The 139,576-nt window shown below is 45.8% G+C and overlaps 11 protein-coding genes, 1 long non-coding RNA gene and 1 other non-coding gene across 24 annotated transcripts; 7 read left to right on the forward strand and 6 right to left on the reverse strand.

Annotated features, from left to right (window-relative positions):
* Positions 1-5,549: 5,549 nt before the first annotated feature.
* Positions 5,550-14,568, reverse strand: LOC130379611 (vascular cell adhesion protein 1-like). Its single transcript, XM_056586554.1, has 6 exons — positions 14,383-14,568; positions 12,570-12,765; positions 12,274-12,346; positions 11,861-11,999; positions 11,430-11,771; positions 5,550-11,292 (listed from the first exon to the last, which is right to left on the reverse strand). The coding sequence occupies exons 1-6, from the start codon at positions 14,435-14,437 to the stop codon at positions 11,195-11,197; spliced, it is 903 nt and encodes a 300-aa protein (XP_056442529.1). The 5' UTR covers positions 14,438-14,568; the 3' UTR covers positions 5,550-11,194.
* On the forward strand, positions 5,566-10,443 carry LOC130379549 (ubinuclein-1-like). Of its 5 annotated transcripts, none has more exons than XM_056586468.1 (12): positions 5,566-5,859; positions 6,001-6,102; positions 6,338-6,436; positions 6,641-6,781; positions 7,027-7,124; positions 7,284-7,821; positions 8,065-8,168; positions 8,447-8,560; positions 8,809-8,952; positions 9,061-9,111; positions 9,191-9,822; positions 9,917-10,443. In XM_056586468.1, exons 1-12 carry the CDS (start codon positions 5,605-5,607, stop codon positions 9,967-9,969), a joined length of 2,331 nt encoding a protein of 776 aa, XP_056442443.1. In that variant the 5' UTR covers positions 5,566-5,604; the 3' UTR covers positions 9,970-10,443. The 5 variants fall into 5 exon arrangements, with proteins under 5 accessions (XP_056442443.1, XP_056442444.1, XP_056442445.1 ...); XM_056586466.1 differs by having other exon boundaries at positions 5,567-5,859; positions 5,998-6,102; XM_056586467.1 differs by having other exon boundaries at positions 5,567-5,859; positions 5,998-6,102; positions 9,194-9,822.
* A 2,160-nt stretch (positions 14,569-16,728) lies between the features above and the next one.
* Positions 16,729-20,588, forward strand: LOC130379634 (uncharacterized). 6 transcript variants are annotated; one of them, XR_008895145.1, is made up of 5 exons: positions 16,729-16,828; positions 17,969-18,087; positions 19,029-19,147; positions 19,438-19,764; positions 19,881-20,588. It is a non-coding gene; the product is annotated as an uncharacterized LOC130379634 (long non-coding RNA). The 6 variants fall into 6 exon arrangements; XR_008895143.1 differs by having other exon boundaries at positions 17,973-18,087; XR_008895146.1 differs by having other exon boundaries at positions 17,973-18,087; positions 19,043-19,147.
* Positions 20,589-22,911: 2,323 nt separating this feature from the next.
* LOC130379570 (protein GPR108) lies at positions 22,912-33,775 on the forward strand. Its single transcript, XM_056586501.1, has 18 exons — positions 22,912-23,670; positions 23,988-24,104; positions 24,221-24,271; positions 24,627-24,718; positions 24,820-24,902; positions 25,051-25,238; positions 25,337-25,393; positions 25,567-25,668; positions 25,923-26,056; positions 28,173-28,248; positions 28,521-28,594; positions 29,052-29,169; positions 29,537-29,667; positions 30,642-30,685; positions 30,958-31,007; positions 31,150-31,233; positions 31,544-31,665; positions 32,004-33,775. Exons 1-18 carry the CDS (start codon positions 23,581-23,583, stop codon positions 32,089-32,091), a joined length of 1,701 nt encoding a protein of 566 aa, XP_056442476.1. The 5' UTR covers positions 22,912-23,580; the 3' UTR covers positions 32,092-33,775.
* Positions 33,776-33,947: 172 nt separating this feature from the next.
* On the forward strand, positions 33,948-39,921 carry soul5l (heme-binding protein soul5, like). The gene is made up of 7 exons (XM_056586504.1): positions 33,948-34,241; positions 35,119-35,178; positions 35,424-35,505; positions 35,608-35,728; positions 35,941-36,080; positions 36,851-37,014; positions 37,633-39,921. Exons 1-7 carry the CDS (start codon positions 34,216-34,218, stop codon positions 38,621-38,623), a joined length of 1,584 nt encoding a protein of 527 aa, XP_056442479.1. The 5' UTR covers positions 33,948-34,215; the 3' UTR covers positions 38,624-39,921.
* Positions 39,922-41,569: 1,648 nt separating this feature from the next.
* LOC130379532 (calmodulin-regulated spectrin-associated protein 3) lies at positions 41,570-58,034 on the reverse strand. The gene is made up of 21 exons (XM_056586435.1): positions 57,902-58,034; positions 54,304-54,581; positions 54,048-54,188; positions 53,216-53,299; positions 52,929-52,964; positions 51,738-51,785; positions 50,696-50,834; positions 49,854-49,993; positions 48,277-48,370; positions 48,130-48,181; positions 47,680-47,741; positions 47,547-47,577; positions 46,479-47,183; positions 45,824-46,403; positions 44,546-45,727; positions 44,181-44,320; positions 43,601-43,893; positions 43,163-43,259; positions 42,748-42,872; positions 42,535-42,653; positions 41,570-41,902 (listed from the first exon to the last, which is right to left on the reverse strand). The coding sequence occupies exons 1-21, from the start codon at positions 58,032-58,034 to the stop codon at positions 41,570-41,572; spliced, it is 4,812 nt and encodes a 1,603-aa protein (XP_056442410.1).
* A 1,955-nt stretch (positions 58,035-59,989) lies between these two features.
* On the reverse strand, positions 59,990-78,095 carry lpar2b (lysophosphatidic acid receptor 2b). 2 transcript variants are annotated; one of them, XM_056586539.1, is made up of 5 exons: positions 77,905-78,095; positions 68,409-68,927; positions 66,656-67,150; positions 64,994-65,247; positions 59,990-62,825 (listed from the first exon to the last, which is right to left on the reverse strand). In XM_056586539.1, exons 2-5 carry the CDS (start codon positions 68,668-68,670, stop codon positions 62,727-62,729), a joined length of 1,110 nt encoding a protein of 369 aa, XP_056442514.1. In that variant the 5' UTR covers positions 68,671-68,927; positions 77,905-78,095; the 3' UTR covers positions 59,990-62,726. The 2 variants fall into 2 exon arrangements, with proteins under 2 accessions (XP_056442514.1, XP_056442515.1); XM_056586540.1 differs by lacking the exon at positions 59,990-62,825 and having other exon boundaries at positions 64,849-65,247.
* A 2,213-nt stretch (positions 78,096-80,308) lies between these two features.
* LOC130379629 (bromodomain-containing protein 4-like) lies at positions 80,309-96,299 on the reverse strand. The gene is made up of 20 exons (XM_056586574.1): positions 96,166-96,299; positions 95,962-96,054; positions 95,426-95,563; positions 94,839-94,974; positions 94,222-94,580; positions 93,720-94,100; positions 93,430-93,558; positions 92,933-93,244; positions 92,233-92,510; positions 91,948-92,048; positions 91,373-91,630; positions 91,169-91,261; positions 90,677-91,078; positions 88,984-89,631; positions 88,719-88,822; positions 88,491-88,623; positions 87,592-87,719; positions 86,458-86,651; positions 85,564-85,825; positions 80,309-84,040 (listed from the first exon to the last, which is right to left on the reverse strand). Exons 1-20 carry the CDS (start codon positions 96,292-96,294, stop codon positions 83,972-83,974), a joined length of 4,347 nt encoding a protein of 1,448 aa, XP_056442549.1. The 5' UTR covers positions 96,295-96,299; the 3' UTR covers positions 80,309-83,971.
* A 2,412-nt stretch (positions 96,300-98,711) lies between these two features.
* Positions 98,712-106,794, reverse strand: akap8l (A kinase (PRKA) anchor protein 8-like). 2 transcript variants are annotated; one of them, XM_056586473.1, is made up of 13 exons: positions 106,688-106,794; positions 105,972-106,010; positions 105,606-105,858; positions 103,406-104,015; positions 102,294-102,423; positions 102,137-102,192; positions 101,910-101,940; positions 101,663-101,777; positions 101,136-101,277; positions 100,947-101,052; positions 100,731-100,861; positions 100,491-100,586; positions 98,712-100,095 (listed from the first exon to the last, which is right to left on the reverse strand). In XM_056586473.1, the coding sequence occupies exons 1-13, from the start codon at positions 106,710-106,712 to the stop codon at positions 99,598-99,600; spliced, it is 2,232 nt and encodes a 743-aa protein (XP_056442448.1). In that variant the 5' UTR covers positions 106,713-106,794; the 3' UTR covers positions 98,712-99,597. The 2 variants fall into 2 exon arrangements, with proteins under 2 accessions (XP_056442448.1, XP_056442447.1); XM_056586472.1 differs by having other exon boundaries at positions 101,636-101,777.
* A 740-nt stretch (positions 106,795-107,534) lies between these two features.
* mvb12a (multivesicular body subunit 12A) lies at positions 107,535-112,443 on the reverse strand. Its single transcript, XM_056586559.1, has 10 exons — positions 112,301-112,443; positions 111,559-111,654; positions 111,344-111,427; positions 111,148-111,247; positions 110,701-110,830; positions 110,311-110,448; positions 109,158-109,237; positions 108,834-108,889; positions 108,674-108,739; positions 107,535-108,564 (listed from the first exon to the last, which is right to left on the reverse strand). The coding sequence occupies exons 2-10, from the start codon at positions 111,652-111,654 to the stop codon at positions 108,487-108,489; spliced, it is 828 nt and encodes a 275-aa protein (XP_056442534.1). The 5' UTR covers positions 112,301-112,443; the 3' UTR covers positions 107,535-108,486.
* trnaa-ugc (transfer RNA alanine (anticodon UGC)) lies at positions 109,993-110,064 on the forward strand. Its single transcript has one exon. It is a non-coding gene; the product is annotated as a tRNA-Ala (tRNA).
* A 3,276-nt stretch (positions 112,444-115,719) lies between the features above and the next one.
* Positions 115,720-130,392, forward strand: LOC130379603 (pre-B-cell leukemia transcription factor 1-like). Its single transcript, XM_056586543.1, has 8 exons — positions 115,720-117,027; positions 118,125-118,198; positions 123,356-123,600; positions 124,041-124,231; positions 124,955-125,090; positions 125,669-125,825; positions 128,064-128,152; positions 128,576-130,392. The coding sequence occupies exons 1-7, from the start codon at positions 116,843-116,845 to the stop codon at positions 128,105-128,107; spliced, it is 1,032 nt and encodes a 343-aa protein (XP_056442518.1). The 5' UTR covers positions 115,720-116,842; the 3' UTR covers positions 128,108-128,152; positions 128,576-130,392.
* A 741-nt stretch (positions 130,393-131,133) lies between these two features.
* LOC130379594 (basement membrane-specific heparan sulfate proteoglycan core protein-like) lies at positions 131,134-138,295 on the forward strand. The gene is made up of 8 exons (XM_056586532.1): positions 131,134-131,309; positions 132,464-132,610; positions 134,076-134,210; positions 134,497-134,669; positions 134,824-135,007; positions 135,140-135,319; positions 137,189-137,455; positions 137,949-138,295. The coding sequence occupies exons 1-8, from the start codon at positions 131,261-131,263 to the stop codon at positions 137,951-137,953; spliced, it is 1,140 nt and encodes a 379-aa protein (XP_056442507.1). The 5' UTR covers positions 131,134-131,260; the 3' UTR covers positions 137,954-138,295.
* The last annotated feature ends 1,281 nt before the right edge of the window (positions 138,296-139,576 follow it).

Consider the following 139,576-nt stretch of genomic DNA (forward strand, 5'->3'; position numbering starts at 1 on the left):
ATCTAAGTGGAGGCCCATGATTATATAGTTGATTTATTTATAATTAAGATCTAGCTCATTTAAATTAATTGTCAAACGGTGATTGTGATCCTGGAAGCGGTTTTGCAGCCCAAACCAACTCAACTCTATACGATTCCAATTAGGGTAAAGAGGATTTTGTATATTGGTATTTTTTTTCCCTAGCACCTAATAAAGGCTTTGATAATTTAGACCATTTTCTTCTGATCCTGTGTGAGTGCTGGGTCCTACTAATCCAATGCAATTAGAACTTTTTCTCCCTCTAATTATCAGCATAATTGAGCCGCCGACAGAATATAATGGGAGAGGCAAATTGTGATTGAATTGAAGTTTCCTCTTTAATTTGCCCCTTTCTTATAGGAAGATGAAATAAAATGTAATTCGAATTATCTCAGTTCACACTGATAACAACCCTCCCTGTAAAACTTTCTCAACGTTTACGTCAAGAGGAGTTTAAAATGGGTCTTGCACTTAATAATACAAACTTCTATTAGAGCAATCATTTCTATTCAATTAAGAGTGACTTATCACCTTTGCTGAAACGTGCTTATTATGCCAAACGCTGGTGCTTGAAGGAGTCCAAAATGTCCTTTTAATTGTTATCAGCCCATCAATCAGTCTGTGCTCTCACTCTTTCATACATCTTTTTCTTTCCTCTCCCCCTTCTCCCTCCTTCTCCCTCCATCTATCCCTCCATCTCTCTCCCTCTATTTCCCTCCCTCCCTCACCCCTCATCTTTGAGAGCTGGTTCCCTGCCTTGGCTTGAGCCACATGGAATAGACCTAATTTACTACAGCCACCCTGGGGAAATTTGCTATGCAGATTAACATTTTCAAAATATAGTAATGACATAATTTGAGAAACGGTGACAGGAATTTGTTCTCTAGTATCTGGTACATTAATCAAATGCATGCGTTTTCTTTTCAACGTGGCATACTTTATTCTCATTCCACGCATAAAAGTATCAGAAATGCGTATGTGTGCGTCTATTTGTGTGTGGTGTGTTTGTGTTACGTTTTTTAGTGTGTGCGTGTGCATTCTATGTGTGTATGCATGTATGTGCCTGTATTTGTGTTTATGTATGTGTGTGTGTGTTTGTTTGTTTGTGTCTGTGTGTGCTTGCGAGTGTGTGTGTGTTTATATATGTGCGTATGTGTTCATGTGTGTGTGTCTGTTTGTGTCTGTGTATACATGTGTTTATGTGTGTGTGTGTGTGCGTGTGTGCGTGTGTGCGTGCGTGCGTGCGTGCGTGCGTGCGTGTGTGTGTGATTTTGTGTGTGTTTGTGTGTGTGAAGCTAATGTTTTGATGTGATGGGCGTACACACTGGATCAAAGTCCACGCAGCCACTGGCTAGCTGCTCGAGCCCGACCGAACCATCTGTAGGAGAGAGAATGGAGAGATGGAGAGATGGAGGGATGGAGGGAAGAAGAAGAAAACAAGCCCCCTTGAGGCTTGCTTAAACCCACTCTGTAAATGAGCAAAGATGTTTTAATTAGGAAGCAAGTTAACGTGCATCTAATTTTAATCACTTTAATAGATATCCCAGCCAGTAGGGTTTGAGGCTGTATAAATTGAAATCACAGGCTTTCCTCACCCTACGAAACAAAGAAACAATCTGAGAGGACCTTAAAGGTTTTCTTCTAAGGTGGCTATTTCTGACATGGCTCTTTACCCTGTAGCTTTCTGTGAAAAGAGAACAGTAGAAAATAATGCTAATAAAGAAAATGAAAACAGTCAGTGCAAAAAACTGGCATAAGAGTAAATAGTTAAGTAGGTCAAAAGGCTATTGATGTTTTTGTTTGTTTGTTAAATACTGAGTGCCCTGATGAACATCTTTTCTCTCTCACTCCTAACACTCGCTTTGCTAACACTCTTAATGTTAGCCAAACTGCTAACACAGAGGGTAAACATTTGTGAACTCATTCATGTCTGAGTTAAATATATGAATGACTTCTTTATGATATTTGTATCATTTCTGATTAAGACAATCAATGTAAAAATATGGTAAAACTAGAACACACAATACTACAATAACACCTACAAAAATCACAAACTACAATACTATTCACTCACATATACTAACTACTCACCACAGAATAGGCAAATACAATGTTAAACTATAATAGTACTCACTAAAAAGGCACAAATTTAGTTCAATACTACTCTCTACAACACTAGGCTGCTTAGTACAATGTTACTCACAAATATAATACTACTTATACAATACTACTCACTGGCTACTTTATTCACTTCAATACTGCTCGCTATAATACTGATGAATACAAACAATATAATCACAAAGAACCATCAGAGCAAGGGATACAGAAGGTAATCAATAAGCATGCAATGCGGGACAAAATAATTACCAAATTGATTAAGCAATAGCTAGGCTATTTTGTCAATACTGTAATGCTTAATAATTAATGACTATAACAACCACTGAATTGAAAGTATAAATTGTGTTAATGGTTAGTGTAAATATGGTATTGAACAGTGGTAGTTCATTATACTGTAGTTCATCATGAATCAGTTAATATAATTTTTCATTTAGCTTAAAATCAATATAACACAGATTTTTTTTTATTAATCCTGGCCTTTTAATCCTTTTATTTAATGCGCCAAGAAAACTACCAAAAATTAGTCAATAATTGCATTTGAATAAGTCCACATAGTTTGACACCCTCTTTCCTATTCTATCTAACATGCGCCTAATTGTTTACCGTCGCTTGTTTACATAAATACAAAATGCAGTGGGAGGGGAGAATAAAAGGAGGGTTAACACTCGGTACGCTAAGAATGTGCTTGAGAATTAATAACATTTTGTGGCAGATAATTACTTATCAATTAAAGCTGTTATCCTGTCTAATTAGGCACCGTTCATTAAATTCAGCCAATTTAAACCTTAATCAAAGTTAGCGGAGCCTGACACCATGGGTAAGTGGGACAGCGCCCCCCAGTGGACGACTGATGATCTGCGGGCTCCGCGGAGGACTATTAAAGTTCTATACGCCGGTTGATGAAGGCGCAGGAAACAAAGAAATAGACGGGCAGGTGAACAGAGCAAATAGATAGAACCGTATTTTTTGGGACGGCTTATTAAAAATAACGTTTAAAAGAGAACGCTGCCACTGAAAGGCCTATCCTACTTGACCTGGATATATAAGGGAATACAATCCTAGACATATTGAAGGCAATTTGAAAGCAAAACGATGTCTTTCAACGACGCACGTCGCCTACTTGGAATGTTAATTAATATTGGCTGTTGTTTGGTCTAGTTAATAAATGGGTGAATTATACACCTCGGGGGCACCGCCTTCCCAATCGGTTTAAATTATTCCTCCCGACATTGTCCTCCAATTTCCCCGCTCTGATCCTCCACTGATGGGGTCCCTGTCATGATCCAGTCTGGCCTGCACGCACGCACGCGCACACAAGGCGTGTACCCTGCCGTCTCCATCTGTCCGTCTTTGTTCTGCATGGGTGTATTTTAGCTCATTGCTTTCTGCATTTATTGATTCTTTTTTTTTTTTCATTTGGTGCCTGCTCTGTTGGACCTCGCGCCGTCAGCGGAGGGTGGCAATATCTTCCATCCCATTAACTCGTTTGAGAGGCGAGGCTGGTTAAACAAAGGCGCCCGCAATCTGATCCCCCTTTCCCCTACTACCACTACCACGCCACACACAGCCACAGCCACAGCCACAGCCACAGACACACACACACACACACACACACACACACACACACACACACACACACACACACACACACACACACACACACACACACGCAGACGCAGAAACACACGCAGACGCAGACACACACAGGCAAGCAAACACACACGCACACATACACGTGACGCACGCACGCACAAACCCATCACTCGCAGTCGCGCACTCAGTCTCCGTATCTCCCTTCTGTCCTGTTAGACAAAAAGGATCCATTCATTTGCACCAAGAGTCCACACCGTGAAATACCGTTCTAATTGCAAAGTGGGGGTCTCGTGTAGGTCGGTGTGGACTACACAGCAGGAATCATGTGGGAACAGAAAGCGTCACCATCTTCGGGTGATTTGTGAGCACTCGATGTATGGTGACGGGTTGCAATTATCCTGTTATTGTAGTTGTCAGAGACCATGCAATGAAAGGAATACAACGTTAGCCCCGAATTCAGAGGTGTCACAACACAAACAATTGATTGTGACACTTTCCATATGTTTGATCATATGATGCTATTTGAACCCTAACCTGAATTACTGTGTATTGGACCATTTACAATTATTACACAAATATTATTTTATTGTGTTATACAAATAGGGATTTAGTCTATATGATGCTATATGATATATGGTTTTTATATATATATATATATATATATATATATATATATATATATATATATATATATATATAAATGTGTGAGTGTGTGTGTGTGTGTGTGTGTGTGTGTGTGCGTGTGTGTATCCATAGGCCCTAAAACAAACTCCTCATTAACTGATTTGTTGTTAGGCCTACCTTGTTATGATCTCCTGCTATGCACTTGACTAATAAAATAGATAAATGTTTTAAATGATAAAATGTGTTAGTGTACTAAAGTTGTTCTTTACAAACTTAGTCCTGCAGCACTTTACATTGTTAACCCCAACTGTCTTAATAGTTTAAGATACAAAATGTATTATGTTGCCTCAAAAACTTTCACTAAATGGCTTAATGTATAGTTAAGTGTCATGAATACCCTATTAGAGCTCATATGCTATTGATTCTGGCAGTAAATCGTAACGGTAACCTAAACCATTTATTAAATTAAATATGGCCTGGGTATCTTTTTTGTGCACTGTTGTGCAAAAAATATCCGTTGTATATTTTTATTTTTTCGGAAAAGATACGCTGCACATTTTTCATTACAACAATTAAACATTAATGGCTCAGTTTATTGAACATCAGGCAGGGAAACAGCCAGACATTTACCAGTCATTGTCAAATAAATCTCGAGCGCCTTCATGTGGTCATTTGAATACAATGCAGTTCAACTCACAAATAACAGCCCGAGAGAGAGAGAGAGAGAGAGAGAGAGAGAGAGAGAGAGAGAGAGAGAGAGAGAGAGAGAGAGAGAGAGAGAGAGAGAGAGAGAGAGAGAGAGAGAGAGAGAGAGAGAGAGAGAGAGAGAGAGAGAGAGAGAGAGAGATCTGCTTCACAGAGCGCACCTGCACGAGTGTTTTAATCAACGTGTTGGTCTATGTAGTCACGCGGGGTCCTCCCCACACTTACTTTGACGATGGCCGAAGTCAGAGAGAGAGAGAGAGAGAGAGAGGAGAGAGAGAGAGAGAGAGAGAGAGAGAGAGAGAGAGAGAGAGAGAGAGAGAGAGAGAGAGAGAGAGAGAGAGAGAGAGAGAGAGAGAGAGAGAGAGAGAGAGAGAGAGAGAGAGAGAGAGAGAGAGAGAGAGAGAGAGAGAGAGAGAGAGAGAGAGAGAGAGAGAGAGAGAGAGAGAGAGAGAGAGATCTGCTTCACAGAGCGCACCTGCACGAGTGTTTTAATCAACGTGTTGGTCTATGTAGTCACGCGGGGTCCTCCCCACACTTACTTTGACGATGGCCGAAGTCAGAAGAGTGCAGTTGACCACGTTTCCTTGCGATTTCTCTAGTTCCCCAACTGATGATAAGTCAACGTTGCACAGTAATGCAGCACCAAGTGCGCCTGCATCGGTAGCTCCCTCGGAGACTGAGGGAAAGGGTTCAGAAGTTACTCAGCCTCATTCGACCGTAAGATGCATGCTCAAATTATTCGAATCCAACGAACGCGCCTTTCCCGAGTTCAGCTATACGGAACTGGTGGAGAAACACAAGGTGGGCTTCCGGTTGGCCTGTTAAACACAGCAACACTAGTAGGCAATACCATTGCTGTGAAAGTGCCACTGAGGCAGAGCTGGCTCGGCTAAAGTTTGAAGATGTCAATCATACTGCTGCTTTGTATATTTTTTTCAGCAGAGTGGCTCCATTAAAGATGGAGCTCAGAACAATTCAGATGAGCGAGAAACTCCATACCATGAGGAACTGGCTGCCATTGCCCAACAATTTGAGAATAAATATGCAAGTGGCTCTCTGTATAGCATATCTCACTAAGAGATCCTTAAACCCACCTTTTTAATCAAAAACATTCACACACACACACAAGATATGTCAGGTAGACGGCTTGCTTGTCTCGCATGAATTTCAATTGTTTTTATTAGTTCAATCTGTTATTAGTTTATTCTTTAGAGACCATTTCTGTCCTCACTGGTTCCTGGTACCCCACTGTTAATGAGGCCTCTTTCTTTACCTACAGGGTGAGGTGAAGAAGAGGAAGAAGGACCGCATCCAAGACCTGGTTGATATTGGATATGGCTATGATGATGAAGACTCTTTCATTGACAACTCTGAGCCGGTGAGGAAGATGAGTTTATTGTGGACAATTTGTTTTATTTTAAATCTTGTTTAATCAATCCCAATTTGACTAGTGTTGATATCCTTACTGCTGGAAACTGGTCAATTGTGAGAAATGTCTTTCTGTTTGACATGATGTGTATTTTCGTGCTGGACTTGGAAATTGTAGTGTATTCCATGCGACCCTTGTGTTTTTTTCCTTCAGTATGATGAACTTGTACCAGCCTCCCTCACAACAAAATATGGAGGATTCTACGTCAACTGTGGCGTACTTCAATTTCGCCACGTTTCCGACCCTGAGGTGGAAGATTTCACACAGAGAAGCATCCAACTGAAGCCTCCAAAGGTAGGCTATATGCTGCATTATGGTAGCCTGCAGGTATTTTATAATATTTAAAAGATTATAAATACACGACTTGGCTCTAAATACCATATATTCTGGGTTCAACATCAATGTCTGCGGTTAACCAGAGTACATTTAGTGTCTCTTTAATGACTTTCATTTAAATTAAGTGACACACTTGGTGGTAAGATGGATAAAACCGCTAAATGACCAATAATCAAATGTTAATGAAGTAATTGCATTTTCAGAAGCGTAAATCAATTGAAGGATCGGATAAACCCAAAAAGAGGCGCAGAAAAGAAGGGGAAAAACTGAAAAGAAAGGGGATTAACGTTTCCGTGGAAGGGTGAGAGGTTTACGCAAGGCATGCCATTTCTTGGGATGTAAGGTCGTATTGACATTGTCTTGGTGGGAGAAGACGGACCTAGCAAAGTCAATTCATGAAGTGAAGGTTGATAACTCACTGACACTCACAAAATGGCTCCTTTTTTGTTGTTCCTGGCAGTACTTTAACAGAAAAAGTGGTTGATGAACCCAAAAAAACGAAAAAGACCGCTGCCGGCCCTTTGAGTGTCACCAACATGTTAAAGAAGTTCAGAAGACAGAAGGAGAGGGAAATGCAGATGAGGGGGGATAAAGGGGGGCAGTCTTTTGGATCACCAAGGTTTCCGATGTGTCCCGCGGACGCGGGAGGAGTTGGAGGTGCTGGAGGTGCTGGATTGGCTGATCCCCTGCTCAGTCTGATCGGCTCCACCAATGACCATGCACTTATCCAAGCTGCGGTTACGGTGGACTTCGACATTGACTTGGACTCTTTGTTAGACGCCACTGAAGATGTGTCCCATCTCAAAGCGGCTGAACACGCTACAGAGATGCATCCCGTCATGGCTTCTCCAGCCAGGGCAGATGTCCAGAACCTGTCCACAGTTCTGTTTCCGGACCAGCCTCAGACGGAGCTCAAAGGCGGCTTGGTTTCTCAGCCTGGAACCCTACCTGAAGGCCTTTCACCAAAGGTAGAAGGGAGGATTGGAGAGCTGAAGTTGGTAAGCTTATGTTGGGGTTATGCCGTTTGGCGATTCCAAGCTAAAGGTTCATGTTGGGGATTGTAGTTTCAGAATTTGGACCTTGTAATCATTTGTCGGTTGGTGTAGAAATTAAGTGGCAGTTACACTTAACTGCCATGTAGGGAAAATGGAGAGACGCTCCCACGTTTTTAAGTTAACACTTTTGTTAAGGCGTATTTTTTTTTTTTACCACTCATGATGTGTTCATTCCAAATATTGCAGGATCCTCTAGAGCAGTTAAGGGATGCAATTGACAAAGTGATGCCAGAGCAGTTGGCCCGTTTCCATGACAACCGGCAGGCACACGCACAGGTCAAGTCCACAAAGTACGCTCACTCACGGCGAATTGGAATGGTTGATAGCTGAGGTTATGCCTCAGTAATTTAAATTTCGTTTTCAAGGGTTTCCTCACTCGGCAAGGAATTGGTACTCCAGTAACTTCCCTGGATTCCCTGATAAATTCCTCCCATCACTTTGTAAATGATGGCCAAGTAATGTGAAGACATTTTTATTGTCTCCTAATCGGATATCGAAGGAATTCTTAATGTTGAATGTATTTAGTAATCCCTAGTGCTTCACTCATCTACCTTTTTTTGTTTGTTAGGGGGTCAGAAGAGAAGAAGCCCAGAGACCAGAGGGTGAACTCTGAGGATGAGGGGGAGGAGAAGTTCGGGAAGAGAGGTCCCCAGAAGAAGTTCAAATGGAACGAAGAGATCAGGTCTGACCAAGGAAAGACACGGCTATCACAGCTGCCTGTCATTTGTTTCATTTTATTCACTGAATGGCTTTGTCTCAAGAGGTGGATCCTTTTGGATACATAAGGCCAAAGGGGGAACTTTGTCTCTCAGAAACACTTTTACCATTCCAGTCATCTTGTAGTGAATCTTGTGAAGTTTGTTCTTCTTCTAACCGGTTTGTTGTTGTAATATTTTTCTTTTTCTGTACTTAACATGCATGTACAAGCAGAGAGTTTCTGTGCCTTGTGGTGAAAGCAAAGATGGATAGATATGAAAATGAAAAGATTGAGGAGCAAGAAATGGAAGAGTACCTGAAATGCTTCCTTGACAACGAGATAAAAACTCTATGGCCCAAAGGATGGATGCAGCCAAGGTTAATTAACCTGTTTGTTCATCCTCACTAACGAAAAATTCACCAAAAATCCTCTGTTTTTTTTTCCCCCTTGATTAATTATATACGTACTAACTATTTGCTTCTTAGGCTACTGCTAAGAGAGAGCAAGAAATTTCTAGGTCAATCATCTTCCTCAGTGTAAGTACACCACATTTTTATTCCACAAAATCTTGCCCTTTTAATCGTCTTACATTACTGTTCACCTCTTCTTGTAAAGCAGAAGTCTGAAAAAAGAGAAGGCTGAGAAGAAAATGGCCTCCATCAACAGCGGCTCTAACTACCCGCATGGGTCCGCTGAATTACCTGATGGCCATTTCCACAGTGCTAGCTCCCCCGAAGAGCCTACCCTCTCCCTGTACGCCGAAAAAAAGCCTCTGAATCAAGTCCTTACCACAAATGCTAACCTCAATGTCGCTGTGTCAATGGGGGATGCCGGGGTCAAAGGGCTTGGCGTAGAACCTCCCACACTGACCGAAACTGCAGAAAAACCACAGCGTGGCGCCGACTCTGCGACCGCAGCTTCCATCCATTCACCACTGGACCTGCTGGCGGAACAAGCGCTGGCCCGAGGACTACTCTTTAATGCCACAATTTGCCAGAAGCTTAAGGCTGTGGCCGCTTCCTCTGCCAAGGGCAAGTACTTGGACCTCAACAGTCCACCCTTCCCTCCCGCCGCGCCACAGTCCAGCCCTGTAAGTTTCCCAGCAGTCGGTAAGGGCCACCTCTTTGAAGTCACTGCACCACCGCCTGCTCAGTTCCCAGGACTAGGGGAGGCTACAACAATGCAGGCTTTGGCAGATGACTGCACCACCATCCATTCACCAGGAGAACGCAACCATGTTGCACGCAGTGAGTTTGTGAGCTTGTGCTCATGATGCAGTGCAATGAAGTGGAATGGGCAGTATAATAATTGCTATACTAATTTGTCTAATTTTTTTTCTAGACCGGACCAAGATTCTTGAGGAACAAGACATTGGAACCCGTGGGCAAATGTAAGCCCGAAATGTTGTCCACATATAGAGCTCACATAGCCTGGCCACAATAACGATCATAACGGTCTGAGCGAGTAATTAATAACTGGATCAAAGTTGTACTTTGATCCAGTTGTGTTGTATTGAATGTAATGAATTGCTGACTAATTACAAATACGTTGACTTGAAATGCAATGTTATTTTGTTTCCTTTTCTTTGATTCTAGATGAATATTAATAAACATTATACAAACATTTATTATATTTTTCACTGTTTAAATAGCTAATTTGTAGGTTTCTTTAATTTGCTCAAATGTGCTGTGCGTCCCAATGACCAAGACTTTTCTTCACTTTAAAGTCATAACAAATGGTGCACAACCATGAATTGTTTCTTTTTAAAATGTTTTCATTGTTTGTCCGTATGGCAACTGTAATTACTGAATCAACCCAGAGCACTAATAAAATGAATTCATGGCATGATACCTGTCGTATTTTTCATGGTTAATGCTTCTTGGTTCACTACAAGTTTTTTTTCTTAATTCCAAAAGCTAATTTTATCAGTGGCCATGGCATGTGTTTTGATCGATATGATAAATGGTTAATCAATTCTTGACTTCCTTACTTTTAATTGATAAATAAATTACAATTATATTGGTCTGTTAAGCTATGGTTATTACCTGTTCATTTGAAAGGGGGAAAATAGATATAGACGGAGGAAAGAAAATCTAATATACAAAGTCCATGTCTCTAGGCAAAATTGGAATCAAGGTAGACAACTGGTGACATCAAAAGCAGACAACAACCAGAGCATAATTTACATTACATTTCCATGGTTTTATGCACTTTTGTCAAATATTCTATTAACGGTTTACAATTTACAGAAATATTCTACATGAAATAAGCACTTATGTGTGAGCAATTTGCACACTGTGTACCTGAATGAGATCTTTATGGTAGGGGGTATTTATAAGTAGCAATGGTCTAGTCCGTGCACCTCACCAATTGAGGAGGGTAACAGAAAAATACATACTGTCCATTTAAGAGGGTCCTTTTGGCAGGGAAATGTTCTAGACATTATGGAGTCTGATGGTTGAGCTAATCATATATGCTCCTCTGTTCACAAAAGGCTACCTAACGCTTCTGGGCTCCGCTCACTCCTCGGCATATATAATCAGTCCTACTTCAACGTCTTTTCATGTTTTAGTTTTCTAGTAGGCGGGACTTAGCTAATCCAAAACAGCATTGTGTTACTTACATAGAACATACATGGTTTGATACCCAATAAATGAACTGGATGGACAGGAGTAAAATGCTCTGTATAAAGTGTCCAGAGTTAGCGTTGGAGGTTCCTATAAAGGAGGGATAAGACGGCATTAGTTATCAAATCAACACCAGAATCACATGTATCTAATAGTTATCAGATATAGGTTTAGATACCCTAACCCTTTCATTCAAAATAATAACTCCCATACAAACACACACATACCTTTGGCCCTGAGGCTGATAGCTTTGAGTGTCTGTGACTGCATCACAAGCGGTAACGCTGGTCCGTGTGGTCCCAGATTCAGTTTGGCTTCACACCAGTACTGGACCCCATCATCCTCTCTGCTGAAGTTGAAGCTGAAGGTGAACGTCTCTGTCACCGGTGCCTCCACAGAGTTCCTGCTGGACTGTACCGGGCCCAGCATGGTGTCTCCTTTGTAGAAGGTCACGGTGAGCTTCTGAACAGGAGCAACTTCCTGGACACGGCACTGGAGGGTGTACGGATGTCCTTCAAGCAGTGGGCCAGTGTGGTTTACAAAGCTGATGGACACCTCGTCCGGAGGTTCTGCAAACACAAACACACACAGGAATGATAAAGTCACAAAGACATACATTTCAAATTAAATCAGAGACAAGATCAAATGTGGTACTGACTGTAGACGGTTAGATGAAGCACACTGGAGCAATCCCCACTCTGTTCAGACATCACAAAGCACTTTGGTTTAAGACCCCACTCTGTGAGGCTGGTGAAGTTCAAGACCAGGAACCGATCCAGTGTTAACTCTTGTTTGTCCTAAAGTGAGGGTTTAAAATAAGCATATTAGGAGTCTGTCTTGTACAACTATTTAGTATCTTCTAAAAAGCCATTTCTTGGTATAACTGGAAGAAATACACCCAGAAAATTACTTTATGCGATTTAGAATGGCTGTGTTTTATACTGTTCATACGACAAACAACACAGCCTTCTTCGATTTTTTTTATCCTTATTTTCTTTAGTGTCTGTTACGTCATTCCAAGATGTTTTCGTTGAAGTAGGTAAAAAAGAAAATGGGAATGTACTTCCGTACCGGTTCAACAAGCCAGCCTAGAGGACCCTCCATCATTTCTATGGAGCAGTTAGCAAACAGTGGATCCCCAAACCTAAAGCATTGAGAATAATTGAATTGACACACAGATTAGTTGACTTCACAAGTGTACCATGTGCCCTATATATGAATTCAAATGCTAAAGTGAACATATCATTGTAACATTTTTCTTTGATTGAATCATTATTCCAACCAACCCTATTCTTTCAATGTGACCCTCCTTGATATATATCAATACAAATAAAAATATCAATGGGTCATAATTGTGTTCTCTTTACCTGACCACCAGTTCAGACGGCGAGATCATCAGGGTGCATTGCTGTTTGCTGTTGATGTCTTGGTCCTGCAACAAACTGCTGTGGGAAGGGGGAAGTAGAGAGGATGGAAGAGCAGGAGAGACGCTAGGTCGAAGGGATGCAGGCTTGGGGGGTTGAAAATGGAGCTGTGATAGGGTGGAAGCAGGGTGAGAGGTAGCTAGGGTCCCGTGGTGTGGTTCAGTGGGGTGTGGAAGGAAAGAAAGACACAATACGTTCTTACTCAGAGGACATGTTACCATTGTGTGCGTTTTTAAGATATCCATTCAAGCATAAAGACGATGACCTTTGGCACTAACTTTGACCGGTGTTAAGATACTTCAATTGTTTCCTCATTTTCTAAAAGGTGCTTGCACACTGTCCTGACAAACGCCGACACCCAACTATAGAATTCTGGCCGAGGCTGGCCAACACCAACAATCAACTTAATCCGACAATAGTCTCTAACCCCCAATGGGTATGCCGCACTGTTTCAATGTTGGAGTTTGTTAGCGTTTGCTGTGGTAGTTTGCAAGAACCTTTAAATTATGAATACTATATGGAGTCAGTCTTGAATCAAAGATCACTCCAATATTTATAACTCCAGTCTCTGTTCGTGTTGTCATTTTTTTAACTATATAGTCAGGTTGTCAGTCCGTCTATTTCCTTTGCCTTTTTTAGCTGTATAGGTCAAGGTGCAGTATGGATTTACTGGCATTTAGCTTTGGGGTTTCAGATTGCAACCAGCTGAATACACTCTCTCCATGACCTTCCCTTTCCAACGAGATAGGATCAGTTATAGTGGCCTGCAAGGTAAGGTGCCAGTGGATTCTTCCAAAATTATGTCATTGTCAATGACAGCATCGAGTAGCCAAGTGTCATTTCATTTAATTTGATCGCAGTGATTTCCTTTACTACCGTTTCGCCTATTTTCTTAATCATTTCCTTTGTGTAGAGTGGCAAAAGTTGAATTGACATCACCAGATAGTGGAAGGAACAATATTATATTTTTCTGAACTACTGTGAACCCCTGTGTGCTAGCACATGGAATACACCCACTTTGTTCCTCTTAGGAAGGAAGGACACCCTGCCCAAGTCAACGAGCTCGCCTTTCTTTTCTATGACTATTGTTTCAGGGAATCCTGGCCGTATTATTATCCTGCTATCAGCTAATCTCCTTTATGGTGGTGCCACTGGCGTGTGCAGGCTGTGTGTGTGAGTGTGTGTGTGTGTGTGTGTGTGCGTGTGTGTGTGTGTGTGTGTGTGTGTGTGTGTGTGTGTGTGTGTGTGTGTGTGTGTGTGTGTGTGTGTGTGTGTGTGTGTGTGTGTGTGTGTGTGTGAGAGAGTGTGAGTGTGAGTGTGAGTGTGTGTGTGTGTGTGTGTGTGTGTGTGTGTGTGTGTGTGTGTGTGAGAGAGTGTGAGTGTGAGTGTGTGTGTGTGTGTGTGTGTGTGCGTGTGCGTGTGTGTGTGTGTTTCTCTATTCCCCATCAAAGGAGATGTTGTAAACAATCAAACTATTCACTTAATACCTCACATAGATAACACACATCTGCATACCTTATCTGAACATTATACCAATAGTCAGAAACGATATTTTCATGTTATTCAGTACTCGGCAAACAATTAAGAATATATCAAACGATTTCCTAATTACTTAACCAAAGATTTGTCTTATAATTGTAAAAATTGATGTCCATTGCATTAATGACACCATCTAAACAGTTAACATGTTACTTGGTTTGGCTGATAATGTGCTGTTACCCGCCCGGCCGGTAGACCACATAGCTCACTCACTCACCTGCGTCTAGGACCGAGGGAAGGAGGAGCATTGCAAGCCATCTACAGACACACATCCTTTAAGCTTCTGTCTCCAAGCAAATGGAGTCCACGTATGATGTCTTTATCCTTAAGCAGGGACTGGTCGTCTGAGAGGCTATCCGTGAGTTGCCGCTTTTTTCTAAGTATTACACCACTGCTCTGGCCTCTTTAACCCACAGTGGGCGTTTTCTATCGGTAGGCTGCACCAAGAAAAGGAAGGAAGGGAGGGTCAAGAATAACGTGGGCTAGCATTGTAAGAAATGTGTGTGTGAACACAAGCCATTCTGGAACCTTTAACATAAATAATGGCTTGTAAAAAACAGGCAATAGTCAGGGGTCTCCTTATTCGATTTACTGCCTACATTTAACCAAATGTTTTGCTGATGTTTTGGAGGCATGTTGTAGTCATAAAATAAAACAAACTAAATACACTGTTCAAAAAGAGTCCAAGATCCAAAAGAGTAAGATCTTTTTGATCTTACTCTGTAAGATCAAAAAGAATTTTGATCTTACAGAGTCATGACGGAGGGACTTGGTGTCTTTATTGATGCTTGAAAGATGAACCTATATTATTTTTTTTTGAAAGGGAATAAGCTGATGAAGCTGACAATTGACCAATGTTTACTGTTTAAACATATTTTAAATTAAATGCAAACCTCAGTGAATCATTTGCTCTTGTTTCTCTGTTTTGAGATTCACACAGAATTAGCAGTCTTGTTTAAATGTAACAAATTGTGTTAATAATCTGAAGTTGGAAATAGTTTTAAGTTGTTGCAGATGTTATCTCCGCTCATTTTATTAATCTAAATAAATAAATATTAGCAGGTTCTCAATAGTAGGCTATTTCAATTCAGGGAGGGCGCCTAGGGGGGGAATGACAGAAAATTATTGAGAATCACTGTTCTAGAAAATGTTGTAGGCCTATTTGTTGATTAGCTCACGTTGTTATGGCAATGAAAACGCCCTCAGCTGATAAAATAATGCCAGCTTTTTGTTTTTTACTGAAAATTAGCACCCTTTTTTTTTGCATCAGAACAACAAGATTCTTTTGCATCAGAAGATTTATAAAAATGTATTGGTCCCTGAAGGTGAGACCACATAGTTTAGTGCTCCCGAATTAGTGGTCTGTTAATCATAGTATTAGGCTAGTGCATGTTGTAATTGTTGATTTTTTTGCATAAACATACATTAATAAAAATGTATGTTGATTCAATTTATAAAATTGTATTGGTCCATGAAACTGAGGTGACATAATTTAGTGCTCCCGAAAAAGTGGTATGTTTCTCATATTATTGATCTAGTACATGTTGTGTTTCAGTAACTGTGTAAATAAAAAAAGGGGGAAATATGGTCATTTTAGAGTGAAACTTTAAATTTAATATACCTCAAATTTGTTCACATCCATGGATTATTCCTTCATCCAAACAGTCTTTTTTCCTTTCATCACTTTAGTGGTTCAGAACTGCATTTTTTAGCTGACACTGCCAGCTATTGGCTTAGACATACAACAGCATAGTAATTAAGATAGATATAAAGGTTGTGGAATAAAAAAAATTTGGACAGGACTTTATTTACTTCATATACCCCTGTGGCTTCCTGGGTTCAGCCCCCCCAAAAGTCAGAACCTAGAATCGCCCCTTTGGACAGATATGGTTTTCCTTTTTTCTGTTTTTTCATAACAATGGTGAGAAAACAGTAAAACAATGTGTAACATCACACATAACAAGTAGAAACCAATTTTAACACAATATTACATCCTTAGTCTGTATTACATATGTATTACCAGGAAAAAACAGGCCAGGTGAAGAAAATAGCATTTTTCAAATGATACTGGTTGAACATGCAGTCAGGTGCAATCTAAAAAAATAACCTTTCAAAGGACAACCACAAATGAAGAAAGTAGTCAACTTACGTACAACGTGTGTTTCTGAATCCCAGGGCCAGAGGGCCCTCTTGTGTCAAATGGCGTGATGTGGCCCATTGAGTAAGTAGGGCAACATTAGGAGCCTATTATTTACATCTGTTCTGATTGTGATTTTTACAGATCTGCATTTTGATAGGGCGCATCATCTGCTTTTCAAGATAATAAAAACAGGCCTTCATAATCATAATACATATGACCAAATTAACAATGCTATGCAATGAACAACAATTGAACAGGAGATTGCCATATAATAAATAGGCTACAGCTCTAAAAAATAGAATGGATAGGTAACGTGATCATTCTTTAAAAAGTAGGCTATTGACTATTCAGCCCTTCAGTGAAATGTAGGCCGAAACTCTCATTTCAAATGTTGTAGAAAGGCATCAACAGGAAATACGACCGAACGCTTGCTCAGCATGCTCCGCCGATTGAAAGCGAAAGTAGTTATATCCAAAAGCACCCGCTCTACCCAAAGAATATCATTCAACTGACTGGAGACAAGGTACGATGTTAAAGCGTCATACAAACTTTTGCTATGGAAAAAATAATAACTACATCGGCTTTTGGTCCAGGCCTATAGACTGAGCTCTCTCAGTTTTATAAAGTCATGTAGTTGTCTCCGTTTTAACACGGTGCTGAACAAGTCGATGATGGGGTGGAGAAACCATCATCATGAGAGGAACTAAAGAAGTGCTGCCCGAACAGGTTTCTAATGCAACTATTTGATCGTGCAGTCTCTGTGCTATAAGCTATACAGTGTTGATTTTTATTGATATTGTTTCAGAATTAGTCCCGTGTGAATATGAGTAATCGCCTAATAGGCCTATACGTAGCTACGAAATTCCCACCAATATGACATAGACCACATAAAAAAAAAGTGAACAGCCAAAACAAAAGAAGATATGAGCAATACATCGAAATATAACACTAAAGGCTTACAGTGTGAACGAAGCCTTTCAATAGACAGATAATTCGGGATATTGGTCATCTGTTGGACTTGGTCTCACCCCATTAGAAAATCACAAGATGTAGCCATAGCAAATAAGCTGACACTGCAGTCTGCTAATTTTAGATGGACCAGTCTGGTGTGCTATGTTGAAAGGTCTGAAACAAAAAACAAACCAAATATTTCTGAGACGATTTGGAAATCACTATGGCCATAGAAAATGACCAGACATTGCCATATACTCATTTCCAAGCAGGTCTGACATCCTTTTCCAAAGTTTTATAATACAACAATTGTAGCCTGACATTGTCAAACCAATATTGCAAATGAAAATCAGTCTGCAAAACTCAGATTTCCAAGGGCCGTTATCAACAGCCGCTAATTAAGAAGACCACAACCAATCAGAGAAACTAATGGCGGGCATTTCACCAGCAGCCATCTTGGTTGTTTATGAGAATGCGGTGCTCCCATAGGGCCCTTCTCGGAATCATCATATTAAGCCCATATGCGATAAACAGTGATCGGCCCTACCCTGGCCAGGTCAGCTGGAAATTGGTCTAAACTCGAGGGCAGCATTGTTAACGTAGATGAAGTATTGTTAAAAAGCTAAAGTATTGTAGAGGAAAAAAAAGCAAAACTTTTGGTTTTCAAAATTTTGTTATTTAGTTAATATTTATTCCCTTTTTTCACTTTGAGGCAGGTTTCTTATGTTGGGGGGGGGGGCTAAGCGAGAGCAGACAGAAGGAGGCGGGCTTTGGGATGTCAGCCGCCATTAATCAAAACAGAAGATTGACCACACCGCTGAATGTAACTTGGTGAGTGTATCGTATGTATGGATGGTAGGCCTGGACTCAAATATACGCTCATGTTCACGTTCATGTTCACGTTCATGTTAACCACCTACTTGCACTATCTCAAACATGAATATGAGATAAGACTATATTATAACGATAAAATTCCACTAGACGTATAGGCCTATGTGTAGAGTTTAAAAAGAGAACAATATTTGAATGTGGTGAATCGGTCTGATGAACGATACGATAGGCTACTACTTTATTTGTCAGTAGGGCACTGAAATTCATTTTGCGTCTCTGAGAAGACCTCTCAAAACATTTAGGACAGACAGGTAAACAAGGACAAATGACACTTGACATTACGGCACAGAGATACACAAGCAGCACAGATGACAGATTATGCAAGCACACGTGTTAACCGGAAAGACACAAGTACAGACACATGACATGGCACAATCGATGGACTCTGAAACGCCTATTTGAAGGCAGGAGCTGATATTCATTTTTCAAGACATGTGTGCAGTCAGAGGAAATATTTGCGGCAAGCCTCAACGTGCTGTTTTAAGCATATTATACAATTTACTTTTATTTTTCACTGTGAGGTTGCTCAACCAGGCGTGCTACAGTAGAGCATAATGCTCTGAATTACAGAGGTAAAAAATAGAAAAATAATTTGGCTACTGGCCTCAAATGATTTTAGCCTACGGAGAAAATAAATGCGCTGCTGTATCCTTTTACCAAGAAAATCTATGTGAGGGGTCCAAGAGAGGTTCGCATCTACCATGACACCTAAGTATTTATATGCAGAAACTTGATTAATTTCATCATTGTGGATTTTCACTTTGAGGAATTGGCAGGTTGGGGGCTTACCGAAAAACTATTTCCTCTGTCTTCACTGAATTAATAATAAGGGTGTTCTTGTCACACCATTCCACAAACCAATCAACATTTCTCTGATACAGCGTGGGATCATCAGTCTTTTTCAGCATAGTCAACAGGGTGGAGTCATCAGAGTATTTGAACAGAGACTGGTTGGGTACCGAGGAGGCGCAGTCTGACGTGTGGAGTGTGAACAATACAGGTGAGCCAATGCACCCCTTGAGGCACCCCTACTTTTGTTATCCCGGGAGATGACAGTGTATCGTTTACCTTGACCAGCTGGATCCTATATGTAAGAAAGGAGAAGTACCAGAGTATAAGATGGGGGTTGATCTGTAGCTGAATCATTTTATTCCAGCAATATGTCTGGCTGAATCGTATTGAACGCCGCTGAAAAATCAAGAAAAAGAACGATCGATGTGAAGATAATTCACCAATCCTTTGCATCCTAGATTGATTTGATTTCAACGATGCTTCCTCCAACGCACACAGGGTCACACTCACAGCCTTTGTGGTGAAGCTCAGAGAAAATGAACATTCGAGAAATCCTCCTAAACTCTCTGGAGGAACTGGGATCCAATGACTTCAAAAAGTTCCAGTCGTATCTCTCGGACTCGGGCCAAATAGACTTTAAACCTATTCCCAAGAGCTTCCTTGAGGACCCACTGGAGCACGTGACCGTGGACCACATGGTGGAGCGCTACGGCCATGGCCGAGCCGTCACCGTCACACTGGGGATCCTGAGGAAGATGAACCTCAACGAAAACGCAAGGAAGTTGGAGGAAAAAACCCGGTGTGGTTCAGCAAAGGAAGTTAAAGGTATGGAAAAGCATTGATGATGAAAACCTTTTTTTTTTTTGGACGCGGATTGTTTTGATATTTCTGTAGTTTGGTCAACATTAATATATTAGATTCAACATGTCATTGTTTTCCAGACCAACTCAAACCCACTGAACAAGTGGAGTGTACTGCTGCCCCACCATCAACTCCCAGGGGCAGCGTTTCTGTGTCTGCTAATCACAGTGTGGTCTTGCTGCCTACACTTAACCACAACCACTGTTCTACTGGCTCAATCAATTTCAACATCAACATCCAAAAATAAAAACATGCCATTTGGTTTTGTAATGTAAATTAATAAACTTTTATACCTTTTAAAGAATTGTTGTGTTTATGACAGGGCTGCAATTTGATGGGACGCATCATCTTTTTTTCAAGATAGTCTACTTTGAATAGCACAGGGTAATCCCTCTTCTAACACACTTTGACAAATTGCAGGGAAATGGGTCTCGAATAGTTGAAGTGTAAGTAAACATTACAAGCACTGATTGTAGCGACCAAAATGGTTTAACGTCTCATAAAATCGATAGGCAACACATAATCATTGCTCACAAAGTGTTGATTCTTCTCGCCATCCGTATGGGGTCCGAACAGTCTCATTAATAATGAATGCACGGAGAAGGATTCACAAATGTATTTTGTGATTTGTGTTTAAATTACTCTCTTCTCACATATACAATTCAATGCCCACACAAATGGATATCGGTATGTATAAATGTAAAATAAATCCATAAACAAAAATAAGTTTCACAAACACATTTCTGATCCACACACAAATGTGCCTTGTTTTAAATAAATGTAATATAAATCCATAAATATATTAATTTAAAATTATTTGCAATTTTCATGAAAAATGTATTTGGATGTTGTTACATTTATATACAAACTGTTAAACTTGAATTAACTAGACGCTTTTCATTTGTGAACTTGTTTGCATTTGTGTGTGAACTGGAATGTTATTGATACGTGGATTTTTGAGACACCTCAACACATAAGCAACACATCAAAAACATCACAAACACATGTGGGAGGGGGGGAAGGAGTTGGGGAGGGGAGGTGTCACAGCTCAGACACCCGGAGGCGGACGCGGCCAACGGGCGCATCACATCACTCACGGCATACTGTACTGCAACGAGGGACGGGGAGGGGGAGGGAGTCCAGTAGGCGGTGAGTCCAGGGGGTGTGTGTGTTATCTGTCTTGTGTGTGTGTGTGTGTGTGTGTGTGTGTGTGTGTGTGTGTGTGTGTGTGTGTGTGTGTGTGTGTGTGTGTGTGTGTGTGTGTGTGTGTGTGTGTGTGTGTGTGTGAGCCCAAGGACTCCATCTCCACCCATACTCAACAGTGTCTCTCCCGTCTGATGCTGGTGACGAGGACACGGCCGTCGCCGTGGAGACGACCACGAAGAGTTCCGAACCAGCCGCTTTTCCACTGCATGGTACCAGCTCGACACGCCTTTTTTGCGTTTCCACCGCGAAAACATGGTATCTGGTACCCAGTGGTGTAGTCTATTTTATTGTAGTGGGTATACTGTGATGTTTCCCTCCCAGCCTCCTACAAACCCGTCCCACCGGTACGTGTACGTGTGTGGCGCTTATGGGGTGTCGCACCACACTCACCAACGCAGGGGTCTACAACCCGCTGATTTAAGAGTATAACGATTATCAACAATCATGGAAAGCTGAGTAGGTTTATCAGTTTTAATAACAGTATGAACAAATAGAAGACAAAAATGAAAAGTTGTCCTTTGTATGTCTATAGTAGCAATAGCACATGCTAAACAAGGACAAAATCTACTCAAAATAATTTAATGAACTGTTTACAACCATGGCTAACCAGTGCATGAGAAGGAGATGACAGGAGACTAATGTTTCACTCTTTCAATTGCTCTAATTTGAGCTCTTACTGTTGTTATCTAACATACCATACAGTAATTGAATTGTGTAAAAGTGTGAAATTACTGCACCTTAAAAATGACCATGAATTAGCTATACTCTCATTTGCATAGTGATTAACATTATGAATTTCAATTGTGTATACCAACTGTATGTTGGCTGACATTTACCTAACTTGTTTTCCCTCCACTCTAACCAAGGATGCCTGTTTTTAAATTCCCTAGCCTGACAACCAGTCTGAAAGGCTGGCCAGGGGTTCTCATCTAAAAGTAACAAGGAGATATAAAGTGGGATTAAAACATTGTCTTCTGTTGAGTACTTGTTATGTGGTTTACACATTAATATGGGAGGACTGGACACACACACGCACACACACGCGAGAAGGAGGGCCTCGGCCCGCCAACTAACGTGCAGAGATGCAGGGGCAGCTTCGCGCTTCATAACAGAGACAGGGCAGAGCGCGAGCGCGCAGGGGGAATTTTATGAATGGTGAATGTAGGAGATAACTTCACCTGCTTAGAGTATTTTATTGCAGTTATACCCAACCGGTATTTGCGAAAAATAAACACAGAAGTGAAAGATCTGTCACAAGACGATTGATACGTATCCGTGCACATTTTTAAGTGGGTATACGCAAATCCTGGTGCGTTCCTAGTGGGTATACGGCGTATACCTGCGTATCACGAGACTTCACCACTGCTGGTACCTGAAGTGGCTGCTTTTTCTAGTACCGCCTCGCTCTAGGTTCCAAGCGGCTGAGCCGATACTAAAAGGTGACGTCGGCAGACGGCCGGCCACTGATTGGCCAGTGAGTGTGACGAAGTCACGAGAGAGACATGGCAACCATGCTGGTAACAGCCATAGCAGCGCCGCAGCCAACATATTCCACTTCTTCAACATGCCAGCTAATAATACGAACACGAATACCATCGCATCGATGTTCTCCATTGTTGTTATGTGGGTTCTGTCCATGTGTGGGTTACGTCATCTGGGTTACGTAGGTGTTGTTTGCGTCGCGTACAAAAATACGTCACGGCCCTTTCGCGCAGCCGACCCCGCCCACGTCCCGGAGGTACTATTTGCGGTGGAAAAGGACCCGCGCTGCTACCGTGTCGGGTCGTGTCGAGTCGAGCTACATGTGCGGTGGAAAAGCGGCATTAAGTTCACGGGAGGTGGTGGATGGGGGGAGGGTGGCAGGGCATCTGTCTGCATAACAACCAGGGGAGTGGAGAGATATCAGCCTTCCAAGGCCGAAGTGGGGGAGCCGAATAAAGATAACGATTGCTTTAGGTCAGGCCGACTCTGCAATTTTTCTCCGTGCATTCATTATTGTTCTGACCCCATACTTCCAGTTCCGCGTCATCATCAACGTGGACGTCCGACTGAAAGCAGGAAGTACCACCTGTACCACGTGACCTAGGAGGACTAGCATATGATTAAATCCGATTCTACAGAGAAGTCAATAGCATGGTCACAGCGGAATGAAAACACCAAATTACTTATACATAGGGTAACATTTTTGGACATATTTCCTGCGCCACAGGGCATTAAAGAATGCATACTTTCGACGGTACTGAGATGAGGGACTCTTAGTCGCTGTTGTTGTGACCCTCCATGTAGGAACGGGGTAGCGGAGACCAGGAAGCGAGATCTTGACACTTTCTAAGAAGCACTCCCGTCGGTGTTGTGAAAGATAAAACCCAACAAGGAAGTTAGAATATTGGTAAATGTCATTGAATTGGCCTCTTTGAGGAGAAGACCTGCCAATCCCTCTTGTAAAGAGGATAATACCAAAGCTGACTGGATATCCAGGGATATAATCGGCAAGTGCTAGCTTGCTTGCTAACAAGCAAGATTGGTGTGGGTAACTAGCTAGCGTTTGAATAACAATATACCCTGCAAATAACGATGGCGAACAGGGGGTTGTTTTTTGGTGCGGTTCTGTTGCTACACGTCCTGTGTGGATGCGACGCCAGGATACACACACTGGAACTGAAGGTAAGTGTACAGATGTGGATCCACTGTGGTTAGCCTGGGCGCTTACCTTTAGCTAGCTACTACCAGCAGAACAGGGTGCTGCTTGTGTCCTGTGTCCATCTGGAAGTAAAGTACAATTGGCTATAGTCTTGATATGCCTTCTGTTTTATGTGTGTAGTACAGTATGGTGTTTTTTGTTAATGTACGGTTATACTCGTACTAATGGCTTGCGGATAAACTTGTATGTAACGTTAGTTAACCATACGGCAGAGCGCGTTATAAACGTAGCTTTATTCTTAATCTTTAACCCAATCGCATCTTTTCTCTTCTTTCCCCAGAATGATACCCGGTCGATCGTCCATCTTAATACGTTTGGGTTTAACGCCAACGGATCTCTAGATGTGAAGCTACTTTCTCTGTCCATCCCAGATAATGTTGATGACCAAAAGTACCCAGTGAGTAAAAAACAAAAACATTGTTTCTTTTGAAAAAGTCATTCACAATTTAATAGAATTGGTGAGTGTTTGCCTTGATTCAGGATGTTTTCCATACATGTCTGCTCTCCCTCTAGGTTGGTTTCAGTATCAGCAAGTCTCGTGTGAATGGAGTACTCTCTTACACTGTAAGTACACCAATGCAAATCTCACCTCACAATCTATGCCGCAGTTCATAGAGGCCTGAATTCAAGGTTATTGTAGTGACTAAATATGAAGTCAACGCCCATTTTAAATCACTATATATGGGGGGAATTTATAAGGTATTATAGAGCCCTTCATATTGAAGGCATTCTAAATGAACTACATATGACGTAGTATAACATTTTAATAAATTAAATACTTAAGCCTTGTGTCAATGTGGAGGTTACGGCAGCACACATGATACTAACCAGCACGTTGTTGAACCTAAACTCCCCTTGTCTAAGAGGACTAGGAATAATGCATATATTAAAGGCATGTCGGTTTCATCATGTTCTTCAGGCCGAGGAACCCAAGACATGCCCTCTCACCCTCAAAGAGTCGCCCAACGACCAGCCCGTGATCCTATTCATTATTGATATGAAGATGTCCAGGTGGGACGAATTCATGAATAATTGCACATGAACCCATGTGTCATCCGCTCCACCCTGGGCCTTAACTTTTGGTTTGTCTGTGTGTTGGCGTGCATGCGTAGGGTCATTGTGCGGCCTTTAGGTCTCCTGGACTACTGGCTTAGAGCAACCATGAAATCCGAGGACGGCTCTGTCAAAGACGAAAGTAAGTGCTTCTTATAACTGAGTGAGACACAACACGGAAATAATTCAATGCTAACTTTGTCTATAAATAGTCTGTGTCCTTGTAGAGACCAATATTTCGTCAAAGGAATGGCAAATTATGCGTTTTCTTTTTTTGTTGCCACCCTTAGGTGTGAGGAAGACCAGGGAAACTCCTGAAGCTGGAGCTGTAGTTCCCAACCCACTTAACCCAACGCTCAAAGATGGTGTTCAGAAAGAAACCAAGATTGTTCCAACGGGGCAGCAGACTGTGGCAACCGCAATACAAATCAAGGCTGTCACACCAAAACCTGCAGTAGATGAGGACGATGGCATCCAGGTGTGTGTGTGTTTGTGTGTCTGTCTTTGTCCAAAGCCGAGGAGTGCAAGTAGCTAGTAATATATGTAGTATATTATATGTTCTTTGCATCCCTATAGCTGGAGAAGGGCAAAGAGCAAATTATCGCTCTGGATAAAGTTAACGGCAACTTCCATGTGAGTACACAAATTCAAATAATATGACCAACCCCAATGTGTATATATATAAGTAAATTTTAACATTTTCTATATTATAAAAATTATGAAAAGACAGTGTGGTTTTTTCTACTGCAAGAAGTTTTCAGAGTGTTTCAGGTTGTTGTTGATTTAGAATCAATCTTCTGTACCAGTTCAACATCACATTTGGTCCCTTGGCTGAGGGTCTGTACAACCTCAACTTCCACTACTGCCTCAAGAAGGTGCCTGGAGTGGACTACCCCTACTCCCTCAGTGTAAGGTTTATCTCAAAATTGAATGATTGATTGGGTTTGTGTATTCACACACACACACACACACACACACACACACACACACACACACACACACACACACACACACACACACACACACACACACACACACACACACACACACACACACACACACACACACAGATATAGAAATATTGTTGTCAGCCTCAGTTGGTAGCACTCTGATTGGATAACAGTGTATGTCTTCCATGGTAACCTGCATGTCTTCTGCTCAGGTGGCGGTGAGGGAGGTGAATCCTGGTGGCTACCTGTCTGCTGCAGAGATCCCCCTTCCCCGCCTCTACATCTGTATGGCTGGAGTCTTCTTCACTGCTGCTCTGATCTGGGTCTACACTCTGATGAAGCACAGGTACACATAGCAGGGTTTCTTTATCTAGCATTTTCTTCCAGCTTAGGTGTGTGGGACTTGCACTATGGATATGGTTGCACACAGCCAACTATATATATATATATATATATATATATATTAGAGCTGTCAGTTAACCGCGTTATTAACGGCGTTAACGCAAACCAATTTTAACGGCGTTAAAAAAATTATCGAGCGATTAACGCAAATATTTTATTTACAAAAAAAAAAAACTTTTTTTTTTACTTTTTCTTTGGCTCAAAACAAAGAAGCAGTAGCCTGACTGATATGTTCAAATGACATTTGTTCAAAGCAGTCGTTTAATTGCATTATAGGCTCTTTTTTTGTATCGTCCTGTTTTGATCAGTATATGCCAATGTTGTTATCAATAAAAAATCATTTGCACAAGACAAGCCGATGCACTTCACCATGTTGATAAGAGAATTAAAATGAGAAGAATTATGGGACAAAAAAATCAAGGGATATTTAGCATAGAAAAAGAATTTGCGATTAATCGCGATTAATCGTGAGTTAACTATGACATTAATGCGATTAATCACGATTAAATATTTTAATCGCTTGACAGCTCTAATATATATATATATATAATTGGAGCTAAATGCATGCAGGGGATACTCTGCATTACCGTGCGTTCACACCAAAAGATGCAAAAAGTTGCCGCGCAGCACGATCCCATTCAAAGTGAATGTAGAGACGTGTTGCGGGTTTGCTGCCGGAGCACTTGCTGCCGAGAAAACCGGCAGCAAAATTTGATTTGCGGCGCGGCAGAATTAGATTTGCAGCGCAGCACGCCCGTGACCGCTGCCGGGCACGGGCGGCGGGCGCGTTCACGTATTTTGCGGCGCGACAAATGCTGCTCGAGTGGAAATATTTCAACTTATCGGCAGCAAACGCGCGATGACAGCCAATCAGCGTTCAACAGCGTTGCCACTGAGTGACATGCCGTAACAGCCAATCAGTGTTACTCCCTTGGAGTGACCTAGAGTTCACTACCGTTACATTTATTTAGTAACTCGAAAAAACCCACAAATCAGCATTCTGTAGTGTAGTTGTGTTTACAGTTAAACTAAACTATGAGTATGCTAAAGGGCTAGAATAACAACCCCAAACAAAACCCAGTTGGGTGCCAGGCAGCACCAGCCTTCCAGGCTCCGAATGGTCTCATGAACCCATAAACGACGGGCATTCCGACGTCTCTCACTCTTCCACAACAGGTAAAGACATGCAATGCTCGTAATGTTGGCCATGGTTGTGAATTAATTCAGAAGCACCGCGGGCAAAAAAATTCCCGTGCCGCGAAACTTCCCGCGCTGCAAAACTGCGGCGCAGCAAAACCTTTGCTGCGCCGCAAAACCTTTGCTGCGCCGCAAAACTTGATTTGCTGCGCCGCAAAACTTGATTTGCTGCGCCGCAAAACTTCGGCGACAACGCGTTCGGGCAGCAAATGCATCTTTTGGTGTGAACGCAGGGTTAGGGTTGCCGCGGTATTACCGGTGTTACCGGTGTTGAGGCCAACACCGATTACTCGGTGTTGCAACAAACAAATTCAGTAAAAATGAATGATATAATTAAGAAATTTAAAATGTGTAGAATAGGCCACAGTTCTGCTCTGTGCGGAAGAGAATTGGCGCGCTGAGAATTGGCGCGCCGAAAATGAGCTCGCTTCCTTACAAGACCGGTAGCCATAGCAACACCGGTAAACAAACCCCGCGAAGCCCAATCCCTACGTGAGCTCTCCGCGCTACGGCCATCCGGAGGCGCACAGAGCTTTTGGCCGTGATATTATGATCTATACAATTATATTATACTATTATATATAGAACGTTATAAGACGCCTTTAATTGGCGCGCTGCCCGCCGCTGTCACCGAGTGTGAGAGGAGAGTTGACGGAGAAGATGGCGGTTGACCTATAGTTTCAAAGTTAATACCGTTTATACCTGTAATACCGGTGTTGACACGAGGGTATTACTCGGGGTGAAAATGTCCACACCGCGGCAACCCTACTCTGCATATGTTTAAAGGATGGGGCTGGGAGTTAACAGAAAGCAAAGGAAATAAATGCTTGATTTAACATCCCTGTTTTCCTACTCATTTGCAGATACAGTGTGTTTAAGATCCACTGGCTGATGGCAGCACTCGCCTTCACCAAGGCTGTCTCCCTGGTCTTCCATAGTGTAAGTAAAGCTGTGTGTGTCTGTGTGTGCACTTTTTAATAGTTTATCTCTTTCAGTTCTTCTCTGATTTGCTGATTAGAAGTGCAAGCATTTCCTGGCACTCTGTCACAGCTAGGGAACTTCTGTCCATAAAATTGTATCCTAAACATATATGACTATATATTATCTACTGTTATCCTCCACCAAAACAGATGTGTTTGGGGTAGACTGTGTTCCTCATGGTAATGATGTAGGCCTGTACAATCTTTCATCAATTTCTTTGTCTTCCTTAGATCAACTTCCATTTCATCAACACAAAGGGACACCCCATCGAAGGCTGGGCCGTCATGTACTACATCACACATCTGTAAGTGGGACCGTATCATGGCAGGGTGTCTTTGTGTTGTCAAAGCATGCTGCTGGGTTCCACGGACGTCAGGAATGTGCTCCAACCCCACGCCCCCTTCCAAAAAGGGACTAAATCTGAACAGACTAACGTAGTGCAAAGCATAGCCGCTAGCATTTGCTTTAGCTAGTGCTATACGGCATACCTTTTTTGTTAGGGGAAAGCAGTAGCACACCAGACGAGCCACAGAGCGCTACGTCACATGGTAGAACAAAAAGGAAGTACAAAGCTGTGTGGGAGGGTGTGGTTGCTCTCATTGAAAACCAGGGTTTTAACCTCATAGAACGTGGTTCTGACTTCCTGACGTGGCGGGGTGCCTCCCAGACGCCCCCGTGCTGTCCTTGGGGGGTGGCCCCACTTTAAGGCGGGGGGACTTTTCAAGAGTCTGTACACTGACATGTGGGCGTGTGCTTTACAGGCTGAAGGGTGCCCTCCTCTTCATCACCCTGGCCTTGATCGGCACCGGCTGGGCCTTTGTCAAGTACATCCTGTCTGACAAGGAAAAGAAGATCTTCATGATTGTCATCCCGCTCCAGGTGTGTGTGTGTGTGTGTGTGTGTGTGTGTGTGTGTGTGTGTGTGTGTGTGTGTGTGTGTGTGTGTGTGTGTGTGTGTGTGTGTGTGTGTGTGTGTGTGTGTGTGTGTGTGTGTGTGTGTGTGTGTGTGTGTGTGCAAAGGGTGGAGGCTGTGCATTATTATTATGACACGCATTCTATTTATGAAGATATATTCACTGTTGATAGTGAGGATTAGATGCATGGATGCACTCCTAGCTATGTATGCCAGCTACTGAACACTGGAATACCTCAACGCTTCCACCTGAAAACGTTCTGTTTTCTCCTCATCATTCCTACCGGCTTTGTGCTGACAATGCGGTGCGTTCTGACCCACTCGGTCCCTTCAGGTGCTGGCCAACATCGCCTTCATCATCATCGAGTCTGGTGAGGAGGGCTCCAGTGAATACGCTCTGTGGAAGGAGATCCTCTTCCTGGTGGACCTCCTCTGCTGCGGAGCCATCCTCTTTCCTGTGGTCTGGTCAGTGTTTGTCTCACAAATCAGGCGTCATATGATCGTCTGACGTCTGACCTCGTTCAACAGCCAACATTAACCTAGGCCGGCGCTGGTATATGAAACTGCCCTGCAGTTGGTGGGAAGACTAGCTAAAACGTCCTGTGCTGATACCAACGTGCTCAGTAGACCGACGCAAATTTGATTACCTTCATAAGAATAGGTTCATAACAACATTTACATTGAGACATTTAGGGCATTTAGCAGAGGCTTTTATCTAAAGCGACTTACAATTAATACATTTTTTCTTTAATACAAGAAAGTGAAAAACATATATCGCTGTCGGTATAGTATGGATGTTCATAGAACCAAGTGCAAAGAACCCAACGATCCCTCAAATCGCTAGGTTAACCCATTCCCCGTTTACAACAAAGATAGCTAGGATAAGATGCTACATAACTTGGAACTATAACTAAATATGACACACAAAAAGTGAGTACATTAAGTGCCAGGATATACAATATACAATAAGTAGGAGGGCTGGGACCAAGGGCTGGTAACAAAACAGGAAACACTGCGTAACTCCGCCCCCTCGCACACGCTGGTGCCAGGAGCTGTGCAGTCTCCCTCCAGAAGTTGGGCCAGAGCATCTTCTGGTTCCGAGTAGTGATCGACAGATGTATCGATTTATCTGCGTTTTTTACGTGCATCGCATCGGCCAATTTTATAAAAAAACAAATAAAAAAAAACAGTATCGGCTCCGAATATCGGCTCAAGAAAAATGGGCAGTCCATATAGATAGATCCCTAGTTCCGAGATGAAAGGGGCATCCTCTGGAAGGCCGGCTGCGCAGTGTGTACTGTACTTTACAAGCATTCATGTATGCACACAGTGTCCGAGGCTTTCATGTGCTTAGGGGGTGGGGGTGGCGCACCAATGAATCCCAACACTATTATGCCTGCCTGGAGAATGTCTTGTTGTTGACGGGAGTGTGTTTGCAGGTCCATTCGTCACCTACAAGAGGCCTCCAGCACTGATGGCAAAGGTAAGACATCTGTCCATGCCAGCATGTTTTAATACTGTGGTCAGAGACATCCTTGCGTCGTCTTGTGAGGAGACGTAGAAGGACATCAGTGTTTGGACTGTCACGGGGAGAGCAGTCTTAGCTGAGTTTGAGTTCTTCCTCCCATCTGTCGTTTCTCGCCTACTCTCTTCTTCTTTTCAGGGTTTTCCCATTAAGCAGATGCATGTATACAGAGGCAAATACTCATTACTCACTATAGATATTGCTTTCTGCGCAAAATTCTCCCTCCACAGCGGCCATGAACCTGGAGAAGCTCAAACTCTTCCGGCATTACTACGTCATGGTGAGTGATGTTCTTAGCCCACCAGGCTACACACACAGACCTTGAATTACAACATGCAATTCATAGACTTCCTAGCATTATATATATATACATAAATATATACTGTATGTCGTACATTTTCTTGGTTCCTCCTTCCCTACAGATTGTATGCTACATCTACTTCACGCGCATCATTGCCATTCTGCTCAAAGTCACCATGCCATTCCAGTGGCAGTGGTGCTACGAGGTAAGAGTAAGCGGTGATTGAATGCTATGGAGGAACACCACGCTTTGCTTCGAGGTGTATCCCACCACTGAAGTTTCCCCAAAGTCACGTCTCACACAGTCGTATTAATTCATAAAGATGTCGTGGGTCTTCTGCCTGTGATTGTTGTTGTCGTTTTTCTAACGTCATTGTAAACTTTTTACTCCTTTTTAGTTATTTATCCACAACATGACTTGATATATTTTGTGCAAATGCCCAGTCTGCGCATCCGCCCCATGACCTCAAACCTCACTGAGCGTTCCTCTCCCCGGCCCCTGCGTCTCTCCCCCAGTTCCTGGTGGAGGTCTCCACCCTGATCTTCTTCGTGCTGACGGGCTACAAGTTCCGCCCGGCGTCCAACAACCCCTACCTCCAGCTGCCCCTGGACGAGGAGGACGTGGAGATGGACGAAGTGTGAGTACCGCCGAGCCGCGTCCCTGCTGGTTGAGAGGGGCTCATCTCCAGGCCCAAAGCCACTGGGTTCGAGCCCCCGACGGCTGCGCTTGGCAGCAAGACGTCCTCCTAACTCCCCCCCCCCCCCCCCCCCCCCCCCTCACTACCTGTGTCGCCTTCTCTAGATAGATCGATAGGAAGTTTATTAATCCATCGGGAATGTTCCCTCAGGAAATTACACTTCCATCAGCAGCGAACAGCATGTTACAATTAGATTAATATGAGCAAAATGCAAAATACAAAATGTTCAATTTTGTATTAAAACTGTTCCATCCATCTCCTTCTCCTTGGTACTAAAGTGTGACTGAGTCCGGTGCGTTGGAGGGGATCACCAAAGTCAAGAAGACGTCCAATGGACGCGAGCGGCAGAGGGAGTCCACTTTGTGAAGGGGGGAGTGTGCATCTGTGGGGAGGGATCCTATCTCTCTTCCTCTCTCTCTCTCTCTCTCTCTTTTTCCACCCCTCCTCCTCCCCCTCCCCCCCCCCTCCCACCAGGACTGCAGGTCCAAGAGAGGGCTGGGGGGAGCACACCGGGACCAACCCCCCCCCCCCCCACCCCACAAAGTGCTCTCTTTTCTTGGAAACTCTTTGACGTGAGCTGTTGAAGCGCTCACTGTCTGGCTATGCAACGCAAAAGACTGTTTGGACCTGGGTTTCCTTAGACACCATCTAGAGACTGCTCGATATATATATATATATATATATATATATATATATATATATATATATATATATATATATATATATATATATATATACACGTGTGTGTGTGTATATATATATATACATATGCATCAGATACAATGATGGTTCAGAGTAGAATGGAGGAGAGTACTCATGTTTTCCTCTGTCTTTCGGTCTCTCTTTCTCATTCATTATTTTGAGACGGCTATCTTGGGTTTCCTGGTATTGGCTGTGTAAACGGTACTTTTGCCAGTAAGTGGGCTTTACCTTTTTTGAGTGGGGGGGGAGAGAGAGAGAGAGAGAGATGTCAAAGGAAACTAACGTTAATTTCCCATCAAACACTATTTTGAACAGTACATACTGTTAAGTGTCTCATGGCCTCAAATGTGGACTTAAGACCTAACCTGATGTTTGCTCTTTGTACCACCACCACCACCACCTAGGTCATATCTCCCTGTCTGGTCCTTTATCACATGACTCCATCACCTCCTATCTAACGCTTGGTCTTTGTGACACAGAGGCGCCTGTATTGAGATATACACACACACACACGTGGAAGCTCCCTGTGTACATCTCCACACGGCCGTCGTCTCAAGTTAAGCTTGTATGCTGTGCTTCAGTGGTATCATTTTTATTTTTGCGTGGCGGAGAAGAATCTTGAGATGTTCCTGACCTTGTCCCAAGATGCCCTGCTGTAATTTATGGCTTTATGTTATTGCGACCGTTCCCAGACATGGGGGGAGGGTCCCATCATGTGAGGGGCCATGTCAACACACGACCGCATGTTGTTGTTGTTGTTTTGGTGGCCCTTCCCAGACGGGCCCCCCCAACCGTGTCGGTGTTTTTACCAGGCTCTCCCACAGGGTGGGTGGTAGGATGTGACTTAACCAAATTCTTTAATCTTGGTTTGGTTTTACGTTTTTGCTTTTGGTGTTTACGTGTCTATTTTATTCATTATTAATAATTATTTGCTCAAGGTCAAACATGCGTCGCAACAAAGGCGATTGTAAATAATTTAAAGAGGCTTCTGCTAATGACAGAGGGCCACCTGAGACTTGAGTGGGGCCCGGTGTTGGGGACGCAGCTTGTTCAGATGGTATTTACAAGTGGTTTGTTTTTTTCCCTCATGTTCATAACATTGTTGAATCAATATGAAGATTTGTAAAGTCGTTTTCCGGGGCGATGGAGGACATACTGCAGAGTTCCCAGCCACTGACAGCACTCCACATGACGGTTGAACCACAGTTTCCGCAAGCGGTGTTATATCGTGTAGAGAGGTTTTCATACTATCAGGAGACGCTACTCCAATGAGAATAACATGTGTGAATCAGAAGTATATGGATGTGTGTGTGAACTGTTAACAATAAAGCTGGTGTTTTCAAAAATGTTGAATCAGATCATGTTTTTTCTATTCCTTTCTTTTCTTTCAGGCCTTCTGCATACACTCAGAATAGATGATATAGCCAACAGTTAGGGTTTATTTCCACTATTTTCCACAGAAGAGATATAGCTATTTTACTCATCAAATCAACGTTTCTAAATGTTGTATTTCAATGTCATATGCTCATGCAGGCATATTCAAATGTAACAAATAATTTAGGCTATATTTTGTATTGGAAAGGATTTTCCATCCATTTGACATCGTTGGCGGTGACCTACAGGGGATGAGATGCCTGGCTATCCATTCGGTTCCATGCCCCACCCCCCCAGACGAGTCAGACGGAACGTCCTCACTGCAGTCTGCAGTAAATCCACCGGTACCGTCAGTGCGCACGAGTCGGCCAGCATCCACTGCAGTCTCTTCTGCGGTCTTTTTGCAGGTGGAATATGGGCGCATACGGGACCGCCACGATGTAAGTAGCCTACGCAGTTGGGCAATGACTCGAACATGGGACAATACGACGCTTGAGTACTGCTGGACACAAGATTTAAGGAAACCAGAGGCATTTTTTTAATAATATTTATTGGACAATTGCTTGCTTCGTCGCAATTGACCAGCGCTCAAGTTATAAGGCGATTATGATAACTCATGATGTCATGCAGTTTAATTTAAAGTTTTCGTTAACGGAATGTTTTTTTGTTAATTCGACAAGCTTTTAAGGAAAACACATCATTTTATTTAGGTTAGGTTTTAATTTGATGCATTGACCGTCCGATCAAATCTGGATAGCATGGCCACGATTCCGAGTTTGCGCAAGGTTTATTATGCCTATGAGAAGTTGAATCGAATATAAATATATTCGAAACAAATACTTTTAGTTCCAAACCTATTGAACGTACGTGGTGCAAGCAATGATTTAATAATGTTATTATCATTGTCCCCAATGCATTTCCAAGAGATAGCCTTACGTAGTATATAAGCCGGTTTATATGGTGCATGACTAGGATAAATGTTATGATCAAATGGTAAGGCTATGACCTTAAAACGCCTTTGCATAAAGAATGATGCAGCAAATATCTTCTTCACAATAGGCTCGCAAAGGAAAGTAGTATAATATGTCCGATTAGATCTCTGCAATGCAGAGATTTAGATGTGCTTCATTGAAATAATTATATATCTTAGAGAGATGAATACATATTTTTGTCCATTTTTAAATAGCAGTTAAAAAACATCCTTTCATGTTAAATTGTTTGATTGATTCATAGTTCAGACTTGGATGCCCCTCTCAAAAAAAAAACCTCAAAGGATTTAAAATGACATCATTGTTCAAGGTCTGTGTGTCTGTGTAGGACCTTCTCGCCCTTCCTGATGCTGTTGGTACTGTCTGCTTCGGCCGAAGGCAGCGTAGGGTGAGTCCATGCATACGTTCTGTAATGCACTTTTTGGTTCCTTCAGGGGTTCTGCACACACACACACACACACACACACACACACACACACACACACACACACACACACACACACACACACACACACACACACACACACACACACACACACACACACACAGCACAGGCCAGGAGTGTGTGCAGCAGCCAGTGATATCCCTGCAGAGTGGTGGAGGATATAGCTGACTCATCTCTTGGTGTTACAGACCGAGCACCAACAACAGCTTCTGCACTGAGTCCAAGGAGTGCCTGGAGTACCAGCTGGTGTGCAAAACAGACGAATATGAAGTGAGTCCCCCCCCTCCCCCTCCTGTCCCCATCCAATAGAAACACCCAGAGAGAGTGACCGCGCCATCACAATGCAAACGGCTCCGCTTGCACCTCCCACAGGTGCGCCACTACAGCCCCACGCGCTGGGTGTCCACCGATGCCGAGGCGTACTTCATGGGGGTCGGGGCGGCCATGGCCTTCAGGAGGCTCTTCCAGTACATCACCGGAGCCAACGAGGAAGGTAAGGCAGCGGTCGCCTCTGTTCGCCCGAGTTTGGTAAAGCCCTTACATCCCCTTTATTTCTTTAGGAGGGATCACTAAAGCGTGACCTTGGCTGTTTTGGTTTTGTGTGTGTGTGTGTGTGTGTGTGTGTGTGTGTGTGTGTGTGTGTGTGTGTGTGTGTGTGTGTGTGTGTGTGTGTGTGTGTGTGTGTGTGTGTGTGTGTGTGTGTAGGTATGCAGATGGAGATGACCACCCCAGTCCTGGTCAAAATCCCTGAGGCAACCAAGATGTGGGAACCAGCGGTGTACACTCTCAACTTCCCGCTGCCTGCAGCCTATCAGGACAAGCCGCCCAAGCCGACCAATGACAAGGCAAGTCTACTCCGTTAGCTATGAGGGGCTAATATCCATTAGCAGCCTCTGCACAGGTCTCCGTGTCGAAGGACTGTCTGGGTCGTCTGCTTTCCAAGCAGTCAGACAGACAGACAGACAGACAGACAGACAGACAGACAGACAGACAGACAGACAGACAGACAGACAGACAGACAGACAGACAGACAGAGAGAGAGACCGAGAGAGGTAATTGACAACAGCACACTGTTTGTAGCTTTGGTGTTACAGGACATTATGTTTCAAACAATGATGCAGTTATTTGAAACGCCGGACGTCCGCACGTTTTCTGTTGAATTGTGTCCTTTACTACTGCTGCACTGCAAGGTCAAATGTGTCAATTGGGCTCCCATTGGAATAAGATCGTGATCATGAAGTAATGTAATAAATCTAGGGCCATGTTCGGTTTTTAAAATCCGGAATTATTTCTCCTATCGTGGTAACTGGGATCTCTTCATTTTCTAACGTGAAGTAAAACAAACACATTTCAGGCAATAGCACCTACCATATACTACTTTTAAGACACCTATACCTAAGATTCCAATCCGATCAAATGAGTTAATAACAAATGTACCCTCTGGCAAAGTTGAATTTGGAGTGTGGTGCATCCTAGCCATCGACGTAACCATGTTGAAACATGGTTACTTTATCCTTCATCTGCCTTTGACCCGGTTGTGTCTGTCTGTCGGTCGGTCTGGGTACGCCTATGTGGATGAGACCAGTAAGGGTTTTCTCTCTCTCACCCCTCCCAGCTCTACTTCACGGACATGCCCGACATGGACGTTTACGTGCGGAGCTACGGCGGATGGATGCTGTCGGTCACCTCCAGACTGCACGCTCATCTGCTGACCAAAGAGCTGGACCGCGTCCGGGCCTCCTACAACCACACGTACCACTATGGCGTGGGCTACGACAGGTACCACACGGCCACACGGCCACACGGCCACACGGCCACACGGCCACACACACACACAGACACACACACACACACACACACACACACACAGACACACACACACACACACACACACACACACACACACACACACACACACACACACACACACACACACAGAGCTGTACGTGTCCCCTCAGTCCTTCACCACACTCCAAAACGCCTTCCTATATATACCACTGACCTGATACCTGAAGGGAACCATGTCCGACACATACAGTACAGGTCATGGTCATAATAAATCCTTTATAACCGTACAGATTAACCCACTACTTAACTCGTTATAACATAATGGAAGATGTTGACTAAGATAACCAGCAAATAAAAGGCATCTGCCTACCAGGCATCCTGCTATAGCTTTTAATAAAGCCATGTTCTGCTTTTTTTAGTCACCATCTGCCCAAGAGACAATTAGTGTGTTGTGTCACTCTCTAAATATTCTCAGTCTTGGAACTCAATCTAACTGTGTGTGTGTGTGTGTGTGTGTGTGTGTGTGTGTGCGTGTGTGTGTGTGTCTGCGTGCGTGCGTGTGTGTGTGTGTGTGCGTCTGCGTCTCTGCCTGCCTGCGTTCCTGTCCAGTCCCTTAAAGCTCACCAACAGGCACAACGAGGTGTGGTACATCGCCGAGGGGGAGCCAGTGTGCACGGACCCCCGGGAGCCCACCCCGGCACACCCCCCCACGGCCACGCCCACCGGGAAGGCCCCGTTTGCCGCCGCCCTTCGCGCACTCCGCGCTTCCCCGGCAAAGCCCTCCGCCCCCTCCAGCCGGGCCTCGGCCCCCCCGCCCTCAGGCTCCGCCTCCCCAGTGGGGCCCTCCAGCGCCCCCTCTGGGTCCCCTCTGAACCTGCCCGCTAAGACCCCCTCTCCGGTAACGCGGGGGGCCGCGTTCACCCTCCCCTTCGCCTCCGCCCAGAGCCCCCTGGAGCCGTCGTCCACCAACTCCTCCGTCGGCCCCTCCCTGGAGCCCCAGACCGCCAGCGGGCCCCAGAATTTCACGGGGCCCCAGAATGTCACAGACTTCCAAACCTTTACTGGTATCAGCAGCACCGCCACGGGGCCCCAGAATGTGAGTGAGGTAACCACCGCCACGGGGCCCCAGAATGTGAGTGAGGTAACCACCGCCACGGGGCCCCAGAATGTGAGTGAGTTACACACCGCTACGAGCCCCCAGAATGTGAGTGAGGTTACCACCGCTACGGGCCCCCAGAATGTAAGCATGGCACACATGGTTACAGGCCCCCAGAATGATAGTACGTCACAAACCGTGACGGGCCCCCAGAATGTTAGTGACCCCCAGGCTGTTACCGGTCTGGACAGTGTTAACGGGGCCCAGAATGATAGTGAGCAGCAGGCCGTTACCGGGGCCCAGGATGTGAGCGAACTTCAAACGGCTACCGGCCCCCAGAATGTAAACGACTCGCACACTGTCACTTCCCCAGAGACCGCTACTGGTTCCCAGACCCGTAGTGAGCTGCAGAATGACAGCGGCCCCTGGAACGATACTGCTCAGGGCTACCCAGAGGCACAGCTAGACGAGGATCTGGAGGTTAAGCTACCTGACACTCAGTAGCAACGCCACCGACTACTGGTTGGAACCACTCACCCACTGCAAACGCAAACAAAGGTGCAGAGGTGATTGGTAAGAGGAGTAGTAAGGGGAAGAGAGACAGCCATGATAGATGGTAGAGGTTAGGAAGTGTCATTATCAGAGGAAGAAGGAGGGGGGGGGAAGGAGGAAGGAATGTGTTGGGAAACCTGCTAGTTTCTGCTTAATGTGTGTCTATGCCCCGCTTACCTGCCTAGTTTCTGTGTTAATGTGTATCCGCCCATCTACTCCTAGTCGCACTTAGCCAATGTGTAACTCCATGTTACATCACAGCTATGTACACATGGCTCATAGAAAAATACTAAGACACCTGTCCCATGGCATCGCATATTTACACACCGACCTGTTGAAGAGAGAACCTGTGTTGCATTTGAATAAACAGGAACAAATGGGGGGTCGTGATAGCACCTTAATAGGATTAATTTCAACAAGAAGTACTTAATGGCATTGCTGATTGTGTAATTTTGGAATTGACAAAACATTAAGATACGCATTTGCTTTCGTTAATCGTATTCCTACGTGTAAGATACATGCTAGTCTAACTACTGGTAGCATTCTATACTGGAGGTCATTCGAAAGGCATCTCCATGGTGTGAGCTATTGAGTTGTGAAGTTCTTCATGCTATATGGCTTTTACTGTCTGTGTGGGCTTTCCTTATGTCAGGTGTTGCTGCGTAATAGACAACTTCTCTTCATCAGTTATGTACTTTTGTGGTTTTTGCAAAGCGATGTAACAAGTATTTATTGGGATTTCTTGGCACTGTTTATTTTAAACATGCAGCGCATTTCAGAACTGCCCTACATATTTACTCTCAACTGTTCCTTGTATCGTTTTGCTTTGTCTCTTCATCCATCTTCAATAAGCATATTACACTCGAAAAGTGCCTATAATTACACAGTTCTTTGGATACAAATTCATAAAACGCATCCATTTCATCGGATTCAATTCGGACGTCCTCAATACTTTACTGAGCTTCAGTTGTTCTTTTGTTGCTGGTTTTCTTGTCTCCGTGTAATTTGAATTTGATTGATTTGCACACATGAGCCAACCGGGGCCACATCAATCAACGGAGCACCTGTTAAGAAAGACAATCTCAAATCTGATGCCCAGTTCACTTCATGCTGTGGAGCTGTGGTGGCAGGCCCCAACCACCCACGGTGAAGCTGTTGCGTCACTCCGCATTAGTGATAAGTTTGGAATATGTACACCACTGAGCTTCATGTTTTATGTACAAGGCAATAAAATAATAAAACAATTGTGGAATCATGCCGTTACTTGTGCCTTAAGACTAAAGGGCTAACGCTAAACCTCATCGATAATATTTCAGAAATATTTGTACCTATCCCGAATCCGAATCCAGCTATTTTAATATAATTATTGACCGTGATGTTGTTGCTATTGTTTCTTGTGGCTATAACACAAAAGAAGGGAGGAACGCTGACAATCTGATGACATGAAGAGCCATGGTAGAAGAAACTATTGGACATTAAAGAGAGAGAGACAGACGGAATATGCTTGATCCATTTAATTCAGTGAGACAATTTACACAGAAGCTTATCAGGGATACATTTAGTTGATGTCCTATTCCTTCACTGAATCAAAGCGTGAAATTGTGCACAGTTGCTAACCTAGATAAGCCTTTTTGGAGTTCACTGTTCCTCACCAGACAGCCTGTAAGACACACATTCGATCACCGGTGAAAACATGGTGAAACAGTCTTGCCTGACCCCGGTTCATGCTTCAGGGGGTCCTCTCTTACACCGCTCATATGTACAAATCTCACTCTATTCACAAAACATTTTTTCCCATGAATATGGCTGGCAATCATTTAGAAAAAAAAAAACTAATAAAAAAAGATGTGCTTCCATGTTGCTGTCTTCATTCATTCTCTGATTATGCCCCCCCCCCCCCCCCCCCCCATGTGCTTTTAAACAACTTGGTACCAGCATCAAGATGTTTAAATACAACCTTGGATATTTGTCTACCAATGTGGGTGTTTACAAACCATTCAGCCTTTGAATTAGATGTCCACAAAGCGTTCTGAAAAGACGCTCTGAAAGGCTTTGGTACAGCAAGAAAAACACGTCCTTGACATCGCCTGGACGTGTTTCGTTCACTGGGAATCTTAAAAAGAAAAAAGAATGTAAAAAAGAAAAAAGTCCTGTCTTTCATTCTGACTTTTGAAGGCATTTAAAGGTGTGGTTACCGTGTTTGGTGTAAGGTATAAAGCCGACGCCATTCAACTATCGTGATAGCCTACCACTAGAAGCTTCTGGAAGAGAGATTTTTGAGACTCGCAGAGGTCCATTTTCCCCATGATTATTCATGACGTGGAACGCTCTCTTCCACATGAATAAATTAAAGCAAACCTGTTAAAATATTCATTTTAATCAATGAAATGATAAATGAACGTATTCACGTCTAGTATTTTCCTCAGGTATATTGGGGTTTTGAAAAAAAGTCTGTTCATTCTTCTGAAGGAAGTGGTTTGTGTACCATAGGCCTACATTTAAAAAGGACTGCAACTTTCCTTAGCAAAAGGACATGAGATCAAGCATTTCTGCCTGTAAATCTAATAATGATAGTATTGGGCAATCTTGGACCACCCAATGGTCATACATTGTGGGGCCCAATTATTCAAATGAATCGTGCTTAAACCCAATGAATTCCTGCTATGGCCTGCTATACACAGGACATACTATCCGGAATCATACATATTATTGAATTCTAAACAAAAATGGTTGAATGCATGTGAATCCTAATGTGCACCCTGAATCCTAAACAGGTAAGAAATGTATCTTCAAGTTTTGGCCAAAGAGATTCAGCAAGCGTCTTATGACTCCTGGAAGAATTCAAGTGAACTGCACTCTGGCCTGTGTTAAAGTGAAGCAATAATCAAACATCATTAATCACTTAGACACAGCCACTTTCTTAGTAATGCTGGCCCTCCTGCTCCCCCCAGCAGCCCCCCCTGCCGCCCCCCCATGCCAGAGAGGGCCCGGGATGGTGAAGGCGTCCACACTCATGCCCATGGTCTTGGATGGGATCGCGCTGAACTGCTTCCTGTCTGAGCTGTACTTATAGATGGACTCCACCTGGGAGGAGCCGATGGTCCTGGGACCCACTCCGGTCAGCCGGACCAGCTCCTGGGTGTCGGGGGTCATGGTGTACACGCCCCGGAACTGGCAGCTGGCGTCACGGAAGAGGATGAGGAAGTGGTTGGCCGGACTCTTCTCCATTTCCTGAGGCAGGGGGAGAATGACGGCAGGATTGAGTCGCTGAGGTGATGACGAGGGGTACATGTTAAGGCTATTGTCGCACATTCTGTGGATTTGATTTGCATTTGTGTGCTGAGAAAAGTATGGGGATTTAGCTGGATTGGTTTATTTAGAGCATGACTGCTACTGCTCAACAATGCCTGCATGTCGAACCCTAAGCCTAAGACGCTAAACCTAACACTAAACCCTAAAAGGACACACTTACCCTGAAACCAAAACCAGAACCTAAAACGTAACCTTGTTGCAAAACCTTAATCCTAAATTCAAACCCTAACTCTGAACCTAAACCCCAGCCCTAAAACCTAATCCCAAACCAAACCTTATACTTTCTTGTTCCCTCTATATTTTTTTTCTGTCCCTACTTTTTTCCATATTCTTTGAATTTGCTCGTCTTCTACATTTTATTTATTTTTCTAGATTTTCTCCTTCTCAATTTATATTCTTGTTCTCTCCATCTTTTTATCTCTCTTTTTTCTCTCCATCCTATCTCTTGATTTATCACCCCGCCGCATGGTCAATACAGTCAATACAGTGCATGTTGCATTGTGGGTAAGTGAGCAATTACATGTACTAAAATGACCCTGACCACTTCTTACCTCAACAATCTTGTTCTTCTGGGTCTCATTAACCTTGCCGGCCAGGCAGCAACGAGAGAGAGCGTTGTGGATGATAAACTTGTTGGACTTGAAGCTGGGCTCTTTGAAGAGTTTTGGACCTGCAAATACAAAGCAACACACACACTCATTGGTCTGTATTACTTAATTCTTTCTATTGAATTACTGAAGAAAATGTAACATATGTTAGAGTACCTGTGTAATCCGTGGCAGGGGGTGTGCCATTGGGACAAACATCGCCGTCTGTTTGTGACTTTGGATTAACTGATGTATTGATCGGTCTGCTTGACGACAAACACCTCAAAGGCGAATTCGGAGCACTGTGAATAAACACAAGTGTCAATATGACAAAACTAAAATAACTTGGCTTCATTTTTGAAAATTGTAATCTTTTAAAAATCTTTGGTTCTTAATATGTTTTTATGTCTGACGACTGAGGGAGAACTCTGAAAACGTATTTGGATAGCCTCTTTCCTTTGGATAGGCTAAGGTAAAAAGATGCAGAGGAGGGAGAGTACGTCTACTGATGTGTATTTCTATAGCATGTTCGGTGGCATCCCAGTTCTGGGATCACATACAGGTTACTAGTTGTAGAATAATTAAAAAGTACCTTGGCGGTTTCTTGGCAGGCTCACTGTCACTGGTGCCCGGGTCACCAGCAGCCAGGTTGAGGGTGGAGTGCGAGTACTCCTTGGTTAACTTGGAGCCTTGGATAGAAGCCACCAGTGGTAGAGAGACAACCGCAGAGAACACGAGAGAGAGAGAGAGAGAGAGAGAGAGAGAGAGAGAGAGAGAGAGAGAGAGAGAGAGAGAGAGAGAGAGAGAGAGAGAGAGAGAGAGAGAGAGAGAGAGAGACAGAGACAGAGAGAGACAGAGACAGAGAGAGACAGAGAAAAACATAAGAAATAGTCATAGTGCTATATAAAGTGCTATATAAATAAAGTATAAAATAAAAAAGTAAAATGTGGACCGTCATCCACTGACACTCTACTTAAAGAAACACAGAGGTGCAAGCCTAATCACACATTCAATTCCATCTCTCCGTTACCCAGAATGCCGTTGTCCAGGCTCTGAGACAGTGGCGGTTGCACCCGGGATGCGCTGCGCGGCCGGGCTCGGGGGCGGGTCTTCTTGCTGCTAGCTCGTCCCTGATTGGCTGGTTTCTGCTGGAGCACCTTGCCCAGGTCAGCCATGATCTTGAGCTGGTGCCTGAGGTTGTGCTCCCCCCGCGTGAAGTCCCCCCAGCGGACGGGGGTGCCAGGGGGGGTGGGGAAGGGGGAGGTGGTGGCCGGGGGAGGGGTTGGGCAGGGGGACCTGTGCCGCTCCTCCGATGAACCGGGTCTGAGGAGAAGAGGCGAGGTAGGTCAGGTTTGTATTGTATGAAAAAAAAACGAATCGCCATTTTTTTTATCAGATAACATTTAGTTCTTTAGTGACCCCTGGTGGGGAGTTTGTGTGTTACACAGAAGTACGAGACCGTAAGAAATAACTAAAAGGAGATCAAGATTAAAATTCGACAATACCGAAACACATCGATGTAAACAAAGAGACAGAAATAACCACTGATGGAGTTCGCGACAGGGGGCTCGCGTGTGCGTTTGTGTTTGTGGGGGCGTGACGTGCAATACCTGCTTTCATTCTCTTCACTTTCTTTCTCGTGCCATTGCCTCCGCTTCTTCTTCTCCTTCACCTCCTCCACCCGTCGCTGCTGTCGCTCCAGCAGGAGAGCCCTCCGGTGGGCCATCTCACCCTCACTGTGCATCTCCTCCTGCACACACACACACACACACACACACACACACACACACACACACACACACACACACACACACACACACACACACACACACACACACACACACACACACACACACACACACACACACACACACCATCAGCATCATACGGTTCATCATCATCAATCATCAGATTTCATTAGTCTTCCAGGGCGATTTCTTCTCCTTCCCTTCATTTAAATGTTCTTCACATTTACCTCAAAGACGAATCCTATTCCACTTCTGGGTGCGGTCAGCCCGGCCGCCGGCCGCTGAGCCTCTGCCTGAGTGAAGACCTCCTCCCTGGGTTCTGCGGCCGCTGGGCACTCCGTGAGGACCACACCCACCGGGAGCTCCGCGGGTCCTCCGGGTACCAACGGGGTCTCCGAGCGCCCCGCGGGCTCCAGGGCGGGCTCCGTGTGGTCGCTCATGGAGTCCGAGGAGAACTCGTGGTCCCCGTCCGTGGGCTCGTCGCTGCCCCCCTCCGGCCCCGCCGGGGACGACAGCGACGCCTTGCTCCTCCCCGCGAGGGCGGCCTCCACGCCGGCGGCCCCCGCGCCGCCGAACGCGGCCGACAGCGACAGGGTCTCGCTCTCGAAGGAGCACTCCGAGGGCGCCCCCGAGCTGCTGCCCAGCGTGGTCCCGGAGCGGTCCCGTCGCAGGACCCCCGCCAGGCACACCAGGTCGCCCAGCACGCCCCCGTCCTCGTTCTCCAGCTCCAGGCTGAACTGGGTGGGCGTGCCGCTGGAGCCCGTCTCCGAGGCCGTCTCCTCGTGCTGGGGCGGCGGCGGCGGCGGCGGGGGCGGCTCCACGGGGGTCCGGGGCCCCCCGATGCGGAAGGAGGAGGAGGTCTGCACCTGGCACTTGCTGGGCGACGCCCGCCGCAGGTGGGGCAGCCTGTCCACGTGGTTGGCCGTGGTCAGGACGCGCGCCAGCGGGGGGAACTTGAGCTCAGAGGGCCGGGGCTGGGGCGGGTGGGCCGGCCGCGCGTGGTGCTTGGGGCTGCGGGGGGCGGTGGAGGAGGGGGGGAGCTTGGTCTTCGGGGCGGGGCAGGAGGAGGACAGGGGCGTCTTGAGGGCGGCGGCGGCGGCGCTGTTCGGGCCGTGGGCCCGCCGGGAGGGCGAGCCGGGGGAGGCCGGGACCGGACAGGGCTGGGTGACCCAGGCCTTGCCGGCGGTGGTGGTCCGGACGGGGGCCTTGGTCGGGGTGCGGGGCGGCGTCGCGGGAGGGGTCGCGGGCGCGGTCCTCGGCTTGCCCATGAGCTGCTGCTGCTGGTCGGTCAGCTTCTGCATGTCCTTCTGCAGCGACAGCAGCGCCTCGCTCAGCTTCTGCACCACGCCGTTGTAGTCGTCCAGGACAGCGCCGCCTGCTCTCCCTGCCACCTTCTCCTTCTCCTCCACCTTCTCCTTCTCCTCCACCTTCTCCTCCTCCTCCTCCTTCTCCTCCTCCTTCTCCTCCTCCTTCTCCTCCCCCTTCTCTCCGTCGGTCGGCGGCGCCTTGCGGCTCTCCACAGCGAACGTGACCTGCTTCTCCAGCCGCGGCGCCGGAGGAGTCACAGCGTTCCCCTCCGCCTGCCCTGCTCCCTCCCCTCCGTCCTTCTCCTCCTTCTCCTTCAGCTCCTCCTGCTTCAGCTCCTCCTCCATGCGGGTGAGGCGTTCCTCCAGGGTGAGCTGGTCGTCCTGGGCGCCCTCCGCGCCCCCTCCCCCCTCCCCCTGCTCCCTCTTCAGCTTCAGGAAGGCCGTCTTCCCCAGACGCAGGCGGTGCTTGGCGAAGATGGCCTCGATGCGTCTCTTCTGGGCCTCGATGCTTTTGCGCTTCTCCTCCAGCTTGGCCCCCAGCTCCCGGGCCTCGGAGCCCGGCTCGGGGCCCCTGGAGTCCGGGCTGTCCTGGTGGCCGCGGGCCCCGGCCCCCGCCGCCGCCGCCGGTGTGGAGGGCGCGTGCGGGGTCCCCGGCGTGGTCGGGGTCGACTGGCTCGGCTCCTCGGAGGCGGGCTGTCTCCGTCGGTTGTCCCGCCGCTCGGCGAAATTCGTCATGCGGGGGCTGTCGCCGCCGCTGTTGCCGGGGTTACCACCGCCGCCACCGCCGCCGCCGCCGCCACCGCCGCCGCCGCCGCCACCGCCGCCGCCGCCGCCGCCGCCGCCGCCGCCGCGGGGGCGGAGGTTCCCCGGCGCGTTCCTCGGGAGGTCCTCGGAGGCCTCGGAGGAGTCCACGCTGCCGTCGCGCAGGACCGAGTCGTCGTCCCGGGACGTGTCGGGGGCCCGGCTCGGCCTGTCCCGCGTGTCCCCCCGCCCGCGCCTCTCGCCCCCGGGGGCCGGCTCCCCGCCGACGGGCCGGTGGAACATCCCGGAGCGTCCGGGGGCGGAGCTGCTGAGCTTTGAGACCTCCCCCACCTCGGGGGAGTGGAGGAAGAAGCCCGCCGGCGCCCCCTCTGGACGCAAGCGGGGCTCCTTCCGCCCTCCTCCTCCTCCTCCTCCCCCCACTACCGCGGGGTCCGCCCCCGTCTTCTCCTTCTCCTTCCTCGCCCCCCCGCTCCCCGGGGCGGCGTGGAGCGTCGCCGCCAGCGCCTCCTCAATGGTGGACAGGTCTCTGGCCGGGGGGCCCGCGTGGGGGTAGGCGGGGGGCCCCCGGGAGGAGGGCCCCCGCTGGGAGGGGAGGGAGGCGCTGACCAGGTGGCTGAGGTCCTCGGGGGGGCTGTAGGGGACCCGGGTCAGGGCCGGGACCCCCGCCGTGCGGCTCAGGCTGTCCGTGCCGCCGGGGGAGGAGCGCAGGAAGGACTCGACGGGGTTGCCCATGACGACGTCCACGTCGCTGTCCAGGCCGAACGGGATGCTGAAGGTCACGGCCGACAGGGGGCGGCTGGGGAGGGAGGGGGGGAGGGGAGGGAGGGTGGATGAGTTGACGGTTAATGGATGAATGGAACGGTGGAGGGATAGGTGGATGGATAGATGGATGGATGGATGGATGGATGGATGGATGGATGGATGGATGGATGGATGGATGGATGGATGGATGGATGGATGGATGGATGGATGGATGGATCAATAGATGAATCAATTGGAGAATGGATGAATGAATGGATGGACACAAAGAGCATTAATAATACAACAGGGGGGGTGATCGTGCACAGAACAGAGACACGGTTTGAGAAAACCGAACCCAAACACGAAACACTAGAACTAGGATCACAGCTATTCCGTGAGAAGAGGGACGAGGATCTACCTGATCTGTTTTTTGCCCCATGTTTTACCCTCTGGGTTGGCAGCGAGGGACAGGAGAGAAGCGACAGTCAATGAGCATGTTGTCTAAGAGCAGCTGTACACTGGGGGGACGGGGGGCCGTGGCCGGGTCTTACCTGGGGACATCGGCGACGAGATGGGCAGGTAGGGCTGCTTGAAGAGAAAAGACGGGGAACCGCTAGGAGACAAAGCACAGCTTCACCACACAACTCCGACCTATTCACCGCATAAACCCTGGTGTGTGTGTGTGTGTGTGTGTGTGTGTGGGGGTGTTTGTATCTCTGTGTGTGTGTGCATGTGTGCGTGCGTGTGTGTACGTGTTTACTTGCACGTCAGTGTGTGCATATGTATAGATGTCTGTGTGTATGCGTGTGTGTTTGTGTATGCGTGTGTGTGTGTGTGTCTGTTTGTGTGCATGTGCATGTATATGTGTGTGTATATGTGTGTTTGTGTGTGTGTGTGTGTGTGTATGCACGTGTGTGCATGTGTGTGCGTGTATGCGTGTATGTGTGTGTATATATGTGTATACGCGTTGTTGTATGTGTGTGTGTGTATCCTGTTTGTACCTGCTTCCGATGCCGCTGACAGGACTGGTGCAATCCAACAGCGCCGATACATCTGTAACACAGAGAGACCAACGTCAGTAAGCGTCTTTAAGTGATGACGAGACGTTATAAGAGTGTCAGGTGGGGTGAGAGGAAGCAGCCGCAGACCTGAGAGGTCCAGGGGCTGGCTTGGCTGGACAAACTCAGGCTTCTGGATCTCGAACCAATCCAGGAGCTCTGCCACGAAACTCACCATGTTCACCTGAAACCAGGGGAGAAAACACCTTTTCAGACCCACGTGTCTTTGCACGGAAAGGGCTCGGTGTCAGTGCCCACACTGTGGCACCATGAGGGGCCCTAGTGGTAACCACACGGCCCCTCACCCGGAGGTTGGACCCACCAATCTACCACAGATGGAAATACGTGAAGAGATTAATGAAACCACATGCAGTATTCTGAACTCTTTCTCTGACCAACTTCCCGGATCTGTTGACAAACCACACGGGTATCACTTGCACAACAAATACTAGTTAGTGATTTTTAAGTACGGGTCCTATGGGTCCTGTTCCCCGAATTCCCACTCACACGCTGATCTAATTAAACGGTATCGCCCCCCAAACGTGTTTTGACAACCATGATCGCAACAGCACTCCATCATGAAAGTACTTCAACAGCTGTGAGCAATGTTTGCTGTTGTTCGCCCACACAAAATTGTTTGGGTCCCGGACAGATGCATGCTCAGAATGTCGGAAAAACACCTATAAAAGGGACATGATTGTTTCTGCTAATACCAGGTTTAAGTGTTGTTTTTGAAACAGCAAAGATGTTGTCACGCAACTGCTGTGACGGTGCAAAGCATCAAGGGATGCCACAGACCGCGTTCTTGAGATGTGAAGATGTGTGGCCTATGTGGTAAGATGAGATTTCAATCAAAATCAATGAAGTCTGCAGTCACATCCTGTTGTCTGCAGGTTCTCGCAGAAACACACAGGTGAGAAGAAATATTTTAGGTCATAGCTTTTTTTATTATCATCTTTTTACAAAAAAGAGAGAAAACTGAATTCAGTTTTAATTATAAAAATTGCATCCATTTTTTCAAATGTATTTAGGGTTGGGATAATCGTATTAATTCTTAACACTCCAAATCTTGCTTGGGCTTTGCTCTCTCAATATATGCAAGTTAATGCCCAGAATAGCACCACCTCAGAAGCGTATTCATGTAATAATGGCACTTTATTCCCTCACAGATGAGTCAAAGTGTTTGTAAATGACACTTTGTCAGCAAGTGTACCTTTATCACATGTGGAATTTCTTACCATCATCTGGCATCCATTTCATCCATCCAAGTCCTTGATGACTCAACGACGATCAAATTCCTCCCTCTCATCTTCCATCACACAGACACACACACACACACACACACACACACACACACACACACACACACACACACACACACACACACACACACACACACACACACACACACACACACACACACACACACACACACACACACACACACATACACAGACACACACACACACACACACAAAAAACCCCACGCAGCGGTGCAGCAGAAACTTTACTAGATGCAGCAGCACCACCGACCGCAGTCACGTGCATTAAGACGGAACCTTTTGCAAGAGGAAGGCCACAAACACACACAACCCCACCCCCATACACCCCCCCCCAACACACACGCACACACAGATGGAGGAAGCAGGGCACAACGGGCCACCTACGTGCAGTGCCGGCGGGGCGTAGAGCAGGTCCTCCACAGCTAGGGGGCAGCAGCTCTGCAGGTGGCTGGCGCAGAAGTCCTTGATCAGCTGCAGGTTGTACAGGCTGTCAGCCACTGACATGGTATCCTTCAGACACACATCTGGGCCGCGGAGGAGGAGGGGATGTGCGCGGGTCAGGAGGCAAACAAACATTGGGGCGGGAAACAGTGAGGAGGAATGTTGATGTTAGTCATAACATCAGGGGGAGAAGAAGAAATAGGAGGTCGGACGGTTGATAGTAATAAAGAGGAGGCAAGGTTTATTGCTAATGGCCATTCCACACATTTTTTGAAATGCACCCCCCCCCCCCCCCCCAACCTCCACCATGTAATTATTTATTTTTGGCCGTTTCATTTGTATTTGAGTATGACGTATCTACGTCAATGGTTAGACCATAAGAATGCTGGATAAACAGTGCCTGTTCCTGCATACTTTGGTCCATTAGGGCCAGCCAATCAGCGGGAGGACGCGTCTTATCTCCGGTTGCACAATGTTCTCTATTTATCTTGTATTCTCATTATGGATGATGGCTGACAGGATGCCATAAGCACCCGTAAGTGCTTTCAGGACACCATCAATATTTGAAATAGCTAAAAGTCCTTTGCATTGCAGTGTGTGTGTGTGTGTGTGTGTGTGTGTGTGTGTGTGTGTGTGTGTGTGTGTGTGTGTGTGTGTGTGTGTGTGTGTGTGTGTGTGTGTGTGTGTGTGTGTGTGTGTGTGCGTGCGTGCGTGCGTGCGTGCGTGCGTGCGTGCGTGCGTGCGTGCGTGCGTGCGCGTGTGCGTGTGTGTGTGTGTGTCTGTACCCTCTAAAGGCAGCTTGCTAGGGCAGTAGTAGTGTAACGCGGCCGCCACTGCACATCCATTAGAGAGATCTTTGACTCCAGACACCAGAGGGAAGGTGGGGGTCATCTTAGACAGCACCTTATCTTTCTTATAGCGGATCTGTACAGCAGACACAAGAGATGGAATGAGAAGAAGGAAAGGGAGGAATAAACAACAGTCAACTATAGGCAGTTATAGTAGGGAAATAACATGTGAGAGGACGCGGAGGTTATGCATCTAAAAGTCAAAAGCCAGGATTGTCTCTTCTTCAGACAATGCTACCCCAAAAAGTGGAATAAAGTGGTGAAACCAGCAAACATTTAGACAAAATATACTTTCACAACTGTGAAAACCTAACACACACACACACAGACACACATTGCTCAGCTGAACAAAACAAGACATTGCAGTGAAAAATACGCCAAGCAGCACTATGGTGAGAAGAACGTTAACGTAATGAGGAAATGAAGGCGGCCATCTTGTGTACATGCAGCTGAACAGTGGGTGTTAAAGTGGACCGAAGTCGCTGTGACATTGGGAAGGTGAACCCGGTCCCGGACAGAAGAAGAAAGACAAAAGAAGAGAAAAATGACCACAATTTGGCAAGACAACGGCTAAAGCACGTTAAAGAAATGACAAGATACACCTGCTTTATCCCGGACATGACATTGTTCATGCATTAAATGCAACTCGTGTTGCATCATGTGATCAGGCCGTGTTGCAGGAGGTGTGGGTACGGTGATATATACAGTGTTTTGATCAATAACCATGATGTCATGTCCCCTCTGTGTTGGCTCCTCCCACAACATGGCGTCATCAAGAGGTGTGTCACCAGTTCTGTGATGTCATGTGACCTTGCCGCTATCTGGCGGGGCAATCGGTAATTACTTTTAGTATCATCTCCGTGTCACTTACTGGGGGGGAGGTTTGAGGGGGGGGGGGGGGGGGGGGGAGACACACGGTGGGTGGGTTGGGGGGAGCGGTGGCAGAGGGTGAGGTAATAGGGGGCGTGTTATACATTACCACTGGCGGCTTATTCCCCGACTCCTTCAAACAGAAAGCGATAGAATGCTGGACGGGATATGGTAAAGAGAGAGAGAGAGAGAAAGAGAGCGAGAGAGACAAACAGCGAGGGGGAGAGGAAGAGAGAGAGAGAGAGAAAGAGAGAGAGAGAGAGAGAGAGAGAGAGAGAGAGAGAGAGAGAGAGAGAGAGAGAGAGAGAGAGAGAGAGAGAGAGAGAGAGAGAGAGAGAGAGAGAGAGAGAGAGAGAGAGAGAGAGAAATAGAGAGAGAGAGAGAGAGAGAGAGAGAGAGCGAGAGAGAGAGACAGACAGACAGACAGACAGACAGACAGACAGACAGACAGACAGACAGACAGACAGACAGACAGACAGACAGACAGACAGACAGACAGACAGGGGGAGAGAGAGACAGAGACAGAGACACATAGAGACAGAGAAAGAGAGAGAGAGAGAGAGATTGGGAGAGAGAGACAGAGACAGAGAGATGGAGAGGGAGAGGGAGAGAGAGAGAGGCAGAGGGAGAGACAGAGGGAGAGGGAGAGACAGAGAGGGAGAGACAGAGAGGGAGACAAGCGTGAATGCTTCAGGGTGCCCGTTCATCAAGGGAAAAACGAAATGTCCATAATTGGTCGGTCACATGACTTCCATTAAGTCACATGATTCGTTCAGGGGGGAAGAGAGGTGGGAGGAACAGGGAAAGGGGGAAGGGAAGGGGAAAATTAAAGAGATGCCCCCCCTGCCTTTCATACTTGGTCCTCTCCTACCCTGTCCAGTTATGAAATCAAGACCCTGACTATGACGGACACTAAGACCAGGGCGTCTCCATCCAACATGACACCTTAGCCGTAGGCAGAAACCCAGCCGTCTGTCTTCAAAAGGTCCCAACTTTACCATCAACCATAAAGGCACTTCCAAACTGGCACCTACCAGCTAGGAGATTATTCAAGCCCAAGCTACGATCCACCTTCCACCTATGAGCTTTCTGAAGCACAAACTCCGATCCACCTTCCACTTATGAGCTTTCTAAAGCCCACACTACGATCCACCTTACACCTATGACCTTACTAAACCCACACTACGATTCACCTTCCACCTATGAGCTTACTGGAGCCGGCCTCACAATTCCGGCCGCGGCAAAGACAGAAATAAAAAGGGACGAAGGGCCGAGGAGAGAAAGAAACAAGGACACTTACTGGGACTAGTTTCCAGTACCATCGGTTGGAAGGACACTGGCAGGCAGAAGCAAAAGAGAAGACACAAAAGTTGCAGGCATGCAGTCTGTGACAAGGTGATGACATCAGCATAAAACGAATGGAAGTGAGGTTCACTCCTGGGGAAATGAACCTCATGTGCATGCATTTCTGTTGGTGTGTGTGTGGTTCTGTGTTTGTGTGTGAATGTGTATGCATGTTATTGCACGTGTACATGGTTTTGCGTTTTTCGCCCTTCTCTATTGGGTGTGCATGACGGTGTTCCTTACAGTTTCCTCAGCAGGCTGGAGATCTGTGCACGTTTGAGGTTTGGGCGGTTCTTCCTCTGTGCTCTCTCGCAACGTCTGGTTCAACTGGCGGACAGAGCATCAACGGAATTATCAAATTACACTAGATACTAACTCGTCTGTCCCTCCATGTTACACATGCTGAAACCCGCCATCTTCGGCAAACCCAGTTTTTCAATATTCACTATGGAATTGAGCAGATGCTAGCATCTTAGCATCCAAAGCATCTTGCAGTATTAATTGGGGATCAAACCGAGAACCTTTGTGTCTGGAAGTTAAAGTTGATATATTATACCACCAGGTGTGAGTTTGATTAGCTGTTACAAGTCGTTTTAAAAATGTAGCTCTTCTGACATCACAAGTGGGCGTGTCCACCTAGATGTGTGCTGGATAGATCCGTCTACCAGCCTACCCAGTGGACGGTAGCACACGTTGCTCATCTATCCGTCACACATCTAGGTGGACACGCCCACTTGTGATGTCAGAAGTGGCTGATTTTCAAAACGCCTTGTAATGGCTAATCAATTACAATTAAGCAGACGCTTTTATCCAAAGCGACTTACATCGGTTAATACACACATCGACACACCGACGGCGGAGTCAACCCTGCAAGGCGACCGCCAGCTCATCAGGAGCAGTGAGGGTTAAGTGTCTTGCTCAGGGACACGTCAACACTCAGCTAGGAGAAGCTGGGCATCGAACTAGCAACCCTTTCGGTTACATCACACTCACTGGTGGTATACTATGTCACCTTTAACTCTCGAGTGTCCAGGTTTGCATTTACACAGAGCTACTGGGGTGGCTGTGCTCTCACCCTGTTGACCCAGAAGAGCAGAGCGTTCTCCCAGGGCTCTCCTGCCCCCATCTGCCCGGCCTCCTCGGCCATCTTCACCCGCCCCACCGTCTCCTTGGCAGCCAATGACATCAGCGCATCCATCAGGGCCAGGTGCGCCTTCTGCACCAATCACAAGGCAGGACAACAGCCATCACTTTACAAAATTCCCGGCTTGACCGACTCATTTTGAAACTCGTGCGTGAAGCGGATCGACCGCACACAGAACCGCACGCACCGTCTTGATGGGCGTGTGACAGAGGTCCTCCTCTGTGACGTCGATGTCCCGGTCCCGGGGAGCGAAGCCCTTCTTGGTCAGGAGCTGCAGCAGGGCCGAGTTGTCGCCGGGGGGCCCCTGCGAAGCTCCCAGGGAGACCCCGTGGGCCTGGGCCAGCAGGGCCTGGGCCCGGCAGTACAGCTCCGGGGAGAGGAGCAGCGCCGACACCCCGGGCTTCAGGTGCTCCTGCTCATACTGGTCCTTGTAGAAGGGCTCCCGCAGCTCCACCGGAACGTTCTCTGGACGGAGAGACGGGGATCAGAGGGTGGGGGCGCCATGTGATCGTTTGTCGTGTGTGTGTGTGTGTGTGTGTGTGTGTGTGTGTGTGTGTGTGTGTGTGTGTGTGTGTGTGTGTGTGTGTGTGTGTGTGTGTGTGTGTGTGTGTGTGTGTGTGTGTAGGTGAAAACGTTGTTAAAACGGTGTTCTCTGAGACAGGGGGAGGTAAGGCTCTCCGGATGGAAGGACGTAAGGCTTCGTCATGACTCCCCGTCGATGCAACGCAATGGCCGCACATACCCTTCGACGCAGTCGTCAACCTGTTCTGGTTCTGCCTCGGGTTTTAGCGAGCGGACCAATCACAGCCCTTGCTGCTGCGTCGCCTCGGCAACGAGGTTACAATTTTTTGCGAGGCACACGTCATGCCCATGCGGCGTACACAAGGTGGGCCTGCAAGGACATTATTGGTGTGTGAACCCCCTTGTGTAGAAGGTGACTCAACACCCCCGGTGGAATATCTATAGGGGAAACGTGCCCACTCAAAAAAGAGTGTGTGTGGTCAGACGTTTCATGCAGAATACTCAAAACCACACACGCACACACAGACACCAGATAACACCGTGGGTGTTGTGTGAACGAACACGGACAAACTACAATAGGTCTGACTGAGTTTGACGACGTTCAAGAAACTCAACCGATTAAACGTTGAATAAGAGGCTGTAACGTTGAATAAGAGGTGTGTGTGTGTGTGTGTGTGTGTGTGTGTGTGTGTGCGTGTGTGTGTTGCTCAAGAACTATTCCACAGAGCGATACAGACAAGTTACAAAACTAACAATAACACTCTATGGATGCACACGCACACGCACACACACACACACACACACACACACACACACACACACACACACACACACACACATACACACACACAGATACACACACACACACACACACACACACACACACACACATGCACACACGCCCCCAGGATGACCCAAATTTGAACATGTCAGCGTGTGGATGGCTGCTCCAGATATCATCATTAGGTTGGAGACTCTACTCTTCCTATATTTTTTCGGACTGGAGGCAGTACAATGTCCCCTCGCCAGACACACAACTGAAAGGCTCTCTGTCCGTCACCATGGGTGTAAAGGGGGTCGCAAAGCAACATATCAGGCCATCACAACACCCGATTCCACAAACGGTTGAGATATTTTGATAACATCAGCAACTTTGACCAGATTCGGTTTAAAACCATTAACTTAATTCCAGAATCTAAGATGGATTACTATAAACCCATACACATTTGCTTCTGCACACATTTGAATAAAATTCAAACATCAATTGAAGTCACTTTTGTCTGCGATTTAATTGATGGGCTGTTTGGAAGAAATATGAAAATGCTGTCGCTGAACTAAATATATTTAATGCATCCATATAAAATATAAGAATCAATATATTTAATCACTGGATGAGACTGAAGAGGGGGAAGGAAAAGGAAGAGGAAGTGGCAGAATAGGGATCAGAAGGAGGAATTGGAAGAGGAATAAGAGAGGAAAAGAGACAAATTAGAGGACCGAGGAGCAAGGGAATCTCAAACTACTGTCATAGCAACAAACTGACGAGCACAATCGATAGTGGTTGACTCCACAGATGATTTACCAGGTGCCTTGGGACGGCCTCTCGGCTGAGTGCTGGTGTAACGTGCTGCAGACTGACACCCATTGGTGTCACTGTTACATAAAGTGACACAGAGCCGGGGGGTTAAACCCACTCACACCACAGTACTGCTGGAGCCACAGAACCGTGGTCGGTCGCTATGGGAACAGGAGGGGGAGAGCACAGCCATTCCATTGGGGACGGGCCAGTATGGTCTCTATACAGACCAAGTTAACCCAGTTAGCCCAATGTGAATCTAATAGGATGGAAGCAGGCCCGGACCAGTGGTTCAACAGACAAGACTCTTGGGCGGGATTAGGATGAGGTTAAATATCCTAATCAGTCGCTAATGGAAAATAGAAATTACCAAAGCCTCACACAGAAATGTTTTTTCTATCACATCTTAGAGCCGACTGGATCAGGGGCTAATTCATGACGAGGATGGCAGTTGCGACGAAATACCAAATAGGTATTATCCTAGCTATGATAACTAAGGTATTCTGTGCTTTGATTGCATGAAGGTAGGTTAAGGGTAGGCTATATAATAGGCTTTATAATAACTCGACACTGCTGTCTACAAAGTGTGAATTTTGTTAAGAAGAGATAAAGGGACAAAGCACGTGAGGACATAATCCCAGTCTTCTTCCTGAGCAGCCATCCCATTTGAATGAGGCACCCAGGGGGTGATTTCCATGTGACAGTTGGAGAAACCCAGGAGGCGTTTTCGAGTTTATCGCTGCCAAGTTGACCGCTCTACATGTAAGCTAGGCCTATAACATGCAACATAGATGTATTATGTCTCTAACCCACTGTGGATTAAGTGAACTATATCTTAAAACCAAATCCCGTCATGATGATAAAAGACGATTGAATCCCTAGAAATCCCTAGAAATTAATAGTAATCGATAAAAATCATAATCAAAAAACATCATCGTATTTGTTCTTAAACAAGGGTTCGATAAAGGGTTTGATAAAGCTTGGCCAAATAGTGAACCACTATTGCATCAAGCAGATTGAATACGGAGTTTGAATCGGGCCATGTCAGCAGAGTAGGCTACATGCCTATTGTCTACTTTCTTTACCTTCCCATGCCTGCTGTAGGTGCGTACACGTACGTCAAGTGTGGACGCGTGCGTAACACTGACACAATTATTATGCAGTAGCCTATATAGCTATAGGCCTACCTACAGCGTGTAATTACTTATCCCTTGCCTCCAGTAAATATTATTTAGATAAAGTTTAAGTGCAATGATATACACAAAACTGGATTGAAAAAAAAGCACATTAATAAAAGGCCTAAAGGAGCCAGTTACTAGTGCTTTGTTGCAATGCAGCAGCCTATATCTTCCACTTCCTTCACGCTTCAATTATCGGATGTTTAGACGTGTTCCACACATTTCCATTTTAAATCATTGGTCAGGGTTGTGATTTCCCTAACCTCATCATACCACTACGGTCGCTCCGTAACCAGAGCAGCGGCCAGAAGGCTGATATCTCTGGCTATAGGCCAAGCAGGCCGAGCTGCGGGGAGGATGGAGCAGGAGAGGATGCTGCGAGCTCCATCCTCGCTACAGAAATTGTCAACGCCGCCCAAGTCCAATGGAGCCTCTCATCCCCGCGCCCCACCCATGTAGCGCATCAGCATCACACGGCGATCCCCCTGCCACAGCCCCGTAACGCCTACCTGCGGACCCGTATGATTTTGACAGCAGCCACCGGACACTGGCGCAAATCTTGGCTCGGTTGAAATCGTACTGGTCCAGCGGTTTGATATCCGACACGGTGAACGCCTTCTTCATCGCGCTTGCATCCACCATTGCCGAGCGGTTGTACGCGGATGATAAGCAGAAGCATGCGCCGCCGAACCGGGGAAAAAAATCGGTAGAAAAATGGGAGGAGTGGGAGGACCGATGAGGAGGGTGGGACAGGAGGTGGTGGGTCATAAAATATGACGCGCAGACACCGGTACGCAGACACCTTCTAGACGTGGCTCCGCCCCTTGTAAATGACCGATGTGTGATTTATACACTGAACTGAACAGCTGCCCCCAGCCCCCTGGGCTAGTGGTTAATTATTGCATGCTTAATGGATCCATTAAGTATCCATATGGGGCTTAGCTGCACTCATTCAATCCTGCTATGTTGTATACAACATAACATCCAATACTATTTCGGAAAAATCTATTTTCTAAGATTATTTATTATCATATCATGTTTATCATGTCCTATTAGCAAGTGGCTCTGTTGTTGCTACGTCCATTGGTGATCCAGATGAGCTCACTGATAGACACTCCCCCAGAAGGCTGTGCCCACTTAACGACCTAGCCCCATTACAAATCTACATGCCAAGATGATGTCATCATCCGCTCCCAGCCAGCAACCCCTTTGCATGACAATCATCCCCATCATCATCCTACAGACCCACCCCGGGGCTCCGCCCGGCCCCAACCGTCAGGGGCCCGCCCCTCATTCACCCTCCCAGGGCCACAGTTTACCCGATGCCTTGATAGGCACCAAGCACGGACATCCCGTTAGACAAGATCAGCCCGGAACCAGCCGAGCAGCCAGGCGGAGGAGAGCCAGCCGAGCCGGTCGGGCCACCTCTGACTGAGGGGGAAGAGACGAGGACTCCACTCTGGGCTGTGTCGGTGCTTGCTGATGACGGGCAGGCCTGCTGCGGGGAGCTGCGAGCTAGGGGAAGGCTGGGAAAAGGTTAATGGCCGAAGGAAATGGGGAGATTGCAGAGGAGTCGATTTCACGGGGAGGGTGTGGGGGAATCCCAAGATCAAACGTGCAGGCACGCACGCAAACACACACACACATACACACACAGTCACACACACACACACACACACACACACACACACACACACACACACACACACACACACACACACACACACACACACACACACACACACACACGCACGCGCACACGCACACACACACACACACACACACTTCTCCGAACAAAAGACACAAAAGGGTCGGGAGGCTAAATCATGTGTGTTGACTCAGCCGGGATAATATCAAATGACACAAGTGGATCTACAGGAGAATACAGATTTGAAAGCAATACCAAATGTCTGAGCACCTTACTGTACTATACTATTCCATTTTATTTAGAATTGTTACCTGGTGCCTGAGTTTTGTATTTTCCTTAACATAAATGAAGACATTTCCACCATGAATGGATGCAGAAGAGGCACGAATCGGTGAAGGCAGATTCCCTAGAAAGCTGGAAACCAAAGAGTTGACTGTCAACATTCCCCGATGTATATAGGCTCCATGTGGGAGGACCCTGAGCAAAACAATGCCCCTGCAGTCGCCGGCCTGCATTCATGTTCACACACACCGCATAGCTCAGAGAGAGGCATACCACCACCACGACACGCCACGCCCATCTCTCTCTGGCTCCCCTCCCCTCCACCGGGGACAGAGGGCCGACTGGTCACCCCAGACCTCTGCTCCACCACCAGGCCCCGGGTCCAGAAGATAATCGCTCCCGTGGGGGCAAACTTTATCCGTCTACAACGGCTGACCTTTGACCTCGTTGCTCACCACTGACACAACGATCCACCAGCAACAGGTCGTCTGCTGTCAACAGCCATTCCCGGTTCCTCCGATGTATGGGAGGTTTTAGAGCAGACTTGTTTCCGGCAGGATGTGGGGAGGGGGAGGGGGGGGGGGGGGGGCTTTGGCTGCCCGACCTATAGGTGCAGGGAAGTGGGCTCCGCCCTAAAGGGATCCCTCTTCTCTCAGGCGCTGCTTTGCACTTTGAACATGGAGCCAAGGGTCAAGGTGGTGTAGTGGACTCACTGTAGGGAACGGCATATCAGGTCTGCAGTGGATTGTGGGAAGCATCCAGGGTGAAGGGTGAAATAGTATACCGGTGAGTGTTTTTATTACGTCACTCACACACATACACAAGGACACACATTTTGTTAAGTCACCATAATGAAAATTTATTCTGTGAGATATGTATAGTCCTAAATGAAGCATGTGAATACTAAGCTGGGGAGAAGCAGCCCTAAAGCGAAACGATGAGGTACGGAATGCCTACGAACCAGTCTTGTGTACTTCAGTCTTCCTTGGTTGACTATTAAGTCAGATCTGAAAATACCATCTGGAAGAAGCCACTTTAAACTCTGTTAATGTGTTCCTACAGCCCCGGAGTAAGCTGAAGAAATCGGTTATTTAATATCAAAAGCTTCACAAGATCAGGTCCTTTAGGATAAGTCGGCTCAGACTGCAACTCAACCAACCACTGAAAATAGTACCCACCATACTTCATGGACTTCAAGGAGACAACAGGTGTGTCTTTAACGTGTGTAATTTGGAGTAGCACATTCTAATTATTACATTACAGAGCACAAAAGAGGCCTCATGGGAGCTCTACTGTGTTGTAGATATGGTCTTCTGGCCTGATCAGGACCGGAGGTCAGAGACAGACTGATTTACATGTAGATCTGTTTCACCTCATTTATATTCTTCTTTTTATTTCATTTTGGCCTACGAAAAGCTTTTTATGTAGTCAGTTCAGTTGAACATTTTTCTGTATTACAGTAAAAGAAAAAAATGCTTTGTTACCTTTTTGTACTGATTTCATCATTACATCCCCCGAAAGACAGTCTAAACATTTTCTTACTGTAGGGTTTTGGATTTTTCTTATCAGTGCAATTACTGTACTGTAATTTGCCAAAATAGGTAACATTGGTGTATTGTCAGAACAATGTTGCAGTTTCAACTATAGGTGTACAGTATGACTCTGGGAAGCTGGGATTGTGAGTTTAGCCCATATTCTGATACGATTGTGTCAATGCAATATTTATATGATATATTCACAGTATTGTATAACAATATGGCAAAAGTCTTTATACTATGTACCACTTAATTGCAACTTTTAAAAAAAAAGCTATTCGTAAACAATTGTATACATTGGAATATGTAACAAGGCCTCATCAAAACATATGTAAATAGTATTTTGATGGAAGTGTTTTGAATTGATCACACCAGTGTTTAATTGATGCTCTCTAAGAGATATTAATTTGATTGCTGTGTTTATTGTTTGGTGGAAAAAATCTGTTCTGAGAAGAATTTGTGGAGTTTTGACAAAATTATTAACTCTTCTCAGGTTTGTGTTTAGAGTTTTGAGAAATTGAGCTATAGTTTCAGAAAACGTGTTTAAACGATTGAGAAAAACTGTAAATCAATATGATAAATACATGAGCTATAGGAAGCAGAGCTGCTTATTTTCCACCATCTCAGAGGAGAAGACAGAAAGTGTCAGTCCAAGTTTATCTGAATAGGAAACAACTCCAGTTAACACACTCAATCCTGATCGTTCCTGCCAGGTGTGTGAACGCGATGGGAGCTTCGTCGTCGCGCAGTGTGTTGTTCGGTAAGAAGAAGAAACACAAGCCGGCTGTGTTCAGGGCCTTGAGCGTGCTGAGGGGGGCGCTGAACATTAAGACACCAAAGAAGAAGAAGAAAAACAACAACAGCCTTCTCACGCTACACGGCTGGGGGCCAAAGAAGCAGAAGAAGCAAAAGAGGGAGGGCCCTTTCAAGAGCTGGCTCTCATTGGATGGGAAGGGCAAGAAGAAGAGCAACAAATCGTTTGGCAACAGCATTCCGAAGGACTCTGTATTCAAGCATCTACCAACAAGACGGAAGGACGGGAATGATGAAGGGAGTGGAAAAGAGAAGGGGACTAAGGGTGGTTTACTTTCCAACAAAGGTCCTCCCCGACCTTTCGCATTGTAATCTCAGGTACACAATGGAACATTGATCAGAGCATCCCAACTCCCCTCCCCTATTTCTGGATTTATAGCATCCAATAGACTTGCAGCCTTTTAAATCAGCCACACCCCCCCAGATTTAAGACATTTGCAGGTATCAAGCGTTTAATGATAGGTCAGTTTCTATGGGTTAAACATGCAAATTCAACGTTGGGATTCAACCCACATTGCCATCATGTCTACTGGGTTTAAAGGTTGCAGTTCAAAGGTCAGATCTTTAAATATATATTAACATTATGAGATTGATTTGATGTGCACATGCAAACCAAGAGAACAAAACGATAGTTCTAAAACGACCCCACCCCCTCCTTCAGAGTACCCTTGGATTAAGAAAAAAAAAAAGTGCAACAACTCAAAGAAATACAAGTTATACATGGATTCAGCCTTTGATTGTGAACATTTTAAAACTCTTGGTCTCAAATTGAACCCTGCCGTCATTGGATGACTATAAATACAAGGCTGATTCAAGCCCTACTATTTTTTGCCTTGTTTACTGCACACATAGAAATAGAATTCCAAACACTAAGATGATACATGAACTTTTACAATGCAATCAAATATTGACCTGCACTATGCTTTCTAGGTAATAACATTATGAAAGACAATAAAAAATATTTATAATGTATTCATAATGAGCAATACAAAAAAAAACATACAGATAAAATATGATACAAAATGAAGTGGCAAATGTTCTTGATTCAGGTGAACGCTAATTCTCCGAGGAGTCCAGGGCGTCTTTGGATCCTAGGACACTTTTGGAGGCTCCGTTCTTCAACTCTGTCAATGTAGTACCTTGACCCTTAAGAGGCTACAGTAGCGGACGAAAAAGGGAAGATAAAAGATGAAGGATATAGAGATAGAGTTAAAAAAAGAGGGAAAGGGGTGTAGAGTAGGTGTAGCAGATTGTTAAAAAAATAGACAGAATCAGGTTGAAGGAAGAGAAAGAAATTATATGGAGTTAGTCAAAGTCCAAACTGTTAAATTAATACATCAATTAAAATCAAAGCACAACCATTTTGTTTGTCACCTACGTCTGACTCATTATGTAGGGAAACAATAAGTTCATGACTGCACTAAAGCCCATAATGACTGACAGACAGACAGAAACAGCACACAGCTACACAACAGACAAACAAACAGGCAGGTGCAGATTCCAATACACATTTATTAATTCAACCCCAAATGTACAGCATAGTATGAAGCATTTTATTCCAGAATAACATCATACATAACAGTAAGCCTTCAATATGAAAAGGCATGTCATTTACGAACAAAATATAATTGGCTACAGTCTCGGCTTGTATTGTACAATTAAAAAGAAAAAGAAAAGTACCTGTAGGGGTTATAACCATTGAGCACTTTACCGTGCCGTGATCTGGTAATGTATCGTGTGTCTGTATTGTGGTGGGGAGCAGTGTGGTGCGTGTCTGAACCATCCTAACTCTAAGCTATGGTGCCCCCCCCCCCCCCCATGACCCCCCCATGACCCCACCTCCCACCTCACCCCTCGCTTTTTCTATCCCCTGTTTGACAGGATGTGTAAATATTGTAACCACGAGGGACATCCGCACACGCACATGCTAGCAAGGCAGCTACGGCGATGTAGTTTCGAAGCGACATCTTCCAGAGCGTTGGGTGTTTAGACATGAAGAGTCATCTCTGTGAGACGGAGGGGCAGGGTGCATGGCTTCAATATACACAAGAGGCCGAGGCCCACCAGAAGGAAACGCTCACGAACCTCTGGACAGGGTTAGCGGCATGCAGGGCAAGACGACACACAACGCGTTACACGCCACGCAAAACACAGAAAACACAGGCCCGAGCCTAACAAATATACAGTGAATACACATATACACACACAAATGTGTCAACGGGTATTTCCCGGTGCATCGAGAAATACGGCTAATATTTAAAAATACTTTTCTTTTTGTTTTGCTCTTTCAAATAAAAAGTTAAAAAAATGCGGGATTGGAGATTTTAAAACCCTTGCTGAAAAACGTGAAAAGGCTTTTGACTATCGGCAAGAATATTGAAAAGCACACAATTCTTGTGCTAAATTCTTACGATTTAGATTCCTGTTTCATTGGAATTGTTACAGCACTTGGCTATCCTTGGCTAAACAAGGCGGTGTACAAATCAGGACTCACGGTGCAGCACAGAGTGGACCTGAACACTAGAGGGATGTGTGCACGGTCTCCCCAGCTCTGCACAACACAACAATAAAGTGATTCAATTGGCATATACCTTCCCTGCATGCCTAGTTCCACATTTAAGCAGAACAGACCCCATAATTCCCTTTGTTCCGTTCTGTTACACCAATCTAGGTTTGTTTATTGTTATTTAGCAACGTTAAGGACATACGTCATTCTACCTCAACGCTGGAAATTCTTGCAGTTGACGGCAAAATAAAACTAAAACTTAACAATTGCATCTAATACTAAATCTTGCACAGGGAATCAAGTAGGCCTGTCTAATATTGGCATATGAACCATGCTGATTGTTTTCCGATACCGTCCTAATCGGTTGTCTTAACCGCGGGTTGAATTAAAAAGAACAGCGTCGAACTGTGCGGCCGTGATTGACACCCTGCGTGGCGGACTAACGCGGGAGCATGCATCCCGGGCGCGGGTGACACATGCATCATGCACATCTGTGACAAAAGCTGGGCCGCCATCATCAGAAGGGGTGAGTCCAACCAAAAGCGCGTTAGCTTGCTGTTAAAACGGCAATCGTCTCGTCACAAGCCAGGGTGTCACGACCATCTGTGCGCTAGCACCATTCCAATTCCAAGACGCTTTACCCCCACCCGCCCGCCCGCCCACCCCTCTAGCCGCCTAGCCGCGAGGGCTTCGACCGCTGCGTGGGGGGGGGGGGGGGGTTTCAGTGCTTGGCGTCACGAATGTTTTCGTCGGGGTGACCCCCGTTATCGTGGTGATCCCCGTTGTCGTGGTGACCCCCGTTGCTCTCGGACAGTACCTCTTGCTCCATGCTGGTGAAGCGGGCCGCCGACTCCCCGACGCGGCCCCGCCGACACGGGAAGCACAGGATGCGCTTGAAGGTCCGCCACATGTCCTTGTCCCTGAAGGAGTAGATGATGGGGTTGACGAAGGAGTTGCACTCGGCCAGCACCAGGCAGTACTTCTCGTAGCGGAGCACCTTGCAGCTGTCGCAGCCCAGGCCGTCCAGCAGCAGCACCACCAGGCCGGGTGTCCAGCAGATCACGAAGCAGCCTGCAAGTGGGGGGGGGGGGGAAACATCGCGAAAGAGTGATTTAGATTGAGTTTTGAGAAGTCAATTTTAATGAGATGTAATGAGATGAGCGAGGCAGCGGACCTGGCTTATGTTATACCACCAGGTGTGCCGTTAAAAGCACTTTTGAAAATCTGCCTCTTTTGAAATCACAAGTGGGCGTGTCCACCTAGATGTATGATGGATAGATGAGCAATGTTTGCTGCAGTCCACTGGGTAGGCTGGTACAGTCTGATCTATACAGCAAACATCTACGTTGGCGTACACGCCCACTCGTGATGTCAGAAGAGGCCGATTTTCAAAGCGGCTTGTAACGGCCAATCACAATCAAACCTGGTGGTAAAAATATGTCACCTATAAATTGAGTTTCTCAATTTTAATTGAGATGTCATTAACGAGCAAGGCAGAGGACCTGGTTTAAGCCTGCCTACATGGGGGACCTGAGAGGCATGGGGGCTCGACCCTGAACCTCTCGGCTTGGGAATCGAACCCCCGAACTATCCTGCAACAGAGTAACATTAAGGGGTAACATTAAGGGGGTCAAATAAGGGGTAGCCAGGGGAGAGAAGCAAAAAGACCCCTCTGTTCCCCCCGAACAGCGGAACACAAAAGTAGACACACACGCACACAGTGTGTGGAATGGGTTTGGTCCCAGTGATCCGGTTTCATTATCATAATACAAAGTGGGATAGGAATTCATCATTCTCACACACACAGGCACAAAGCAAGGAGGACTGGGAGCCCACCAATGTATGCGCAAGATAGAAGGTTATGGGAAGATTATGCACCCATACGCGCACACACACACACTCACACCAAAGAATGTTATGCGTCATGGTGGTTTAGGAGTCTTGTTCTGTCTGGGCACGTTTGGGGCTTCTCCGGCCCATTTTACGTAGCAGTAATGTAGCAGGCTGCACCGCGAGGCTCCGGCACCCCCCCCACCAGAACCAACACATTTGCAATATATTCATAAAGAGTTAAAGAGAGCAGATGGAGGTGAACACGGAGACACTGGCCTGATCAACAATAGAAAAAAAAAGGAAAACGGCTGTAGCCGAACCGCCCGGGGACAGAAGAAAATGTGCAGGAGAGTGCGGCAGAGAGTGCGAGCGACGGAAGGGTGGGACAGGTTTAGACACGTCGGAGCGGACGCAGCACGCCTGCCCGGGACTAGTGTGTAAACACAAAGGCATCCCAAGAGCCTCCTGGAACTCATGCACGTGCACGTACTGCTGGAGGATTCCTGTGTGAGGGTAACCGCCCGCCCGTGAAGACCACCCTACCTTATAGAGAACCCGCGGTTACCATCCAGAACATACATCTCCTATAACAGGAGCACCTCCCCCCTGCCCATATTAGGACAATCCCTGGCTGAGTGCGCCTTACCCAGGATCATGGAGACGGTCTTCATCAGGTTGACCACCGTCTCCTTGTGCCGCACCTGGCTGGTGTGCTGCGACATGCGCTGGCTCTTGTGGCGCACGTACAGGAAGATGCGCAGGTACACCGCCAACATGATGGTGAAGGTGAGCAGGTTGAGCAGGCCCCAGAACACCAGGTAGCTGCGGCTGTACATGGGCGCCATGGTGGAGCAGTTCTCCAGGTCGCACAGGCAGTGCCAGCCCATGGTCGGCACCAGGCCCATGAGGATGGCCACCAGCCAGATGCCGATGATCAACATGACCACCCGGCGATTGGTCATCTTGCTGTGCAGCTGCATGGTGAAGATGGTCTGGTGGCGCTCCACGGCGATGGCCAGCAGGTTGACCACGGAGGCCGTGAGGCTGGTGTCGATCAGCCCCTGGCGCACAAACCACTGGTACTTGGACAGCTTGCTGGTCCAGGGGCCCGTGTGGAACATGAGGTGGAGGTAGGAGATCCCTGGGGGAGGTGAACGAGAAAGGGGCACGTGTGACTAGAGTAGAGTGGAGCAGCGCCTGACGTTTGTTGCAGAGACGAGCCAAGCTAACGTGACCGCGACTGCGGACGCTATCGCTTACGCTCACGCTATTGCCAACGGTCATGCTATCGCTCATGCTAAAGCTAAAGCTCACACTATCGCTAACACTCATGCTAAAGCTAAGCTTACGCTCATGCTATCGCTCACGCTAAAGCTAAAGCTAACACTAAAAGGACCTGGGTCAACACAAGAGAATGTTACTTCTTGGGACATGAGCGTATGTTCGGGTCCCAAGAAGTAACATTATCTTATAGGGTGCAAAGTAAAATTCTCCTACATTCTCTTGTGTCGATAAAAACATGGATGGCTAGGAAATAGCTCACATGGAAGGGTAGGGTATAGTAACGAAAAGGCCAACTGTATGATTACTTTTTGTTTGCTTTATGAAGAACTGCAGTTCCATTTTATTTCAAAATACAATTATATTGCGAACCCCCACATTAAGAGTCTCCCTTCTTTTATCATGTATATAGAGCCAACGGCTTTGCTAGATATGTTTGATAATATATGTAGTCTTCCATCTTAAATCTTCTTCATTTTGCACCTTTGTCCATGTGTGAACACATGTCATTCAGTTTTAGCCATGGTTAATGTAAATTATTACAATAAAGTTGATCCATTATATCTCACTGACATGAAAATTTGGTCACAGGATGTTAGAAGTTGAAAACAAAAATATGTCAAAATGTATACCGACAAACTATATGAATCCATCTGTGCAGCTGTTACCATTCATGTGAGCGGGGCATCTGATTCACATTGGGTTTCATTTCCTGGCGCAAAGTACTCACATCCACAATGTTGGGACTTGGTACAATTGTATGTTTTAAGCTGCTGCTTCTCCAGCCAACCGCAGCCAGAGAGCGGTACGTTAGTGGCCCCTGTATCTGGGGTTCCAAATCTGAACATTGTGGGTTTACAGCTTTCCCGAAAGAAGTACCCTTATCCGAAATGTCTCTAATGTCACATCTACAAACTCTTATCCTGTGCAACATTCAAATCTTCAGAGCATATCTATAGAAAAAAATCCTAAAAACGAATGTCTAAATTCACAATTGACGGTTTAGCGATGGTAGGCACGTTTTGCACCACGCATGGTGTGATCACCGCGATTTATAAATCGCGTTCAGTTACACCTCGATGCCGGTTTGAACTCGATTAACGGCTCAGCCCCAGTACCTGAGAGGAGGTCAGCGGCCGCCAGGTTGCCCAGCAGGTAGTAGATGGGGAAGTGGAAGCGGCGGTTGACGAAGATGGCTAACATGACCAACAAGTTGGAGAGGATGACGATGAAGCACACCAACATGCCCAGGCTGACGATGACGTAGTCCCGACTACGCCAGTGGTCGCTGATGTTCTTGCCGCTCGCTTCGTAGAAGAACTTGACCGAGCGGTTGTAGTAGCAACCGCTGACGTCCCCCTCAGTCCTGTCCATCAACATGATGTGCTGAAGGGGGGGTGGGGGGAGGCTGAGCTGAGAGAAATGGGATTAAGGCGGGGAGAGAGTGGCCCAGGCAGGCCCTGTGGAGGCCGGTCCGACCTCAGAAAGGGTAGGGTTTGACGGGGGAGGTTTTTAGATAGTGACCCTATCTAGGTGGAACACCGGCACACCATTGTATGGTAGGAAGCGAGGATGCAGGAGTTGAGGATAAGCCTTTGGTGTTGGCTGGTCTGAGACTCTGGACCTTCCCGGTATACCTGAGGGGAAAGATGCATTTTTTTTTAGAAGGAAAGCCATCACTTTTGTTTTACTGAGTCGTCCTCAGACATGGAGCTTCATGCAAGAAACACTTTTGTGTTTTATAATTTTCTCTTAGATACAATGTACACAATGTATGGTTTTGACCTTTCTACAAGACGCATACAGTGGACAGAGCAAAGGAAAAGAATAAATTGTATTGTCAAACAATTTCTATTCCATGAAAAAGAACAGGTGCTCCGATACCGCTACTAAATATTATGCATTGATTTTTTTTATATATTTCTGAAAGTAGGACTCAAACTCACATTCGCATCTGCGCACGTGTTCAATTATGAACTGGCGGGATGCAGCTGTTATATGCACTATTTAGGACAGTTTCCTGTACTTAAAACCATTTGCAGAATCTAATGTTCCACACTCGTACAACTTTTGTACACAGAAAAGTAACATTGAATCAAGGAAAAGATAGTGGTTCTTTCCTGAAGCCCATTGAGAGTCCAAAACTGCTGTGGATATTCCTGTGATAAAAACACTACGCGATACCATCTCCTTATACATTTAAAAGTCTTTAAGTGTAAAATGAGGTAAAAAATAACACACACACAGTCACACACACACACACACATTCTGACAACAAACCACCTATAAACGAGTCAAACAAGGCCCAACCCTTGTTTTAGCACTGTCCCTGAAAACCAATGCTTACAGTAAACTTGCCATGGCCACAATCCCCCATGGTGTAGTTCTTGTAATCCTGTAAAAGTACCAATGCATTTATTCAGAAGGCTGAGTACAGCCAGAGAAACGCCTCGCAATTACACAATCCAGTTATGACACACACACACACACACACACACACACACACACACACACACACACACACACACACACACACACACACACACACACACACACACACACACACACACACACACACACACACACACACACACACACACACTTAAAATCGCTGGACTAATAACATGACTAATATTTGATCAGTCAGGCCCACATACAGCTTGTAAATCTGGTTCTTGAGCCGGTTCCATTCAGGATACTTGTCGTCATTAAGCAAACCGACCTTGCGTTAACACCTATTTTGAGCGCCCTTTTGTTCCATCCCCTCTTCAACCTGGAGAATATGACATGCTCGCTGGTCGTTACATGCCATCTCCATCTTATTGGAGCACACCGGCGGTTAAGCAATCATCACCCTTTAATTCAATGGTATTGAAAGGAAGACACCTTAACATTTAATAAACATAATATCCCTAGGGCATGGTGTTTTGCACACACATGTGTAATCTAACGTTTTCAGTCCCATTCAGACCATCCTCAGTGCAAACATACAAAGGCAAAAGACTTCCTTATATAGACGACGCCTAGTTGGCGGCAGACATGTCAATCAAAAGGTCAGGTAGGTTGACGTGTTGACTAGACATTTTAAAAGGCACCGCTCACCTATTTTCACTTTTCTTGACAACCTACATGGCCGAGCTCAAGCCTGAATTCAGGCACTATGCCTGAACTCTATCAGGCCTGTGACTAAGTGGACTAGTGCTCACTGCTCATGTGTGAACACACTCCTGGAGACCAAAGCCGCAACAAGAGACATGATCCTGAAATGTTTGTGCTGAGGCAGAGCAATAACATTCCTGCCACTGATCTGAGTGGAAAGGCAAGGGAAACAAAGTGTCCAGGGAAACACCCTCTGGATGCTTACTGTTAATCTATCGTTAGGACAGGAAAAGGATTGATAACAGCTATTCCTGGGCAATAAATCATTAAATTATGGTATTGTGATAGACTTTTGATCAATATCAATATAAAACATGTTCAATATACATAGCGATAAGAGACTGGACCACCAAATCTAGCAGCTGGGTTTGTTACACAAACACGGTTCCATACTTATTTACAATATTACAACAATAAGTGTTTTTCATTGTTGTATCGACATTTGAGTATTTATCAATGAAGAACAGTGGAAGGTCATATTAAGTGCTATACGGAAGTGTTTAAATCCAGAATGGTAATTCCTAGTCTCATTTTTTTTTGGACTAGTTATCGATATCGATCAATATGATCGAGTTATATCACGATATGTCTTTCAGCCATATCACCCAGGCATAATAGCGGCTCTACCTGAACCTGAATGAAAAAAACCTCCTGTTGTGTAGTGTCTAACCAAGTACATTTGCTGCCGTTATTCTCAAACATGCCGCTCCCTTGAAACATCCGTCTGTGTGAAAAAGATGGTATAAGCCAAAGCAACATCCCCATCTGCTAATTTGCATCCAGAAATCTGAATGAACATGCAGTCTCACACCCCACAGACATCTTGTGGAAATGGGTCCCGAGATAACCAAATGGGGCAGCTAGCACTTTTTTACTCATTTCCTTTGTTGCTTCATCATAGCACTCCTTTACAGGATGTCGCTGTCAAAGAGCAGCACGCTGCCTTCGACTGTGCCGAAGGTTGGTTTTAACAAACACCCCCCTGACTAGTCATGCACGTGTTTAATGGATCGCAGAGGAAACAGGAGCATAAACAGTACTGATGGGGTTATAAAATGTATAATTAGGGGTAATTTTATAACCACATAAAAGATTAAACGTTCGTGCTCACTTTATGAATAAGACATTTGCTTTCAATACACCAAACATATGGTGAAAGGTCCAAGTTGGTAAAGCCTAAACTGGTTATCATTTCTGGAATATCCACCATGTAGCTAGTGTATCGACTGGTGTGCGATACTTGATTGGCTGGTTTGACTCATTCAGCCAAATCCAGTTTGGCACACCGCCGGTCTATACACCAACTAGTTATCACTTCCAGAATATCCTCCATGCAGCTAGTGTACCGACCGATTTGGCATGCTTGACTGGATAGAAAAGTAATTTCAACATATTTGAAGAGGTGCCTCTTGTTTTTGTTTTATCATAGCCCTACACCTAGCTCTTCTTAATTTGCCATAATGTATATTTAATTTGCATCCAGTTGCCTCTCAAAGATAGCCCAACACCAGATCACCACATGTTGGTGAGACACGGCCTAACCAACATAGAGTCAAACGATGCATTTGTCTGTAGCTGTGAATTCATCATATATATGATCCACGAGTTGTGTGTAAATGGAGTGAGTTGCATCAGTAAACACAGGTTTGCTCTCAACCCGCTCATTACCAGAGACACGCCCGCCTGTCTTCTCCCACTCCCTCCAAAACAAAGCCAAGAGCTCAACTTTACAACAGCAATCTCTGCTCTATTGGTCTCTGCATGTTCTTTTAACAATGTTACAATTGTACCAGTTGCAAAGGGTATTGAACCATCCCTTGTTTCTACTGGAAACTAAAGTAGGACTCAACACTATACAGCTTGAGATCAGGAGGCCGACTCAGGGTGTAAGGCTATGACAATACTAGGTACACATTGGTAGGTCTTCAGAAAACAAACTTCCTTCACCGACAAAACCATGTTCAAGCGTCAACATCCAGCCAGTAACTTCAGGAGAATGCACCTGGTTTAAAAAACGAACTGGCACATGTTACTCAAAAAATGTTGAGTAAAACAACACGAAGCAAACATAGCATATAATGGGCATATGAAATGCTTTAATAAGAGAACTGTGTGTGTGTGTGTGTGTGTGTGTGTGTGTGTGTGTGTGTGTGTGTGTGTGTGTGTGTGTGTGTGTGTGTGTGTGTGTGTGTGTGTGTGTGTGCAGGGCCGTTGCTACAATTCCTGGGCCCTAGACAAGATTTACTGATGGGCCCCCCTGCGCTGAATTGTTGACGGGGGGGTGGAAGGAGCACATTGTTGACCGGGGAAAGCAATTGTTGAGGGGGGGGGGGGGGGGGGGGGGGTGTACTATGGAAGTACTATGGGCTGGTGATATAATGATAATTTAGAATTAAATTCAGGGGGCCCACAGCCCCCCCTGGGCTGTGGGCCCCCTGAATCGTCATCACCTTTCACCCCTTATCGACGGCCCTGTGTGTGTGTGTGTGTGTGTGTGTGTGTGTGTGTGTGTGTGTGTGTGTGTGTGTGTGTGTGTGTGTGTGTGTGTGTGTGTGTGTGTGTGTGTGTGTATCGCGTCAACGAGGGTGGTCAACCTCCTTTACGCAAAAAAGAAAAAGAACTAGAACTGCAAGCAGTTATGCAGGGGTCCAAGAAGTGTGCATTTCGCCGGCACAACGCGACAAGAAATGTGCATTTCGCCGGCACAACGCGAACCAAGTATTCAAAACGCTACCGTGAACAACCTGTGGATATAAAGGTTTTGACTGTGAGAGGTTCAGTGTGGGAGTTTCGGCCCCAAACGCATTTTCCGCTACCGTTTAGTCGTCGACGGTTGGATCAAAATAGTTTTTACTGATTTGCAACGCAAAACATATATTCAAAACGCTACCGTTTCGTCAACGATGGTCGGATCAAAATAGTTTTGCTGATTTCTTGTAGTGTGCGTCTGAAGATGTCGTGTGCAAAGTTTGGTGTCAATTGGGCAAGAAATGTGGGAGGAGTAGCGAAAAGGCAGTTTAGCTGTTTTTGCGATTTTGCATAAAGAAAATACTGACGCAAATGGGCCTGGCCTATGCCAAAAGATGCAGCTGACTCCAGTGAATCTGTGCGTATAACGTTTTCGACTGTGGGAGCTTCGGTGTGGGAGTTATAGCCTAAAACGCGTTTTCAGAACATTCCATTGGCCAAATAGGAGATATATTATTTCGTCGTTTTTTGGCGCCGCCCTGTTGGCGAAATTTTCCAAAGACAATTTTCCTTTGCCAAATAACTCCCGCCCACATTAATAATTCTTGGCCATATTTTTTATATAGACTCGGGTTTGCCCCTTGATGGTTCCCTTATAGTTTGAAGAACATTCCTTGGGCCAATTAGAAAATATACAATTTCCTCGTTTATTGCGCCCCCTAATGGCGAAATATTCCGAATTCTTTACTGAACGCCATTAAGGGTAGCACCGACATGTGTCTAAAATCTGGACTTGATCCGACGTCTACTTTTGGTATTCTTTGAATTTTTGCGTTTCGACGTAAAACGTAGCCAATAAACAAATATTCAAAACGCTCCCGTTTCGTCGTCGAAGGTCGGATAAAAAAACTGTTGATGATTCCTTTGCGTGTGCGTCGGAAGATGTCGTGTGCAAAGTTTGGTGTTGATTGGTCAAGAAATGTGGGAGGAGTAGGGAAAAAACTGTTTTGCGGTTTTCGCGATTTAGCGAAAAATATTCATAGACGCAAATGGGCGTGGCCTAGCCCAAAAGATGCAGCAGACTCCAGTGCATCTGTGGGTATAACGTTTTTGACTGTGGGAGGTTCGGTGTGGGAGTTATAGCCCCAAACGCGTATTCCTTGGTATAGCGCCACCTAGTGACCGGCGTGTCCGGATTTTGTCGTCTGCGTACACATCACAGACCTGGATCTAGTCATGCAATTGGCGTGTCCGCACCATTTACGGTTTGGGGTGTGGCCCCACTTTTAGGGAAGGAAGTATAATAATAACTAGAACTGCAAGCAGTTATGCAGGGGTCCAAGAAGTGTGCATTTCGCCGGCACAACGCGACAAGAAATGTGCATTTCGCCGGCACAACGCGAAGCATGTGTTCAAAACGCTACCCTGAACCTGTGGATACAAAGGATTTGACTGTGGTAGGAGTAGCGAGAAGTCAGTGTTGCGTTTTCGCGGCGAAATTTTGTCGAAGATATACAATTTCCTCGTTTATTGCGCCCCCTAATGGCGAAATTTTCCGAAATTTTTATCCAACGTCATTAAGGTTAGCACTGACATGTGTGTAGAATTTGGACTCGATCCAATGTCTAATTTTGGATTTTTTGGATTTTTAATTTTCCACGTCTAATTTAGCTAATATACCAATATTCCAAGCGCTACCGATTCGTTGTCGAAGGTCGGATCAAAAAAGTGTTCGAAATTTATTTTTTGTGTGCGTCTGACGATGTCGTGTGCAAAGTTTGGTGTTGATCGGGCGAAAAATGTGGGAGGAGTAGCGAAAAAACAGTTTTGCGGTTTTCGCGATTTAGCGAAAAATATTCATAGACGCAAATGGGCGGGGCCTAGGCCAAAAGATGCAGCAGACTCCAGTGCATCTGTGTGTACAAGTTTTTGGACTCTAGGAGGTTCGGTGTGGGAGTTATAGCCCCAAACGTGTTTCTCCTTGGTATAGCGCCACCTAGTGGCCGGCATGTCTGGATTTGGTTATCTGAGTAGCGGTGCCGGACCTGGTTCTAGTCATGTAATTGGCGCGTGTGCACCATTTACGGTTTGGGCTGTGGACCCACTTTCAAGGCGGGAAGTATAATAAAAAGAAAAATCCTTACAAAAACAATAGGGATCCAACCTGTTGGCTTGGACCCCTAATAACTAGAACTGCAAGCAGTTATGCAGGGGTCCAAGAAGTGTGCATTTCGCCGGCACAACGCGACAAGAAATGTGCGTTTCGCCGGCACAAAGCGAAGCTTGTGTTCCAAACGCTACCCTGAACCTGTGGATACAAAGGATTTGACTGTGGTAGGAGTAGCGAGAAGTCAGTGAAGCGTTTTCGCGGCAAAATTTTGTAGAAGATATACAATTTCCTCGTTTATTGCGCCCCCTAATGGCGAAATTTTCCGAATTTTTTATCGAACGACAGTAAGGTTAGCACCAACATGTGTGTAAAATTTGGACTCGATCCGATGTATAATTTTGGATTTCTTTGGATTTTTGATATTCCACGTCTAATTTAGCTAATAAACCAATATTCAAAGCGCTACCGTTTCGTCGTCGAAGGTCGGATCAAAAAACTGTTGATGATTCCTTTGCGTGTGCGTCTGAAGATGTCATGTGCAAAGTTTGGTGTTGATTGGTCAAGAACTGTGGGAGGAGTAGGGAAAAAACTGTTTTGCGGTTTTCGCGATTTAGCGAAAAATATTCACAGACGCAAATGGGCGTGGCCTAGGCCAAAAGATGCAGCAGACTCTAGTGCATCTGTGTGTACAAGTTTTTGGACTCTGTGAGGTTCGGTGTGGGAGTTATAGCCCCAAACGCGTATTCCTTGGTATAGCGCCACCTAGTGACCGGCGTGTCCGGATTTTGTCGTCTGCGTACACATCACAGACATGGATCTAGTCATGCAATTGGCGTGTCCGCACCATTTACGGTTTGGGGTGTGGGCCCACTTTTAGGGAAGGAAGTATAATAACTAGAACTGCAAGCAGTTATGCAGGGGTCCAAGAAGTGTGCATTTCGCCGGCACAACGCGAAGCATGTGTTCAAAAATTGAGAAACAGCGTATGCCAAAAGATGCAGCTGACTCCAGTGAATCTGTGGATATAAAGGTTTTGACTGTGGGAGCTTCGGTGTGGGAGTTATAGCCCAAAACGCGTTTTCAGAACATTCCATTGCCCAGTTAGGAGATATATTATTTCGTCGTTTATTTGCGACCCCTTGTGGCGAAATTTTCCAAAGACAATTTTCCTTTGCCAAATAACTCCCGCCCACATTAATAATTCTTGGCCATATTTTTTATATAGACTCAGGTTTGCCCCTTGATGGTTTCCTTTGAGTTTGAAGAACATTCCTTTGGCCAATAAGAAGATATACAATTTCCTCGTTTATTGCGCCCCCTAATGGCGAAATATTCCAAAAATTTTATTGAACGACATTAAGGTTAGCACCAAAATGTCTGTAAAATTTGGACTCGTTCCGATGTCTACTTTTGGATTTTTCTGGATTTTTGATTTTCCACGTCTAATTTAGCTAATATACCAATATTCAAAACGCTACCGTTTCGTCGTCGACGGTCGGATCAAAAAACTGTCCGATAATTTCTTTGCGTGTGCGTCTGAAGATGTCGTGTGCAAAGTTTGGTGTTGATTGGTCAAAAAATGTGGGAGGAGTAGGGAAAAAACTGTTTTGCGGTTTTTGCGATTTTGCGAAAAATATTCATAGACGCAAATGGGCGTGGCCTATGCCAAAAGATGCAGCAGACTCCAGTGCATCTGTGTGTATAAAGTTTTGAATGTGGGAGGTTCGGTGTGGGAGTTATAGCCCCAAACGCGTATTCCTTGGTATAGCGCCACCTAGTGGCCGGCAGGTCTGGATTTTGTCGTCTGCTTAGTCCGAACAGATCTGGATCTAGTCATGCAATTCGCGTGTCGGCACCATTTACGGTTTGGGCTGTGGTATCACTTTTAGGGGGGCAAGTATAGGAATAATAATCCTTACAAAAACAATAGGGATCCAACCTGTTGGCTTGGACCCCTAAAAAAAGGTTTCACAAAACGAGTCGTTGAGGATATACAAATTGCTTTAGGTCAAGGTCTACGTCATACACCAATATCCATTGACAGTAATGTGTCATGCAGGTAATTTCAGAACAGGCTAGGATTAAGACTGGAAGACTCCACTACTGTGAGTGACTAAAAAAAGGGCTTGCCTAAGGTCAGATTGCTGCAGGTGGTGGCGGGGAGCAGGCCCTATAGTTGTGTTAAAGATAACAGGTTGACGAAACGTGAAACAAGACTTGACTTGGGAACGCGGAGCAGCACGTTCAAGTCTAAACAAAAAGTGCAGGTTACATGTAGGTGATCAGGCAGCAGAGAGCTCCTATCCCAGGACCTTGAGACGCGGCGGCTCCCACCGCAAGCTGACCCGTCAGACAAGGACAACGCGCCAGAAAACAGATTTGAATTGTTTTTGTTTCGTTGGATTTCATCCAGAATCCAAATCACCATTTGTTCAGTTTTGTCAAACAACACAACAACCGCTCTCTTTTTGAATCGGCTCTTTTGCTTTACTTAAAAGTTGTTTTAAAAAAAGAGCGAGTCGGTCCATGGCAAGTAGGATAAAGTGGCTCCCATTTTTGTTGCCTCACTCACTCATTAGCCTATCTACGATACTCTCTAAAAACAGTTTAAACAAAGGAACTCGTGTAGGAAAAAGCCAACGGATTGTTTTACTTACTGCTGCTCTATTACTAGTGCTTCTCCATTCCAGATGTTTCTAAAAGGGTCCGTCTTCCACCAACAAAAGTGGTTTATTCCACCGTGTGTTCCCTTTAAGGCTCCCCGGTCGTAGCCTACCTGTGGCGGTGAGCACTGAGCAGAGTGGCTGAACCACTGAGAAAGGGCGCGGCGGCGGCGGCGACGGGAGAACACGAGCTCGCACGATAAAGGGTTTCGGTCTGATCCGCTCAACCTGAGCGAGTGGTACCCGCCCCCAACACCCCCTCCCGCCCGTGCACGAAGGAAGAGCCAATAGGCGTTAAGATTGAAATATGAGTGACAAGGTATGAATTGAAATTCGGCACCACTTTTTACTTCTTCTTTTTTTTCACTGTAAATCGTTAATGCAGCCTAGCGGGACACAATGTGTCAGGCAGGTTAATAGAGGCTCCAATGTAAACGATTCTGGCAGGGGAATGGTGGTTTCAACCTGTAAATAAATAATCGATGGGTCCGTTGAAAATGATGCTGAAAGTCAGAGTGAATGACGCCGATGTGATTGCGCATACAAAGGAAGGCGGTTGGTTTAAATCTTTTGTCAGGGAAATAGGCCTCCATGGGTCTTGGGACGGCTGTAAAGAGACAAAGGCCTGCCTGTTTGCTTTTAGGTTGATGCAATAGTGTTTATGGAACCTCGGAGACCTTCCGATTAGGTCAACATTATCTTTCATTAAAACGTGACTCAGAGAGCGATAGAGGGAATGAAAGGCGGGACAGGGGCAACAGACAGATGGGGTAAATGCGGGGAAGAAGTGGTGGGGGTAACGACAGAGAGGATCTTTCCCGTTTATGTGAGTGGCTGAGTTGGCGGAGGTGAGCACACGCGAGGAGCGGTGAGTCTACATTTACTTTCCGTATGGGGCGTGTTGTATGACATAAGCGCGCACGCACGCACCCACACACACACCCACACACACACACCCACACACACACACACACACACGTAACTTCCCATAGTCCCCCAAAACATCTTCGCTGTATGACTGGTGCATGCAGTGGCGGATCTTCCATTAGGCAAACCTAGGCAAGTGCCTAGGGCCCCAACCAAAAAAAAAAAAAAAAAACCTGAAAAAAAAAATATATATATCTGAAACTGATTTTACTGTGGAGAGTTGAGTGGCAGTGCACTATGGGTTTATTGCGATTCTAAGAGTATTGGGATGGTTATTTGTTTTGTGTACGTGTTTCAAAAATTAGGGCCCCATGTCTATATTTTGCCTAGGGCCCCAAAATGGCTAGATCCGCCCCTGGGTGCATGCCACATCTCAGCCCGTGATGTTTAGCGTCCAAACACAAGAGGTTTCTATAGCGAAACACCACCACCACCAAAACATGTTGACTCTCTCATTGCAAAAAGAATGCGAGGGAATCGGTATTTATGAAAGCCCAAGGCCACGGAGCAGCAGCAGCAGCAGCACAGGGAGATATACCTCTGTCCCCCATCTACCAAGAGATACAGGGCAGGCTGGCTGCAGATCGCACCATGGCCCATATGCGTGTGAGCGGACCGGATAAGACGTTGTTAGGAATGGATTTGACCTGTAGCGAAGGAGACAGAGACCGAGGGGTAGATGCAATGTAATGTGTGCTGGTGTTGGCAGACTTGGGACTTAGGGAACAGCCCGATTGAAGGGAACGAATTAAGAGATCCCTGTAGATCAATGTGTGCACTATAAAACCTCTTGGATGTGGGCGAATGGAAATGCATGTCAGCAAATGTGTGTGTGTCTGTGTGTTTTGCTCTCCCAGATGAGCCAAAGTGTGTGGAAATGACACTTTGTCACCAAGTATGCCTTTATCACATGTGGAATTCCTTAGGATCATCTGGCATCCATTTAGCAAAGTCCTTGATGACTCAACGACTTGTACCGTTCCTCCCTCTCATCCCCCAAAAACACACACACACACACACACACACACACACACACACACACACACACACACACACACACACACACACACACACACACACACACACACACACACACACGCACACACACAACTACCATCATCCCAACTCTGACATCAACTTGCTTGTTGAGTTTGAGGAAACATGGAGGTCTCTCCCAAGGCCACACAAAACAACAGCGACATGTGTGAACATTGACGGTCATAGCAACGCTGTGACCTTGTTCTTTCATACATACACCGGATATGAGAAGAGCATGTTTGTACCTTTTGTTTACTTGGATTAGGTCTGTTAATGGTATCCATCCAGCTGCAGCACAACTAGTTGTGTAACCAGGGTCCTGTAATGCCAAGTGGGCTTGCGGTCATGCATTTACAAGTGTGCCTTGTCCAAGAAACACAACGCAAGAGTCGTTGATGACAACACAGATCCAGTCAGTGGTTACATAGATGTCCAAACAGCAAGATGTTCCAGTTTTGGACATTTTATTTTTATTACAGGAACATTAGTTTTCATTATGTTGAGGATGGTGCTCTTGTTGCGGTCTTCAGTCATAGCCCACATACTTTTTTCTTTCTCTTCCGCTTAACAAACTTTAAGATCATCAATGGTCAGTGGTCAAACTATCTTTGCTGTTTCTCTTTCCCTCAGTCAAACTTCCTTCCTTTGGAAGTTTGGTTAGCGTTCATGGAAGGTCACGCACATGCTAAATGCTCTTCGGTAGAATTGTAACAAGGAGTTCATTTTGCCAGATGATATAATGGCTGTTTAAGTGAAGCCAGGAGACACTGCTCCGCTGATGGTTTGATCACAGAGCAGTACGTCCCTGCAATATTGTACTGTAACTGACACGACAGCACTGAATAAAAGTAGTATCCCACTACCAGCTTTAGACAAAGGCCATCCAAAGAAGAATGAGCAAGTGCCCAGGAGGCCTTCAAAGCCAAGGGAAACCCAAACTTCCCTTTGTCCGGCCCCTGGTTGGTCTTTCATTGGCTCTGATGAAAAATGATTTCCTTTGGCACACTTGTTTACAGCCAAGTGTTTGATTCAATGGAGCGCGATCATGGAAAGACACACAGGCAGCAAGAACCACGCGTCTTCCAAGAGGCAATGAATGTTCAGAGTGTCATAGTCACAATGGGCACTAGGATACAAAGGAACACAGACCAAAAAGGGGTTCTCACTGGTTTATGTTTGTTATAAGGAGGCAAAAGGTAAAACCACAATAGGTTATCAGTGGTGATGCAAATGCAAACAAACATAACACCTTTCGATCTGAGAAAGGAAGGGAGTTAACTTTGGATGCAAGGTGACTTTGTAAAAAGCATATTAAACTGGCAATAAAGTAAAGAGTTATAGAATTAAGTTATACTTTCGTTAGGATCCATTCTCCACAACAGCCGTTATGGAGAACTGCTGCCTCCTGCATCATGTTTGAGGGCCTTTTCTTGACTTCACTCAATTATAAAGCTAATGCGACATGCAAAACCACAATGGCAATTCATCTTATTTGACAGTCAAATACAGTGATGTTTGTGTTGTGGTCCGCCAAATAGCTGTGGGAAAGGTTTGAACCCTTCTAAAGAAGCAGATGTCAGTATACTCTGTTCCACCCAACTATCGTTTAAAATATTATATTATTCAAAAAGTGTGGGATACTCTGATTAAATATAGCAGCAAAGGAATCACGGTACCTATATTGAGGTCCCGTTTGCCAATTTCGTGATAATACATTTATCAGCTCATTGGCTCCCTCTCCTGGCTTAAAGTAAAACTTTCATCATAATGAATCAGTATTTTTACAAGCCAGATCACATGTGTAAGATAGGATGTATAATTATGTAAACATAAAACATAGGCAATGGTATGTCAGTCTTTTAACTTTCTTTGTAATTGCGATGGTGTATATTTATATTAGAATTCAATTCAGTCACAAATCTTTGACTATGAATAAATAGGGTTTGTATGCCTTCATGTTAACATTTATGAATCATTTTGAAAGTAACTTTGATAGTGTGAATTTAATCTACCAAAGCCACAACAACAAAGGGAAATACAAGTAATTTTTAAATATTATTTTAATACTTTTCTTAAAAAAAGATGTTTTACTCCATAATCAAAACAGAATAAATCTATTGACCTCAATACCTCCCACACTAACATACCACATGTTGTTCAAAGAAGAAACAAAAATCAAAAAGCATTTACAAAGGAGGGGCGACTCAAAACGATCAAATATGGGAAAAGGGAAAATAAATGAATGAAAGAATGAGAACAAAAGAACCAAATAAACTGATGGATGTCTGGGCCAACCAAAATAACATGGGATAAAATCCCCTCCCTTCCAAAAACACATGGCACACAGAAATCCTTGACTGATAGCATGGACATAAAACACGCACACACACGCGCACACACACAAAATAAAAAAACGAACATGAATGAGGGATGAAAACAGTTCAAGAAGTCTCTTACGACCATGGTTGCTGTGGTGGTAGTGGTGATGAAGATGTGACTCAGAAACATACAATCTTATTAAAAAAATGCAACTTAAATACGGTGAAGCTAAAATATTCTAAGAAGAAAAGAACAGAAGTTAAGTAGACAGCTAAGTGCAGTAGTTTGTTGTCTTGACTGAACAATGGCGCCCCCATTAAAAAGGCATATGATTTTAAACAGGGATGAGGTCAAATTAAATAGAACAAAAACCTTAAATTGTCTTTAATATAAAGTTAAAAGAGGATGAATTTTATGTGTAACACACATTTTGAATACACTTTTTCAGCACTCAATAGATTGGTTTTGGCATAAAGTTGAGAAAAAGACGGAAAGCATACAAGAGAACGAGTGTAAGATAAAAACAATCCTTTCGGTAGAACCATACAAATGATCTTTACAGTAAATTCTAGAAAAAAACCAAAACCAAAGCTCTGAGATGAGCACAGAAAAGCTTAGCTCACAACAAATCTAATTCTTCTGGTGTTCCTCCTTTTCTTTTTTTCTATTTTTTTTTTTGAACTGATCTTTTTTTGTCGTATATAATATATATTCATGTATCTATTTATATATATATTTATAATGTATAGTTGTCTGGGGGAAATTCTTTTTAGTTTACAGGCCGAAGCTCTAAGGCAAAGGACACATTCTCACACCTTTTTAAACCCACCCCGTTCTCTCTTCCCCTGGCCATCCTCTGATAACCTTCGCCACTGATGGGAGGGGCTTTCAGAGGCAGAGGAAGAGGGAGGGAGAGGAAGAAAGCCTCTTTGCCAAGGTGATGTTCATGGGGGGGGATGGGGTCGGTTCTCATGATGTTATGAGAGGACACTTACTGAGACCTCCGAGGCGGACCCCTTTAATGTGACCCTCCCAGGTGGACTCTCCCAGGTGGACCCCTTTAATGTGACCCTCCCAGGTGGACTCTCCCAGGTGGACCCCTTTAACCAGACCCTCCCTGGTGGACTCTCCAAGGTGGACCCCTTTAACCGGACCCTCCCTGGTGGACTCTCCCTGGTGGACCCCTTTAACCGGACCCTCTCCAGGTGGAACCCTTTAACCAGACCGTCCCTGACCCCACACCATAAAACCCTAAGCTGGGTAAAATAAAAATTAGAAAGGGGAAAAAAATAAAAGGGACAAAGATTAGAAAAGGAAAGAGACAGAACATAGCAATCTGCCCAATTTAAGTCTTGTTCATCTGTTTGGTCAGCCCCCCCCCCCCCCTTCATTTCATCACTTAGATCGCGAGGGGGCGGGAGGGTTCCCGTGCACGTCTGTCCTTATCGTCGACGTATCTGGAAGCGCACAACCCGAAAATAAACCGGGTACACAAGCCAGACAAACGCATCTGGCAGCCCTCAGGGTGGTGGGCTTTATAGCTTCACGGCCCCCCGTATATAGGACGCATGGCTAGTCATCCCCCCTACTGAGAGAGAAAGGGGCCGCCTCCATCGGGTGTGTGTGTGTGTGTGTGTGTGTGTGTGTGTGTGTGTGTGCGTGTGCGTGTGTACAGGTGAGCAGCGATAGAGCATATGTAGTAGAAGTAAGTCTATTTGCATGTTTTCCGCCAGGAACTGAGAAAAAAAAGCCACCAGTGTCCGGCGCGCCTTCGCCCTCAGAACAGGTTCTCTTCAAAAATGGCCATGAGTTCGCTCTGGAAGTTGATGTCAATGGTGTCAGCCATCTGGAAGAAAAACAACAAGATGATGCCACTGGAGTGGTTTAAGGGACAGCTGTAGCCTGCATAACCTCCACCCTGGCCTCTCGCAAAGAGGAGTAGTCTTTGAAAACGTTTGTTTGGTTATGGTCTCTGTTGTTATCGATCAAGCCTGAAGAGTTTGGTGGAGGCGGAGGGGGCTATTGATATTCATGAAATGCATTTACAGACATGGAAACAACACACAATTATACAATTCTCCCTCACTCACGTTTCACCTGCATTAAAAGGCATGAAGAAGTACCTCAGAAGTAATTCATGTAACAGTGAATACTAGGATCGATGAGATTTAGAAGTCTCAAACGGAGGAATGAAGAAGAATGTATTAATCGCTAAACAGTCAGGCCCAATCCCATTTCTACCCCTTACCCCTTCAAAACAAGGGGGAGGGGTAAGGGGAAGGGGTAAGGGGTAGAAATGGGATTGGGCCTTAATGTGGTCTCCCCTCGCTTTTCTTTTTCTCTCCCGCCCTGCCAGAACTCTGTCTCGGATCCCCGGTGTTAGTTGATCAAACAGTAAAACTGTCTTGTCTACATCCTGGTTTTCTACCCTTTTCTGCCAAACATCTGTCACTTACCCCTCACTACTCTTAAGGAGTTGATCGAACAATTGATGTGGTCTTGCCTTCATCTTGTCCTCCTCCTCCTTGCCAGACCTGTCTCTAACCCCCTACTGCTCTTAAGGGATCGAGCAAACGAGCGAGTGAGCGGTTGTTATCATCACCAAATGGCCTTTCTTTTGTCTCACAGTCCAACAACAGATCCCCCACAGAGCAACCTGTGTGGGTGCCATTTACCCATGCAGCACACCCCACCATCTGTTGAACCCTAGAGGGGTGTCGTCAGTTTGATCTGCCTTATTTTGTATAAGGGTCACCAAATAGAATATCTGGGGTTGCCCCTTTTTGTATGTTAATAACTGGAAGGTATCCCCAGAGCCCCGCCCGCTGTGTTTTGATTTACTGTTGGTGGTGATGAATTAGACACAGATAATGGGAGAGGAAACATAATGGGAGAGGACAGACAATGGGAGATAGTGTCACACAATGGATAGTAACACGGAGGCCAACATAGAGGGCCCATCTATTTGGAAGAAACAGACAAAACTGAACTTTGAATGAACTTACTTCCGTCAGTAAGTAATAAACTACTACTTCTAAGAAACAAATATTTAGAATTATAATTCCTTGCTCTGCTGATATTCTTTGCCCTGAGATTAACATCTTTAGGGTGGTATTCGTGGTTCATACGTGTTCCATGCGAGTTTTCCTAGTTGTTGAAAGAATCCATTGTGGGCCTACGTCCGGGGAATGCATGTGGAGGGATCCGGTGAACCCAGGGGGTTCCTCACAAGGCGATAAACCAATGGTCGGGACTGCTGGCATTAATCTACACTAATCTACGTTTACGGTCCACATTAATCACGTGGACCGTTTCCAGCCCCGACCGACCACCGGCGTGCGTAAAAGGCCGTCGCGTGTCGACACTCACCGCTTCGCGCCTGCGCCGCTCCTGCTCCCGGCGCCGCGCCATCTCCCTCTGCTGGTCGAGGGCGGTCTGCGCGGCAGCCGAGGGCGGGGCCGGGGGCGTGGCCGGGGGCTGGCTGGGGGCGGGCTGCGGAGAGCGGGTGGGAGGGGTGGAGGCGGGCGGCGTGGGGGCGAGCGGTGACGGCTGTTGCTCCTGCCGGCGGTGCGTGTCGTCCTTCGAGCGGCGGGCCGGCTCCGCGGTGTCCTCATCGTCGCGGCTACCGCTGCTGAGGGAGGGGACGGGTGGTGAGCGGACGACGAAGCGGGAGTGACAGGTGAAGCCACATCCGCCATGAAACGATACACCTTCTCCATCCTTCAGTTTCCCATGCAGCGAAGGACCTTTGAGTAGGAATCCTAAATTCCTTCTCATTACTGGCCCCTTTGGCCTCTAAGTGAACTGCAGCCTGCTCGGGCTTGTGCAGGCTGAGCACTGCAGCACAAATAACATAAACTTAAACTTTTGTTAGTTGGAGTCATAAATGAAAAAGCTTTGATTTCACTTCCTTTCCTCTTTTCACAGTGAAGCTACTAGATTATACATTAACTAAAACATACTTGAATATGATATACCCTCCCACTAGACTCTATAAGCTGCACCTTTAAAACCATACTCAACCAAGCTAGACGCAGGACCACGGCTGGTTTCTACCAACTCTTTGGACCAAATCCGATTTAGCTAAGGCTCCCTTATTGTTTACATTGATATTGCTTTAAGTACCACAGTGTGGGCACAAAACAAATCAAGGTCAAAGTGCAACATCATGACAAATCAGCTGCTTATCCAAAACCAAATCCACCCTAAGCTACGAGGGGCGAGAGCGCCCTGAGACCGCTGGACTCCCCCCGCCGCTCTTACCGCAGCTTCTCCTGCTCCCTGCGCGCCTGCTCAGCCTGCGCCTTCAGCTGCCTCTCCCGCTCCTCCTTCTCCAGCGCCACACGGCGGAACTGCTCGAAGCTGTCGCTGGAGGAGCGGAAGGAGGAGGTGGAGGTGGTGGACTGGGGCCGCTGGATCAGGCTGGCCCACGAGCCCATGTTCTTCAGCTTGGTGTCCTGGGATTCACACAGAGAAAGGCAGAGGGACAGAGAGAGAGAGCGAGAGAGAGGCCGAGAGACAACGACAGAGACAGAGGCAGAGTGGCAGAGACCGAGAGAGACACAGAGAGAGAGAGAGACACACAGAGAGAGAGAGGCCGAGAGACAACGACAGAGAGACAGAGGCAGAGTGGCAGAGACCGAGAGAGACACACAGAGAGAGAGCGAGAGAGAGGCCGAGAGACAACGACAGAGAGACAGAGGCAGAGTGGCAGAGACCGAGAGAGACACACAGAGAGAGAGAGGCCGAGAGACAACGACAGAGAGACAGAGGCAGAGTGGCAGAGACCGAGAGAGACACACAGAGAGAGAGAGACACACAGAGAGAGAGAGAGAGGCCGAGAGACAACGACAGAGAGACAGAGGCAGAGTGGCAGAGACCGAGAGAGACACAGAACGAGAGAGAGGCCGAGAGACAACGACAGAGGGACAGAGACAGAGAGATAGAGAGCGAGAGAGACACACAGAGAGAGAGAGAGAGAGACAACGACAGAGAGACAGAGGCAGAGTGGCAGAGACCGAGAGAGACACACAGAGAGAGAGAGTGGCCGAGAGACAACGACAGAGAGACAGAGGCAGAGAGACAGAGGCGGAGAGACAGAGAGACACACAGAGAGAGAGCGAGACCGAGGGACAATGACAGAGAGACAGAGGCAGAGAGACAGAAGCAGAGTGAGAGACACACAGAGTGAGAAAGGCCGAGAGAGTGAGACAGAGAAAGAGAAAAGAGAGAGAGAGAAAGTGAGAATAAAAAGGAAGGCATACAAAATAAATGTCCATAACAATAACTGTAATTACATAAAGGGGAAAAATAAATTGTGCTCAGACGCACGCTACCAAGATGTGTAAAGACTATGCACATCTTTATATTTGCAAATATGCAAATTTAAACACATACCTGTGCCTTCTTGGGAGCGCTCTGTGTTTTAGATTCCAGCTTGACTTTGACCTCATGCTGCGAGGTGGGCGGGTTCGGGGAGTGCGGGAGGCGGGACCCTGGGCGGGAACCGTCCAATGACTTCACGTCTATGGGAGGGGATGACACGCCTTGCCGGTTAGAGAACCACCTTAAACAATCATAAAGACCAATCGCACTAGTGTTTTCACGATACCAAAATGATTACTTCGATACGATACCTGACTAAATATCTCGATACTGAACTGATACCACTGCAAAAAACATCAGGAGAGGGCAGACAATTTGTGATTTTTTGTAGTTATCTTTATATATTTGAAATCAGATAACTAATTAAACAGCATCATTTTTATGGTCTTGCCACTCAAGTTGATTTTGTAAACTCGATATACTTTTTTCACAAATGTTTGGTTTCTTGTAGGAAATGTTGTATCGTAATGTGCATAGCACAACCAAAATAGGTCATTGGACACCAAGGTGTAGTTCTGTCTGCACGTCACATATGGCAGTGGAGCGCACAGCGACAAGAGGACTGTCCAAATAAGCTCGTAAAAGATGAAGAAGCTCTCCAGTGTATGCACACATTTGGCAAAGCAGGACATTGAAGATATCCGATTGTTTTGCAGTAAAATGCTCAGAAAAATAACTATTTTTAAGTCTTTTGCTAATAATCCTGCTAATAACCACCAAAAAGGGCAGAGTTATGGCTTGTTTCCTGTTTTGTTAGGGAAATAATCTACTGAAGAAAACTCATTGGTGCAAGTTGATAAAGCAGTTTACCACTCACGGCAGCATTTGAGATGGATTTGAGCTCGTCAACAGCTCGAGCACACAATGACATATGAAAAGGCTGCGGCTGGGGTGAGGAGGAGCCGACTCACTGTGAGGAGGTCTGCCGTCCAGGCTCTTGTGTGCGTCCGGACGCAGGGCGGGGCTGAAGGGCGACGGCGGCAGGACGGGAGAATGGGACAGCTTCTCCTCCTTCACCCCCCCCACCAGATTGGACCTCTGCTCCTGAACACACACACACACACACACAAGCTTAGCATGCATTATTCCGTATTGTATTTTAAAGTGGATGCACGGGACAGGAGGGAGGAAGGGCCTACGTGTTTCTTGGTCTGCGCAGGCGAGTGCTGTCCCACCGGATGGAACTGGGGAGTCATCTGGGGAGAATGGAGCCTCAGAGACGGCGGACTCTCCCTCAGGGACCCTGCGCACACACACGCACCGTCATCAAGTCTCAAAACACACACTTACGGTTTGTGTGTGTGTGTGTGTGTGTGTGTGTGTGTGTGTGTGTGTGTGTGTGTGTGTGTGTGTGTGTGTGTGTGTGTGTGTGTGTGTGTGTGTGTGTGTGTCACATCAACCCACCTGCGTAAGGCTCCGTCTTAATGCAGGGCGACTGCGGCCGCTGGTGCTGCTGCATCTGCTGCAGTTTCTGCTGCAGCGCCGCGGCCTTGGGCCCGGCCGCGGTCATGAGCGACTGCGGCAGGAGGCCGTGGCCGGCGCCGTTCCGCTGGGCCGCCGCCGTGACGGCCTGCGCGTGGGCGGGCTGCGTGGCGTGCGGGGGGGCCTGCGCGGGCGTGTGGGCGTGGCCGTGGAGGGGCTGGGCGGGGCCCGGGGCGGGGGCCCGCGGCTGCAGCGACTGCAGGTACACGTGCATCTGGCTGAGGGGCAGCGAGGGGGGCGGGCTGGCGGGGCCGGCGGGCGCGGGCTCCTCGTCGTCCTCCAGCAGCGCCTGCGGGGGCTGCGCCGACAGCGTGCCCAGAATGGTGTGCGTGGTGGGGGAGGGGAGGTGCGGCGGTGGCGGCGGCGGCGGGGGCGCCCGCTCGGGGAGGGCGAGGGGCAGCGAGGGATGAGGGGGTGCGGAGGAGGAGGAGGAGGAGGAGGGCAGGGGAGCGGCGGCGCTGGCGGGCATGATAGGGGCGGGGGCGGGGGGCTGCTGGGCGCTCTTGGGGGGGAGGGGCGCGGCGCGGTGGCTAGGCCGCGACGGCTGCTGTGGAAGAGCGTTGTGGAGCGCTGTGGAGAGGAAGGAACATCTGGTTCACCGTTGGGACCCGGCACATCAAGACACGGGGAGCCGAGTATAGACCGTGTTCCGATTGACGACGACAAAATCAATCAATAAACTGGAGCGTGTTTCTGGCCCAGCCCACTCACCAGGACCACCTTTGTGGAGAGGCGAACTACGAGTAGCGTCCTCCTACTCAGTACGGTTAATTAGAGAAATTGGACCTCAGAAAGGTCAAACCATTTCAGTTATTTGGAAATGGTTGGGCTACTTCAAGTCTGACCAGGCACAGAATAGCATTACGGTACAAGGTATGTTCTCAGCCGAAACGGGAACCACAGCCACCATCTGAAGAGGTGTAGCCAACAGCCCAGCCCTGTTGCTAGTCACACTTCCCAGGTTGGACCACCAACATTTTTGTCTGCATATTTCAGCCATTTGCTACACATGAAAAGAAATCTAAGCGACGCAAAGAAATAACCAGCGCATTATTTGTATCGTTTCTGTATCGTTAAAGATATGATGCCTACATGCAGGTGAAAAACAGGGCTTCAAGAAGCTAATGAGAGTCATGGATGCTAAGGAGGCATTGCCTGGGCGGAAATACTTCCCCCAACATCCCTCCCTCAGCTCTACTCTCTCTCTAGCAGTTGTTCACACATTTATTTATTTTATTTAATCACTGTTGAGTATTCTACCTCTGAAATGCTTGAGAAGTTTGAAACAAGGCGTTTGATATGTTGGGAATCACAGCACTTGTTAACATATATGTATTTTTTATTTAATCTGTGTTTAACGAAGCCATATTGGTTTGGTTGAATGTTTGTCACCTATTCGTTCTGATAATAAAAAATGTTTTATAACCATAATTAACGATCTGGTTTCTTTGGGGTATAAGGAGAATAACGTGAAAACGATATATTAAGAATTATTATTATAGAATACATATATTATGCTAATTATCGATATCGATCAATATACAACAAACAGGGGTAACATTTTGGCCCCACTCAAAAGGTTTTCAAAATCCTGTTGAATTCAAATGGAACGTACCTGGTGAAGGTAGGATGGTGTGTTGGTTGAGGAAGGGGTGTGTCTCTGCCGGGGGCGGGGCAGCGTGAGCCTGTGCGTTGAGGGGCCCGGGGGGTGCGGGGCCGCCTGCCGTGGAAACCGTGGGGGTGGGCTCCGGCTTGGACTGGGCCAGGTGAGGGTTCAGAAAGTGGGCCAGGGGATCGAACCCGGACCCCAACAGCTGCGACGAGTCCAAAGAGGGGGCGGGGACGGGCAGGGGCAGGGCCGGAGGGGCGGAGAACAGGGGTTTGGACTGGACCGCCTGGGGCTGATGGGGGGGCACTGGGGGCCCACCCACGCTGTTAAAGGAAGGGTGGTGAGGCCTTTTGGTATCCTTGGTGAACACCGCCTTCTTCTGCTTCTGCTGCTGCTTGGGAACCAGCCCTGGTAGGGGAGAGAGGACGGAGGAGGGGGTAAGACGAGGTCCAGACTGAGACGTGGGGTGGGGTGGGGTGTGGCCGGGGGTCTTGTCACCATGTTCAGAGTCTTCACTGTCCTCCGAGGAGTCGCTGCTGGCCGATGAGGAAGAGCCAGTCTTCGCCTTCGAGACCTCCAAGGCCTTCTCAGCTGTGGGGGGAGATGATGAAGTCGTAATTTATTAGAAAAAATACCAAAAACCCCTGCGGCTTGAAACGCACGCGCACACACGCACACGCAAACAAACACACACACACACACCTGTTGTCCTTTTCTTTTTCCTGAGGCTGCAGGAGACGTATTTTTCCAACTCCCTCAGCGTGGAGGGCTTCAGTGTTTCAAAGTCGATCTCGATCTCGTCCGGATTGGAGTTCTTCAGCGAGGGCTCGCGGGACTGGATGATGTGCACCACACGGCCCAGCTTGTCCCCGGGGAGTTTGTTGATGTCCAAGCTCAGCTGGCGCTTCTCCTCGTACGACATGGGCTTGCAGCGCTCACCCGAGCCGCCTCCGAACACACCTGGGAGAGAGGTCAGAGGGGGCAGAGGTCAGAGGGGGCAGACGTCGGAGGAAGCAGAGTCCAGAGAAGACGAAGGAGGTCAGCAGAAGTTCTCAATGCAGGAAGGGGCAAGAAATGCTGAGGGTAGCCGAGAAGCAGTGTTCCTCAAAACGGGTCCGAAGGCTTACCAGAGCCACAATGTGTCGTTTTGTTGTCAAATGTTAATCAGGATCGTGTGCGTCCTATGGGGGGGGGGGGGGGTCTAGAGCCATGGTCTTGAGCATAAAGCGACCTGACACACACAGCAGTCGACATCATGTGAAAGCATGCGTACACACCGATGTCGTCTTCTGCCTCGAGAGACGCAGAGGGGACGAGAGGCGTCGGGCCGGCCAGGGGGGGCACCCCGAGACGACTGTTCTTAACCTCATCTTTCTTACTGCGGCGGAGAAAGATGGCTTGGATTAGCTCCGTATAAGAGGAACGGTATCATAGAAGGAGGCTCTACAGCTCAACCGGGGCAGAACTACTGTCCAGGAAACTCAGTCCATTCTCAATTAGGTTCAATATTGATTTCACGAAGGGACTGAAAGTGAAATAATATAATAACAAAAAAGTCCTACCCAGGCTTCTTCCGGTCTTTCTTGCCCACCACGGCAGGCTCCTTGCAGACCTTGCTCTTCTTGGGAGGTTGGAGGATGGCGGCCGGCGGGACTTCCACCATTTCCTCCAGTGCAGACTTCTTCTTGTGCTTCTCCTTCTTCTTCTCCTTCTCTTTTTCCTTCTCCTTCTCCTTCTCTTTCTCCTTCTCCTTCTCCTTCCTCTCCCTCTCCTTCTTCTTGCTGGGCTTGCTCACCTGGGGCTGGGCGAGGGCAGCCAGCTGCTCGTGGACCGCCTTCAGCTGCCGGGACGACAGTGAAACATAACCGTTACCACGGATGCGGGAGTCATGTGACCACGCATTTCCTGGCTGAGGCCTTCCCCCCCCCCCCCCCGCCAGGCTGTATTGTCACTTTTTCTCCTCCCTCCCTAAACCCCATACCCCTTTCATTTACCATAATCTAACCCAGTGGTCATGTCGCCAGATATGCATATGGGGTCATGTTTCATTGTTGACGGATAAACTATAGATATTGGATTTTGTAAAATGTGAATGGTCCTTAGTAAATACAAACAGACAGATTCTTAGTCCCACGAGCTAACCCCTATCAACCGCCTTGGTGTTGATGGGCGGTACGTGGAGAGCGGATGCACGTTAGGGTCACAAACCTTTTCTGACATCACTATGGGCTCACGGGCCCAAAAGGGAACCGGCGCTCTAACCTGCTCCTGTAGCTCGGCCAGCCGGTGCTGCCGCTCGCGCTCCGAATCGCCCGCCGAGGACTCCGCGTCGGAGGAGCTCGAGGTCCGGCGTGCCAGCGTGGCCGGCAGGACTTGACGCGAGGTGGGGGCGGGGAGGAGGGCGGGGTGGAGCGCCGGGTGGAGCGCCGGGTGGTGTACCGGGTGGTGGACCGGGTGGTGGACCGGGTGGTGGACCGGGTGGGGGGCCGGGTGGGGGGCCGGCGAGGGGGCCGGCACCAACGCGGGCTCCGTCGGCTCGTCGGGCATTTTGGCGAAGCGCATCTCAAACACATCCTGTCACGAGGACATTATGGTAAAGAGAACCCGTGAGCTGGTTCTGGGTGTGTGAGCCGTGAGTTTAGAAAACAGAAGACAAACAAACAAGACACGCGCCTCAAAACATCGTCTGGCGGTAGGGCGGGAGAGGGGGGGGGGTTATTACAGGTTGTTGAGGTGCAGAGTCGGTGCTGTTACTGTACCTGTAACTTGCGTGCCATGGCCACCACGTCGTGATCCGGCGGGTTGTATTTATAACAGTTGGAGAACATCAGGCGGACGTCCGCCGCAAACTCCTGGGCGTCTCGGTACTGCCTGGCCTCCAGCTTGTTCTGAAGACACGGGCGGCAGACGTCAACGCGCGTACACACACACACACACACACACACACACACACACACACACACACACACACACACACACACACACACACACACACACACACACACACACACACACACACACACACACACACACACACAGGCGAGCTCACCTTGACGGTGCAGAGGTCCATGGGGTGCTTGATGATGTCGTGGTAGTCGTGGAGGCTGAGGGCCCGCGCGTCCACGGGCTTGTAGAAGGGCCAGGCGTACTCGCCGTGCTTCTTGGACAGCATGTCCCGGACCAGGCCGGCGCAGTAGCGCAGCTGCTCCTGCTTCTTGGGGCTCGCCGTGCCCGCCAGCCCGATGCCGAGCACCAGGCCCAGGTGGTTCTGGGAGTCGGGCTGCAGGGCCTCCCGCTTGGGCTGCTTGGGCGGCCGGCTGACCTCGCGCCGGGGCCGCGGGTCGGCGGACGAGACGGGGGACGACTCGCTGAGCTGGTCGTTGGCGGTGGGCGTGGTGGTGTCGGCTTTTCTCTTTTGACTCTTCCTCTGCTGTGAGGGGACACCAGGTAAAAAAACAAATAAATAAATGCAAATTTAAGCAGGGCGTTCAGAATGCTCAGAGACGCAGGCAGAGGTTCTGAGTCCGTCGGAGCTCGAGCCACGGACTCACCTTGATGGGAGCTGCGGGGTTCTGCTGAAGCTGGTTGGGGTGGAGACCTGAGAGAGCGGTGGTGTGGGCGGTGGCTGGAGGAGGGACCGAGGTCAGTCCCTGGGCCAGGATGTCCAGTGTTGACAGGGGGAACGGGGGTCCGAGCTGAGGGGCGTGGGAGGGCGGGGTAGGGGGCACCCGAGGGGGCTGCGCCAGGCCGTGGGACGGGAGGGCCAGGGGGAGGTTGGGAGGGCCCTGGGGAGTGGGGGTCAAAGGGGGGGCGCGGGTGTGGGGCGTGGAGGAAGAGGAGGAGTAGTCTCGTGTGTGTGGAGTGGTGGAGGGGGATGAGGAGTCCTGCCCTGAGTCTGGTCTGGTCAAACCTGGGGAAGGAAGCAAACGGATGAGGCAAAAGAGATCAAGATTCATCTAAACAGAAGGGAACTACGATCAGTCTCAGGATACAACTAGAAAGCTTCAGATTGTCGCTGAACCATCTATCTAATATGTCAACAGTAGTTATGACTGCTGGGAAACATCGCAGCAAAGATGGATACGTCGGCAGATGTTTAACCCCCAACTGCCGGACTGCTGTTTGGGAACGGACGGCCCAAACGGACCAGGTCCACTTCTGGTTTTACCTGGCTCCCGCCGGCTACTGCCGCGCCGTCCTTTGGAAACCACGGCAATCTCCGTCTCCTCCTGGGGCATCTCAGAGATCTTATTGAGGAACGCCTTCTCCAGAGACTCCGCCATCAACACAATATCGTCGCCAGGCTGCGCACACGCACAGGCACACGCACACACACACAATAGAACAAGTTGGTTTTTTCTATCTCCAGTGCGATCGCATGATGCAAGCATTTAAAGACAATTGGAATTCCTCATTATCGTGCACCGTCAATTTGAATGCAATAGCTGTTTCGTCCTTCAAATGAAAGGCGGGTTGTGTTTACCAGACGACGACTGACACTGGACATGTACATTATCCCGCTTATAACGTGGCTACTGACTGCGTTCATAGCAACGGCCTGATATTTACAGAGGCAGTATGCCATTTAGAAATATGAATGCCTTATTCTACCAGTGTTCTACCAAAATGTAGTATTCAACCAAAAGCCATGTAATAACATACAATAATAATAATCAGCCTCTATCAGTATAGAAAGGTATACACATTTAGAGAACAGAGGCCCATCCTGCAGCATGTGTGTGTACGTGGGTTTACCTTATTGTAAATGTAGCAGTTGGTGAACATGGTATTGAAGTCGTGTATGCACTCAAGGGCGTTCCAGTAGTAGCTATTTTCCAAACGTTTCTTGATAGTGCCCATATCCATGGGGGTCTTGATGATCTTATAGTAGTCCTAGAACCAGGGTGGAAATGGAGGGTGCAGTTAGTGCATGTACCAGTTAGTAGAGGTGGTTCACAAGCCTCCATGAACCCTAGGATCCCAAACCCGACCTGGGCCCCGTATGGGTGAGGGTCCACATTGTATTATGCTCTATGGGGTCTGGGTCGGGCCCTGTCTATTACCGGGTTCTCCGGGTCCGTTTAACCACAAGAGCGCAAAATATGGAAGAAAAAATGTTGAGGGGCTCCAGCTAGTTGGGCCGAGGAAATGCTCACGGTAGTGATGGCAGATTGGCAGAATTTCCTGGGTTCATTAGGATTCTGGCCCCTCATTTTGGAGCCACGCAGACATTTCAACTAAAAAGCCTGATTCCACAGAATGGACAAGTAGCACTCAGTCAAACTACTTACAGGCAGGTTGAGTTTGATGGCGTCTACGGGAGCTTGGAAGGGCCATGCGAAGTGGTGTTTCCATAAAGCCTTCAACACCCCTTTCAACAGGTACTGTGTACAAAACATGAAGAGTCAAAATCCCAGCCATCATACGACAGGCAGTCGTATGCCATCATACAATCATGAGCAAAACGACCCGCGTAACAGATTGTCTCTCCGTACCTGTAGCTGATTGGTCTGCCGCCTGGGTCGGGAGGGGTTCCATGTTTCGGGAGCAGGGGGGTTGCAGGAGAGAGGAGGCGGCGCTGTGGGAGGAGTCTGGCTCCTGCCCGCCTCCAGTCCATCTCCCATGGTGATGGTGGGTTGGGGTGGGGTGGGTGGGGGAGGGGGGGGAGGGGTTTGCAGACGAGTCGGGGCTGATTGGACCTGGCGGGGGCAGGCGCGGCAGCGGGGGCGCCGCCTCAGGCCATGACGCTCCTGACTCGACTCTCTGGGGGAAGGATGGTCATCATTAGCATCCGTCACCACCACTAGACAGTCGCTGCCCCTCTTTACTAGGGTTACTCCGTAAGTCAACACTCATTGCACTTTCTACGGGACGAGATCAACAACACCGTTAGTTTCATCCGCATGGCTCAAATAGAACTTAAGAGGGCATTTTGTGAACTTTCGCGAAATCAAACTAACTAATGGTCTAGTTATACTGCGGGGTAATTTCTCTGGTCTACAAGAAGAGCCATCTACAGGAAGGATGTTGGGAGGAGGGACCAGACTTTGCCAGAATTACTGGTCTATATAAAAGCCTGGGTCTTCTACAAGTTAAGGGTTTGTGTGAGGTGCAAGGACAGCATAGCACACTGGTACTGGGACTGGTGACCTGAGAGAGAAAGAAAAAAGGAGTCGGAAATATAGGTTGTGTGTGTGTGAATGGGGGACTTATCGTCCCTGTTATACATGCGTTATATCTGTGCATAAATGAGACACTTCGCATTTGTCCATACACCTTATTTGTGTGAACCTGTGTGATAAACAAAACCTATTGGAGAATTGAGAGGCAATATTGGAATATTCTGAAACAAAGTTGTGGTGCAATAGTACCAATGTGAACTACTTTCGATATGACATGCTCAACTGCTCAGTAAGATGTGTAAAGAAATAGTGTTCTGAAACAAAAAGTGGAATCTTCTCCTTTTTTTCTGTTAAAGCCTTGACATAATTTCGAAAGGTTTAGGGGGCACATTCATAGTTGAGCTCGGATGTGTTGACCCTTACCTGGACGTTAAGTATACGTGTGGACACTTTGGACTTTTGTTTTATTGTGGATCTGACAATTGTGACAAACTATTTAAAAGTGCACACATATGTATATCGATCCACGATTCGTCTAAAGTCACATAACATTCCATAAATAAGAAAGGATTTTTTTTTTTTAAATCAGGTCTTTCGGTCAGATGTTGACTTCAGGTTCAGCACATTTCACTACGCACCATCACATTCCCGCACACCGCTATTACCGTACCACATGTCGAAGGAGCGCAGACAGAAAAAACGTTAAGGTCAGATCTGCCGTGTTCTTCGAAGAGACTATTGAACACTCCTGATAGTCTTAAAAGACGAAATAGCTTCATATCTTTGCTACCAGTGTCTAGCACATTAATTCAATTTCCAGGGTCCAGGTAAGACAGCTCAGACAACCACTTAACACAATTAAACAGTGATTATACACCGTCACAATATCTGTGGGCGTTATTATAAAATACGAATCAATTCTAACTCACATTCATCATGAGACGATGTTTAATAGAATATCCTAAAAGTACTAATTTGTTATTCCTTAACCTTCCCTGTAAGAATGTCGCCATGACGGCTGTCACCAGTTGACAGCTCGGCACGTAAACTGCCTTTCAGAATACAACTTGGACGGATTTAAGATTCCCGAAAGATTATACGCCACATTTTACAAGCGCCTCTGCGCCACCATGCGTAAACTACGCTTCAAGTTGATCGTACGTTATGTCACGAATACGGCCTACGGGGCTACAAACAAACAGCCTAGAAGCTAACTGGTTAGCATCATACTGTCCTGCAGGTTACGCGCACACTGACAACCAGGGACAGTCAGTGTCGTGAAAATGACCTCAACGTGACCCAAACAACGCTAAAAAAGCCACATACTGTACGTGCCGAGAAACAAAGTGCACAAACTTAAGATAGCAGATTCATCTCGTGCGCCCGCACCGGTGCAAGGCCTGCGAAGACAGCCCATGCTCCGCTTGTCACTGCGAGCTCTGACAGCGCGGGGAATACGCCAGCAATGACAGATGTCAGCGTTTTACTGAAATTGTTGGATTCTATGCCGGCGCTTGACGTGTCAATGTCACATTAGTAAAGGTTCAAACTGCGTTTTTTACCTTCCTATGTCGGTTGTCAGCGCGCGCAGATCTTCCTCGCCCCAAATCCAGAACAAACAGTCCCGTCCGACGTCAGCGACGTCAGACGCAAGGGGGCGGGCCCAAAGCTGGTCAGACGAATGTCACCTCTTCACGATTACCCCACCCTGCCTGTATGTAGAAGCTCATGCAACACCATGAAAATATTTCAACTAGGAATAAAATTTGAAAACATTTGAACGATAGGCTTATTCCTTATTATCCATTATATATCCCTATACGACCCACAAAATAATCCTTATTTTAGACATGTCGAGATTTTTGGAATTATAAATAACAAATCACACATTTGCATCCTCAACAATATGTTTTTAAAAAATTTACTACAATGTATACCACGTTTGGTCAAGGTTATTTTATTATGGACGGCCGGTGTGGACGTTTGATAGAATAGAGTACTTCAGTCAACAAAAGATGTCTGTGCGCCACCTTGTGGATATTATTACACCCAAAGGAAAATAAAAATACGTATAGACCTAAAGGTATGAGCATTTGACACGGTAAAGCATTTAAAGCTTTAAACTGAAATGAAGCTTGAAGATTTGTCTACTGATGCATACAAGTATAGTCTGTCATCCAATGATTATATTGCAATGATACAACATAACACATTAAGCAACCTTTGATTTGCCAAATATCAAGAATATGTTTGCCCTGAAGAATGACTTTAATTACAGTTGTGAAAGTATTACTTTAATTACCCAAGTCAAAAAACACATGTGCACAAAACGTTTTCACAAACACCACAATGGATTTATCAAACACATTTTTTATTTACTTAATAGAACAAAACCTTCGTTGCACAAGAGACAACGGATTAGTTCCTTAACCAATTCTAAAGACATAACTTTAATCTTTCCAGGATATTAACATTGGGAAGTGTAAATGTAATCATTTGCCAAAAACACTGACCGGCAAGGGATTACATTTTATGTACTGTTAGTCGGGGGGGGGAGGGCAGAATTTACCACTTGATACCAGACACTTTCAATAAAAACGCAAAAAAAAATAAAAAAGGCACATGAACATTTGGGTTACAAACAAAACATGAAATACATTTTTGCTTCGTCTTTGTAAGAAACCTCAGGACACTGGCATGTACGTTATGGTAATTCAGGGTAGGGCAGCGAAAGGGCAGCGATGGAAGGACTAGGAAACATGTTAACTGGTCCAGATAAGAGTTTGCAGTGAGAGGCCACTACAGTCACTCAAGCACAGCACCATCACTGCCATTCTTGTCCCCTTCCACTTCCCCGGCTGTCGCTTCTACTCCCTCTTCCTCGTCCAACTCGCCCTGCACAGCATCTTCACCGATCTCATCCTCTACAACATATCCTTCGTCATCTCCAACCTCAAAGCCTTCTTCCTCTTCCTCCTCCTCCACCTTATTTCCCCCCTGCTGTGCTGCCGCCTCCTGCTCTTTCTCCTCCTGCTGCTGCTGCTCCTGCTCCTGCTGCTCCTCCTCCTCCTCCTCCTGCTGCTCCTCCTCCTCCATCTTTTCCCCCTCCGCTCCCTCTCCCTCAGCCACCTCCTGAGCAGTCTCCCCTTCGATGGCAGGCTCCTCCTTTATCGACTGGCTGGCGTTCTTCTGGCCGCCGCCGTCGTCGCCGTCGCCCATCTCCTTCATGCCGTCGGTCACCTCCATCACCATGGAGTCCTCGGGGTCCTGCTCGTCTTGGTTCCCGGTGAAGGGATTTTCACCCTGTAGAGGGAACGGCCATTTCAACACAGAGTCAAGTTCAGCCCCACACGTGGTGCAGACATGGCTGCAATGTGCTGGTACACTTTTGCCCATGAGGCACTCTATGGATGGTTTGGGATACAACAAGTGTAATCGCAACACGAACAAGCTGCACAAGTAAAGCAGAACTCTTATGTGTTGCATAATAAATATTAACAACTTCCACAAACACTGTTGCAGATGGCTGACATCTGGTTCAGAAGCCGTCATGGTACACGTTTTAATTAGTTAATCCCATTCAGACCTGGCTGCATTCCCACTAGACAGACAACGCGGTTTCAGGCCATGCGAAGGGCAGGCTGCTGAAGCACCAACAACAAAAGCAGAGCAGATAACCCTGGCTGTGGGATATTTACCTTGAGATAACTCTCCAGTTTCTTGCCAATAATTTTGTGGTTAAGTATGCTGCGAGCCACAGACAGACTGCCTCTCTTCGACTGCTCCATCATACCCTGTAAACAAACAAGACACCACCAGTCAGACCGGGGGAGCGTGTTCAGACACCTCCGTGTGCATAAACAGGATTCGGTGTTATGGCTTACGTCACTTATACACATTGGTTCCTCAAGTGAAGATTGGGGATTGAGCCTTCTTACCTTTCGGTTGTAGTTGTGATCAGGGGATTTGATGTGCTTCTGGATCAGGTGGTGTTGCATAGGTATGAACAGGTCACATGCGGCGCAGTGGGCAGCCTCTACTTTCCTCATGAAGTGCTCCATACCGATCTCTGTCATATGAATACAAGGGTCATTTTCAAATCGTACACACACCGTACACGTCGTACAGCAGAATATCACACACACACACCTTACCTCTAGTTAGGTCCTGTTCTTTGTAGACTTGGCAGATTGCAGCGCTGTGGTTTTCCAACTGACTAACCCTCTGTTTTGTCTTGTCAAATTTGTTCTGCAAGTATTCCTAAAACATAAAAACAATGACGTCAAAAAGAATTCCCTTAGGGACAAATTTGTATTGAGGACAGATGAGTGTGGATGGGTCACCTGCAGGAAGTCTGTGGTTGGCTTGGACAGCTGGCTGGACAGGAATTTAAAGTGGTCCTTATGGAAGCGGCTCTGTAGATGGACGGCCATGTCTTCTTTGTAGAACGAACGGAACTTACACACGGAGCAGGCAAACATAACCCTGCATCGTAGGAAACGTAGTCTGTTACACATCAGGAGGTCAAAGCCAATCAGACATGTTTGCACACATTATCAAAAAAGGACGATGGGTCGAAGTGGTCAAGTGTGACATTAATTAAAGTAATCCCGTAGGAAGAAGATTGACAGTGATCAACCATCTGACAAGACGGGACTGACATCAGGGAGATGTCACAAGGAAGATAAAACCACAAGGGACAATTGTGGGGTGGAGGAAGAGGTGAGAAAGCAGGTTCCCAGTTGTTAAGGGTTGGTCTACACAGAAGGATGACACAGTGGTTCGAGATCAAAAGGAAGGGAAAAGAGGGAGGAGGTTAATGGATGTAGTAGGTAGTTCTGACCTCTGGGAGTTAACTTTGCCGCCTGACCTTTCCAGAAAGCCCCTCCGCTTCTTGAGTTTGGGGTTCTTGTCTTGGCCCTGACCCAAGCCTTTTCCCTGCGGAGATGTCATGGCGTCTGAGTCGTCATCTTGTTTGGATGCATCTAGAAGGGATGGCAGAATCAAAACAAAATAAATATTAATAAAATGGTATATTTAGCACACGGTTTACTTAATTCAAGAGGTACATTGTAAGTGTGCATTTAAATAAAATATGAGTGACTGGGTAAGCATACCTTGCTCCCCATCCTCTTCTTGCTGATTCTCCTGTGAGGAAATTTGCAGAGTTAAAATGTGAAGTATCAAATCAAAAAGGTCTCTTATGGCACTATCGCCAAATGAGTTAAAACAATATAAATTTAACCTACGGCCCACTGGTGAAAACCCTTGCATTTTCACTATTATGAAAACGTTGAGTGGGCAACTTTAATTAAAGAGTTCAAGCAAAACTAAATTAATTTACCCCTGATTGAGTCTTCTCTTCACCCTGGTCAGCCTCAGATTCGAGCTCAACGGCGTCTAATTGAACACATTAAGAAAAGCAACCGTCATGCACTGGAAAAACGAAATGGCTGCGGATCATCTTAAGCAGTGCTCACTGCCAATAGTGACAACTGTACCTTTGTCTGCGTCAGCCCCTTCAGCATCGGTCTTGTTCATCTTTGACTCTGGTTCGTCTCCCTCAACCAACGTCTGTTTCCTCTTCTTCTGTCCATCACGCTGGGGTTTCACCTGCTTCGCGGCCTCAAACTAAAATAGCACTCACAATAATCAGTGACAGAAATAGATTGCAAAAATTCCTGGGGTTGCATGGGATTATTGACCTCTATATCGCTGATCAATGTATGTTTGACATTTAATGCCTGGCAGGTAAACCCACCCAAATCCTTGATAGTGCTTGCCATGTAAAACAAATGCACTCCCATCAAAAAGAAAAACAGCAAAAATAGAGTTTTTCTATCGAATAGCGGAATTTAGTACCAGAGCTTAACACCATGTTTGTGTAAGCATTGTATGACAGCAAATTCAAAACAAGTATATTCTTAAGGTTTCATAACATTAACAATTATTACAGGAAACATTCCAGTGAGTCAAAGGAAAATACTGAAACACTGGAGGCCAAAATCCAGTAAATTTAAGAATAGACTGGAATACATCGATAGACAAGCATCTCAAGTTTGTACCTTCTCTTCCAATAATAGTTAGGAGAACTCGAATGGAAAACACCAACTAAACCAACTCACCTCCAAGAGGGTCAATAACCATTTGTTAAATGTTGATATTTAATACCTTAAACTAGATTTTGATTCATGTTACTTGTGTCAATACTATTGCAATGCACTCCCTTCTAACAGGAATTCATTCAATAGCATTAGCCAAGTCCCGCAAAGTAAATTAAACACAAATCCACGTCCAAGACGAAAACCTCCAGAGATGCAGTAGACAATAAGGACGAGTGTGGCGCATACTGGACAATTACTCTGAGGCGAATGCAATTAATCTTGATGAGGATATTTTGGGCCGTTTACACTGGTTGGGTGTTCATGGAGGACGACCAGAGACTAGTGACACATTTGGGATTGATGGGGACATGAGGCAACAGATTGCATACAGATTCCAGCATGTATGGTTGGCCTGTGAGCTGGTAGAGGGTATAAATGGAGGTCTTTCAAAGAAGGTCCTCACTACTGTCCAGTGTTGGAGGTTCAGTATTCCCACTGGAGGTACTTACTCGGTTAAGGGGTCTTTTGCGGCCCCGCTGGCGGCCAGCTCGTGGGCCCCCTCCAAAATGCCTTCCGGGGAAGTCGTGGGGGCCTTGGCCGGAGCCCTGGTGGAAGCCCCCGCTCTCAGGGTACATCCGGTTGGCCAGGAGGGATGGGAGCTTTCCCCTTCCACCTCCTGGGGAGTGGCCCCGGTGGGGGGGCCCCCCTCCGCGACCACCTCCTCCTAAGGGAGTGGGGTCGGGCTTTCGGCTTCCAAAGCCTCCTCCAGCTCCTCGGCCCCCGGCATTGCCACCCCTTCTGGGGGAACGGCGGCCGGCGCTCACCCATCCTCCACCTCCTGAGCCGGCTCCCTGGCCACTGCCGAAGGAGTCCCTCATATTCTGTCGCATCTTAGCGACGCCGTAGGATGGGGAGGGGGTGTCGTAGCCGCCGCCTCCTCCTCCTCCCAGCCCTAGCCCAACGCCCCCTGTGAAGCCTGAGCCTCCGCGCTGTCCCAACAGCATGCTGTCCCCCCGGTTATCGCCATAACCATAGTTACTGCTGCTGCTAGATCTGTAGAGATCTCGGGAAGAGGCCAGCGAGGGTTGGCGCGAGTCGAATGACTCGTACTGGTCAAACCTGCGAGGAAGGGGGGGGGAGGGGGAGGAAGAGCAGAGAGTGAGGGAGGCAGGCAGGTTTGGATTTCTCCACCTGGCTGCCCTTCTCCTCCACGTTCTCGCTTTCCCTCTCTCGCTCTTAGTTCTCCCAATCCAACTTTTCAGTGAACCACATAAGAACCAAAACCATCAGTCTGGATGTGGCCACAGATCCACTTTCTTTTTTAAATGGAAGAAGGGGTTACACTCTTCCATTTTTGTGCACACACTGGAGGTCTCAAAGGTTACCAGTTACTTGTGGGTTGGGGATTTCAAGAACTTTCATGCCCGTCTGCATGTCTTGGAAAGCCCTAGCCTTGGAAGCAACTAGGGAGAGCTGGAGTTCGGGATTCATCAAGTATAGAAGCAGGTAAGACAGTCCAGACCAGTCAGTAAGCTTTAAAGACTGTATGATTACACGTTGTAACTTCATAGTTGAATATAAATATAACAGGTAGGGGTTTATTGAGGTATCCTTGGCACATACAGAAATATCTGTAGTTAGATAGAAGGTGATGGGTGATGTTGAATGAATGCATTTATAGGGCGTTTTTCTTTTTAGGGTGGTATAGTTTTGCGAGGAAACGCATACAAATACATCGCTTCAATCAAGAGAAACTTCATCCAAGAACCATCGTGTACGGACATCAGAAATCATTCCTCAAAGAAATCCCAGGACAGGCGTTTTGATAGCCACACCCCCCCACAGTATAGTAGTCAAGTGTGGGTGATATACCTGGTGACCTAATTATACACTATAGTCGACATTTCCCTGCATGCGGACAAAGGACTGATTGCAAGTATTATGACGATGATTGCAGCCATCTATAGAAAGGTAGTCATTTTATAGGACGGTTTAAAACCCCTTACAGGAACAGAGCCTGAATCATACAACTTTGGCGCAACTACAACAATTTGCTGACTTGATCCACACATGCCTTGATTCTCGCAGGGTCAAAAATGGCACTTTAGTGTACAATGAAATAAGAGTATATTGGTTACGGCCCCTCCGATTTCTAATAGCAACTCAAAACACTTGGAGAGAACTGTTGCTATGTCCATTGATGTTCTAATTGAAGAGTGTGTGAAACCTGGCCGATAAGACCCAACGATTGAAACTGTAAATCAATCAATAGTCGTCCAATTAAGATCTTATATTTTTAACAAAACACTGGATTCATCTATTAGTCCTCACATATGAAGCGGCATAAATAAATGGACATGCAGTAGTGAATGAGACTAATCACTGTAGAACAAATGATGGACACCACAAGCAAAATAACAAGACAATTTTAGTTTGTCGGTGTGTTCTCTAGTGTTGCATATGCATAAGTAATAGGCTCTAAAAGGAAGGACAAGCAATTTTGTTGAAATGGCCAAATCCTTGAATGTGAGTGTGTTGATTTACATTACGATTTATAACCCCTAATCTTGTATGACAAGTATAAGATAAATGTAATTTTGTAATGAATACAATTTTGACTGGAGTCTGGATGTCAACAGCAAATGTATTGAGATCCAGGTAATAAAGAACACGCCAGTATTCTCACAGATAACTGGAAAAGCACCATACCTGTCACTCCGACCACCTTTCATCCCTCCCTCCAACTGTGTGAGCATATCCAGGCGTTGGTTAATCTTGGCAATGACTGCATCCGCATTTGAACTTGAGGAGGAGAGCAGGGAGCCTCCGGAGAGACCCCTCTTCATTTGCCCACTTCCTCCATATCCTCCAAGACCGGACATCGAGTCTTTATAACCTCCGCCGCCGCCTCCTCCACCACCACCACCACCACCACCACCATACATGTCAAAGCTGTTGGAACCTATAATAATCAAGGAGTAGATTGGTCATTATTAACTCGTCTATAGAGCCATAATCTTGGGTTAATGTCATTATTTTTTGAGACACTACATGGACTTTTTTTTTTCCCCCTACCTCTGCTGCCCGACCCCCCGCCTCCCCAGCTGGAGTATCCTGCGTGAGACAATGGGAGTAAGAAACATGCAACCATATCAACCAGTTTAGCCGATGTGGCTAATGTGTATCCAGCAAATTCATTCCTCTAATAAATAAATAGCATAAGTATCATATCCAAAACCAACGGTAAACTACTTATGTCAAAGCTAGATAGCGCTGTTCCAAGTAATGAGCGAATAGTCTGGCGGCCATTTTATTAGCTTTATGAGTCAATTTGGTGCCAGGCTCCATTTTAACAAGATTAACGGCAGATAGACCGGTTTGCAGAATAATACTTGCTAAACTGTAAGTACATTAGGATTTTGGCCCATCCTCTCAACAGAAAGGGGGCTAAAAGATCGCCACCCGACCAGGTACCGGTGATAGTCGCCACTATCGGTGCAATCGCCAACGTTAGCTGTAACGTTAAGACATTAATTATATAAAACCACCACAACTTCATCGGTGTCGGTATGACATTCAAGGTATTGCGTTTCTTTCGAATGACACATTTTAGACCGTGCTAACGCTTTTGAGATATGCTCTAGGCTGAAACAAAGCCGTAAACGTATCGTTAAATCAGCAAGCTAACAGTATGTTAGTAACGCGGCGATCCATGACGTAACAATGCGTAAACCTATTGTGCGGATAACTCACTGATGTTCCCGTGAATGCTTATTGAGAGTTCTTCCTACCTGAACCATACCCTCTGCCTTCCATTCCTTCTTTTTGTTACTGTCGGCTTGGATTGAACACTCCAAGCACAAGGCCAGACTGCATGAGACGTGATAGAAGGGGAGGGTAGATATTGCTTCTACTTCTTTTTCATTTGATTGGATGTCTGGGATGCTGCTCCCCCTATGGGTATTCAAAGGAACTATTTATTTTAAGTGCCCAACAAAATGTGCTTGTTGAAATTCATTTATGATTGGAAAAAAGTATGGTTTTAGAGTGTTTGACAAATATCAGTGCCTGTATTATATTACAATCATATGGTATTGATAGGCAATCATAACCTCAAATCTTAGTTATTTAGGTTTTCCTAACTAAATTGTTTTTGAAAATGCAGTAACATGCAGAGCCACAAAAGCATAGCACTCACAAAATACATCTTCCAACATCTATCAAATCTCTATTGTCTGACCATGCCATGAAATATGACCTTCCTTGATCAAGAACCTGGAAAAAACCGTCCCCAGCTCTACTTTTATTTGGATGTGCCTAGTAGGCTACATGCTGTAACCATATGCTTAAACTCCGCTCAGTGCAAACAATGAGGGGAGCTACTATTAGCTGTCTACAAATCACTGGACCTCTTTCTTGCAATACAAACCGGATCACTTTCACATATCAGTCATAAATGGTTCCAACTGAACAAAATTGTGCCTCAGGGTACACTATAATATCAGATTTAAATAGATGTACCAAGTCAAAAGCAAAACAACTCTTCTACTTCCAGCAATGGGACATGCAGCACGATAAAATAGGCTTTCGCTATAGTACATCTGCTTGGTGCCTTCAAGTATGCCCCTTAAAAGAAAACAGAATATTTATTTTAAATTGTTCCCAAGCCTTTATTGTTCTATTAAACATATCATAAATATATTCCACAAATTATAAAGTATTTCCCCATAATGTCCCAAAGATGACAACTGAAGAAGTATTCTCTCTGTAACCGACATCGTCGTGACAAATAAAGTCAAAAGAGACAAATAAAGCACAACATACAATAGATACATCAATCCAATAAACATTATGTTATGCATATTAGATGTAATGAACCATGGCCCTTAAATGCAGTAAATTTTTTCTCCCAACAATTGTGCATGAATGTACATAATTGATATCCAAAGTCTACCCACCACCCACTGATATACAAATGAGCTTCAGTCATAAATATACACGTACCACATGCCACACATCAAACAATGTTTGCCCAGTCCCATGAAATCTTTAATGGGCCACAATGATGAATGTGTAATTAATATGTAATAAAAGAGGATAGACTTGGTTGATTGGAACTGCGTCAGAGATATACATCTACAATCATCTAGTTTGCTTTCCACATTCTGTAGTGTACAACGTCATAGATGTATGATATGTATATATATATATATATATATGTACGATAGATCTATATAATAATAACAAAAATATACATTTAGATATGTAAATAGTGTGATGAAAGGAAGAGAAAGGAAAAAATGTAACAGCCCCAACAACCCCCTCAACAGTTTCTCACTTCCTTTGGCAAATCAAAACTATGTAATGGGACTATATTAACCATCACCTTTACCCAAGACATAACATAAACCCTTGTATGAGAAAAGTATATGAATCAGATTCAGTTGTATTGCATATTTAACCAATTTCAAATATTACAAACGTTTCACTTAACGATGACGTGAGGAATCATACTGACAACTTTTCGGGAACACATCCGATGTCCAAGGGTCTTATGGCATGGGAGGTCTAAGTGTGAAGGGTGTTAACACTATGAGGCAACCTTAGTCAAAGCTGAAGGCCTTGTCCTTTTTGCTGCGTGTTCCTCGACAGCAAAAGTGTAGTTATACTGAAAATGCAAAGGAACAGTTCAAGTGTCATGAACATCACTGTACAATACAAACTGTGAAATGTAGAGTATAGTGTGGTGCGGTATTGAACTGTTGAAAAGGTCATACCTCATTTTCAATGTCTTGGAGTGATTTTATACGAATGTCATCCAATTGTGGGTTCAGCTGTAGATTCTGTCAGGGAAAAATAATGTTATATGATCTATTCTTTAAGAGACGGTCATTTGTAAATGGAAGAAGAAAGAAAGAAAGAAAAACATAAACACACCTTGGAAGTTTGGAAGTCATATTTTGGGTGAAGAGTGAAGGGAACTCCATCGATGGCTTTGGAACATGAACATATTTTCATTGAGTTGATCCAAAACATTATGGTTTACAATACAATAAAGAGTCAATCATTATTCTTTTTTTGCAGATACCTTAACCAGCTTGACTAGCCTTGACTTGGATAGCAAAGAAGTTAACAAATAAAGTAAGTAACAGAAAAAAAAAAAAAAGTTCAAATGTTAATTTATCAAAAACTTGTGAAGAGAAGCTTAGGGTTAACATCTTATTAGCATTAATTTAACTTATAGAAGCAGTCTTGGCCAACCTGTGGTGACATCCACATGATTCTGCGTGACGTCTTTGCGCCTCATGCTGAGCTTCATAGAGGGCTGGGTAGGTGGGTTACTTTGGATACAACAAGAAAGAGAAAGCTGGTGATAGGACAACTCACTTTTTTATTCAAATAACTGCCTCCTTTGTTCTATTGAGGTTAGGCCTCTGCAAGATACTTCCACATTTCTTGTTTATTTTTTTCGGGTTTATTTCCAAATAAAACCAGTATTAACTGGAGAATAATAAAGGTTGTTTAAAATTTGTTGCCATTCCTGTTGCCATAATAAAAATAAATCAATAAAAAATATGTATAAGAATGTTGTTAGGGCTTAACGATTAATCGAATCAAATCGAAATCGCGATGTAGTAGAACGGGGTATGCAAATCGCAAAGGCTGCAAAAAAAAGTGATTTGTTACCGTTACTGACTGGATATCAGTACGATTCATTTATTTATTTATTTTATTTAACAATTCAATAGTTAAACAAATAAGTTTATAATATAAATTAATCTCAACACATCGGCCTGGCCTAAAGGAAAGAGCAATTTTTATGTTGACTGCTTCCACTGTTGTGTTGGTCATACTAAAGAATGATTTATTTATTTTTTTAGTGAATAGAACACAACATAAGGAACTTAATAAATTATAGAAATCGCACATTAAATCGCAATCGCAATATTGGTCAAAATAATCGCAATTAGATTATTTCCCCAAAATCGTTCAGCCCTAAATGTTTTCATGTGTTGTAATGGTATCTTTTAATGTCTTTGAAGAGAATGCGTCTTACATAAAAATATACGCAACTCCGCAATAACATAACATGGAAGGGGATGTAGCTCAGTGGTAGAGCGCATGCTTTGCATGTATGAGGCCCCGGGTTCAATCCCCGGCATCTCCAGTAGTGTTTTCCTATTTGGTCTATGGTTACAATTCCTGGTAAAGGCTTGAGTTCTACTCTGGCCATGGACGCTATTTTTAACTCTTATAACTAGCACTTATTACTAGTACCGTCCTTTACTTTTATCTGTGACACATCTTATCAAAATACTTACATACCAAAAGGCAATGTTTCAATACTCAAACTGAAAAAACGGAGAGCTGCCACATTCAAGACCAACAGCATAATGCTCACTGAAAGGAATACCTGGGTGGAAGGCTGGGCTGGACAGACGGATCCAGAGAGAGTCTGCGGAGGTCCAGGCTGACACTCCGAGGCTTGGCTTGCGGTATCGGGTTGGTAAACGGGCCCGTTTTACACCAAATCACATACCCATGGATGTCTCTGGACAAAGTGAAGGTATAGGTGGATATGCTGTTAATCTAAGTATTATTATTAGTATTACAATCTCAGGAGAGGGAGAGGGAGACCACAAAAATGGACCAGAGATATTCTAGTTTAAATAATATATAAAATGCAAAACCATGTAATGGTGCAGGTGTAATGAATGCAGTATAAAACCAAATAGGAGAGGACAGATGTGTGTACTTAAATGATTGCACCTTGAGTTTGTACGACCAGCGGTGAAAGACTAACCCCACACATGTGTAGTGCTGCAACATCATTTTGCTCCTGGCAGTCACTTTGAGATCCAGCACCGCAGTGTCCACGCTCCCCATCGGAACCACACGCACACACATACGCTTCCTCTTCGACACCGACGCCCCTGAGGAAGCGCACACACACACACACACACACACACACACACACACACAGACACCCAATAGTAATTCAGAAGTACTTAGTGACTGTGGTGTTTGATAGCCAATGGAAGTCTGTACTGTAGCCACCCTTCAGACCCCTGTCCCATACCTGAACCTAAATTACAGATATACAAATTCTGTCTCTTTTGCTAAGCCCCTGGCATAAAAGCCTCTGGCAAATGACCTAAAGGCAAATAAAAGCATTTATGTTGCATCTATATGTGGATCCACTGTCATGAATACAGCCAACTGTGCTTGTGCATGTGTAACACTTTCTTACTAGGCTCTAGGTGTTCTGCGATGAAGTGATACCCATGAGGAATAGCATCCTTTTCTGAGAGGATTCTGACATCAGCCAGCACCACCCCCCCAGACTGTTCCTAGAATAGGATGTTCAGGTCAGAGTAAGTGAGGTTAGGAGTGAGAGCCACTTTGTAGGAAGTATCAGAGATAATAGAAGTCAGTAAGTGTCCTACCTTGCTATAACAAAGATAGTAGCCGGCCCTCATTGCAAAGCTGCGTGTGAAGTTGGCAGCGGCCCCATCCTCAGTGATGGTTATCTATGAGAACCACAATCAACAGAAGAAAACGGAGAGTACTTTAGGATTTTGTCCGTACCTTAATCAATTTCACATATTAATAGGTCGGTCCTTGAACATCAACATCAAATCCATCTGTGATTGGATCCTACCAGACTGAAGTCTTTTGGACAGGTACCGCTATTGGAGGTCCATGCTAATCCAGTCACTGGACTGATGGGTACACCCCCTCGCTCCATCAGAGACATCTGAGAAGGATTAGAAATTAAACATGAAGCTGCACGCTGACATTAAACCTTCCATAGTAACGTAAGACAAATGTCACCGCTATCACAAAGGGCGGTCAAAACATTTTAAGTCGAAACTTTATTTGGTTGGGCCCTATGTGTAGGAATACCTAAGGACATAATGCCATTTCTAGGTAGGAATAGTGCATGAGTACGTTAGTTGGCCTACGCATGTGTTGAATGATGTAGACAAAATGTGTAGGAATACCTAAGGACATAATGCCATTTCTAGGTATGAATAGTGCTAATATGAGTAGTAAAAATCCAAAGACATCAGGTTGGCCTACGTTAGTTGGCCTACGCATGTGTTGAATGATGTAGAAAAACGTTAGGCTACATTATGTAGCCTAACGTTACATAATGTATACTTATAGATGTACACAATGTTAACCTATTTATACATATCCATTCGGGGAGTGGATATATTTCAACATTAAGGGCAATGCATACGGATCGACATAGCATACTGACAGCTTGAAACCAATACAGGCCAGGTTCAGCAGCAGAAAGGCACAATAGGCAGAAGTTGGATGATACATGGTGAAAACTTTGTACAGTTTGTTTATTCCCGTAAATGTTCTCTTATAATCTTAAAATAAATACTCACGGTTGACTTGTGTATAATTTCTCGATCTCCTGTGCAGTCCTGTGTGACCCCTACAACGTTTTCGAACCCCCTTGAAACTTCTTGTATTGTTGTCACTTTCAAATCAGGAAGTACTAGTTCCGCGATTACTTCAATTCCCAACAGCCTTTCTCTTCATGTAAATTGACTCTGGAAAAATCGTTCCGTGGTCTGACCACAAGGTGGCCCCATAACTCATGTTGGAGGATATGGTTTATTTGCCGAGGTCCATCGGCGACTGTTGTTGTCCATACATTTTCAGAGCGTGTCCAATATAGCGTGTTCATGATCAATATCTTGTTTATTAAAAGCAATATATGAATTGATATTCTCTTCTGTATCACACAGTATGTACCCTACATAAGCTCTGCATTCCCGTCCTCAATTTAAAAACACAAGGGAACCAACATGGATTTTCCTCCGTAGGAAGCAGTTTTCTTAAATGCACGTAGGTGTAGGTGTGTTGGGGGAAGGATAGGCGGAGGGGTAAGGGTGTTGAGAGAAGAATCGATTCTCATTTACATGAAAATGAGGCAGAGCCTTTAGAGAGTGAGGGATGGAGCAACGGAGGGAAGGATAATAGAGGGGGAAGGGTGATAGAGAAAAGGGCAAGGGAGAGCCGAAAAATAAAGAAGGTTAGTGCGATTTAAGGTAAGACACATTCAACGAGATAATTGGGAGGAGAGGGAGCATGAAATGTTCATGAGATGACGACACAGAAAAGCAAAGAAAGGGTAAGAAAAAGAGCCACGAGGGGAGAAAACACTAGAAAATCCATACTCCTCCCAAACAGACACAAGCAAAACATTGGTTTAATTTAAGAGCCTGTTAAGGTGACCTGTCGTATGGACACATTGCAACAACAGTTCAAGTGATTTTTAAACAGAATTAATTTGGTTGCAAAACTAAGCCGAATACACATTTAAATCTGTATATTATTTGTTTATTAAATTCAAGGAATTCCGGTTTATTCTGATTTATAAACTACTGCTACCAGGCCCACAATATATATAAAGATATATACAGTATTTATAAAAAATATATACATACATATAAATATCTATAATATTTATTTATTTATTATTTCCGAAGCCAGACATATAAAGACAATATATTCTATCCATTTTAAAATATAGGTAATAGACCGAGACAAAAAGGGAGAGAAAGTGAGGGAGAGAGCAGGAGAAAGAGACGGATAGGCTAACGGGGAGATGAGATACACACTTAGATGAAACATCCAGTGGTGCTCGGGTCCCCGTTGGCATGGCAACATGCAGAGCAACTCACTAGGGGTGGCTTTTGGGGGGGTGGGATGGATGGACTGTGCCATATGGCTGAAAATAGAATTGAGTATTTAGTGAATTTTACTTAATTGGGTAATTTACCATTGACCAATCAATGATAATTAATCAGTGAACTGCATAGTGTGTGTGTGTGTGTGTGTGTGTGTGTGTGTGTGTGTGTGTGTGTGTGTGTGTGTGTGTGTGTGTGTGTGTGTGTGTGTGTGTGTGTGTGTGTGTGTGTGTGTGTGTGTGTGTGTGTGTGTGTGTTTGTCTGTGTTTGAGCTCAGGGGTATGTGACTATGTGCATGAGATATATATTATTTATTTACATTGGTGTATGTGTTACTGCATATTAATGGTTTATGCTTCTATCTGAGCAAAGGTTTGCAAGAAGGACAGAGAGAGAGAAGACTGAGAAAAGCGGCTTGGGTTCAGAGATTCAGAGATTAACTCATACGTTACACTATTACGCTTCCTTTCTCCGTCAGAATGACAGCGAGGCCAGACTCGCAGACCACACACATTCACACACATGAGAAGCTGCCGGTGGGTCAAACATCAAGCTGTGGAATTTTCTGTAACGCTATACTCTCAGGAGGCCTCAATCACACCGGGTAGCTTTTGCACAAACGAGCAATGACATGCAGACACATGCCAGCCCGAACACAAGCATTGCACACACAATATCATACACACACACTCACAAAAACGCAGAAACACACACACTCATATGCACAAATGGACATGTAAACAAACACAAACACACACCGACATACACACACACACACACACACACACACACACACACACACACACACATTCACACACACACACACACACACACACACACAAACACACATACACACACACACACAAACATACAAACACACACACACTAACACAAACACACACATACACGTGCACACAAACACACAAAAACACATGCAAACAAACACGCTGTTAAGATAGATGTGGGGTAAAGGAGAAGGATGTGGTAAGTGGAGGTGTAAATTAAACTCTGAACCAGGCTGCAGCCCTACCCCCCTCTCCCAGACCAGCCGTCAATCATTCTGAGAGGGGGCGGGGTAATGTCCTAGCATTCTATTTCCCTACTCCTCCCCCTGCTATGGCAACCATGCTGAGAATCAAATGAGGGGACGGAGTACATCTGTCGCAAACTCTCAATTTATGGGTAAATAAAATATTTAGATTTAGGGACGCACTATGTTTTGTTGTTTTCCGAGATGGTTTTATAAAGTGTTGTTGAGTGAAAGTTTGTGGCGGTAGAGACCTATCAGTGATATGGACCAGTCACACATAAACTACAACACAGAATTAAAAACATAGCTACCACAAAAGGCTCTTCGTTAATATGATGCAATTTATCACACGGTGTACTACTACTACTACGCACACACAAATATAGAAACACACACACACACACACACACACACACACAAACACACACACACACACACACACACACACACACACACACACACACACACACACACACACACACACATACACACACACACACACACACACACAGAGAGACACACATACACATCGAGGTAATTGAGTCGTTAGCTATAAGAGTGGAGACTCAGACACTGCTCTGTCTTCATCAACAGCGATTTTCTCATTAGAGCAAAGATGAAAGGATGTCTCAATCTTTCTAGAACAAAGAGGCTTAGACCATAGCCGTTTACCGAAGTATAACGTAACATAAGTATACCCCTGTTGGACCAGTTGTTCAATCAATGTGTTACTTTGTCCAATGGTTGAACAGCAGTTCTGATATGGTGACAGATTTTGTGTCATTGGGCCACCTCCTTTGTGGGGTTCCATGTGGTCGTCCAACAGTGCCGCCTGATCATCAGTCTCAAGTCTCGTATGGGGCTATGGGGTTGTCGTAAAAGGCTCTAGCGTACATAAATGCATTAGTGACCCCGTGCAAGATATAAACATAAAAAAACCTCGCCTACATTATTCGCCAAACATAAAAAAAAAACGACGGTTTCCATGGTGAACAGATGAACTCGCCCCTTTGCGGTGTGAAAAGAAACTGCACTATTCCCTGGGGCCTGCTGACGTAGCGGGGAGGGATGGGGGGGGTCGAGTGCCGAGCCTCGTCAGAACAGCACAGGGAGGAGTGGAGAGAAAGAGACCAGAGGCTCTGTGGAGGAAAACGGGAATAAACACTTCATACCCTGAGCCAGCCTGATTTTTTGTTTTGGGATTTTTTAATCCAATCCAAATAGACAGTGTGGAGTGTCCAGGACATAGTATTTTTAAAACACGACTCCAAGGGGGATTGGGACGGTTGCATACTTTTAATGACTGTGCAGGTCGTATATTGGAAGGCTACTATTCGAAGAGAAGAAGAAGGCGAGGACGAGCAGGCTGCGATACATGGTCACTTTTGGATCAACTCTTCCTTTGGATATACATACGACTCGGCGTCGTTTCCACCAGCAATGTCTCAACGTTTGCAATAGCATATATCTTCTCGGTGGTGGGCAACATAAGCTAGAATTTGGAAAACAGGCCGTGCACTCTCCACGAATCCGAAATGATTCACGTTGGTAAAGAGATCCAGCGTCGCCGTTCTTCTCGTTCATAGTCAAGTCCGTACTCTCCCCTTTGTCGTTTGTATGGCTGACCGTTTCAAAGACAGCCATTCTACCTTTTTTTCCTTTCCAAGCCGCTTCCCCTCTCGTGAGCCTCTCGCCCGGGCGTGCAGCGGACGGTGGAAGGGAAGCCATGCACACGCGCGTCCCACTCCCGATCTCAGAATAGATTCGTGCAGATCGTGGTCTCACATGCCAAAGACGGATCGCGGATTGTAAAAAAGAAAAAAAAAAGAGAGAAAAAAAGGCTTATTTGCTCGCCGTGTCAACTTACTGAATGACACGTCAATTGTAAATCTGTACTTTTTTTTCTTATGTCTCTTTGTTATGCAGATAAACATATGCGCCTAAGCCAAACCAGCTCTAAAGAGGACTGCTCGTTCACAATTGTATGACCTGTTCGTCAGTGCCTTTGTTTGGATTATTTTCCTTTCGATTTTTGGGGGATAACTTTTAAAGCTCTATTCGAGTCTATTCTCGCTGTATCCAATTGTAGCAACTACCTCTTTAAAAAAAAAAAAAAAAAAAAGGAAACACCTTTTCACTCATCCGCTCCACATTGGGACAATTATTTCCCATCCTGTCAAAACGACATTTTGTCAAAAGGTATGGAAGACCAGGCCCGCCTAATGTCGGGTCTCGTTGGACTATCTGGACTGTCTCAAGGGGACATGGGCGACCATGACGCCCTACGGAAGCAACACAACCTCGGGCAACCACAGCAGGACATCGGGGACATTCTCCAGCAGATCATGGCCATCACGGACGAGAGTCTTGACGAAGCCCAGGCCAGGTAATAACAAAGAGACGTTAGCCGAGTAAACCCAACTATACACTTGAGACTCCCATTTGCAGTGAGAAGGATGTGGGCTACTGGGGGGGGGGGGGGGGGGGGGGATTTGATGTTAAGTTCATGCTTACGGGACCCATACCTGCATATTGTAATTCTGTGGACCACAGCCTGTGCTGCTTCGCGCCCTCTCCAGCATATAAATGTAACGGCCGCCCAGCGGTCACATTAACTATAATGAGTTTGCTATGTGCCTCTGATTTATCGGCCATCGTATGTCATTAACATCGACAAAGGGCCCGATAAGAGAAACGGACTCAGGGAGGGGGGGACAGGGGGTGGGGGACGCGGCCACCTCGCCCATTTGTGATGCAGATTAACATTTGGGTTCCGTTAGGTAGTGACAGAAGGGGGCCAGTTGAGGTTATGGTGAGGGGGACGTTTAGCAGTTAGTGAAGCAGCTTACCGGTTCGAGATGAGAGATCACATTTCATTTTGTTTGACCCCTGTGCATGCTGTAAATAGCCCCTCTGACCCAGGCACACCTCTCTCTCTCACACACACACACACACACACACACACACACACACACACACACACACACACACACACACACACACACACACACACACACACACACACACACACACACACACACACACACACACACACACACACACACACACACACACACACACACACACACACACACACACACAGGCATGTATGTATGTATTTAGTAGAATACATATAAGCTAGGTTTGGCTGCTCTACTCTCACCTTCCTCTTGCTCTGTTTTTTTTGTCTTGGTATGCCTTTAATTTTATTTTCCCTTTCTGTCCTATTTATTTATTTTATTGGTTTATTTGAAAGATATTGAGGGCATCCAGTGGATTATTATGTGTAATAGATAGTTATGTGTTCAGCAGATACTTTTTTTTGCATTTCTGATAAAGAATCAACAACACACAGACACACACACACACAAAGCACACACACATGCGCTGCGTGCTACGTGCGTGTGTGTATTCAAATCAAATCAGTTCATAATTCACCATCACTGCATCCCTGACTCTGCTGTCTTGCTCTTGTCCACCAAGGAAACACGCGTTAAACTGTCACAGGATGAAGCCCGCCCTCTTCAGTGTTCTGTGTGAGATCAAAGAGAAAACCGGTGAGTCCGAGTTCCAAAGCACACCATGCCCCCGCCTCCCCCCCTTCCCTCCCTTTCAACCAATGAACAAAAGTGTTACCAGCTGGTAACACAGGGGGGGTCGGACCAAAACAAAACAAAGACACGCTATGATCAATCAGCAAAAAGTTTGAATTCCATCTCATAGCGGCACACACAGAGAACACTTGGGGTGACTGCCGATTCAGATTCAAGATGATGGGCTAACTTATTGAGGATGTGCTACTGCTTTTTTAAACTTTTAAATTTTGCATAATTAGTCCTTATGGGGATTGTAGGCTTTTGAGGCTGGATGGGGCAGGGCCTTACACTTCCCAGTACCTCGGTCGTTGTCAAGTATAATATTGCTATTAGTATGCCTTATCTGCTTGTTATTATTATTATTGCATTATCTATTTTTGTGAATTGCAACTGCAAGCGTGTGGTTGAAATGGTTCTAATTCTGTCTTACAATGAAGTGGAAGAAGGGATTAAATTAACTTTTTGATTTCACATGGGCCTGGGACAGTTTGGTTTGAATGAATAAACTAACCAAAGGGTAAAGGAGTCCAGGAAAAGTCTCCTATACCTCCCTTCTCCCGCAGCCCGTTTGACTACTCCCTCTACTTAATTATTTACACAAAATCTTTCAGACAATCAAGCTTATGAGAAAAATTCATTTCAGTTCGATCTCCCCCCGTCCTCCCCCCTCTCTCTCTCTCTCTCTCTCTCTCTCTCTCTCTCTCTCTCTCTCTCTCTCTGTCTCTCTCTCTCTCTCTCTCTCTCTCTCTCTCTCTCTCTCTCTCTCTCTCTCTCTCTCTCTCTCTCTCTCTCTCTCTCTCTCTCTCTCTCTCTCTCTCTGTGCATCAACACTCTGCCTCCATTTCCCTTTCTTCCCCGTCCTGAGACGGAATGGAACCAATTAAAATAGCTCCTCACATGACAACAAGCAGTAAGACCAAAGCCCTCGTCTGTGGGATGTGATCCAACCCTCTTCCTTCTCCCTGGCCCTCCTCCTATTCTCTAAATACATTGGTTTATTTTGCTGTCATTCTAAATCAGTCTTGTGTCTTTCTCCTCTCTCTTTTTTCTGACCCTTTCTCTTTTTCGCTCGTGTTATTTCACATCCTCTCCTCTATTTATATCTGTGCTCTTCTCTCGCCTATTTTAGAGTATATTCCAGGAAACAAAACGTTTCGTTTTTTACTAGCATTAAAAAAGACACCAGCAAGAGAGCGGCAGGACTGACAGTTAGTGAGAGAGGCACAGAGGGAGAAATGGGGAGAGAGAGAGAGAGAGAGAGAGAACAGAGAGAGAAAACAGAAAGGGGGAGGGAGTAAGAGACAGCACAAGACTGAGAAGAGAGCGAGAGACAGATTGATGGATGAGTTTGAACGGGAGGCTGTAATGTTTTTTTTTTTCATGGATTGGCAGACAGTTGATAAGCTCCAGAACCTGCGTGCTGGCGGTCTTCCCCCTCTCATAGTCCTCCTCGCTGGGGAACCATTGTCGCACGCTGCCCCTGTGACTGCCTAAACTCGGGTGGGCCATGTTGTGTATCTGCTAACTCTACCACTCAGAGAGAGAGAGAGAGAGAGAGAGAGAGAGAGAGAGAGAGAGAGAGAGAGAGAGAGAGAGAGAGCATTCTCTCTCTCAGTCTGTTCCCTCTCTATAATGCTCTCTCTTACACTCTCCTCTCTCCCTCCCCCATCCGTTTTCCTCTCGCTCTCTCTTTATCACTCTTCTCTCTGTCACTCGCTGTCACCCTTTCTCGCCCAGACACACTCCTTTTCTCTCGGACTCTCTCTTTCTCATTTCGTCATTGTCTCTCTTTCACTCTCTCTCTTTGTCATTCTGAGCACCCCCCCCCCCCCCCCTCTCTCTCTCTTGCTCTCTGTCCCATCACACTAGAATGACTGACGCTGTTCAGTCAACGGATAAACATCTTTATTTTGTGCTTCCTCTGTCTTTATTTATTCATATGTAGCTTACAAGTATACACAGACACCTATCAAGGCGCACACACACACACAAGCGCACACACACACGCAGAGGAAGGGTGTGATGTTGTTTTTCTGTGTATGTGTGCACACTGCTCTATACAGAGGGGGCGTTTTGGGAGGCTGGCCTGTGATCCAGACTAATTATCACTTAATTACAATTAATGGGACTGGACTACCCTAAAACATTTGCAATATTTTCCCGCTCCATCTCTCAGCCTCTGTTCGCTCTCAGTTTCAAGGCGAAACAATCACCACAACATGGTGGTCATGCATTGACACTTATGAGATCCTCTTTCCTCTGAGCTCATGTCTGGCACGGGCCTACCAGGCCAGTGCAACTTGGGAGAGGGCAATGGATGATTGCAAAGATGAAATTGTAAATAACTTCCGAAACGAGCTCAATTACTATCCAAACACCCCTATGTTTATATCAAACAATTTGTAAATATTTAACTTCGCGTTCATTTTTCATTCAATTCCACCTCCTCTCTGCACTAATAATAGATCTTATCTCAGGTCTTGGACCCAAAACATACTGTAACTCTCAAAATAATTTGTTACTTTGGTGAGATTCAATGGCATTGAGATATCTCTCTCTGAAATTAGCTCAGCATTGTGTTTTGTGTCTTGGACGTTCAGACGTGGAGAATTCTCTGTTGAATAGATGAGAGGAGAATGTTTGGAAATAGAAGATGCTGAGGGTCGGGAAATGAAATAGGAAAAAAACCTGACGTTGGAAAGCATGAAAGGATTTAATAACAGGAAAGAGAGCGGGGAAGGAGAGGAGAGGATGGGGAGCTTTCTATTTCTAAACTATACACTGTCCTAATCCACTCCACCGGCTTCTTCTCCATCCTCCTAGTAGCCAGGTTTTATGCACACACAGGCAGACACAATTACACCCACACAAGCACACACATCCAGACACACTCACAAACACACACACCCACACAAACAAACACACATACTCACGTCGTTGGCCCAACACACAGTGACAACATCTTCACAACTGAAGCATGAAAGTGCATGCACCCATTGGTGCACACACTGTTTTCACTCCACAACAAAAGGGTTCAGACTACAAGCAGCAACTAGACCAGGAATCACACCTCGTCCATCTCCACCGTGTCATCGACGGATTACCTTGCCTACATCGTGCTTAATGGATTATTGGGTAATCGGGAGAATAAAGTAATCTGGTTAGCCTGCTGCATTAATATTTACCATGGTGTCAGAGCTTCTGTTGGGGGTGTGTCTGTAAACCTGGCTGGAGGTGGGGGGTAGGTCAGTGACGGCTGGGGGTCGGAGGTCATAGAGATGGGGGTTGGGGATGACTAGAGGTTCCGATCTTTGAATGCAGTTTCATCGGTGTGTGTGTGTGTGTGTGTGTGTGTGAGTGAGTGTGCTCTGTGGCCTGGCGGTTAGCCAGCTGCGGAGGCTGTCATAGCCCTCGTTGTGGGATTATGAATGTGTGAGAAGATCCCTGCAACTACACAGTAATTGCCACCTAATTTGCATAACTGTGCAAATTAATGACCTCTCAAATGAGCATTCATTTTTCACAGGGTCTTTAGTAGCTCCTTAAGAGCCCCTGTTAATTAAAGGCTGTGTGCCTGTCTGTGCATCCAACAGTGTGTGTGTGTGTGTGTGTGTGTGTGTGTGTGTGTGTGTGTGTGTGTGTGTGTGTGTGTGTGTGTGTGTGTGTGTGTGTGTGTGTGTCTGTGTCTGTGTCTGTGTCTGTGTGTGTGTGTGTGTGTGTGTGTGTGTGTGTGTGTGTGTGTGTGTGTGTGTGTGTGTGTGTGTGTGTCTGTGTGTGTGTGTGTGTGTGTGTGTGTGTGTCTGTGTGTGTGTGTGTGTGTGGGAGGGGTGTTTGTGTTTGTGTATTTTTTTCTTTGCTTGCAGGATGCCGGGCAGAGCCGGCATCACCACCATAGCAACAGCTAGTGTTTTTTTTGTTGTTGTTCTATTCATTCTCTTCTTCTTCCCTTCCCTCACTCCTGTCTCTCTTTGTCTCCCCTCGCTCTGTCTCTTCGTCTGCCTCTGTAGATCACAATGTGCGACTGTGTTGCAGCCATCACTGGACACGCACACACACACACACACACACACACACACACACACACACACACACACACACACACACACACACACACACACACACACACACACACACACACACACACACACAATAACACGTAGTAAATTGACTTGATCTGAGACAAACACAAACAGAGCCAGTGTTTCCTACGTCACGCGAGGTCTGCGTTAACAGCTGCATCGCTTTGTGTTTAGCAGACGCTTTCTAAAGGGTCGTAAGAGCGGCCAATAATACGTCGCTTGTTACAGGTGAATGAAAATAGTGAAGCGGATTTCTGGGTTGGGGGGTTGTTGTTTTTTTGGCAGGCTTAATTAAACATGTCACGCAGGCTGTTGGAGATCTGTAATGATCACATCAATTATCCCAAGCTTCTTGTTGCATTACGTTAATGCCGTAGCATTATAGGGTCGTATATGCAACTGGTGTCCATTGTCACATGTCGTCTAGGAATAGCTTGAGCTGAACCCAGTGTCTGGGTCGCTGGAGATTAGAAGCGGTTTCGCAGCCTGCTGCGTGTCATGTCAATAATGCCAAAGGAGCCTTTGTTGCTATTGTTTTGAAATGCAGTGGGCCTTTTTTTGTCTTTATTTTTTAAAGGACATTCCAATGTGAGACTCTTTAAGGCAATGTTTCTCACTCGCATAGACCAAGGGAACAACCACAATTAGTAGTGCGGTGACAGTGGTTATGCCCGGTAAGAGGCTGCACTCTGCTGGTTGTTGAAGGAACTGCAGAAAGAATAACTAAATGGCAACACGCGTACACAACGATTCGGTATGCTGTGGCAAACAATCATCACAAACACGCTTCCTCTATGAAGAAGTCACATTGTGTGACAAAAAGCTTTAAATTTAATGATTGGGTTAAAATTACATTTTTTAAAACTTGAAATATAAACGAAATAGAAGCGTCCAGTCTCAAATTCATTATTTCAAAGAGTCACTCTGTGGCATGTAGTTGCAGAACATCTCATCACATCGACGATGTAACCGTAGTAAGTTAACTACGTCAACTCAAAGACAACATGCTAACACCCTGGTTCCTCTCCCGCCACCACAGTCCTCAGTATCCGAGGGATCCAGGACGAGGACCCCCCCGACCCGCAGATCATGAGGTTGGACAACATGCTGCTCGCCGAAGGCGTGTCCGGCCCGGAGAAGGGCGCGGCTTCGGCTGCGGCCGCTGCTGTCGCCGCGGCGGCAGGCGGCTCTCCCAATGAAGGCAGCATAGAGCACTCAGACTACAGGGCCAAGCTGGCCCAGATACGGCAGATCTTCCACTCTGAGTTGGAGAAATACGAACAGGTAGGAAGGAGAACTACGCAAAAAAAAAGAAGGTTATTGTGGTTATTTCTAAAAACCACTTTTGTTGGTTTGAGCATTATGGTTATGATTATTATTATTTGTATTATTGTTTGTATGATTATAAGTGGATTAGATATATTATTAATATTAGGAAACAGATAAACCACCCAAAGTTCATCAAACACCATCATCACACATCGCCTCCTGAATTGAATCAGTAATATGTTTATCACTGATTCGTTGTTTATTTGTTCTAAAACGTTCTTTGTTTGTTATGATCGATCATTACGGTAATAATTATTATGATGATTATTATTATGTGTGTTACTGTTGTTTATCATCATCACCGTCCCCATCCACATCGTCATCATCAGCATCACCCTTGTCTTTACCCTCCCGGGCCGGCTAACCCTCTCCCCGTCCCTCCCCCCTGGCTCCAGGCCTGCAGCGAGTTCACCAACCACGTGATGAACCTGCTGCGGGAGCAGTCGCGCACGCGGCCCATCTCGCCCAAGGAGATCGAGCGCATGGTTGGCATCATCCACCGCAAGTTCAGCTCCATCCAGATGCAGCTGAAGCAGAGCACCTGCGAGGCCGTCATGATCCTGCGCTCCCGCTTCCTGGACGCCAGGTCGGTGGTTGTTGTTGTTCTTCTTTCTGACTAAAGGACTCCTATTTCATTATTTTTATTGGTGGTTTATTTGAATAGGGCAAGATACAAAAACATATACAGCTGTGAAACAGTCATCGAATGTTTGCAGCATAGGGTTTCTAGCCAAAGCTTATTTATGACATTTGTCCCTAGTGGGGCTTTTGGTTAAGAATAATAATTCAGATGAACATTATTAAAAAGTAAGAAAATGGAAATTAAATTAAGTAGAAAATTAAAGAGGATAAAAGAAGACATACAGAGAGCACATTATAAAATAGTATGCGGGCATGATTGTTGCTGAATAAAGCCACAATTTTGTGTTGTACCACTCAGTGTGTTGATGATTGGCCATCGCAATAAGCGACCATATAATGACTTCCATCCAGCTGTATGATGGTTTTAGTGTGGGTCAACTAACCTACCAGCCTATCCAGTGGACTTTACCAAACCGGTCGGCCGATCAGTCCATCATACATATGGGTGGACCCTCCCATGTGTGAGATCACTATCAGGCAGGTTTTGAAAATGGCTTGTAATGACTAATTGACATCACACCTGGTAGTTGCTAGGGGACTTTAAAGTTTCGCTTTTTGTCATTTGATGCATGTTTATGCACCCTCATGGACCAGGTTAACGACACAGTGGTTCCGTACAATGTTGTGTTCTTTCTGCATTGATACGAGCCGTGTGTTTCCCCCCCAGACGGAAGCGACGGAACTTCAACAAGCAGGCGACGGAGGTGCTGAACGAGTACTTCTACTCCCACCTGGCTAACCCCTACCCCAGCGAGGAGGCCAAGGAGGAGCTGGCTAAGAAGTGCGCTATAACCGTCTCTCAGGTCAGGGTTCAAGCAGCTCAAACACTCATACCACTCACAGTCAGCCACGCTTCAAAACAGTCTTTACAGCTATTGTTTCTACATGATGTAGGGCTTTGCAATTAATCTGATTTTGGTCGTGAATTCGATTTTCTGGTCATACGATCTCAAACTAATGTAATTGAGTTGAAACTAGTTTTTTACGGTATATTTGCTTAAGTCATTAAATGTTTTATAGAAATTTCAAAAAGGAACATTTTAACATTTTCTATTAGAATAGTATATTTTTCCGTTCAGTTTCAGTTTAAGTACTCAGTTACTAATCGTGTTTTCAAACTCAAAAATAATCGTTAGAATAATTGTGATTTCAATAATGAATAAAATAATTCCCATAATCTAGCAGTCCTAACATTATGCGCAGTCGTGTTTCTAGTACATGATACACAATAGAGTTAACAAGGACAAAGTAACCAAATCTAGAGTCAGTTCCAATGGTAGTTAAATCTTAAAAGGTTGGCCAAATCCAAAAAGTATCTAAATGCTTTAAAGGTCTCTCCTCATGCGTTTCTCTTCCGTCTCTACATCCTCTCTCCGTCTAGGTGTCCAATTGGTTTGGGAATAAAAGAATTCGGTACAAGAAGAACATTGGTAAATTCCAAGAGGAGGCTAACCTTTACGCCATGAAGACGGCCGTGGACGCAGCCAGTGTTTCCTCGCAGGCCAGCCAAGCCAATTCCCCCGGCACGCCAAACTCAGGTACACGCTGACAAATGCACGCATGAACTCATAAGGAAAACCTCATGAGTTTAAGTTTTCATAACTAAAGACACCTTTATTGTAAGGGCAAATCACTCCATTTATTCACTACTCCCAGATTCAGCTGATCGGGGTCTTTGGCTAATGCTCGTCGTACTGATTCCCTGGTAGCCTAGCAAAGGAAAATATTATTCTTCATTTTTTGTTTTCTTTAGACAACAGTTTAGTTTCAGTTTGCTGTTTAACTAATGGCCGGCCTCACTTTTTCAAAACAATCTCCGGTCTATTCTGGTGAAGCTCTGCGGATATGCCTGGAGAATGTAGATTGTTTTGCTTGATAATGTACCTTTATCTGCTCCTGGTTCTACTAGAGAGAGTTTTTGGAATATGTCTGACAATTTGCGACATGTGGTGCTTGACTCACAGGAAGCTGTTCAGTGGTCTCTATATGAAAATGTTCAACTGTGAGGCTGTTCATTGTAAAATCCCCACCTAGCCCCATTGAAAAGGGAACTGTTGCTAACTCTGTTAAGATCTTGGGTGTTAACTGGCTCTTTGGCAACCATATAGCTTGCCTGTGTTTACATGTGATGTGTGTGCATAGTTTAATGTAGCATTCTTTCATACTTATTAGGGTTCTTAGTGTCTGTAATATTAAGCCAGGCTGTAGATAGTGTGGGCATGTGTGTGTGTGTGTGTGTCTGTGCTTGTGTTGTGGTATGTGTATATGTAATGCATGAGTATGTAATGTGTGTATGTGCGTGGATTTTATTTGTGTTTCATAATGCGTGTTTTTTTATGTGTGTACACGTAATATCTGTTTATGATGTGTGTGTATGTAATGTGTGTGTTTATAATGTGTGTGTATGGCATGTGTGTTTAGAATATGTGTGTATGTAATGTGTGTGTTTATAATTTGTGTGTATTCATGTGTGTTCAGAATGTGTGTGTATGTTATGTTTGTGTTTATAATGTGTGTGTATGTAATTTGTGTGTTTATAATGTGTGTGCATGTCATGTGTGTTTATGTGTGTGTATGTAATGTTTGTGTTTATAATGTGTGTAATGTGTGTGTTTATAATGTGTGTGTATGCAATTTGTGTATTTATAATGTGTGTGTATGTAATTTGTGTCTTTATAATATGTGTTTATGTAATGTTTGTGTTTATGTGTGTGTATGTAATTTGTGTGTTTATGTGTGTTTATGTAATGTTTGTTTATAATGTGTGTGTGTTTATAATGTGTGTTTATGTAATGTTTGTTTATAATGTGTGTGTTTATGTGTGTGTTTGTAATGTGTGTTTATAATGTGTGTGTTTATAATGTGTGTTTATGTAATGTTTGTGTTTATAATGTGTGTGTATGTAATTTGTGTGTTTATGTGTGTTTATGTAATGTTGTTTATAATGTGTGTGTTTATAATTTGTGTGTTTATAATGTGTGTGTATTTAATTTGTGTGTTTATAATGTGTGTTCATGTAATGTTTGTTTATAATGTGTGTGCTGTGGTATCCCGGTCCTCGGTTGGGCCGGGTTCCACGGACAAAACTCGCTTGGTGTAGGGTTTTTAGCCATGGCAGGCATTTATTTAACAATCAACGTGAAACAATCAAACTATGAAGGAGTCGCGGTCTCTAGGGCCTCCGTGGGCCTCTAGGCTCTCTCGCTGCCACGAGCCCTTCCTTCCTGCTCCCGACCCGTGCTGTGCTGTGCTGGTCCTCCTCTTAAGATGGCTCCTCCGCTTTCGGCCAGGTGTCCCCCAATCACCCTGATTGGGGAGCCGAATGGGCTGCTCTCCATCGCCGGCTGGTGGGTGGGGGGTCCTTTACGGTACCCCGGGCCTGTCCAGGCCGAGGCTTCCGTGGCGGGATGCCACAGTGCATGTAATTTGTGTGTTTATAATGTGTGTTTATGTAATGTTTGTTTATAATGTGTGTGTTTATAATGTGTTTGTATTGTGTGTTTATAATGTGTGTGTTTATAATGTGTATGTAATGTGTGTGTTTATAATGTGTGTGTTTATAATGCGTGTGTTTCTAATATGTGTGTATGTAATTTGTGTGTTTATAATATGTGTGTATGTAATTTGTGTGTTTATAATGTGTGTGCATGTAATGTGTGTGTGTGTGTAATGTTTGTTTATAATGTGTGTATGTGTAATGTATGTGTTTATAATGTGTGTGTGTGTGTGTGTGATGTATGTGTTTATAATGTGTGTGTGTGTGTGTGTGTACACAGGAGGATACCCGGCCCCGTGTTACACTCCTGATGGGAGGTTATGAGGACCTGCGTGGAGAATCCCCCCCCCCCCCCATCACTGTCTGCATGTGAGTAACCATGGCAAGTAACCATGGCAACCCGTAACACATTACAGTGCTGATTAAGTTGTTTCTGGAGTAGGCTGCAGAAATGCTTTCACTTTTGAAACCAGGAAGCTTTGTTGTCCAAATGACACAACAGGATTTACTTTGTGACAAACCTACACGTGTGGAAAACGTTTTTTGAGTGTAGCGGAAGTGGCATTAAAATAACCAACTGTGAAAGAAGGAACAATGACTGTAAATAAACTACTGATTAACTATTTAATAATTGGTTTACCTTGTGGAAAACTTGACGATTTGAGATGTGGAAGTGAAGTAGCAAGCTGAAAAAGAACCTGCTCTAAGAACCCTCTCTCCCTGTCTCCATCTCTCTCTCTCTCCCTCTCTCTCTCTCTCTCTCTCTCTCTCTCTCTCTCTCTGTTATGCCAGGGTGAAGAGGGTCTGCCGGACAGCACTGATACCTTCTCTGTCTCGAGCGCCCCCTGGAGCCTTGGCAGTGGCCACCCATGACACCTCAAACTAGGGCCATGTCCACTCCACACACCAGATAAAAGTCAAAACACACCTTTTGCTCTCTGTGTTGGCCTTCCACCCACAGTAAACGTGCTTTTTCCACCAATCGCAAACTGAGCTTTTTTGAAAAAAACAAACAAAGATCTCCAAAAAGGACGACAGATTAACAATGATCTGGAGCTGTATGGACGAGCAACACGGTATACTTGTGATCCAGGACAATAAAGGCCATATTCCGGTTGGCTGCAGTGTTAGCGCATGACAGATGGAAGGTAAGCGAAGGTGGAGACGCCAGTACGGGCAGAAAACGTTTGGCACAGGATCTGCTTTTCTTTCTGTAATTATCCGCCGTAGTGTGGACATGGCCTAAGACCCCAGTCCTCCCAGCTCCCTCCCCCCCCCCCCCAACCGCCGTCAAAGGCTACCCTGGGGTGCGGCTCAAACTAACAATCCCAGAGAAGCACGCCCACTCGGAGCCGAACCTCAAGCCGAAGAACTAAGAACTAGGAAAAATCTACAAATGAACTTCTAACATTTTACGTTTCTTTGTTGTTGTTGTTGTTTTAATTTTTTATTTTTAATGCTGACACCATGACCAGAACCACAGCCGTTTTATTTGTTTACATAACTTAGAAATTTGTGTTTCGGACAAGGCTCTTGTTTTTTTTTTTTTATAAACACCTGTCATGTTTGTATCTTGTTTAAAACAAAAAAAGTTAATACGATAAATCTAGTCACTGTAGAGAGGCTTTTTTTAAATACCGTTTCACGATGGGACATCTGCTTGTTTATGGCCTGGAGCCAGAAGTGGACTCATTATGATATTTTAAAGAACAAGGAAAAAAAGGTTTAACAAAAAAAATGGAAAAAAAAGAAAAGAAATGTAATTGTCTTTCATGCATGTAGTCCTTTTTAGATGTTTAGCAATGATTGTATTTTTCTTTTCTCTTTAACTTTTTAAAAAAATTGTTGCTACAGAGAGAAAAGAAATGTATAGCTACAACAAAACCGAAATGGCAAAAAATAACCAAAAATGAATAAACACATTGTATGTCAATTATTTCAGTACTGTTTCGTGTGTGTGTTTTTTAATGAAATACACAAGTAAAACCATCAAACTTGTGTAATTCACTTTGAGAATTAGTGGTTGTGGTTAATGATAGCAGATTAAATTTGATTTAGAGAACTAGCTTGCGACCAGTTTCTACTGCCCTTTAAAGTAGTCTAAAGGCTTTAGTGTTTTCCAGTCGGACAGTAACAGACAGCAGTAAAAAAAATGTATGTTTAGAAAAGGTGGGAATGTATGCAGGAGTGAAGAGGAACAGTGTTTGTATAAATTGTAGGGTAAGAGCTGCATAAACACTTCTGCTTTACTGTAGGTCAGCCAGTAATGATGTTGTCCAGCTGGCCACTTTTCCTTTAAGCCGGTTTAGATGACGAGAAAAACAAAAGTATTCAACCCTTGAATTAACGTTTAGGAAAGAATCATAAGGCCCAGACGTACAAGTCAACATCTCTGGAGCTGTGCTTACACAATGTCTCTTGCTTACTCAAACCCTAGACCTACTGGAAGTGGGTATTTTCATCACTAGTCTTTTTGAAGTGTTTGTGAAATGGCTATTTTTTAATCCTTAGACCAGATATAGGTTTAGGAGGTAAAGAGACAGTTGGCTAAGTATCCATATTCATCATGATAATTAGTAATAAGTATGTGCTGTGATGCTAATTTTTTTTCAACGTTTGAATGTAAAGACAATTTTTTTTTCTTGATTCAGAAATTGATTACTTTCCTTGTGCATCACATTAATTTGTTCCCAACTGTCTCCAGACAATATCTTATTGTATTAACCTATTTATCTCAATTCCTTTTAAAGAGGATCATTCGGTAGAAAAAGGCTCTGTATTTGCTATGTGTCAAAGGACCGTCTAACGGTGTGTTTGATTGCTCGGTGTATTAGGCTACAGCTTCCAACGGTTCATTGGCAGACTAGCAAGCCTGCTATGTTCTCCACCCTTGACCAAAACCCAAACACTGACAAGGGTTTGAAAAAAGAACAGCCTGGATCGCTGCTCAAACAACTGTTGTCATGTTAGCCCCATTGCAATACTCAGAAAGTAGGCCACAGCAGGGGGCATAGTTTGAGGTCCTTGAAACGAGTTGATTGTGTTAGACTCTGAACACGACGCTTCACCGTTCTGCAGTGCTAATAAGATGGAACAAAGCGTGGGGTCGTGCAACCTTCACATGCGCTGTTGTTCTCATCTTCTGCTCAGTCAGTATCTTGTGAATTGAGTGTTCTCCTTATAATTGCATTACCCTCTACTCTCAGTTAAGTGTGGAAACACGCACAAAACAAAACAAGCACTCGTCTATGTGAAGTCTTTCTCCCATGTCCCTTTAGGTTGATGTTGGATCAAAGTAAACAGCATTTCGGGGGTAAAGTTCGACCCCGGCGGAGCTGGGAGGGTAGAAAGCAGTAGACATGGAGAGAGAGAGAGAGAGAGAGAGAGAGAGAGAGAGAGAGAGAGAGAGAGAGAGAGGTAGATAAAGAAATAACGAGGCATACACTGTAGAGGCAGAGGGGTTACTGTCAGGCCATCATGGATACCTCTACAGCTGCAGCGATCCTGATTTCTCTGGTTCTCTCAGGTAATCCGTTTAACTTGGGGATGACAGCAGACTCCAGGCACATTTCAAGTGAATCGCAAGTTGATAAGGTTGAATTATTGTTGAGTCACTGATATGACACATTGCCCCAACATGCCCCAGCATGGGGCATGTTGGGGGTAAATTGAGCAATCTGAGGGTAAATTTACCAATTTACTTTTTCAAGTTGAATGCATTTTCTTTTCCCAATAGTCTTATATATATATTTGCTTAAGGTAAGTTTAAACAATATAAAAGTATGTATTTTTGCCACTTCTCTGATGGATTTTCAGTGGCTGCTCTCTTCATCTCCTTACTCTCTCTTTCTTGGCATGATAGCTTTTCTATAATGTTTAAAATATGACAAAACCAAATCAGTTGTGTAATACTGTACTACATTGAAACACCACTTTATACTTTAGGGACTTAACTTAATTTCAGTGCATCATGGTGGGGTTCATTGAAGGACTGGCTCCACTTACCCCACAGCATGTGTCTCACTTTGCCCCACAGTCACAATTTTGGACAAAAACTGCCTAGTTCAACAATTCAGGCTAATCTTTAGCTGAATTATTATGCAAATCACCAACATGTATGACATATATTTTTACGCGCTGATAAATTTGCTTTGACATAGCAGTCATTATAACTGATATGTTAAAAACAAACAGTACTTTGACAAGCAACAAGTTCATTGAGAAAAAAACATACTTGCAACTTTACCATGTGCTTCTCTCCATCACAGCCAGATATACATTATGGGTGCTTCCTGAATTGATGTTCAAGTAACAACAAATGTGTACAGTTGCCTTAATACAGGGGGTGGGTCTACTTACCCACTGGCTCATCTTCACTCTCTCCAATTGTATTTTTTTATTGATTTTGCTTAATTACAGGCTTACATTTGAAAAGCGTTTTAAAAAACAACAACTAATAGTTAATATGCAACCAGCACCCCCTTCACTTTTACGCTCTCATCTAAGCAAAACCGATCTAATCAATCTGTGTATTTGTCCTCTTTATTTACTCTGTGGCGATTCGCGTTTGCACATGCAGCATGGACCCGAGTAAAGGTTCTCTCTCTCTCTCTCTCTCTCTCTCTCTCTCTCTCTCTCTCTCTCTCTCTCTCTCCCCACCCCCTTTCTGTCTGTCTGCAGTGGGCGCCCAGGCCCCGGTTGTGTCCATTGAGCCCCGCGTGGTGTCGGTGCGGCAGGGAGAGTCCGTTAGCATCAGGTGCATCGTGGATGGAAGTCAACATCCCATCACGCGGGAGTGGAAGAAGTCCAACAGCCCACGCTTAGCTGGTGGGTCTTGTTTTGTGCTTTAAACACTCCTTTAGTACCCAAGTCTGCCTGCCTCTGGTGGAACCATCTGTGAATGGGTGTAGAGTGATTGATTGAGGGTTCTGGATGCTCTTCTTCCGTGCAGAGGTTGTACACTTGTCCACTGAGGAGAGTTGTTAACAGGGACCACTGGTTTCTTCCACTAGGGGCGCAAAACCTAGTGGTTTATAGACAAATAAATGTCAGAGATCATAATTCTCTTTCTATAAAATTTACACTATTATCGATTAGGCCTACATTCCTATCATGCATATCGATCTGTCTGTCTGTCTGTCTGTCTGTCTGTCTGTCTGTCTGTCTGTCTGTCTGTCTGTCTGTCTGTCTGTCTGTCTGTCTGTCTGTCTGTCTGTCTGTCTGTCTGTCTGTCTGTCTGTCTGTCTGTCTGTCTGTCTGCTCTGCACCAGTGGTACAGTGGGAATCTTTGTGGTCCATACCAGCTGCTCAGTGATCCGTCAAGTGGTCCTTGTGGTCCAGTCCATTGGTTAATCAAGTGCCTGTCATTTTGTAACTGAACCAAACGTTTTTGTAGTTGAGCCTAAGATTTGTGAACCTCTAATGGGAAGGCCTATTTATAGTTACAGGAAAAATGCTTAATCTGAATAGGTGGCAGATTAGTAACGTGATTAACACATGTGTTAATAAATTAAGAATAAATACACTTAATTTACACAACCAAACATATACTGTCAACAAATACAACAATATTTGTGATTGTGTACTGCAAACTGTATTTGAAAACCTTACAACTTAATTTTGAGAAAAGTGGCTACCTAGGCTACCCATCAATACACATCACTAAACTGATTTATACCAAAAAATATATATAGACACGTTTTAAAGAAGAGGTTAAAATATCATTGGACATAAAATATGTCCAATGATGACATATAACATAACGCTTTGCATTGTTGCTGTTTTAATAGTTATTCTCAAATTTACTACAAACTACAGTTTTTCAGTTGGTTCACTTACAGTTCTTTAGAGTGAAATTCAACTCAGTTGAAGGAGAGATAGGACGTAGAAGGTGTTCAGTGGATGAGCACTGCGGGACAGACCACTTGACAACTGGTCCGGACTACAAGGACCGAGGGAAGGACCACTGGGGATAACTGGTCCAGACCGTCTAGTATAACCGCACAAACTGCAAAAGAAAGGGTAACAATTAAGAATATAGTCATAATAAAGTATATTTAATAGACAGAGGATGATGATTTTTGAACTATATTGAGCTAACAGCGTTTCCAGACCTGCCACAGAAGAGAGAAGGTGTATTAGGGACCACAAAGACAACTCCACATACTAGTAAACTGGTCCTGACTACTAGCTGTAGCGCCCCTAGTGGTATAAACCAGTAGTGCCTCATAGCCGCCGCGGACGGCAGACAGGCCATTGAATCGACCACAACCCCGTCTCCTTCTTCCTCCAGATAATGTGAAGGTGAGCCGCGATGGTTATGTCCTGACCATCGCTGACGCCCAGCCCGATAACCAGGGCCAGTACCGCTGTGTGGCGGCTAACCCCGCGGGCCGCACCTCTGGAACAGCTGTGCTGAACGTCAGATGTAAGCTCGACTCAACCCTCTTGGTGTCATACGCTTGTGCATATGACTGTTCAGATGACACTGAACTGCGTGTGTGTGTGTGTGCGTGTGTGTGCATGTGTGTGTGTGTGCGCGTGTGTGTGTGTGTGCGCGTGTGTGTGTGTGTGCGTGTGCATGTGCGTGTGTGTGTGTGTGCATGTGTGTGTGTGTGCTTGTGTGTGTGTGTGCGTGTGTGTGTGTGCAATTGTGTGCGTGTGCGTGTGTGTGTGTGCGTGTGGGTGTGCGTGTGTGTGCGTCCGTCCTTCAGATCCTCCGACAGTGACGCTGACTCCTGCTGGGCCCCTGCGGGTCCGGGTGGGTGAACCTGTATCCATCGAATGCCGCGTCACAGGCCGGCCGCGGCCAAGCCTCAAGTGGAAACGCCTGGGCTCCCCCCTGGATCTTGTTACCAAGGCAACAGAGGATGTGAACACCCTAGAGGTAACCGGCGCTCACACACGCACACACACGCATGCACAAACACACACACATACGCACACACACACACACACGCACACGCACACACACATCATCCGCTTAATCAGTAGAAGGCCTACAGTGATGGTGTCATGGAGGCCCCCTCCTCTTCCTCCAGTGGGCGCTGGTCCGGCCGGAGGACTCGGGCGTGTACGCCTGCCAGGCGCAGAACAACGAGGGCATGACGGAGGTCAAGGTGGAGGTGACGGTCCAGAACCAGGGCACTCCTGTGGCCTCGGTGGCGGTGGAGCTCATCACAGCGGTGCAGGGACACACCGTCACCATGGAGTGTCACGCCACTGGTAGGATACGTGTGTGTTTGGGACCGAACAGAAAGAATAACCAATACTACTGTCCCACCTGTGTTTACCCTTCTTCTCAACATTGCCAAACTCCAAATTGTTTATTGTGCCTCTCCCTTCGTCTTCATCCAGGGAATCCTACGCCGGTCGTCACCTGGTCCAAACTCAGGGCGCCGTTGCCGTGGCGACACACGGTTTCCGGTGGCGTTCTGACCCTGACTGAGGTGGGGCGGCAGGACTCGGGGCAGTACATCTGCAACGCCACCAACGTCCACGGCTACAGTCTGGCGTACACCCAGATGGAGGTCGAGGGTGAGCCGTCCTCTACGCTCCAAAGCGTGCATTCGTAGCGAGAGAGACAGATGGCGGCACTGCGGGGAGGGCGTAGCCATTACGCAGCAGCTCAGGAGGTAGAGCGGGTTGGCTGGTAACCGCAAGGTTGCTAGTTCAAATCCCCGGCTCCTCCTAGCTTCGAGGTGTCCCTAAGCGAGGGCACCGAACCCTAACTGCTCCCGACGAGCTGGTTGTCATCTCGCACGGTGGACTCCGCGGTCGGTGTGTGAATGTGTTTATGAATGGTTGAATGTCAGGCAATATTGTAAAGCGCTTTTTATAAAAGGGCTAGATAAATGCAGTCCATTTACCATTTCAGTTACAAGGGGGCGAGGGGCGAAAGAGAGGGCGGGACTCCGGTAGAGGGGTGTTTTTCGCCGTTCCATATTTCAGATTTTGCCTCTTCACCGTAAAACTCCATATTTATTTGGAGTTTTTTGGTTGCTCATCCTGTCATGTTGTTATGCCTGGGACCGCCATCGCTAAGAGCAAGCAAGTCACAGCTCTTCTCTGTTTGGGAACCACAGTGGTGGAACGAGCTCCCTGCCGCAGTCAGGGTTGGACTGGGACAAAAATTCAGCCCTGGCATTTTCTGTCCAGACCAGCCCACTACATTATCAGCACTAGGGGTGGGACGAGACAAACGGGAAGAACCCTGCATGTATTGATTAAAACAATTTAATCAAGTACATACATCCAAATAATAGTACAGCACTGTAAATAGCAGTTGTTGCTTTTTTTTGTTCTGATTTTCAAGTTTGTGTCTCTTGTCCTGCCGACAAGAAAGGTGTGAAACCCGAACAGGAAGTTAACTTACGTCCTGTGATCGCTGCATCTCCACCCCCCATATCTACAAAACCCTTGTTAAATATCACACTTGATCCAACGCTAAATTCTCTCTTGCAGTTTTTAGTCAGTGACTGTGAAAATCTTTTGGTGTAAGCCCAGCATTAGTTAAAACCAGACTCGGACAATAATAACAAAATATCCTGACAAATAATCTAAATAGAAACATATTACAGACAGTAGCATCATTAGAGCTAAAACTCATTTGTTTTAACGGTGACTCGCACATGTATGTATACATGTGCAAGTCGCACATGTATGTATACATGTGCGAGTCGAGTTGAACTTAAAAGATGTGCAGATGTTTGATATTAAAATCATCAATATGAAAATCTTCAACCAGGAAATAATCATAATCAAACCTTTTGTTTCAATCTGAGACAAAACAAGTTGCGAAATAAGCTCTCTCTCTCTCTCTCTCTCTCTCTCTCTCTCTCTCTCTCTCTATCTCTCTCTCTCTCTCTCTCTCTCTCTCTCTCTCTCTCTCTCTCTCTCTCTCTCTCTCTCTCTCTCTCTCTCTCTCTCTCTCTCTCTCTCTCTCTCTCTCTCACTCTCTCTCTCTCTCTCATAATAGAAGAACTTCTAGCAGGTCAGGTAAACCTGTTTGACAGGAGATGATGGTAGCAGAGAAAAAAAAAGAGAAAAAGAGAGAAAGAGAAAAAAAAAAAAAAACATAGCGGACCGGACTGGCCCACATTGGGTCAACGGCCCACCGGGACGATGCCCGGTATGCCAGATGGCCAGTCCCCCCCTGCGCAGAGTCGCTCACCAGCTTCAGCAAAAAAAACTCATGCAAATGTTTTCCTCCTCGCTCTGGGGACTGTTAACCGCCAGCCACAGCTCATAGGAAGTAAGAGACCTGAAACTGCGCTACAGTATATCGAGACTACACCGCACTTCACACACCAACTCTCAGCCTCCTGTCAACACATGCATGCCTGACTCTAACCTCCACCTCGATTCCCCCCCCCCCCCCCCCCCCCCCCCCCACCGCCACCGTAGCCCCGCCGTACACCACCATCCTGCCCGAGCAGGTGCGGCTGCGAGCGGGGGACGCCCTGCGGCTCCAGTGCCTTGCCCATGGGGCGGCGCCGCTGAGCTTCCAGTGGAGCAGGGCGGGCCGGGCGGGCCTCGCCCCCGGCGCAGAGACCACCGGCGACGGGCAGCTGCTGATAGCACGGGTGAAGCTGTCGGACAGCGGGACGTACAAGTGCGTGGCCACCAACCACCTGGGGGCCAGTGAGGCACTGGGCAAGGTCGTCGTCAAGAGTGAGTGGAGAGTCGGCACGGAGAGGACCGGTGGATTGGTCGGCTCTGCTGGGTGTGGTTTAAAAGTCTGTCATTAAAACCAACCCGTCTCTGCTCTCTGTTTCTCTGTCTCTGTCTCCTTCTCTGTCTGTCTGTCTGTCTGTCTCTCTCTCTCTCTCTCTCTCTCTCTCTCTCTCTCTCTCTCTCTCTCTCTCTCTCTCTCTCTCTTTCTCTGTCTCTCTCTGTCTCTCTCTCTCTCTCTCTCTCTCTCTCTCTCTCTCTCTCTCTCTCTCTCTCTCTCTCTCTCTCCTTCTCTGTCTCTGTCTCTCTCTCTCTCGCTCTCTCTCTCACTCTCTCTCTCCTTCTCTGTCTCTCCCTCTCTCTCTCTCTCTCTCTCTCTCTCTCTCTCTCTCTCTCTCTCTCTCTCTCTCTCTCACTCTCTCTGTCACTCTCTCTCTCCTTCTCTGTCTCTCTCTCCCTCTCTCTCTCTTTGTCCTTCTCTCTCTCTCTCTAGATTAAGGACCACTTGTGCCGCAACCACTTGTGCTGGAAGCTCCCTACACTGTCCCAGCTCCACCAACGTTAACCCAGTATAACTTTGGCCAAACGAGGACAACCAGACAACTAGACGACATACTACCACAGTACTCGTCAGGGCCATACCGTCATCATTGCCTGTGATACACATTATCAATCATCAGAGAGTTTAATTGCATCTTTCGCGATCCTGTTACTCACAATGCCGCAACGTTACACTTTACGAGGGGATAATATATGGCACAACCTCGCATACTGACATGTCCCACTCACAGTCTGCTGTATTTACAAACCAACCTGTACAAATAAAAGTGATACAGTAAACCAAGCCATTGTAGTTGGATTTTATGTCGACGAAGTTTTGCGAACTCTCTCCGTTTAACAATAACCAGAAAGGACAATGAATAATCCTGAGTGGATTCAATGATTATTTTCTTTGGGTACTGGCACAGGTAACCCTAAATATATATACCCATACAACACTATACTAAACCCAACACAACCCTATACTGATCCCCATACACGCATACTATACCCATACAACACTATACTAAACCCAACACAACCCTATACTGATCACCATATAAGCCTATACTATACCAATTCAACACTATACTATACCAAATCAAACCCTATACTGATCCCAATATAAGCCTATAATATACCCAATACGCACTGGAATATTCCCCATACACAATTATATGTACCGCATACAAGCCTAAAATATAACTCCTTCTTAGTCACCAATGCCTTGAGCTGGTCTGACCCATCAATTCACTTCTCCCCTTCTTCCTCTCGTTTAAAAGTTATTTTCCTCTCTTGATTCTCCTGGAGGTAGTGGAGAGGTAATTATATCTCTCTCCCTCTCTCCCTCCCTCCCTCCCTCTCTCCCTCTCCCTCCCTCCCTCTCTCCCTCTCTCTCTCTCTCTCTCTCTCTCTCTCTCTCTCTCTCTCTCTCTCTCTCTCTCTCTCTCCCTCTCTCTCCCTCTCTCTCCCTCTCACACACACACACACACACACACACACACACACACACACACACACACACACACACACACACACCCACACACCCCCCCCCCCCCCCCCCCCCACACACACACGCACACACACACACGCACCCCCCCCCCCCCCCCACACACACACACACACACTCTCTTCCTCATGATGGACAAGACATTCCTGCGATGGCCTTTTAGTCTAAACTAAGGTTTACAATCATTTGTATCCGAGGCAGCACATGAAGAGAGACTCCTGCAGCCTGCCAATAGACTACGGAAGCGGTTGGGCATGGAGCCAGTCACCAGGCCCTACAGGAAGGAACTCTCTAGGTGAGAGCTTTTCCATGGGTGATGGAATTGGGAAGGGTTGGGCCCGTCTATTTGCTGCCAGGGTTTCCGCCAATGGAATTCTGATCAACTGTCATGCAGAGGTCCCGGATACACAGTCTGCTGGCTTTACGAATGGAGTTTCAATGTAATTTGTTTGCAGGTTCAAGATGTGTATCGCAACACACAGGAACTCATCTGATTCTTTCCGAGAAATGGTTTTGGGGTTTCTATGTAGCACAGCAGGATGCTTTGCTTTGACGCGTCATAGGAACCTAAA

This window comes from Gadus chalcogrammus, chromosome 3 (assembly GCF_026213295.1).
Source record: "Gadus chalcogrammus isolate NIFS_2021 chromosome 3, NIFS_Gcha_1.0, whole genome shotgun sequence".
NCBI lineage: Eukaryota > Metazoa > Chordata > Actinopteri > Gadiformes > Gadidae > Gadus > Gadus chalcogrammus.

Coding starts and splice junctions, on each gene's coding strand:
- LOC130379549 (XM_056586466.1), top strand. CDS start 5,605: ATGGCCGAAGTCAGAAGAGTGCAGTTGACCACGTTTCCTTGCGATTTC. Junction 6,103..6,337: donor AACAATTTGAGAATAAATAT/GCAAGTGGCTCT, acceptor CTTTACCTACAG/GGTGAGGTGAAGAAGAGGAA. Junction 6,437..6,640: donor TCATTGACAACTCTGAGCCG/GTGAGGAAGATG, acceptor TTTTTCCTTCAG/TATGATGAACTTGTACCAGC.
- LOC130379611 (XM_056586554.1), bottom strand. CDS start 14,437: ATGTGTGTCTGTAGATGGCTTGCAATGCTCCTCCTTCCCTCGGTCCTA. Junction 12,347..12,569: donor CCGTCTGAACTGGTGGTCAG/GTAAAGAGAACA, acceptor TCAATGCTTTAG/GTTTGGGGATCCACTGTTTG. Junction 12,000..12,273: donor TAGGCTGGCTTGTTGAACCG/GTACGGAAGTAC, acceptor CCCTCACTTTAG/GACAAACAAGAGTTAACACT.
- LOC130379570 (XM_056586501.1), top strand. CDS start 23,581: ATGGCGAACAGGGGGTTGTTTTTTGGTGCGGTTCTGTTGCTACACGTC. Junction 24,719..24,819: donor ATTGATATGAAGATGTCCAG/GTGGGACGAATT, acceptor GTGCATGCGTAG/GGTCATTGTGCGGCCTTTAG. Junction 25,394..25,566: donor AAGTTAACGGCAACTTCCAT/GTGAGTACACAA, acceptor CTTCTGTACCAG/TTCAACATCACATTTGGTCC.
- soul5l (XM_056586504.1), top strand. CDS start 34,216: ATGGGCGCATACGGGACCGCCACGAT. Junction 34,242..35,118: donor GCATACGGGACCGCCACGAT/GTAAGTAGCCTA, acceptor GTGTCTGTGTAG/GACCTTCTCGCCCTTCCTGA. Junction 35,729..35,940: donor CACCGGAGCCAACGAGGAAG/GTAAGGCAGCGG, acceptor GTGTGTGTGTAG/GTATGCAGATGGAGATGACC.
- LOC130379532 (XM_056586435.1), bottom strand. CDS start 58,034: ATGGTGGATGCAAGCGCGATGAAGAAGGCGTTCACCGTGTCGGATATC. Junction 54,582..57,901: donor AAAATCATACGGGTCCGCAG/GTAGGCGTTACG, acceptor CTCTCCGTCCAG/AGAACGTTCCGGTGGAGCTG. Junction 49,994..50,695: donor TAGCAAGCTGCCTTTAGAGG/GTACAGACACAC, acceptor TCCGCGGCCCAG/ATGTGTGTCTGAAGGATACC.
- lpar2b (XM_056586539.1), bottom strand. CDS start 68,670: ATGTTGATGGACAGGACTGAGGGGGACGTCAGCGGTTGCTACTACAAC. Junction 67,151..68,408: donor GGCCGCTGACCTCCTCTCAG/GTACTGGGGCTG, acceptor CACCTCCCCCAG/GGATCTCCTACCTCCACCTC. Junction 62,826..64,993: donor TCACCAGCATGGAGCAAGAG/GTACTGTCCGAG, acceptor CCGCTACTGTAG/CCTCTTAAGGGTCAAGGTAC.
- LOC130379629 (XM_056586574.1), bottom strand. CDS start 96,294: ATGGGAGATGGACTGGAGGCGGGCAGGAGCCAGACTCCTCCCACAGCG. Junction 92,511..92,932: donor TGGCCGAGCTACAGGAGCAG/GTTAGAGCGCCG, acceptor TCGTCCCGGCAG/CTGAAGGCGGTCCACGAGCA. Junction 91,079..91,168: donor CAGTGAAGACTCTGAACATG/GTGACAAGACCC, acceptor CTCCCCTACCAG/GGCTGGTTCCCAAGCAGCAG.
- akap8l (XM_056586472.1), bottom strand. CDS start 106,712: ATGGAAGGCAGAGGGTATGGTTCAG. Junction 102,193..102,293: donor AGGGGCTGACGCAGACAAAG/GTACAGTTGTCA, acceptor GTGTTCAATTAG/ACGCCGTTGAGCTCGAATCT. Junction 100,862..100,946: donor AGAACAGGACCTAACTAGAG/GTAAGGTGTGTG, acceptor TTCATATGACAG/AGATCGGTATGGAGCACTTC.
- mvb12a (XM_056586559.1), bottom strand. CDS start 111,654: ATGTCTCTGATGGAGCGAGGGGGTGTACCCATCAGTCCAGTGACTGGA. Junction 111,248..111,343: donor ACTATCTTTGTTATAGCAAG/GTAGGACACTTA, acceptor ATCCTATTCTAG/GAACAGTCTGGGGGGGTGGT. Junction 108,890..109,157: donor TCATGTGGATGTCACCACAG/GTTGGCCAAGAC, acceptor CATGTTCCAAAG/CCATCGATGGAGTTCCCTTC.
- LOC130379603 (XM_056586543.1), top strand. CDS start 116,843: ATGGAAGACCAGGCCCGCCTAATGTCGGGTCTCGTTGGACTATCTGGA. Junction 118,199..123,355: donor TGAGATCAAAGAGAAAACCG/GTGAGTCCGAGT, acceptor CCGCCACCACAG/TCCTCAGTATCCGAGGGATC. Junction 125,826..128,063: donor CCCCGGCACGCCAAACTCAG/GTACACGCTGAC, acceptor GTGTGTACACAG/GAGGATACCCGGCCCCGTGT.
- LOC130379594 (XM_056586532.1), top strand. CDS start 131,261: ATGGATACCTCTACAGCTGCAGCGATCCTGATTTCTCTGGTTCTCTCA. Junction 131,310..132,463: donor GATTTCTCTGGTTCTCTCAG/GTAATCCGTTTA, acceptor GTCTGTCTGCAG/TGGGCGCCCAGGCCCCGGTT. Junction 135,320..137,188: donor CACCCAGATGGAGGTCGAGG/GTGAGCCGTCCT, acceptor CCGCCACCGTAG/CCCCGCCGTACACCACCATC.